Below are 144179 nucleotides of genomic sequence, written 5' to 3' on the forward strand. Positions count from 1 at the left end.
TTTGTTGCTGTAGTAGTTTCTTTTTGCCGTTCTAATCTGTTGTTATGAGATTCCATTTTCCTTTGTATTCAGCTTGTAAAGCTATATTGTTTGGCGTGTTCTTAAGTTGTATCCATAGAGCCTCTTTCCTTTGTATGACTGTTAATATGTTGTCTGTTATCCATGGATTCTGTTTCGTTTGGGAGCGTATTTTTATTTATGTTAATGCTTTGATATATATTTTGTTAAATGCAAGTTTAAGATTATTATATACAGCTTCAGCAGAGTCTAAAGGTTCTATTTGCATCCAGTCTGTTTTTCTGATTTCGTCATTTACAATTATTTCGATTAGAATGTTATAATTCTGTTTTGTAGTCTCAGTGAGTTTTATGGGTTCTGGTTCAGTGTGTAACTGTAATGCTGTGAAATAATGGTCTGCCAGTTTGCATGTTATGACAGATGCTGCGTGGCTGTTTGAAGGGTCCTGTATATTTATTATTATTATTATTATTATTATTATTATTATTATTATTTAACGGTGTCTCCATGGAGTCAAAAGACTCATCGCGGGAGACCCGACATTGACACACTAACCATTATTTACACAATACCTGTCATACCTCTCCTTAAATTCATTCACGGTTAAAGCATTCACAACCAGTTCTGGCAAAGCATTCCACCCATTCACAACCCTCCAAGTAAAAAATCTAGTCCTAACACCCTTGTTAACCACACTCTTACACAATCTCCAGGGATGGCCCCTCGTTCTCTCACATCCTGCATTGGTCTTAAGAATATCATCAGTATCAATCCTGTAAAATCCCTTTAACAATTTAAATACCTCTATCATATCTCCTCTCCTACGTCTATCAGCTAGTTTTTGGAGCCCACAGATCATCAATCTATCCTCATAGGGAACATCCCACAGACCTGCAACAATCTTTGTAACCCGCCTCTGAATCCTCTCTACCACTTCCGCATCACCAAGAAATCCTGGCGACCAGATCTGTGCACAATAGTCCAAATGCGGCCTTATTAATGCCTTATAGAGTGGAATAATAACTTCCCTATCCCTGCTAGTTAGTGTGTTCCTCAACAACCATGTAATTTGATGTGATGTTTTGGCAATCTTAGCAATATGCCCTTTAAACTTAAGTTCTCTGTCCACAATAACTCCCAAGTCTCTTGTCTCATCAACTTCCTGCAGTTCAGTTCCGTTAATATAGTAAACAGCATGCGATGTCATCCTCCCGAAGTGCATCACCTTACACTTAGCCACGTTGAACTGACAGCCATTTACCCCAGTCCATAGCGTCAGCCTATTTAAGTCATCCTGTAAAATATCCACATCATTTGAATTGATTATCGCTCTTCCCAATTTTGCATCATCAGCAAACAAGTGGATATTTCCATTCAAGGTATTTCCAATATCATTGATGTACAAATTAAACAATAGAGGACCAAGAACTGAGCCCTGAGGTACACCACTAGTCACTTGCCTTTTCCTGGACTCAGCTCCTCCGTAAACCACTCTTTGATATCTGTCCGCCAGCCATCCTTTAATCCAAATCACCATCTTCGGATCCAAACCCATTTGCTCTAATTTATGTAACAGAGTTCCATGTGGAATCCTGTCAAAAGCCTTTGCAAAGTCAAGCAGTATCACTGAGTAAGGATTTCCTTTATCCAACTCCACTGTTACTTTATTATAGAACGTAAGCAAATTACTTAGGCAAGACCTACCTTTCACAAAACCATGTTGCCCCTTATAAAGTATCATATTGCTGTCCACCCAGTTCTGAATTCTAATTTTAACTAATTTCTCCAAAATCTTAACCACCACTCCAGATATATTGATTGGTCTATAATTTGCAACATCAGTCTTAGAGCCTCCCTTGTGCAATGGAACTATTTTCCCCTCTTTCCACTCTATTGGCACTTTACCAGAACTGAGGCTTAAATTAAATATCCTGGTTAGAGGAGTTGCTAATTCTCTTGCACATTCTCGTAACACATGGGCCGATATGCCATCTAACCCAATGGCAGTGTTAGCATTAAGGTTCTTTAATATATTAAGCACCTCGATTTCATCTATCTCTATACTCTCATCAGTCAATGTCACATCTGACACTGCACTATCACTACTAAGATGGTACACTTTTGCGAAATGATCACTAAGCAACTCAACTATTTGACTAGCTTCAGTAATTTCCTTACCATCAACACTTTTTAAAGTAATCTTTCCATGGATATTCTTCCTTTTACTAGCCACATAGCGAAAGAACTCTTTAGGGTTTCTTTTGGATTCATCAGCTAGCTTCCTCTCATAATTAGCTTTGGCTTTCCTTACCATACAGGTTACTCTCTTTGCCTGTACCTTATATTGCTCATTGGAACGCTCATCACCTTTTTCTTTATATGTCTTCCACAACCTTTTCTTTATATGCAACTCTTGTTTAATAGTATTAGTCATCCATTTTACTCCTACTTGATTTCTCCTTCTGACTCTGGGAATACAGTCTGATACAGCTTTCTTCAAATACTCCTTGAGAATCTCCCACGCATCATCAACATCTCTCCCCTTGAATTTCTCATGCCATAATACAGCTGAAAGCTGACTTCTCAGCTTGCCATAATCACCAGCCTTGTAATTCCACATATACCCATTCTTAATAGAATATTCAGTTCGTCTTTCAATCTCCCAGGTCAAGACCACATGATCGCTTTCCCCAAGTGGAGACATTGTAACTAAATTACTTATTGATATGTTCTCCGATGTTATGACCAGATCTAACACTCTAGAATCTCTTGTCCCTTCCATCACATGCTGTCTCAGGTAATTATCTCTTAACAATTGTATAAACTCCATTTCCTTTGTTCCTTGTGACCATTCCTTCCCCCAATCTATGTCCCCAAAGTTAAAATCCCCCATAATAATTACTTGACCTTTACTCATCGTGCTAATTTGCCAATACATGCTATCTATATTCTCCCTTATTCCCCTTGGATTATAGCAACAACCAATTACATATTTATTTATATGGTCAATACATGATGAGGTTGTTGTATTTCCGACTATCTCTTCTCGTGTATACGACTGTATGAAAGGAGTTATGTTATTTGCAGATAACAGGTCTAGGTATTGCTCTGTGTTGTTATTTATGTTCCTAATGTTTATGTTCATTGCTGCTATTATTATCAAGTATTCTGAGGCGCCATCGTTCATGGCTGAAAGCCATCTATATGGTTCATCTAGAAAATTTGCGGTGCTTAAGTTTGGTGGTCTGTATATTGCGTTTAATATCAAGGAGTTTTCTTGTTTGATGTTTTTAATTTCAATGCATATGTTTTCTGCGTATTCTAATTTATTGTTTTTTTTTTTCTGTTACTTATAGTTTATGTTTGGCAAATATTATTATACCACCGCCTCGTTTGGTTTGTCTGCAGTGTTTGTGTTGTTGGAATTGTGGCATTTGTTAGATGGTTGCCTATTTGCTTGTCGTAGACACTTCAGCCGGTATTAAAATGTCTATATTGTCTATATCTTCCTTCAGATAAGCATGCAGGTTCAGGCAGTATATTTGAATGCTTCTGATGTATATAGGGAATAGATAGTCCTTTCTTTGGGATAGTCATTTGTTTCCATTTTGTTATTGATTTACGAATGTGGCAATTATCATGTTCTGGGGTGATTATATCTGCTTGATGGTCTGCATTCATGTAGGTTGGTGTTACGAGTCGGCAATATTCCGTTTAATGTTGGCAGACTGCTGAGGTCTTCTACGGATTTTATTTGGATTGGTTTTGCGTCTTGTGTCTTTTCAAGGAATATTTTGCTGCCTCTTATCCATATAAACTGGTAATTTTTTCTCTGTTTTTACTTTCCTTGTTTGGTAGAATAGACTGTATAATATGGCGTTAAGTATTCAGACAAGTATATTAGGGTATTTTCGTTGGCCCCTTTCAGATCCTTCATTACTGTTTTTTTAATCCAGCTAGCTTTTATAAGTGTAATATTTTTGGGGCTATTGGTGAGTCGCACCACTACGGGAGGAGGACTGGAATTGTTTTCTCTTTTCCTTTTTTGTAGTAACCGATGTACTGACTGGATATCTTTTGATTCAATGGGAGCGCCAATTTTTTGGCCTTAGTTGCATTACAGTGTCATTTAGATGTTCCATGGTAATTTCTGGGAGACCATCTATCAGATCATTTTTATACTGCTATTGGTTTAAGTGTTCGTACTGTAGCTTTAAAGAGTTTAGTTCTTGTCGTAGTTCCGTTTTCTCTTTAAATAGATTATGCTGTCTTTCCCTTAGCTCTTTAACGCAGTTTTTAATTTCTCTGACGGTCGGTAATACATCTTCTACCGAGTTATTATTGGATTTAATAAATTCCTCATATTGGTTGAATTTTTTCGGTAAACTGTGTGGTGTGTTTTTCAAATAGTTCTCCAACAAAATCGATTAAACAGTCTTTTAGGTTTTTAATCTGTTTTCAAGTAATGAATTCAAAGTTGGCTCACATGGGTTTTTGTTGTTGTTGTTGTTTTGTTTTTCATTCCTTCTGCTGTTGATTGCTGCGTTATTTGATTACCACCAGCGGTTGTTTTCTGCGATGGTTGTTTCCCGACTGCAATTGAAGGCGATATTCCTTTGTTTTCTCTACAAAACCGACTTCCACTCGTCACACTTCGCGTTTGATTTTCACTGCCAAGTGGCCTCGGACAATCCCGAACATAGAAAATGCATGTTTCTCTGGCAGTTCTTGCATGTTATGTGGTTTTCTTCCCTCGTTAGTTTTCGCGTATTCATATTTCTTGTTTGACGATCTTGAAGTAATTTCTAATATGGCGACTTCCTTTAATAATAATAATAGTAATAATAATAATAATAATAATAATAATAATAATAATAATTGTTTATTATTCTTCCAAAGATTTACATATGTACAATGATCATCTATTCAGTATATTATTTTACAAGGTTCAGCACTTCGTGCTACATATAATGAGATTTAATTAGTAATGATGAGAACATAGTTTTTTTTAAATAACAATCACAGTAATAATTTACAATTATATTGTGCAGAGTTACATAAGTTATATAATATTACATGTTGTAATTTACTTCTTTTTTTTTCAAGTTTGAAAAGGTGTGAGAATATAACAGTATTTAAACATATGCAATAAAAATATTATATTTCTTAATTCTCACAATCATGCAGTGTAAAACTCATGATTTACATTTTTTTTTATTATATTACATACATTTGTTACAGTTATTACATACATTACATACATTTCATTACATATGATACATTACTTACATTTGTTTACATATGATACTTACATTACGTACATTTGTTTACATATAATACATACATTACATGTATTGGTTTACAGATGATACGTACATTACATGCATTTGGTTACATAGGATACATCTTGGATGAAAAGTAAAATTTCTGCTTTCATCCTCGAAGCTTATATGTAAGCTTATCTGAGGATGACATCAGTTGGTTATTATTTATTGGATTTTTTTGCTGTGTGGGGAAGCTAAGAAATCTATGATTGAGAAATTCGCGCGCGCGCGAGCGCACACACACACACACACACACACACACACACACACACACACACACACACACACACACACACACACACACACACACACACACACACACACACACACACACACACACACACACACACACACACACACACACACACACACACAATAACTTGGAATGTATTGATGCATCGCTGAACTGGAAGCCTGAATGAATATATTGTGTTTCATTAAGTTTGTATGGTATTTTGGGTGCGTGTTTCTTGTTCATAGTATGTCCTTAGAACTCTTTTCAGGCTATTATAGTTTGTATGGTTTCTGTATTCAAAAGGTAATTTGTTTATCATGTCTGGGATGTAGAAATTTCGTGTGTCTTTTCCGTAGTGCTTATTGTATTTATATGTGATATAATTAGTTGTCTGAGGTCTTGTTATGCGACATGTGTTTCCGACTGTCCTGTAGTTGGCATTGAAATAATGTTTTAGCAAAGCTGCATAGTGACATAAATGCTTTGCTGTCAGTATTTTGTGTTCTGACATTGCAGTATATATAAAGTCGTTATTGTCTCTTTGTTCCCAAAAGTTCAGTTTTATCATTTTGTACTCTAACGAGATTAATCTATTTAGTTTGTAGGGTGCACAGAAAGCATACGTTGTTATAGCGTATCTTAGTATATTTTGGAATAGTGCTTTGTATATTAGTATTTTTAGGCATGTGGGAACTATGTCTTTTAACCTGTAGAGTTTTCCAGTTATTGTTCGGAGTTTTTTGTGTAGATGGTTTATGTGGCTATTCCAATTCATATCTGCATCGCAGTAAATTCCGAGGTATCGTATTGTTTCAATATGAGTGATTATAGTGGTTTCGCTGTTCTGTATGTTTTTTATGTTGGAGAGTGGATGTTGGTTGGTTATATATTTGTTATCAACGGGTCGAGTCAGTGGATTTCTGAATGTCATTAATTTTGTCTTATATGAGTTTAGGTGTATGGAGTTTTTTTTTCGTGAGCCAGTCTGTGATCAGATTTATGTCATGTTGCATATTTGTTTGGGCTATGTTTGTATTATTATGGATGGATATTATCGCTGTATCGTCTGCGTATTGGAATATCTTACCTTTTAGAGGTAGCTGATTAAGTTAATGCATGTAAATGTTGAATAGAGTTGGGGAGAGTACAGCTCCCTATGGCACTCCACAGGTTACTGGTAGCTCTCTACTTCGGTGTGACCCGATACGTGATATGCTTTCTATTTTAAAGGTAGTTCGTAAACCACCTGTGCAGAGGCCCGTCTATTCCAACATGTCTCAGCTTTTCTAACAAGGTTTGATGTGTGATGATACAACGCAGATGATACAGTGATAATATCCATCCATAATAATAATAATAATAATAATATTTTTTTTTTTTTTTATTTTTTTTTTTTTATTATGTCTCAGATAAATTACATACATAGATATAATAATAATTATATATACACGTATACATAATATTTATAAAATATTACATGAACACAATTGTGAATAACAGATACTTGCATGGTAATAATATTTTTAAATAATAATAATAATAAGGAGCCTGTGTAGCTCAGTGGATGTGGCGTTTGCATACCACGGTGCTTGGCCGCACGTAGGACGACTTGGATTCAAGTCTAGTCGGCGACTAGCGGAAATTTTTCTAAGCCTTTTTTCGACCAGTTCCCGAGTTAGTCGATCTCTGGCACGGGCAAGCGGGTTTTCCCTCCCGGAAACTCGGGTTTTTCGTCCCGTAAAATCAAGAAAATCGACCGTAGAACCTACATTATTTCAGACATTAAATATATCGTGTTAGGGTAAGGGACCACGAGATGGCGGCACATTTGAGCCGTCTCTCTTCACTGTGTACCGGTTATTAGTGATAGCCTTTGGCCATCTATCTCTGATTAGTACCAGTGGAGATTGAACTGCCCACTCAGTTTCCAAAAGTTAGAGAGGGCTAAATGGCCTCGCCAACTCCCATATACAGGAATAAAAAGGCGTTAGCTGATTTTTTATTTTATTTTAATAATAATAATAATAATTTTTTATCATTAATATTTTTTATTGATTGCTAAAATATTTATACATACAATAAACATCTTGTGTGACATTGCATCTTATAATTTTACAGAGTTCAGCACTAAGTGCTGCAATTCCTACATTGGATTTCAATTAAAATTTTTAATAATATTTTTTTGCCTTTATATTATGTAGTTACAACACATGTTCTTCTAATATTAACAATGAAGATTATACAGAATTTTTTGTATATTTTTTTATTTTTTTATTTTATTTTTATTTTATTATTATTTTTTATAAGTTTGAGAAAGAGAAAGAGTGATTATACATACAAATTTCTGCATTTGCTTATAAGGATTACTTGTAGATGAGTGAGGCAAGTTAATCCCACCTACTTCGAAGCTTGAGTTAGCTTTTATGAAGAGAGTGGGATTTAGCCTTCACTATTTGTGTTGTTACTACTGTTTATGTATGCGATGTAGGCATTGGATGCTAGTGATTTGTGATGTGCATATTAGTGTTAATGGTTTCTTAACTTTGTTCGTATATTTTCCAGAGTTCGTTTTTTAATATTCTATAGTTATCTACGTGTTTTAACTTTCTCGGTAGGTTGTTGAATTGCATGGGTATCTGATGTGATCTCACAAAAGAACCGTATGAGTTGTTGAAGGGTGTGGGGATGTAGAGAGTTGTCGTAGGTCGTGTTATACGATATGTGTCTCTGTTGTTTCGATAGGTGATGTTGAAGTAATTCCTTGTTAATGTCATGTAGTGTTTCAGGTTTTTAATGCTCAGAATTCTGTGTATCGCCATGTGCTTGTTGGATATTGGTTGTTGGATGTAAGATGTCCAGATCACTGTTAACACGATTTTCCTGTGTAGTGTTTCTAATTTTATTAGGTGGCTATTTGATGTATTTTTATAGACTGTTATTCCGTATCTGAATAGGGATTCGCAGATACCCTGATATATGAGTTTTTTTATGTTGGGTGGAATAATGGATTTAAGTTGAAAGAGTTTTGCTGCGATGATCCGGAGTTTGGTGTGTAGGTATTCTATATGTTTTGTCCATTTAAGGTGGGAGTCTATAGAGAGACCAAGGTATTTTGCGTGTGTCACAGGTTTGATTTCGGAGCATTGGCAGGTATTTTTGTTGTTAATGCAGCGGTATGTGTGACATTGTATCGACAGTGATGCGGGGCGTATGATTCTTGGGTTGTATATTATCAACATCTGTGTTTTGGTGCCGTTGATTAGAATTGCGTTTTGGTGGAAGTATGTTGTGAATTCGTTTAGGTCTTGTTGTGCTTCGCAGAGAGCTGTGTTAATGTCTGCGTGGATTGCTAGCAGTGCAGTGTCATCTGCGTATTGAAATATTTGACTTCTTATGGATATGTTATGAACATCGTTAATGTATATGTTGAATAGAGTGGGTGATAATATGGCACCTTGAGGTACACCGTGTTTTACTTGTATACTCCGACTGTGACATGTACCTATTTTTGTTACTTTTGTTCTGTTTGAGAGGTAGTTCTTGAACCATGTATGCAGTGTTCCTCTTATACCTATTGAGTATAGTTTGGTGAGTAGTATGTCATGTTCAAGTGTGTCAAATGCTTTGGTTAGGTCCAGCAGTTGTCGACAGCTTTGTTTATTGTGTTGGCGATGTATTCTAATAAAGTAATGGTGCTTTTTGTCTTCTGAAAGCTGTATTGGTTTTGAGAGATAACGTTGTTCTTATGTAAGTAGTTCTGTAGTCTGGAGTGTGTAATTTTTTCTAGAATTTTAGAGATGACTGGTAGTGTAGCTATTGGTCTGTAGTTCTGAGTATCGTTTCTTTTGCCGTGTTTGTATATTGGCGTATTTACTGCAGTTTTTAGTTGTTGTGGAATAATGCCTGTGTCGAATATTATGTTCACGAGTTTCAAAAGTATTGGATGTATTTGTTCAAAGTGTGTTATAAGGTCTGTGAGTCTTATTTTGTCTATTCCTGGAGTGGTCTTTGGTTTCAGTTTTAGCAGTGCTTGTTTCAGTTCCTGTTTTGTTATGGGTGGAAAATACATCGTTTGTTGTTGACTTTGTGTTGGTAGTTTTTTGTTAATCGTTGGCAGTTTGTCTTTTTTAAGTTGTGTGATGTTGTTTGTGAAAGCATAGTTGAATGAGTCTGCTAGTTCCTCTTGGTTTGTGTCCTGGCCGAAGCTTTTTGCAATAAAATCTTCTGCTGAAGTTTTCTTTTTTCGTGTTACTAATTCGTTGAGTGTAGCCCATGCTTGCTTAATGTTGTCGTTATATTCCATGAATTTTTGGAAGTAGTAGCGTCTTTTTTCCCTACGAATTTTTGTTGTTAGTTTATTTCTTGTGTTTTTGTATAAGGTTTGTAAATGTGTGTTACTGGGTGACTTTTAACGTTTTTTCCATAGATTTTCTTTTTCAGTAATAGTATTTAGTATGTCGTCATTTTTCTACGTATTGTTGTCTATTTGTCGCCGCGTTTGTGTAGGTTTTGTTGCTTTTTTTATATTTCTGTGAGCTTTAGTTGAAAATTCTCGTATAATGTTACAGGATCGTTTATTTTAAGTAGGGAATTCCAGTCTGTATTTTTTACTTGGTTATCGACAACGCTCTTTAGTATGATCGAGTTTTAGGAAACGTAATTAAACGTAGTTGAAACAAAGTAGTGATCTGCAATTTCTACGTTAATTACTGATGATGTATACGTATGGATGGGAGCCTGTATATTGATATGATCAATTCATGATTGTGTGTTAGTGATTTATTGAGTATTTCTTCTCTTGTTGGGGAGTTAATGGTAGGGTTTATGTGGTACTGACTTAGTATATCAAGATATGTGTTAGTGGTTGAAGAAGCGTGGTAAAGAGTATTTATGTCAATGTTTCCTATTAGGATGAGCCTGTGTGTTGTACGCGGTTCGATGCCGCTTAGCCATGTTTCTAACTCGTGAAGAAAACTGAGTGGATTATTATCTGGGGGTGTGTATATTGTGTTTATTGTGTATTTGATACTATTGTGGCTATTTGTGAGTTCCAAAATTAGTGCTTCCGCATGTTCGAAGTTTGTTTGTTTTTCTGTCACATTGTATTTTTCTTTGATAAATGCCACAATTCCACCTCCTCTTTTGTTTGGTCTGCTTATGCTGTAGGTTTGATAATTATTTATGTTGTATGCGTACATTCCTGTGCCGTTTATTGTAACTTTGGTCAGTATTAGCGCATCTATATTTATCATGGTAAAATTGAGCTGTGTTATCAATGTAAGCCACTGTTTTTTTATACTTCTTTTGTTTGTGTGTATGATTGTGAAGTTGGTGTTGGTGGAAATGTTGTCTGCCCATTTCTTCAGAGAGTCAAAGACCTTGAAGTTTATGTTGTCTGACTGGATATGTTCGCCTATGTTTGAGATCTCCATTATATAGTTTTTAAATGTGTTCTAATCTTATTCTTAAGGATGTAAAGAGTTAGTGTTTTATATTGGTAGGCTGTGTAAGTCGCATTCACTTGTAAATTATGTATACTCGAGTGTTTTCATTCTTTCTCAAAAATATCTCGGAATTCTTTGTCCACAGGAACTTGTAGTTTTTCTTTGTTTTTGTCTTCCTTGCTTGCTATAGAAGATTTCTGAAGTATGGAGTCCAGAGTTCCGTTATATAGATTGGTGTTAGGAGTTTCTTATCAGTTAGGATCGTTGTTGTCGGCCTTGTTTTCTTGCTTTCTGTAAGAATGGAGTCTCTCAGATTTCTGTTGGTAAAACGAGCGATGATTGGTGGCGGTCTCTCTTTATTTTTTTGTGGGCCTTGGTTAATATAGGTGATATCTGTGGTTGCGATTTGAATTCCAATTTTGCTGCCGATCAGTTGCATTATGTTGCTTAAGTCTTCTGTATTTTCTTTCGTTATTCCCTCAATTTGAAGTTCTTTTTTTCTTTCTCTTTGTAGCATGTGTTCCATTTGACACTTGAGTGTGTTTACTTCTTTCCGCAATTCTTGATTTTCGCGATGGTGTATTTCTTGCGTTCCTATCGCTACCGTTAATTTTGTCTTTATTTCTCGCACGGTTCCTAACATTTCTTCAGAGGTCTCGTTATTGAACTGTATGTAATGTTCATACTCCTCGAATTTTTTGTTAATTTGTTCCATGTGTGCATTTAATAAGTCTTTCACCATGAGTTTAAACGAATCAAAGTTATCTGTAATTTTAGGATCCGGAAGCGGCTTACCTTCATTTGAGACGTTACTTTTCTTTGGTGTCTGATCTGTGTTCTTCTTTTTCTCACGGCACTGTTGACATCGCCATTCGGTCCGTTGCACAGCTCCTTTTGCCTTCCACGTACTTTATGAGATCCCTGAACAGTGGAAGTGTTTTTCGTTACACCCGGAAAACTGCGGCCCGTCCCCTTCATCACTTAATGGCTTATTGCATTTGTTACAGCTCATTTTTCTTGAACTTTGCTGTCTCGGTGACTTTTAGCCTTTCTTCCCGTTAGCGACTTTTAAAATGGCGACGTCCTTTGTTCTTCGTTGGCTGGTGACTGCAGTACACTCTATGAAATTCCAACACTGAAAATTTGAACCTTACTTATCCGATTTTGGTAATTTGAACGTTCCTGTGTTCAGCGTGACTAGTAGAATTAAATAGTAGCACTTTCAAGTTAGAAACATGAGTTGCACATGTTTCTAACTTGAAAGTTAGAAACACTTTAATCCTATAAAACAAACACTTTAAACCTATAAAACCAGGAGCAGCGATACAGCGTACGTGCATCTGTCTGCCTACACAGCGCCCTCTCTATATAATAATAATAAGAAGAAGAAGAAGAAGAGGAAGAATAATAGGCTGTTTAGCACAGTGGAAGTGGTGTTTGCACTTCTCACCTCCAAATCGCCCGAAGAGAGAGAGCGTCGTTAGTTCGATTTCACTCGCTGACTAGAGGATCACCAAAAGTTCTACCTACAAGAAAAAGGGACCCCTTCATGGAAAAAAGGCTGACGTTTCAATGAAAAAAGCAACGGCATTATTGATATAAACATTGGACTTGCTACTTCCATCACTTCTAGCAAATTTTAATGGAATACATTGATAAAGTAAACCTTCATTAACTATCATTTAAAATCGAAAGTAACGCAGTGATATGTGGGCAACATCTTCATAATTGGATAGGATCCACTAAGCGAGTGAAAAAAATTTAGGGTACCTGAATAGCGTATATCCTGCACCTATTTCCCTCGAGAAATGGAAAACGTCAGTTCCTTTTCTGGATAACTTAATGGCCACAGGAGAAAACAAAATTTACTTACTCCGTATATGGAATACCAACCCATACAAGAAGATAACCTCTCACTACCAGCTGTAGTCAAATTAGGAATAATGAAAGCACTGTGCCACAAGAGATATTGCACCTCGACTCAAAAAACCAAGAAATGAAATACTTTTTTCTCAAAACTGACATGACCATAAGAGGATAACCAATAACCTACAACAATCTGCTTAACTAGATTATACCAACACATCTGATTTCTTTAGCCTCTTTTCATCTACCAGTGGATATTAAGAGTCCAGTGTTTTATTAGCCAGTGTCCACCATATCATATCAAATCTTTATAGATCATCCATCGATCATGTCCTTGAATGACCTTTATTTTCTGGGTATCTACTCAGTGCTTAAATTTCTCCACCTTTCGTCTGGCAGTCTATTAATATGGTCAGTCCACTTATAAGCCTAAAAACAATTCACAATACCTTCTAATCCTCCAAGCATCTCTATGATTCTGGAATGTTTTATTCTATTCCTTTTTGTTATGTAGAACATTCTTCTCTCCAAGGCTCTTTGGGCCCACAGGCAACCTATATTCCTGTTTTTTAGTTATCGTAATGTCTTATTGCCATAGGTAAACACTAGAATAATGTATATATCAAACAGCTTTCGTTTTAGGCATATAGATAAATATGTTAACAATATGTTAATCTTTCCTCTCTGGTACATCAACTCGAAGATTGGTTAGTATAGCAGCATGTCATATTCCATATTGCTATCTTACTAGTGAAAAATAGAGCAAGATGGTATCCAGTTGCCTACTTTGTCCAGCAATAAGCTTCTAAAGAGGTCAGGTGTGCTAGTAGTTTCTCATTCTTCATGATTATCTGCCTACCGTTGTCACTAAGGTGATCTTCTGCTGATCAGGATGAAGGTTGTTGCTTCCCCAAGTTCCAGCAGGCTGTAACTTCTTATATGGCGGTTACATCAAGCCATGTTATATCACCATTATTGGAAATGTATGGCTTTTTACAGAAATAGATAGACATGCCACTGTCTATTTCACCATTTCCTGTTTGTAAATCTGTCACATTCTCCACGACTTCTAATTTACAGATTTCCCTGTTTATTAGCAGCTAACCTCTGTATCCAGATGTTATTCCCCTTTCCGCAACCTGGGGATGCATTTGCCAGCACGGAACCCATGCCTTTAGTGTAACAAGAATTAATCTTAATCTTTATAAACATAGTACTCCACAATTTCAGAACGATTATCTGTTAATTATAGATAATGATCTAAATTTGAATGGTCTAAATTTGTCATCAGTTTGGTAATAGTTAGATAACCCATTAACAGTAGCAGTTCGTTGCTTGAAATTGTGGAGGTGCTGCAACTTTTTAAATATACATACTCACTGTAAGTACAAAGTATACGTGTTTGGATAAAATATCAAAATTATGGTAAAAATTAAAAAATATTAAACATGAAAAAATATTTTTTAGCTGAGTGGAAGTGGCGCTTGCATCCTCTACGCTTGGTCGCTCGAAGTTAGACTTTTCTTCTACTGTACCTATTGGATTCGGTGTCGAGGCTAGCTGGTGAACGGTCGTGCTATCGGAGAGCTCCTGAGAGGTTTGTGTTTTTTGCTGATTTATTGGTGTTTTGGATTCAATTTAATGGACTTAAGTGTTTAATTTTGGTATATTATTAGAGCTTTATTAACGTGGTTAGTGTACTAAAGTGTTTTATAACATAATCTATGTCGGAAGTCGCCGCTAGATGAATTCGTAATGAGTAGTGTTCGTGCAAGCTCCAGATAAGATAAGTATCATTTTCAGTTATCGATACAAATTACTTAATATTGTGTAGTTTTGTTTTATTTGCCTTGCGTATTTTAGTGCGTCTATTTTTGGTGTGTTATAACGTTTAATTTGACAAAATACGTTACGGATAAATATGTCACCTGTGCGTAGGAAAATGGAGGCCAGTAATGAAGGTTCGCCATCGTTATCAAAGAACGGTAGCATAAAAGAAATGAGTCAGTGTACTAGCTGTGAAATGTACGCTTTGCGGAGTGCGGTCGGAGTGTGGTTAGATGATGATAAAGGATTGAATGTGTGTAGAAAATGTAGGGAGAATGCGGAATTGAAGTGTATTTCGGATCGTGAGTGTGATATTTTTGTCAACCTTCAAAATGAAGGAAATAGGGATATGACAAGAAACGGCAAGGTTGTACATGAAAATTGTGAGAGTGTGAATGTAGAAAGTGTGAATGATAGTATAAATGGTTTCTCAGAGAACAAAAAAGATGCGATAGATACATTGAGTGAGATCGCGTTGTTGAATAGTGCGATAGAAAGAGCAAAACAGCAGCTAGAGTGCCTGAACAAAAGTAGACTGAATGAACCAACCAATAATAAAAGGTATGACAGGAAAAATAGACGTATGAATGTGAACATGAACAAAATGAAGGATAGAGTGCTGTATAGAGACTCGTTAGTACGAGGCGTGTTAGTAGAGGATTTGACAAAATCGTACCAACCTGGTGCGACCATAAAGGACGTAACTGCGTCTATTAGAGAGCAAAAGGAAAGGGTGAAAGAAATGATTGTTGTGGCAGGTACGAATGATTTGAAAGGAGATAAAATGGAAATGATAGAAGACCTGAATGAATTGTTTGAGGTAGCAAAAGAAAAGAGTGAGAGAGTTAGAATGATTAGTCTTTTGCCAAGGTATGACAGTGAAATGTTTAAAAGGAGGGCTATAATTGCAAATGACTTTATGCGTGGGTTATGTATGACGAGTGGTGTGGAATTTGTGGATGTGTGGAGTGAGTTTGATGGGCGAAAGGATCTATATAAGACGGATGGCTTGCATTTGAATGGTTACGGTGTAAGAAGACTTGAGAAAGTGTTGCTGAATGTAGTGGATGTGCAAATTCAGGGAAACTAGATTTGTTAGGGGGGGTGGGTAGAGATACAGTCCTTATGGAGGCAGTTGAATGTAAGAATGAATATAATATGCCAGACCAAATAAGGACAACAAATCAGAGTGGGATAGTTAATATAAGGCATCAAGGTAGGGTTGGGGCTAATGGGGGTCTTAAATTCATGTACACTAATACTAGGAGTATTAGGAACAAGAAGGAAGAGTTTTTGGCCATGGTTGGCACTTCCAGACCACAGGTTATAGGTATTAGTGAAACATGGCTGACTGTAGATGATATAACTAGTGGGATTGAATGTGATGGGTATAGTGTGTTCAGGAATGACAGAGAGAATAAAATGGGGGGAGGAGTATTGTTGATGATAGCTGATGAGCTCCAGCCAAGGAGAATAGAAGTTGAATTGCAGGATAGAGAAAAGAGCACCTTTGAGGCCATTTGGTGTGAGATTGTGGCTAGAAGAACTAAATATACAATTGGGTGCTGCTATAGACCAGGTGATGGAAAAGATGGTGGTGACAGTATGCACAAGCAAATAGAAGAAATGGGTGGAAGGAGGGTGATTATTATGGGAGATTTCAACTATGGTCGCATTGATTGGAGTGAGGAGAGGACACATGGGAGGAAGGAACTGGATTTTATGTGGTTATTAAGGTATAACTATCTGCGACAGCATGTAATGGAAAATACTAGGGGTCAGAGAGTGCTTGACCTAGTAATTACATCTGAGGATTTGGCTGTAACAAATATGACCACATTACCACCAATCGGTGAGAGTGATCATAGGGTCTTAACTTGGGAGGTGGCTAAAGGTGTAGAATTTTCAATTAAGACAGGGTACTTGTGGAATTATCGGGCGGGAAAGTATGACAAGCTTAGGAGTTTGATTGGTTCAGTGCCATGGCTTGTACAACTGCAAGGACTAGAAGTTGATAGTGCATGGGAGGTAGTTAAGAAGTGCTTGCATGAAGCAATGGCTGACTGTATACCTAGAGTCCGAATAATAAATCAAGTAGGGGTTAAATGGATGAATAACACCATTAAGCTTGAGTTGCAAAAAAAGAAACAACTATTGAGGGAATTTAAGGAGAAGGGTGACCGGCAGGCACATGAACGGTATAAAGCGCAGGCCAGAAGGGTGACGAGTGTGGTAAGAAAAGCAAAAAAGGATTACGAAAGAACATTGGCCATGCAGGCTAAAGAGAATCCTAAACAGTTTTTTAGATATGTAGCAAGTAAAAGGAAAAATGTACATGGCAGATTGATTTTAAAGAATGCCGATGGTAGGGAGGTAACTGAATCAGTTGAGATAGTTGAGTTACTGAGTGAGCACTTTGCAAAAGTGTATCATCAAGGTGGTGACATTGCAGAAACGAATAAACCAGTAGATTATACGGGAATTGTGGTTAATGAAGTGGAGGTGAGTAGTCTACTGCATAACCTCAATGTCAATACATCTGTGGGATTGGATGGTATACCAGCTCGTGTTGTACGAGAAGCAGCTAAAGAATTGTCAGTACCCTTGACCATTTTGTTTAATTTGAGTCTCGGGTCTGGGTTAGTCCCGAGCGGGTGGAAAGAGGGGAAAATAGTTCCACTGCATAAAGGTGGTTCCAAGACTGCTGTTGTAAATTACCGACCGATTAGCATATCAGGAATCATTGTAAAGGTCTTAGAGAAAATAGTCAAAAGGAAAATACAAGATTGGATAGAAGAAAATGGGATACTGTATCGGGGACAGCATGGTTTTGTGAAGGGTAGGTCATGCCTCAGTAACTTGCTCACGTATTATAACACAGTGACGGCTGAACTGGATAAGGGTAATGGGTTTACGGTGATTCTACTGGACCTTGCCAAGGCCTTTGACAGGATTCCACATGGAATTCTAATCAGTAAATTGCAGCATATGGGAATGGACATAGGGTTGGTGAGATGGATAGGAGGGTGGTTGATGGAGAGATATCAGAGAGTGGTTTACTCGGGAGTAGAGTCCACAAGACGACCTGTGACTAGTGGTGTGCCACAGGGATCTGTTCTTGGGCCAATGCTGTTTAATTTGTTCATAAATGATATAGGAAATGATCTGAGAGGAACAGTTCATTTGTTTGCGGATGATGCGAAGTTGGGTAGGGCAATAGTGAATGCAGATGACGTCAAAATTTTGCAGGATGATTTGGATAGATTGGAGGTCTGGGCTAAGGAGAATGGATGTCAGTTTAATGTGGCAAAATGTAAGGTTATGCATTTTGGGGTGAAAAGATTGGAGGCAGTTTACTGCATTGGTGGAACCCTGCTCCAGGAAATTGATGAGGCACGAGATTTGGGAGTGTTGGTGGATAGGGAATTGAAATTTAGGGGACACATTGCAAAAGCGACCAAAACAGCTCATCAAATCACTTGGTTGCTGAAGAATACGTTGACAAGCAGAGACAAGCAGGTTATTATTCCTCTCTATCGAGCCTTGATAAGACCCCATCTGTACTACTGTGCTCAGATTTGGTCACCTAGGTTTCTTCTTGATGGGGAGGATGTGGAGAGGATCCAGAGGCGAGTGACCAAGATGATAGCAGGTCTGTGGAATGAACCGTATGAGAACAGGTTGAGGATTTGTGGGTTGCAAAAATTGGTTGATAGGCAGAGGAGGGAAGATATGATTGAGACATTCAAATTACTGAAGGGTTTCTATAAAATTAATTCAGAAGATATTTTTGAGAACTGGGCTGGTTGTGGGAGGACTAGGGGACATCCATGGAAACTGGGCAAAAGTGTGGTTAGTAAAGGTGTTAGAGCTGGGTTCTTTACCTTTGGAGTAGTGAATGAGTGGAATGCGCTCCCTGAGTCTGTAGTGGATGCTGTGACAGTGAATGAGTTTAAGGCGAGGTATGATAGATACTGTATGAATGTCAGATAGTTGTGATGAATATGATTTGGGGCCTCCCTCGATGAGTCTAATGACTCCCTGGAGTTGCCCGTAATAATAGTAATAGTAATAATAATAATAGTACCTCGAGTTAGTCGATCTCTGGAAGAGGCAAGCGGGTTTTTCCTCCCGGTATCTCGGGTTTTTCGTCCTCTAAACTCAAGAAAATCGACCGTAGTACTCATATTATTTCGACAGGGACATATCTTGTTAGGGTTAGGTACCAAGAGATGGCAGCACTTGTTTACCAGCCTCTTCATCAGTGACTGCTATAATTAGTGATAGACATGGGCCAGCTATCTCTGATTGGCTACCAATAGACAATTGAACTGCCCATTCAGTCTCCAAAAGCAAGATTGAGTATAAAAGAATCACCTGATAAGGCAATAAAAGGCGTTAGCTGGTTTTTCCTCCCGGAAACTCGGGTTTTTCATCCTGTAAAATCAAGAAATTCGTCCGTAGTACCCACATTATGTCAGACAGTAACATATCTTGTTAGGGTTAGGTACCAAGAGATGGCAGCACTTGTTTGCCAGCCTCTTCATCTGTAGCTACTGTAATTAGTGATAGACATGGGCCAGCTATCTCTGATTGGCTACCGGTGTAGATTGAACTGCCCACTCAGTCTCCAATAGCTAGATAGGGTTAAAAGTCCTCGCCTACTCCCTATAAGGGAATAAAAGGCGTTAGCTGATTTATTTATTATATTTATAAAATATTGTTTATTATCGATAAAATTATACAGTTTGGTATAAATCAAAATTACTTAAAAATAAAATATATTCTTCTTTTGTTTCATGAAAAAATATTGTTTTAAAAAAATCAGCTAATACCTTTTTATTCCCGTATATAGGGAGTAGGCGAGGCCGTTTAGCCCTATCTAATTTTAGGAGACTGAGTGGGCAGTTCAATCTCCACTGGTACCTAATCAGAGATAGCCGGCCCAAGTCTATCACTAATTAAGCAGCATGCAGTGAAGAAATACTGTTCAACAAGTGTCGCCATCTCATGGTCCCTATCCATAACACTCGTATTTAATGTCTGAAATAATGTGTGTTCTACGGTCGATTTTCTTGAGTTTACTGGACGAAAAACCCGAGTTTCTGGAAGAAAAAAACCCTCTTGTCTGTGCCAGAGAACGACTAATTCGGGAACCGGTCGAAAAAAGGCTTAGAAAAATTTCTTCTAATCGCCGATTAGATTCGAAACCAAAAAGTCTTCCTTCGCGCGGCCAAGCGCCGTAGTGTGCAAACACCACATCCACTGAGCTACACAGGCTCCAAAGAAATATTGTTTATTATGAATAAAATTATACAGTTTAGTGTAATTCAAAATGACTTAAAAATAAAATACATTCCTTAAATTGTAATAAAAGGAATCGATTTACAATTTTCGGACATTGCAATTAAATCCTTTAATTGTAATGTCCAAATACTTAAAGATACTGAGTAAACACGATAAGCACTACGAACACTCTACTACTGGCGCCAACTGCAACACAGCAACATGACACTCTGGTAAACACAGTGTCATGTTGCTGTGTTCTTCACAGTGCTAGCGTACTTCACCCTTCTAAGTGCTACAAGATGAATTTTTATTATTTCTTATACAAAATAAGGAAGTTGTATAGGATTATTGATGATAAAATTAAATATTACAAGCAAATATTTTTTAAAATAAAAAAAAATCAGCTAATGCATTTTTAATCCTCCGTATAGGGTGTAGGCAAGGCCATTTATCCCTATCTAATTTTTGGAGACTGAGTGGGCAATTCAATCTCCACATCCAATCAGAGATAGCTGGCCCGTAGCTATCACTAATTCAGTAGCATGCAGTGAAGAGAGCCGGTTCAACAAGTGCCGCCATTTCGTGGTCCCTAACCCTAACAATATATTTAATGTCTGAAATAATGTAGGTTCTACGGTCGATTTTCTAGTGTTTACGGGACAAAAAACCCGCTTGTCCCTGCCAGAGATCGACTAACTCTGGAACCGGTCGAAAAAAAAGGCTTAGAAAAATTTCCTCTAGTCGACGACTAGATTCGAAACAATCTTCAATCATGCTGTCAAGTGCCACATCCACTGAGCTACAAAGGTTCTCTAAGAAAATATTAATAAATTAATAAATATATTTATACATCGAAAAACATGGGATGCTACAGTTCCATAGTGCCTATGCACGATCCGCCCCTGCTCTTTAAACTTATTTCCTGTTTTCTCTAGTCATTTAGCATTTCCTGAGCAACTTCTATAAAGGGCCTATGTAGCTCAGTGGATGTGAGTAGTGGGGATGTCACTTCTGACAAGATCAAGATCAAGATAAGATAAGGAATCGTGACGTCATTGATTGACGTTATTGTGGGAGTGACTTCATGAGATTGGAATTCCCCTGGTGGGTATATGTAGGACGCAGGACGCAGGACATATATGGTGCAGAGGGTGAAGATTGACGCTTTTCATATTCCCTGTTGTCTGTTTCGGGAGCAGTGATGGGAGAGATTTGTGAGCTATTTCAGCTCGCCCTCAGTGGGCAGAAGTGGTTATTCGTCGTTGGGTGTTAGGACGGCTTTCAGTCTTTTATGTTTCCAGTAGTCATTACCGTCATAGTTTCCGGCTTGTTGTATCAGTTGGTTTGGATGCGTAGATGTCTTCATAAAGAATTTTTCTGCTAGGGAGCGCAGTAGTGGAGAGATGTAGGGGATATTTGTCCTGGTGAATCTGGGCGTTCCTGATGAACCACGGGGCGTCCAGAATCATTCGCAGGAATTTGTTCTGTAGTCTTTATAGCTTGAGGATGTTTGTCTTGGAGGTATGGCTCCAGCCTGGGGAGGCGTATATGACTGTGGGACGGATCACTGTCTTGTACAATAGTATTTTATTTGTTGAGCTTAGTTTGCTGTGTCTGTTGATCAAGGGGTATAGCTGGGTGATAACTTTTGAAGCTTTGGTGCATATGCTGTTGATGTGGCTGCTGAAGGATAATCGCTTATCGAGAAGTATTCCTAGGTATTTTGCTTCAGTTTTCCAGGGGATTTTAGATTTGAACAGGGTGATGTCTCCTTTGGGGAATGCTCGTCTTCTTGTGAAGAGTATCGTTGTACTTTTCTGGGGGTTTAATTGTAGTCGCCAGTCTTTAAACCATTTTTCTAGATTCAGGATGGTATCTTGTAGTTTTTTGGTAACGAGATGTGGTTGGCGAGATCTGGCTAGAATAGCCGTGCCATCTGCATAAAGGGCGATGGTGGATGTGAGAGGATTTTGAGGGATGTCTGCCATATAGATGTTGAACAGGATCAGGGTTAGCAGTGATCCTTGAGGAATTCCAGCGAGGATTTTCCGTTGGGTTGAGACTGTTTCATTGATTTTGACTTGCATCCACCTGTTGGAGAGATATGATTTGATCAGGTGTATCATGTTTAGTGGAAGGTTAGCGATGATAAGTTTGTAGAGGAGGCCTTGGTGCCAGATCTTATCGAAGGCCTTTGAGATGTCTAGGAAGACAGCTCCAGTGTGTTGATTCCAATTGAATCCTGTGATGATGTATTCTACCAGTCTATGATTTGATGGGTGGTGCTGTGATTTTGACGGAAGCCGAATTGTTCTTCTGGAATGATATTTAATTGGTTTACATGATCTTGGAGTCTGATGAGGATGGTTTTCTCAGCTATTTTCCCTAAATTGGATAGCAGGCTGATGGGACGGTAATTTTCAGCTAGGTGTGGGTTGCCTGGTTTGTGAATTGGGATGATGTCAGCTATTTTCAATGACTGAGGGAAGTGCTGCCCATTTGAGGATGGAGTTTATGAAGTTTGCCAAATGTGCTATGGCTTTGCGTGGTAGTGCCTTGATGACTTGGTTAGTGATGCCGTCAGGATCTGGGGCTTTTTTGATCTTGATATGGTTGATGATGCCGATTATTTCGGTAGGTGAGGTAGGCATTATAGGACTTGGTTTGACATCGGGACGATTTACTGTGAACCTGACTTTACTTGTGTTCCAGAGATGGCGCTGGTGCGTAATGGCGGTTGCCAAGTATTTATATATGTGATCAGTGATTTAAATAGTTGTTATAAATAATACCTAGTGTTGATTCAGATTTTGATATAAGCGGAAAGCGAAGGTAAACAAGTAGCTGATGATTCTGTTGTTAATTAATGATTGCGGTCTCGCGATAGTCCTTTAGTGTGTTATATTTTGTGTTTATACGCTATACAGAAATCCTTGAGATCCAGCTCATGTAAGCATATATTTGAATATTTCAAATATGACCAGTTAAAGTCCCGATGACTTTATCTAATCGTTGGATAAGAAGCTAGCGCTCGACCTCCTCAAAAAACTGTTGAAGAAATTTGAGGTAGAGTGGCCAGGGTTTGTTTCTAAACCTATATTCAGCGACTCCACAGAAGGGGACAACTCAACATCAGGGGAAGAAGGGACGATGAACCTGATAATCTCTGCTCCCATTCCAAAACATGATACAGAAACCCATGCACGGAAAAAACGTAAAACAGCGGAGTCTCAGATAAACGAGGGGATGGAAGAAGATACCCCTAACACTGACCCCCCCACACCCAAACAACGAAAAAGGGGACATGAAAACTCGCTAATGTACCCATGTTGATACTCTGATATGTACCCTATGATTATTCTTATGATTGAGGGACACCAGCATATAATAAAATTATTCAGAAAAGCTGGAAACAGCCGCCACTAGACTCTACTCTATTCTAAGGATTCTCACTCTTTAACAGGAAAGAAATACCCCATAATGTATTAGAAATTAGTACACCCATCTATAGAAGAAAAAAAAACTGTATGTTTGAGTGACATTAGTATATATAATTAAATTATTCAGAAAAGTTCGAAAGACTGCTGCCATCACGACTTACTCTAAGAATTCCCACTCTTTAACAGGAAAGAAATAACCCATAATGTATTGGAAATTAGTACACCCATCTATAGACAACCAGACAAAACATGACGACAATGACGGATGTCTGTCACCCTGGGAAAATTCCAAGATATCTTATCTCAAAAACACCGCCCACAATTCCATAGCCAAACCAAAATACTATGTGATATCACAGAGTGACATATGTTCTCCAGAAATTTCCAAACACATAACGTCACAATTCTTATCTCTAAATATCACCAAACATACCATGTGATGTCCCCGACAGACGAAGGCCCCAGCAAAACTCCAAACATTCCAAATTCTATAACAACAAACATTCACGTCACGATTTCTTATCTTATCTTGATCTTGACCTTGTTAGAAGTGTCCCACCAATCACGACACGATTCCTTATACACTAATATATCTCCCTTTCCATTCAAAACAACAACGTCACTTATTTACAACTAACAAATGACGTCACTTATCTTCATCTGATAACAACAAACATCACGTCACGATTCCTTATCTTATCTTGATCTTGATCTTGTCAGAAGTGCACCACCAATCACAACACAAATCCTTATCTCTACCATCACCCATAATTCCATACGCGAAACAAAATACAAGAACTTAAGCCATTGACACATATGCCCCCATCGAAATTCCAAACATTCCAATCTCATGGTGTCACGCCCACAATGACGCCAACCAATGACGTCACGATTCCTTATCTTATCTTGATCTTGATGATGTCAGAAGTGACACCCCTACTACTACTGATGTGCTCTTTGCACGTCACAGCATTCAACCGAATGAAGGAAGACTTGCTTTCGAATCTAGTCGGCGACTAGAAGAAATTTTTTTCAGCCTTTTCTTGACCGGTTCCCAAGTTAGGCGATCTCGGACACAGGCAAGCAGGTTTTCCCTCCCGGAAACTCGGGTTTTTCAACCCGTAAACTCAAGAAATTCGATCTTAGAACCCACATTGTTTAGACATTAAATATATTGTGAAAGGTTCATGGACCACCAAGAGATTGCGGCACTTGTTGAGATGTCTCTCATCACTGCATGCTGCTTAATTAGTGATAGCCTTGGGCCAGCTATCTGAGATTGGGTACCAGTGGTGATTGAACTTTCCACTCAGTCTCCAAAAGTTAGTATTGTTAAAACGGTCTCGCCTACTACCTATATGGGAATAAAAAGGAGTTAGCTGAGTTTGAGCTACTTCTTTTGATCAAATCGGATATCATCTGAAAATCGTAAGAAAAGGGATTTATTCAATTCTTTCCATAAATCCCATCACACATTTTTAAAGACTTCCTCTAATGCAACAGAAAAAACTATGAGTGATACAGGATCTCCTTGCTTTACTCCCAATACCAAATGAATTTCTCTGATGTACTATCTTCATAATGACTGTTGATTTTGGATTTGCAGTTTCTTAATAATTGCTTTACGGGACTTTGCTGAGATAGCTTATGTTTTACGTGTTTATTATTTCGAAATGAAATAGAAATTGAAAACCTAGTTTCCAAATCTAAAACATTAAAAATGAAAGAATAGTGTATTCATCTGCTTTTTCCTATTAATTGGTAAACATTGTGGGTATGATCTCTTACAGAAAAGAAATCATTCATATGACTGAGTTTCATCCCAAAACTTTTCATCCTATGTAATGTAATGAATTATACAATTACCCAAGGTCTTGGATTACTACTGCAACAAAACATACCAGGTGTTCATCTTTGATGGAAGTGGACTTTGCTTCAGCATCTGTTTTTTTTTTCACATGTGCTATACATTCTCCATGGGGTACAAATAGGGGTTGAGTGGTGTCCAGGAAAGACGGTGGAAGTCTCTCCCATGCTCGATGAACTTACTGTACCCTGCTGGATAAAAAGTCATCATAGTAGGATAGACTTCATCGGCAACAATGTTTAGAAATTCTGTGGAAGATAATTGACCTTCCAGAAATAACGGGGAACCCGTTTCGTAGAAATAGAACATGCCCCACACCGTGTCATCTCTACAACTTTGACTTCTGTTTACAGCGCAAGCTGTGTTCATTGCTTCATGGGACTCCCTCAAAACTCGCTGCCTACCGTTGGCACAGAAGAAAATGTACCCTGCATTGTGGCACAACATTTTTTCAATCTTTCTGCGTCCAGTCCTATTGTTCATTATACCACTATCAAGAAACTTTCCGGTTCTTATAAGTTCTAAGTCAATTGAGGATAATGGATTGCTAAAGGGATGCTGCAGTGTCTGTATACTAATGCCAGAAGTATCAGGGACAAGAGGGGATTAGTTGAGGAGAATCTGAATGTGAAGTATTGGACCTGGTAATAGGATCAGAAGAGCTATCCATATGCAAGGTGGCCACATTGCTTCCAATTGGCGAAATTGATAATGCGGTCTTGAAATGGGAGATTATAAAACATAGGGAATATTATTTCAAGAAACATAAGCTTTCAACATAATCACTACAAGGGAAGTAATTATGTGAAGATGAAGATGTTAGACGTGCATGGGGTATATTTAAGGAGCACCTAGAGGAAGCTATGTTAAATTGTATACCAAAATTAAGAAGGGTTAATCAGCTAAGAGTTTGATGGATGAATAATATCATTAAACATGAGCTGCAGAAGAAAAAAAAGCTGTGAATGGTATATAAAGAAAAATGTGACCAGCATATTCATGAACAGTACACGTTTCAGACAATAAAGGTGACCAGCGTGATAAGGAAGGCAAAATCAGATTATAAGAAGAATCTAGCCAAACAGTACAAAGGAAATCCAAAAGTGTTCGTTCGTTATGTTGCAGGCAAGAGGAAGAAAGACTGTGGATGATCAATCTTAATGAGTGATGATGGTCACGAAGTGAGAGAAATAGATCCTAGTGAAGTTACTGTTCTAACATATATGAGAGAGAATAATGTGGTAAGAGAGATGGATGGAATAGGGGTTCTTATGATATTGCAGAATCTCAATATAAATGCATTGATATCCCATATAATCTATCAGATTATATGGGAATATCAGCTAGTATTTTGCAAGAATATGCAAGGGAACTCTCATTGCCTCTGACTAGGCCCTTTAATTTAAGTCACAGCTCTGGTAAAGTCTTATTTGTTCATGCAAGCCCTTAAATATATAATAAGAAACTGTCACCTCTTGGAAGCAAAAGGAATAATCGGGTATTAAATTAATAACCAGAATTTTAGTGGAGAAGATTTCACCTGAAATGTTACAATACTGCTAGCGAGTGAAAAGAGTGAAAAATAACTCCGTTTCACAAGAAAGGATTTAAGATTGTAGTAACAAATTATGGACAAAGCAGTAGCTCAGGAGTTATGGTAAAAGTTCTGTAAAAATTGCTGAGTAAGAGAATTCAATAATGGGCGGATGAAAACATGAAACAGTATGAGGGGTAACATGGCTTTGTAAAGGATCGGTTATGCCTTAGTAATTTACTAACATCAAATAATAGGGTGAGAACTGAGTTGGATAAAGGAAATAGCTAAACATCGATACTGGAATTTGCACAGGTATTTAACAGAATACCACATGTATCTCTCAAGCATCCATTCATCATAACTCAGTTACACTGAATATACAATTCGTGTTCAAAAAAAGACCGAACGTTTGCTATAAAGACTTTATTGCTCATTTTACAACATTTTAAGCACTGTCCCATTCAAAGTATTCCCCTTTACTGGCAATACACTGTTCCTAAAGTTTCTTCCATTGGTGGAATGCTTCCTGGAACACACTTTCTGTGATGGCGCTCAGTTGTCTTATCGCATTTTTCTGAATCTCTTCTATGTTTTAAAACGACATCCTTTCAAAGTACTTTTAAGTTTGGGAAACAGGAAAATGTCTTACAGGGCTAAGTCCTGAGGATAGGCTGGATGAGGCATAATGCACAATGTCTTTCCAATAAAAAAACCCAACTGACATCAACTGGATCTTTGACAGACTGATCCGTGCTTTTATTAGTTGAGGAGACTCTTTCCCCCACTCACTGCGACGATTGCATCTTGGTTTCAACATCGTAGTCATATTCCCATTTCTCAATTTTTACCAAGTTTGCAGCAAAATATCACACATAAGTTGTTCTTCAAGCTCTTTCATTGTCACATTTATCAGCGTCAGTCACCTTGTCTGACGAAAAGCTTGTGCACGTGACCCCCACTTCAGCAGATATAACTCGACGACTAATGCTCATAGTAGAACGGAAGAAATGGTAGTGTATTTTCAAAACTGCTGCTTAAGCTCTCTCTCTCTCTCTCTCTCTCTCTCTCTCTCTCTCTCTCTCTCTCTCTCTCTCTCTCTCTCTCTCTCCCTCTCTCTGTGCCGGTTGGCGTGCAATTTAAAAAGTTCGATCTCTTTTTGAAAACCGCTCATATATCAAAACTGGTGTATGGAGCAGAATCTATACAAAAGCTGGTTTATTTATTTACCGTTTGGCTAAGAAGAATATATACATATGCCACCCCCACACACGCATGCACACACACAGAAGAAGGGCATAGAGGACAATAAAATATATAAGAGCTATATAAAGGTATACTATAGTGTTTGGTGACACTATAGTCAATATACACATATCAAAATATACAATAAGCATAACACCTAAGTTTGACAGTCAATCAATAGCATCTGTAGAAACTGTTATAAAGTCAGTTAAAGGTCCCATATATTCTCTGTGAGGCCAGTCAAATGTGATATGTTGTATAGTTTGGTTATCCTTACCATAATCACAAGATGAGTTTCGTCTTTTCTCTAAGTAAACTAGGAAGCTCCGTGCCTAACCTTGGTTGGTGCTGACCCTATTTAGGGATGCCCATACTTATCGAGGTAGGTCGAACCCTGATGGTGGACTGTTTGGGTTAAAGACAGTCTGCCAGATTATTGGGGCCTGGCAGGCCATTCTGTGTGCCATGAAATTTTTGCATCGTAGCTATCAGTATTTAAAATCGTTGTGCCGTTATAATAGGTGGGTGTCTTGATTTAGGCCTTTGTGATGTAAAGCTGTTCAATTTTAGAGTGTATAGGAAGCAGTAGATTCTGTCAGATTGTGTTACAATTGAGATTCAGATTGGCGTCATAATTGTGGCTGTGGCGTGTGGCTCAGAACTGGTAACCCATATGATGGAGTAGTCTCTAGTGTTCCAGAAATAATTCGCATTGCCTGATTCAGAACAGTATCAATTAATTTAACACGTGCATTGTTCAGTCAAACAACTGAGCAGTACTCAACTTTACATCAGCTTATGCAAAGTTGAGCAAACGAGGCCCAGAATAGATGTCCATGATGTGAAAGCAGAAGCCCCAATATTGTTCTGGCCTGATTGATTCATTCAATCCAATACCCTTGGAGGGTAATGGATGGCAATGCTGTTTTTTTTTTTGTGTGTGCCTCCGTAGCGCAATTGGAAGAATGACGGTACATTGCGCCCTTCGATTGGAATAGGCCTAAGTTCGATTCTCGTCGCGACGGGAGGAATCTTTATCTGGTCGATTTCAATCGAAGGTGAGTTAGCCGATCTCATACGGGGGTAGCAGGGTTTTTTTCTCCCGGAAACTCGGGTTTTTCATCCCGCATACAGAAAAATCGGCCCTTCAGAACACACGCAATTTACAGACAAAACATACTAGTTGTGGTAGTGGTGGAGGTGGGCGGTAGATGGCGTTGATGGAGATGATTCGTAGTAGTGTTTCGGTGTAGTGGTTGAGACAGTTGTAGGTGTCCTCCCGCGATGAGTCTTCGGACTCCTTGGAGGTGTCAGGAATAATAATAATAATAATAATAATAATAATAAGTTTATGCAGTATGCTATTTTTAGTCCTGAGTTTTGCAGCAATACTGGAGAAATGTCTATTAAAGGAGAGGGTTCTGTCCAGATGCTTTGCATAAAAAATTGTGTGGTAGTATTATTATTATTATTATTATTATTCCTGACACCTCCAAGGAGTCCGAAGACTCATCGCGGGAGGACACCTACAACTGTCTCACCCACTACACCGAACCACTACTACGAATCATCTCCATCAACGCCATCTACCGCCCACCATATGTTCCCATTTAGTGCACTCTTAAGATGTCACGTGTTATTGTTCAAATGGAAATAGCATGTTTCAATCTTGGTAGGGCTAGGAATAAGATGCCACTCTCAAAGATGTGGTTTAGCTTTTGTAGATCACGAGTATGTATGTGCTCAACAGTAAAGAAGTTCTGGTGTCGGGATGTGATGCTTAGGTCATCAGCTTATGCAAATTTTCTAGACATTGTTCTTGGATAGAAATATACAAATTGAATAGAAGAGGGGCCAGAACTGACTTTTGCTGGAGTCCATTTTTAATTCTTCTTGACTTGCTCATATCATCATCATTTATAACCTGTATTGTTCTATACCTGTATTGTTCTATTAGACAGAATAACATTAAATCTATGGGGCATTTTTTCACATTTCATTATATTACAGATCTTATATATCATGCTGTTTCTTTATACGGTATCATATGCGACCGTCGAGTCTATAAAGACTACAGTAGTTATAAGGCGTTTTTTGAAACCAGATATTATATGAATCCTTAGAGCCGAAACTTGATCTTCACAGCTGCACCCGGGCCTGAAACTGGCCTGTTCGTGAGGGAGAGTGTCAATAAGAATAGTACTAAATCAAAAATCAAAAAATCATCTAACACCTGTTTATTCCCGTATATGCGGAGTAGCCGAGGCCGTTTAGCCCTATCTAACTTTTGGAGACTGAGTGGGCAGTTCAGTCTCCACTGGTACTAAATATATTGTAAATAAGTCTTTCTAATAGCTTAAGACAGACACTAAGCAGTGCTATAGATTTATTGCTTTCATATTTATCAGCAGGCTTTCCAGGTTTCAGGATGGCTCTTATCTTCGATTTTTTAAATTCTGCTAGTAATATACTGCTCTGAAGGATATTAGAGAAGAATATTGTCAGCCATACCAGAGACCGATGATTGCAGGAGGATAACAAAGAATATCACCTACCAACCATGAGTGACCCAACGGTCCATTTAGGAGTACGGGAGAGAGAAAGAAAGATATCATTGTATTTGGTACAGAGTTTTTTTTTTTTTTAATCAGCGTGAATATTATCAAATTCAGTTGCTTTACCAGTTTTCATTCCCTGGAGTGCAGCAAAAAGTTCTGATTTGGTGAATGGATTCGACAGATCGGTCGCTTCAGAACAACATTCCTTAGGTCTGGTCAATTCTTTCTTAGGAGAGAGAGAGAGAATGACAATTAAATAAATATGTGTTTGTGTTTATATTTTTTCATTTATTATTTATAAGTACATATTAAGTATGTGTTTTCCTTCCCTCCCCTCTTTCTCTCTTTTTTGGTAATGAAGAAGCCTTGAGAAGAGAGGAGGCAAATTATTTTTTTAATTTTTTTTTTCATTTTTCATATACATTTTCACTTTTCTGCATGTTATTTATTTAATTATTATGATTATTATTTGGTATCTTTAATATATATGTGTGTTTATTGTTCTGTATTTTATATGTATAATAATAACATGAATAGTAAAAATTATATAATGTATTTACAGTATATATATTATTTCTTTCGTTAACTGGATTTAAAAGTATCTTATTTTGTTGTTTAGAATAGTACGGAGTAAACATTATACAGCACAACTGTCATGATATACGCATGCGTCAATTCTCTTCGAACGCTTTAAGCATTTATTGAGGAGCCATATTGCAAATAGAACCTAGGCTGGTGTTCTTGTTCTCTAGTGTTTAATGTAGTCTTATTAAAAAGCTTCTTCTTTTTTTCTTTAGGTATTTGTGCTAGTGACCATAAATTTATGCTGCAATACCTGGTAAGTATAATTCAGGATTTGTTGTTAACTGCGATAATACTGTATTTTAGCTTTCAATATAATTTTGAATATCACTATTTGTATTCTGGTAATCGAGAATTGAATAAACGATCCTTTTAATATTTTACAGCTCTGTACCACTTCTTTTAAAGAACTAAGCTCAAGAACACTTTGAGAACGTAAAGAGAAATTATTAGTTAAACTGAAAAAGTTTCGAACGTTATTAAAATAATACAACTATGGCTTGTGCAACTCTTAAACGGACCTATGACTGGGATCCCTTGCATAGTCCTAATGGAAGATCTCCGAAAAGACGCAGATGTATGCCGGTAATTTTGTCACCTACACCACCTTCAACTCGATCACATGAAGTTAATCCATCGCCATTTGGTGATGTATCGCCGAAGTTAACATCAGGTAATTATGCTTGTTATTCTGATTACACAGCACTTGTGCATTTTACAAAGATATGGCTTAGTTGTTTTCAAAACTTTAAAATTTAAGTTCCGTGTATATTGTAAGGGTGCTGTTACATATTTGGAGATATCGGAAATTGCAATTTTCCAAGATGTAAAGGTAAATAGTGAAATGACCTGGTGTCTGCTGCCCCCCCCCTTCTTTTTGCCGCAAAACATTTCTTGCAAAAGCTGCTAGCCAATTCTTTTGTTCTTTGCATAGATCTAGACGACCTAATATACATCAGATTTTTTCTTTTTATTTACTTTTCAATTATATGTATAAACAGTTGCATAAATTAAAAACAGGAATTTTGTAGTACTTTTTCTTGCATCAAAATCCTTATTAGTTTCTGATATAAAGAATTTCCTTAACAAATTTCTGCATTCTAATATGAGAATTCATTAATTTCCTCATTATATATTAATCATGCATATGGGAGTAAAAGTTGATAAGAGAACAAAAGCATGTTCGGTTTTAAGAAACTAATTCTGTTAGTGCTACCTTCACAAAGTAGGCATGAGGAAATCCCAGTTTAATAAATCATGCATTTTGCAAAGTATGTTAACATGGAGATAAGTTGTTAAATTTTATTCAATGTTAATACTTTCATTCTAACAGGTGTGGGAATTACTAATAATAAATAATATGTATGTTTTGTGCATTTCAGGTATTTGGATGTTTTAAATATTTTTGAATGGACTTTTAATCATTCTTAATATTTTTTGTTTTCTCTGTTAATCTCCTGTCTAAATTCTTCACTTGTGGTTGTGTAACTTAACATATCCATGCACACTTTTATGGGAATCTGTAAATGATTAATTTTGAAAGATTTAAAACATAGCTAAGGCCAAATTTTACTCCTTAAAATAATTGGAACGTGCAGTTTCTTTCTAATGAAAGTTCAGCATCTTGTTTCTATTTCTACTGTATAGATATGTAATATCTATACAGTATAACTGGGGGGACAAGTGTAACTCGTCTCCACTTGCATCATAATCTCAACTCATTTAACCCGTTAACATACAAAGACGTCTGTGACATGGCTTTTGTTTATTGCACCATAATTGATTTTGACGTATCGCAGACGTTACGAAGTTCGCGTCAATTTCAAACGAATTTAGAGTTTAAAAATATTTTATGTCAAAGGGTTAAGCCTGTAGGTACCTTGTGTATATCCTAAATTTTATGAAATTCGATTAGGTTACAGTCTATATAACCAAAGTGATTCTAAGTGGTAATAGCATGCCATATTTACAGGATGAAATTCGGTGTTTTAGATCTCCATTAAAATGTTTTGCAGTTGTTTTGATGTACGACAACTTTGTAGAGGCAGAGCATACAAACTTCATGCATTCGTTGGATTTCTTCATAAGTATTACTACCTGAAAAAATTTGTCAGGTCTGTTATCTCATGCCAAAGGTTATCAGACCTGGGGAATCCCCTTTATATGATTTGCTTGGCTTAAGATTTCCTTACCTCACTTTGATACCTTTTACTATTCTGATGTTCCAACTGACCCATCTGGTTATCTGTAAAAGTTGACCACGTTCAATTTAATTATCCTAACATTGAGATAGTTCTCCTTTGGTTATTTTGACATCAAAATTTAGACCAGCTTCCCTTCTCCAACTTTACAGATCAAGATAGAAAAGGAGCCATACTGTTTGCTATCAATAATGATTTAATACAGGTTGTTCACCAACCCAGCATTCCAGATAATCCTCATCATTCTCCCAGCACTCTGAACCTTTTCTTAATGACCTTTCTCTCTTAATACACCAATGATGTTAGCTTTCCTCTTGGCATGCTGACCATAACCAAGTCGATGTCTTTTTTTTACAGATTGTCCCTCTCCCAGCCATTCTCAGCCTGATATCCTGAGGCAGTACAATAGTGTCAATTGGGATAACCTTCGAGACTTGTCATTTCCATATCTAATTACTGATTTTGTTCCTCTCTTCTGACCCTAGCACCTGCTCTGAACAAATAACAGAAATTATTCTGCCTGGGATGAGTACTTTTATTCCCCATACAACTTCTAACTTGCAACCATTATCCAGACCAATTTATTGTCATAAATTAAAGATGCCAAGAAATAATATTCTTCTTCTTGTCTTCTGAAGTCTCCTTGGTGCAAACTTTGTTTGCTTTCACTTGGTGAAAGGATTAAACCAAGAATATAATTTCTTGGCATCTTTAATTTATAGTATAATCAAGTGGAAAAACTTCCTCCAACATCTCTAATCCAGAGTAATAAGGTGACACCTTTTTAGCCACTTGTATATAGAAATATGACTTCTGCATTACTTCAATCTTGGTCTCTGGATCTGGCTCCCACTGATGAGACCTCAATAAAGGTTGAAACTGGTCTGTATAGTGGACCTTCCTGTAATGCATAGCATTATACATGTTGAAACTGACAGCAAAATGCAAAGCACATCCATAAGGATGTGCTTTGCATTTTGGGATACTAAAGCAATTGGTGTGAAGTCACTAGCTTCTATATACGAGTTGCCCAGTCCTGAAGGTACTTCAGGTGAAAGCTTTGATTGCTTACGCTTGCATTTGGAAAAAGGATTAAACAATGAATATAATTTTTTGTTATCTTTAATTTATAGTATAGCCAAGTTGTAAAACTTCCACCATTTTATTTTCAAAACCTTGTAATGTGCTGGTAACTCATGCTTCACGATCTTCTTTAACCATTATCTTAAAGACTGATCTCCTTGCCATTGTCAGGTGGCATGCAAATAACTTAGTGAATTTTAATGCCATCAAACGGCAGTGTATCTCATTTCTAGGAAGAAAGGCCATACCTCATTTTCACACACTTCTTACAATATTCTGTTTAAACTAGAGTTTCCTCCCTCTTTGGGTTAACTTTCATTGGATAAGTTTTGGCATAATTAGGTCAGATCCGTTGCCTCTTCAGTCTTCAAAAAAAAAAGTTTGGTATTGCTAAACTCCTGACACTTCATAAAGCTCATATCCACCTGACCTTAGAATAGTGTTTGCACATTTGGGAGTGGTGCACCCAGTGTCGAATTTACGTATAAGCTAAAAAAGCTACAGCTTAGGGTTTCGCAATCTACCGGGGCCTCAAATAAAAAAAACAAAGACCAGCTGATGTAATTTAAAATAGTAGGGGCCCCTCTTGGTTTTGTATAGCTTAGGGCCTCAGCAAGTCTAAATCCGGCCCTGGGTTCACCTAAGACCTCCCTCAGAACGCTTGATTGTATTCAAAAGCAAGCAGTTTATCTAAATATGACCTTTCCTTCACTGAGGAGGTCTTGGCATTAGGAAACATCATTTCATGATTCTCTCTCATCATGAAGTCTGAACAAAACCTGCTCCTTATCTCCCTCTTTCATATTCTGCTTTCTTTTCTCCTGCACGTCGTCTTTCCTTAGATTCTCTACCAAACCACTTATCAGACACTTCTCCAGCCACTCTATATCGCATTCTGTTCTGTGAATGACTCCATATCTTTCTATCATTACTATCTGGCCATCCAATTTATCTTCCATTGTGTCATTCATGCCATTATTTTGACTCTTGCTCACATTTATGTTGCTTTTGACAACAATCTTCTAACACTCACTTGCACCTTCCTGCCTTTTTTTTTTTTTTTTTTTATTCAATTTGATGTCTTAAAAAAAAAAAAAAAAAAAAAACTTAAAATACCCTACCTCCATATGAAATAGTCTAATTTACCTTCAGCTGAATAAACTGTGTCTTTAAATATTTTCATAATATATGAAAATGAAGGCTTCAGATTAAAAAACCATGATTTGGCTGTGGTGCAAGTCTGTGCACCTAATCTGGAGTCAGAATACTCTGCCTTCCTAGAGGAAGTGGATGCTGCTTTTGACAGGATGGCAGACATGGAATCAGTCCTGCTAATGGGTGACTTCAATGCACATGTTGAAACAGATGACCAGACATGGAGGGGGGGGGGAACGGCGCCCCTGACCTTAACATGAATGGGTTGAAATTATTGGACTTCTGCTGTACTAACAGCTTGTCCATAATTGAATGCCTTCTTCCAGCACTGACAAGTCCATAAGTATACCTGGTACAGGGATACACTAGAACAAAGGTCTCTGATTGACTTCTTTATAGTCTCAGCAGACTTATTTTCCTCAGTGTTGGACGTTCGTGTGAGAAGAGGGGCAGAACTGTCAACTGACCACCACCTTGTTGGTTGTGCACTCTACGGCTTCAGAAACCAGATGCTACCATCAATGCTGGTAGGCCTAAGCAGCTATACCGCGTGAAAGTATGAGAGTGCAGAGGCAGCTGTCACTGCCTCTGCACTCTCATACTGTGGCAGAAAGCGGCTCGGCATGGCAACAGGCACTGAGAAAAGGACACCTTGGTGGAACCAAGAAGTCCAAAAAAACTGTCCGGACAAAAAAGGAGTCCTACCTAACATAGCTTAGGGTCAGGTCACCAGAGATGCGTTTGCAGTATGCTAAGGCACGAAAAGCTGCTGCTGTGGTAGTAAAGACAGCAAAGCAGAAGGCTTGGGGATCCTTTGGTGAAAGATTAGACTCATCCTATGCAAATGCAAACAAAGTATTCTGGCTGACTATCTGCCGCCTTCGAGGGAGGAAATCGTGCACAACAAGGGCAATTAAGCCTCTGATGGTGCACTTTTAACAACCGAGAATACCGAGAAGGATATCCTCCACAGATGAAGGGAATACTTTGAGAGCCTTCTTAACCCGGGTGGCCCAGCAGTTGTGGACATCCAAGAGGTGCAGATCAGGGCAATGACAACTAGTCTCACAGCAGAAGAGGTCCATTTAGCAATAAAGTTGCTAAAATCAGGCAAGGCTGCTGGCAATGATGAAATTTGGCCTGAAATGCTAAAAGCCTTAAATCGAGACGGTGTTCTCTGGCTGACTCTTGAGTGTGTCAGGCTGCTTGGATATCTGGGCGAGCACCAAAGCAATGGCAGACAGGCCACGTGGAAGGCCAAGGACTCACTGGATAGATTATATCCAAAACCTTGGGTGGACATGTTTGGGAATCCCACCAGAACACCTGAGTTTGGTGGCAGAGGGTCGTGACCATTGGAAGTTTCTCTTGCAGCTTGTTGCCCCCCACAATCCAGTTAGGAATGGTGGGCCTTGAAGATGTATCTATGAAAATATTTAAAATCGCAGTTTATCCATATTATAGACACTCACTGGATAAGTGGCTAAAATTTTTACTTCCATAATGCAGTTCCTGGAATAACAGTGCAATTTTTAATTGGAAGAAACCTTAGTTTGATTCTTGTCATGGTAAGAAAATCTTTGCATGGACTTTCAGTTGAAGGTAGTTAGCCATATTTCATATGGAGGGTTTATTATTATTACAGCAGGATTTTATTATTTTTTTTTTTTAAGATTGCAGAGAATTAAATGGAAAAAAAGGCAGGAAAGTGCAATTGAGCATTGATGAGATCTTTATTAATAAATGGCATGAATGACATAGTGAAAGATATAAAGAGACATGGCAAGATAGTAATGGGGAAGAGATAGTTTGCTTACATGTAGTCACCCACAGAACAGAACATGATAGTGGTTAGGTGTGTTAAGTGGTATTGCAGAGAATCTAAGGAAGGAAAAGGTGCAGAAGTTGAGAAATGAGAATACGAATGAATTTTGTTTAGAAACTTAATGATGAGAGCATCACAATGGTGTTTCCCCGATGCAAAGATTAAACACATTAGTGATGCTGTTAGGATGTAGAGAGGGAAAGTGAAAAATGATTATTTGGCAGGTACAAATGAACTGGCAGTGACAAGTGTGATTTACAAGATGTGCAGGGGGTTTTATAGGCAAATAAGGAAGGCAAGAAAGACTTTGTGCCTACTGCCATGGTATGATAGAGGCAAGTTCAGAAGGACTATAATTGCAAAGAGTTGGTGCACAGGGGGAATGGGATGCAATTTGTTGATGTGTGGAGTGAGATTGATGAACTTATAAGACTGGTTTGCATTTGAATGGATTTGAAGCTAGCTGCATTTTGAAAGTATTGTTAAGAGTTTGGAAGTGAAGAGTCAGGGAAAGTAGTTTTGTGTGATTGGTGACTATGAATTGTTATAGTGTAGAGTGAGTTTGATGGAAAAGATTTATGTAAAATGAATAGCTTGCATATGGTCAAGAGTCTTGAGACAGTTGCTTAATGAGAGTTCAGAAGTGCAGATTTGGGTAACCAGAATGTTTAGCAGATGAGCATAGGCAACCTAGAAATTTGTAAGTGGGAGAATGATTACATGATGCTAAATGTAGCACCCTAGGGTCTTAACATTGGTGTGCTAAGCAACCCAATGTGTAAAGGGAGGTTGTAGGATGAAGGGGACATTGCAGTTAATGTATACTGATGAGGAGTTTTTGGCATTGGTTGGCATAACTTGGCCAAAAGGTTATAGGCATTAATGAAACTTGATTAACTGAAGATACAGGAATAGAACACCGAAGAAAATATATAATTGGGGACATTGATTGGGAAGAGGAATAGTCACAGAGAGGGAAGATAGAATTTATACAGCTGCTGAGAGATGATTGCATGAAGCAACATGTAATAGAGGGGACACAATGTTTGATTGCTGGATCTGATCATTGCATCGCTGAGCTTCCATAGCTCAGTATAGACGAATCCCTTTGGTTAGAAAGACCTGGGTTCGATTCCCGTCCGTGAAGTGTGTGGGGGGGTTCATCCCCCAGAACATGCAAACCAGCCCCGTGAACACCATGGATTTCTCAGGAATATATGAGACCCAGCCATAGGCCTGATTCATCAACTATGTGCCAGTCCCAAGCCTGGATAAAAATGGGAGGGTGAGATAGTACCATATTTGATCTTAAATGGGACTCACGGCTATTGTATCATCATACACTAAAATAAAAATTTTTAAAAAAATTGCATCAGTGAACTTAACAGTAACCAATCTAGCTATGCCACCTCCATTTGGAAAAAGTGATCATGTAGTCTTGACTTGGGAGATTGCCAGACATGCAGAATATTCTGCTAAGAACAGATATGTGGAATTACAAAGCAGATGATTATGACAAACAGAGAAATCTGCTTTCAGCAGTGCTATGGCATGGGAACTTGGATGGGGGGGGGTATGGTCAAGGGGTGTTTTTAAAGGAATATCAGAAGGATAAATCAGGTAAGAGTTATTCATTAAGCAGGAGTTGCAGACAAAGAAAAAGTTGTGGAAGGAATATAAAGAAAAGGGTGATCTGCAGTACAGAGCACAGGCAAGAAGGGTGACCTGTATGGTAAGAAGGCCAAAGATAATTATTGAGAGAAAGCTAGCTGATGAGGTCAAAAGAAATCCTTAAGAGTTTTTTTCAGAATGGCAAGTGATAGGAGGAATGACTATGGAAGGATGACTAAGTGTTAATGGTGGGGAGGTAACAGAAGCAAACCAAACAGTTGAATTACTGTGAGCATTTTGCAGGGAGTATACCATTTAGGTGGCAATGTAGTGCCAGGTGTGACACTAAGGAGAGAAGAGATATTGAAGAAATGGTGTTCATTAGATTGCAGATCCTCACTGCAAACAGTCATAGGATTAATTGATATATTGGCTTTAATAATAAATTTAGTTTAATCCTTTATCCAAGTGTGAGCAAACAAAGTTTGCGCCTGAAAGTATCTTCAGGACTGGGGTAGGGTGGTACAACACCGGGCAACTCGTTGCAAAGGTGGAGCAAGCTAACATCACTCCTATCTCAGTATCTCCCATAATGCAAAACACATCTCCTTGCAGATATATATAATGTTATGCATTAAGGAAAGGGCCACTACCCAGACTAGTTTCAACCTTTCGAAGTCTCTTCAGTGGGAGCCAGGCCCAAGTGGAGATACCAGGCAGAAGCATTAGCAAGGTCATCTCTACCTATAGGAGTTGCCAAACGGTGTGCCACCTTTTTATTAAATTACTCTGGATTTAGAGAAAGATGTTGAAAGTTTATTTTTCACTTGGTTAAACTAATGATAAATTTAGTTTAATCCTTTATTCAAGTGTGAGCAAACAAAGTTTGCGCCTGAAAGTATCTTCAGGACTGGGGTAAGGTGGTACAACACCTTACCCCAGTAAATTACAATACCTTACCCCTTACCCATAAACTTTCATCATGATATATTGGCTTGTGTATGACGAGGACTTGCAAGGGATTTGTCACCCTCTCTGCCGAACTATTTAATTTAAGCATCAGTACTATTACGGTACCTGTGGAAGGCAAGAGGACAAAATAGTCTTATTGCATTATAGGTTTAAAGACAGAAGTAGCAAATTACAGGAAATCGGCATCTCAGCAGTTGCACAAGTGACAATGGAGTTGCTAGACTTTGCGTAGACGTTTGACAGGATTCCACATAGAAACTGTGTTGCATAAATTCGGGCAAATGAGGATGAATATCAATCTGCTTATTTGGATTAGAGGGTAACTGGTGACAGATATCAAAGTGGTTTATTTTGGAGTTGAGTTCAGGAGAAGCATAGGAAATGATTTGACAGGAAATGTTCAGTTGTTTGCTGATGATGATGCTGAACTGGAAAAAGCAATGATAAATGAAGATGATGTAGAGATCCTGCAGGAAGACTTAAATAGACCAGCATTATGGGCAAAGGCAATGTCTGTTAGTTTAATGTGCCGAGTGTAAGGTGATTCACTTTGGGAAGTAGAGATAACGAGTGGTGTACCATATCGATGGAATTGGACTGCAAGAAACTGATGAGGCCAAGGACTTAGGGATAACTGTGGACGGGGAGTAGAAGTTTTAGTGAGCATATTGCAGTGTTAGCCAAAACACATCAGATTACATGGAATGATCAGAATGAATATATGCATAATCACCACCTTTTGAGATGAAAATAGTAGATATATAATTAGGAGAAGTGAGATGAGTAATGCTTGAAGCTAAAAGTTTAGTTTGTTAGTAAAAGTGAGTGAAGTTTGGCAATGGAAGTGAAAATGTATATTTCTGGATATGTTCTCTTTTACTTGACTTTTCATGTAATTGTTCTTTAAGTAAGGTGAAATTGGAAGTGATAGATATACAGGGTGATTCGAAAAGATGGACTCAATTTCGAACGGTTATATTTCCTGAACTATACATCATATGCAAATGATCTACATAAAATTTGAAAGAGGAGGTCCTAAAGTTAGAAATACTACCGCTCCTCTTTCAAATGTGATAGTGACCATTTTCTAATTGGTGCCTTACTTAAGATTAAAATAAACAGTAAATATTTTTCAGCACATGCAAATCAACTGAGATGCAATGTTAACAAATGAGTGTGAATTAAAACAGAAATTGAAAAATATACAACTGTAGGAGAATGAAAATGTTGAAAACATCTGGAATCATATCAAGGATAGCAAAAAGATGGACTCAATTTCGTACGGTTATATTTCCTGAACTATACATCGTATGTGAATGATCTACATAACATTTGAAAGAGGAGCAGTAGTATTTCCAACTTTAGGACCTCCTCTTTCAAATGTTATGTAGATCATTCACATACGATGTATAGTTCAGGAAATATAGCCGTACAAAATTGAGTCCATCTTTTTGAATCACCCTGTACAGTAATGGATTCTTTAAGCCATACATAAATGGAACGTTTACCTTTTTTTTTTTTTTTTTTTTTCAAATGCCTCATCAGTTCTTCCACGTATCAGTACTTGGTCTCTGTCTAGACACACCACGAAGATATGAACTATTAGTTTTAGTCTAGTGGCTGGTCTACAGAGTAGCTGTTTTAAAGTTGTAACCTTAACAGCAAGAAATGTTGAATCTGTTTATGTTGTGTGATAAACTATAAACAGTGCTCGACAGGTTATGCAAAATATTACTTGCCATGAAAAAAGAAAAAAAAAATGTACTCACAAAGACTTCTCCCGATTTTCCGATAAGTCAGTTGGAAGTTCCATAAAGTGGTTAATGTGGATTTGTATTTGGTGAACATTTTCTTTGGGTGAACAACCATTACAAAAAAAAAAGGAGTCAGTATGAGAAAAAATGGGAAGAACAGTAAAAACATTGATTTCTTTTTAGAAAATATAATTTGTTACATTAATTTTTGTTCCTAGAATGACTTTTTATATTATGCATGTTCTTCTGTGTGTTCTTAGTTTAAAAAAAAAAAAAAAAAGGGTTCAGAAAGTTTTTTTATTAAATAAAAAATATTTTGTCCAGTCTGCAGCTAATTGACATGGGTGAGTGAATTTATCAGAATCTGACCATAATTGCTAAATCTTGCATGCAAGAAAAAATTGAAGGTTTGTAAGAGTTCTTGTCAACTCTATGAAAAGTATCCATTATGTGTTCTCGGTCTGGTTATTTATGTCTTGCATGGTGAAAAATGAACGTTTGGTTCTTTCCATCCTGGACATTATTTGAATCCAGGTCATTTTAACTATATTTGTATCATTGTGGACATTGGGAATATATAAGTCCATTATTTTAGAAATACCTACATTCATGCTGAAAAATAACAAGGAGGTTAAAGTAGGATATAATTAGGGAAGAGTCTGAAGCTTCTTGGGTACTGGCAACAGCAAAGCTATGAATAGGATTTAAAGTCACTGAGAAAAGACCACTGTCTTCAGGAAAAATTGATTGGTTGAGAGTACCATGAGTACTTCATCATGGAAGAAGAAAGCAAGGAAATCATCTACCATGATGCAGTGAGTGGCCACAGAGGAATCTGGCAACCAAATTGCAAAGGATCTTAGAAGGCAGGTCATAGCATGGTAGTTTGCTAAGCAGATCTTGTCTAGATCCTACTAAATGCCTTAGGAATGTTAAGACTAACCACAGGTTTCTCCAAATCTTTCTTTTGCGCTGCGTTTGGGGGAGAAATTTGAGCCCTTGCTCTGAAAGCCAAACCTTGAAATAGGCAATGAAGAACGTTTACTACAATGTGGCTCATAAGTCATGAAGGGATTTAAGCATTTAATAACTTTATTATTGTTAGGTGATTTCAATGCAAAAATTGGAGAAGAAATTTATAAAAAATTATTGGAAACCAAACCTCCATGAAGAAACAAATATTAATGGAGAAAAATTAATTAATTTGACACATCCAGAAATTTAATAAGCAGTACTATGTTTACAAGAAAGAACATACATTCAATCAAATAGACCACATCGTAATCAGTAAAAGACATAGAAATTGCATTCAGAATATCTGGAGCTGAGTGTGGTAGTGACCATTTTCTAATTTGTGCCTTAAGATTAAAATAAACAGTAAATATTTTTCAGTGCATGCAAATCAACTGAGATACAGTATTAACAAATGAGTGTGAATTAAAACAGAAATTGAAAAATATACAACTGCAGGAGAATGAAAATGTTGAAAACATTTGGAATCATCAAGAATAGCATTAAAGTCCTATCTGAATTTATGCTCGCGCATAAACCTACACATTTTACTGTGTAAGCATTAGGAACTGAAATCGTACAGAATAGGTTGGTTACTCCTTATTCCTGGAGGTGTCCTATGTCTATAGAGGCGTGTATTCACGGGGCTGGTTTGCTTGTTCTGAGGTACAAAACACCTGAGTTTCAGGGAGGAAAAAAAAACTCTTGCATCCATATGAGACCGGCTAACTCACCTTTCGTCGAAAGAGACCAGGTTCCTTGCATCACTGGGAATCTGACCCAGGTCTTTCTGACCAAAGGGCTTTGTCTATATCGACTGAGCTATGGAGGCTCTAGCATAAAAGTAGCAGCAGAAAATTCAATTGGAATTCAAAGTAAACCACAGCTTAAAAATGGTTCAATGTAGAATATGAATGGGCAGTAAAGAAAAAATATAGTACTCTGCTTAATAACCCAGCTGAAATTCATGCCTCTGAGGTACAAGGAGAACAGCAAGAAAGCCAATAAAAATAATGAAACAACAGAAAAGAAAATTCTTTCATGAACAGATTGAAGAAATCCAGAAATACTTGACCATAAATAATCCCAGAAAATTTTTCCATAAAAACGAAAAAACAGGCCCACATGTGAAAATAACAGTAATCGTCAATAGCAAACAGGTGGAGACAGTACTTTAATAAACTTCTAAATTGTGATGAACCTGCTGTGTCTTTCAAACAGAATACTTGTCAACCAGAAATAATGAAACCTTCCCTACCTGAAGTAGGAGAAAGTATAAAGCTGCTCAAAAATAAGGCACCCGGTTTTGATGGAATAGTAACTGAACTTATTAAATATGAGGTTAATGAATTAACCACTCAGCTGGTAAATTTAATATGGGGTAAAAGAATAGATATCTGCAGACCTGGAAAGAATCTCTAATCATCCCAATTAATAAAAAGGGAAACAAATATGAATGTGAAAATTACAGGGGAATATTGCTACAACTGTCAGTGGGCTACAAAATTTTATCTAATATTATACTAAAAAGAATCTTACCTTAATGTTCTCCCTCAGCTGTTAGATTGTCTGGGGCCTGTTCATATACACCTTTTCTTTTGGGTAACCTCACAGGAGATCATTTGTGTAGAAATTAGCCAGAAATATTAACAGCTGTCATGAAACATGCCATAGAAATGAGCCCGTCTTTGTGAAGCCAAAAATGAAAGGCATTTACATGATGTGTTTTTTCTTAGGTAATAAAAAAAAAAACTCCAGGTTCTTTAAAAATAAAAAAAAAATTATAAAATGCTTAAACCCCCCTTTGTGACTTAAAGGCCACCCTGTATTTAGAGATATAGTTGGCTTTTCTCCAACTAGTGAAGATATGCTGTGTAACCATATTACTTATCTAGTATGCCAGAGCCTCATTTGTGGAAATGCTATTCCATGAGAAAATGGAGTTGACTAAGCTAAGAGGTGCTGTACATTGCTGGCCGTTTAGTAAACCGTGAGTGGGGGGGGGGGGCAAAGCTAAGAATTACAAGCAAATTTTCAGAATGAGATATTGGGCAGTGAGACCTACTTATTCTTCATATCCCATTGTTTTAGTAAAAGGAAGCTTGAGTCATTAGTGAGTAGAGCTACATAACTGAGGAAATTTTCACATAGCCTGTAAGCAAAGCTTGAAAAATGTGCTTGTCGACTCATACATCATAGGTGAGAATATTGACATGTGACAGGTGAAAATTAGAAGAGGAGTTTTGGTTCAATTGGTTGTATTATTTATATAATGCAGATTCTGTTTTGTGTCTTAAATAGTTTTTGTAAGTTTACCTGACTTATTACATCTATTGGGGAATGCTGATTATTACAAATGCAAGTTTTGTCGATTATCACTGGTTTTATTGTAATAGCATATAACCAATGAGAGGATAGGTACACATCAATGTTCCCTCTAATTTTTTGCTGTGCATGTGCACAGAAATTTGTGTGTGTGTGTGTGCAAAATTTGCCTTCTTTTGAAAAGTATGTGAACACCCATACGAGTCACCATACTGATCATTTAAGCAAAAAAGTTAAAAGATTTTAGTTCACTCTTTACCTTCTTGTGTCAATGGGACGTCAGCCAGGTCACCCCAACTCCCCACCATGTTCCCACACACGGCAGTAGCCTCCCCAGTAAACAGTTGGAAATCACGATTCACAAGCCTTGGGCAGGACTCGATCCGGGGACTTCGCGCATGCGAGGACAGCACAATACAGACTGTACTAGATAAGATTCTAAGTGTGTGTGTGTGTGTGTGTGTGTGTTATTACCATCACCAAGTAAGTTGTGTTACATCAATCACAGAGCTAATATAAATATTTTATATGTATTTAATATTGATCTGATTAGAAGTAAAAAAAAAAAAAAGATAACACTAGTGACATTGCCTTTAATTAAATTTTCTAACTTTGCAAATAACTCTAAACATACATAATAAAATATTCCCATTACTAATTCTCATCTTGTGTAGTTCTAGCTTCTATCTCTTTACTTTTTCTCTCTTCTGTCTTTGGCATTCACCCACTCTTTATACACACTATCTAAATTAATTGAATTTCCATATAATTGGTAACTTTTCACTCTCATTAGCATATCCAAATGATATTCTCCTAAATAGTTTCTAAGTTGGTTTTTTATTTGATTCATTAGACTAAAACCTCGCTCACAGTCTGCACTAGATGCAAGGAAGGTTCCTCCTATATCCATCAACTTTGCCATATCACAAAACTGCTCATTTTGAAGATGTAAACAAACTACACGCCATTCTATATGCTACATAAAAATTACACATTTAAGCCACACCCCTTTCACTTTGGCATCAAATCGCTAGCCTCAAATAGGGTTACTGTTAATAATTTATAAGTTTTGTGCAACTTCGAGGATGTAATAAAAAATGCGAGGTTATAGGCTTGTCGAGTTGCCGTATTTTTTAAAGAATTTATAGATTAATGTTTAGGTGGAACTTCTTTAATTAATAAATTTTAATTTCATCTTGAAAATCTAGTGTGTGCGTATTTTTTCTTTGCGCGCTAGTTGTAAAACGTGTTTATGCGCACGGCTTAGAGGGAACATTAGTACACATGCATCATTTTATATTTATAGGGTGCTCAGTTGTAATATAAGGTAACTAGTTAATTGCAACATGGTCACATAAAATAGATCTGCAGCAGTAATTAGCTTATTTCTTACTCAGTGATAGAATATGAAGAAGTTGACGATTAATAGTGGATATTAAAACTAGGAAAGTTGAGAAAAGTATTTATTTATTCAAAATATTTCTTTATATTGATTCCAACCAAGATGTTTTTCTGAGTTGCTACCATATTTTATGACATCACTGGACCTTTGTTGGATATAGACCTAAGGGTTTTACTATGTATTTTTATGATACTGAATGTATTTTTTTTTTTTTTTTCATAAAAAACATATGAAGCATATGATTCAAAACATATGAGTGCTTAAAGCAAAACGTAGTGATTAATTAAAAAAAAAAAAAAAAGAAAAGAATGGCATATACCTTCCGGCCTGGTTGGCCGAGTGGTTAGCATATCTACTTTCCAGCCAAAAGGCTGTGGGTTTGAATCCTGCTATGGACATGGATGTCTGTGAAAATACTAGTGGTGGTGGGCAGTAGATGGAGTTGGTGTAATGATGAGGTTCGCTGTAGTTGGTCAATTGAGTGAGAGTTGTAGAGTAGGTATCCTCCCTCGATGACTCTTTGGACTGCTTGGAGGTGTCACGTAATAATAATCACTTATAAAATATGGGAAATTTTTCACCACACACCGAGTAGTTGACATATTTTCTTCAATATTGGTGATTATATAATACAGGATAAAGAGTAGCATTAACAAAAGCTAAATTGATCAGCTCCAGCTTAAACATTTGACTGTCATATATTAAATAATTATGGTTTGCATGACTGGTGAGCCAGCACTAAATTTTTCAAGCCCTGCATTATAAACAATGCAGAGAACTGACTATGTTATTATTACAGGCGACTCCAGGCAGTCCTTAGACTCATCGAGGGGAGGCCCTAAACATCATGTCCACACAACTATACGACATTCTTAGAGTATCTATTATGCCTTGCCTTGAACTCGCTCACTGTCATAGCACCCACAACAGACTCTGGCAGCTTATTCCACTCATTTACCACTCTAAAAGTAAAGAACCCAGCTCTAACACCCTTGCTAACCACACTCTTTCCCAGCTTCCATAGGTGTCCCCTAGTTATCCCACCACCAGTCCTGATCTCAAAAATATCCTCTGAATTAATCCTATAGAAAACCTTTAGCAATTTGTATGTCTCAATCATATCTCCTCTTTTCTGCCTATCAACTAATTTCTGCAACCCACAAATCTTCAACCTGTTCTCATAAGGTTCATTACCTGCTATCATCTTGGTCACTCGCATCTGGATCCTCTCCACCTCCTCCCCATCAAGAAGAAACCTACGTGACCAAATCTGGGCACAGTAGTCGAGATGAGGTCTTATCAAGGCTCGGTACAGAGATACAATAACTTGCTTGTCTCTGCTCGTCAAAGTATTTTTCAACAACTAAGTGAGTCGATGAGCTGATTTAGCCACATTTTGCAATGTGACCCCTAAACTTCATCTCCCTATCCACCAACACTCCCAAGTCCCTGGCCTCATCAATCTCCTGGAGTACAGTTCCACCAATGTGGTATACTGCTGCTAATCTTTTCATCCCAAAATGCATAACCTTACATTTTGTCACATTAAATTGACATCCATTCTCCTTAGCCCAGAACTCCAATCTATCCAAGTCGTCCTGCAAGATTTTGACATCTTCTGCATTCACTATTGCCCTACCCAACTTTGCATCATCAGCGTACAAATGAACTGTTCCTCTTAGATCCTTCCCTATAGCGTTAATGAACAAATTAAACAGCAGTGGTCCAAGAAGAGAACCCTGTGGCACACCACTAGTGACAGGCCATCTTTTGGACTCTACTCCTGAATAAACTGCTCGCTGATATCTCACCAACCCTATATCCATTCCCATATGTTGTAGTTTACTGATTAGAATTCCATGTTGTATCCTGTCAAATGCCATAGCCAGCTCCAGCAATATCACTGTAAGCCCATTGCCCTTATCAAGTTCAGCCGTCACTATGTTATAATACTTGAGCAAGTTACTGAGGCATGATCTACCCTTCACAAAGCCATGCTGTCCCCCGTACAGTATCTCATTTTCATCGATCCATTCCTGTATTTTTCCCTTGACTACTTTCTATAACACCTTGACAACGACTCCTGATATGCTGATTGGTCGGTAATTTGCAACCATAGTCTTGGATCCTCCTTTATGCATTTGAACTATTTCCCCCCTCTTTCCACACCTTCGGGACTAAACCAGACCAGATACTCAGATTAAACAACATGGTCAAGGGCACTGATAATTCTTTAGCCGCTTCACGTAAGACCCGTGCCGGTATACCATCCAATCCCACAGATGTATTCACATTAAGGTTCTGTAATAGACTATTCACCTCCACTTCATTCTAACTTAACTTTGTCTAATCCTTGTCTTCCTTTAGCATGCTCTCTTACTAGCTCTTTATCCACTTGGATGCTAAATGAATGAATGAGATGGTTTGAAATTTGAGACTTAGCCATATATCATGCTATCTGATACATTTCCCAGTTAGAAAACCTCTTGCTTTTTTGTGAGGTTATCAAGGTGAGAACTTGGCTACTGAAAGAGGTATCGGTGGAAAATAAGTGAAGTATGCAGAGGAATTAAATGGAATAAGCATTAAAAAAAAGCTTTTTGAATGGAGTCTTTCAAGTTGATATGAGAAAATTTTAATTGTGATATTAGATGAGATTTATTACATGACACCTCCATGGAGTCTAAAGACTCATTGAGGGATAGCATATGTTACTCTCTTACTTACTCTCTATCTCCAACACTTAATGAACTCCACCATCTATATAAACTCATTTGCCACCAACTATAGCAAACCGCCACTGCCATCATTACCTACACCAATGCCATCTACTTCACACCACTGCCACTAGTATTTTTTTCTGTAAATTGCATGTATTCTCAAGGCTGATTTGTCTGTATGTGGAATGGAAAACCCAAATTTCTGGGAGAGAAAAAAAACCTTCTACCTCAATATAAGATCGGCTAATTCACCTTCAATCTAAAAAAAAAAAAACATATAAAGATTGCTCTCATCATGACAAGAATCGAACTTAAACCTTTTCCAATTGAAGGATACAACGTCATGTCGTTCTTACAATTATGCTTTTGGAGGCACTTTATATCGTACCAGTAGTTCTATCAAAGTTTCTAGCAATTTTTTTGTTTGGTTGGAAACCTGAACAGTGTTTGCTTTGAGAAAATTTGCAGCAAAGCTAGTAATGAAGTACCTTCTTGACTTCTGTTTAGGAAATAAACTATCATTCACTTTATATTCCAAGCTAAAGATTATACATAAATGCATATACAATGCGAAAGAAACAAAACAAAGATTTGTTGATTATGGTAATCTCTTCATCTTTGTCCAAAAATTTTGGGTGCAATAAGAAGTTAACACCACCTAGTATTGGATGAGATAAAAAATGTTTTTAGCAATGAAAAGAATCAGTTGAACAAATGACATGAGAATGGTAAGTAGACTCAGATATACAGATATTAATGAGCTAAATAAATGAAAGTGTTTTGGAAACAACTTTGAGAGACTTGGTAATTGATTCAGCTGGGCAAATACAGATTGAAGCTCTCTGTAAGGATAGACAAATAAGAACCTCCTCCCCTCCATTGCCAGTTAATCAAGGTAGGGGAAATGTTAGTAATAACTTGCATGTAAAAGTAGCTAAACAAGTCAGACTAACAAAATGTTTTGAAGTTACTAAGAAAGCTTAGAAATGGGAGTACCACAGAAGGAATTGAAAGTCAAAAGGTAATATAGAATTCTACCCGGATATATGGATGGCAGGATGTTTTGGATTAATTAATTTGAATGAGATACAAGTGATAAGCATAGAAAATATTCATGAAGAGTGCAGTTAGGATTACTTTTCAACACTTAAGGCAAGAAAAAGCCTGAAATGGTGATATAGAAACTTTATAGTGGTCATGGTTATGTAATTCAGGAGACTTAAAAGGCGAAATCCAGATGACCGCTAGAGCTTCTATCATAGAGATTTAAAAAAAAAAAAAAAAACAGTTGCAAAAAAATTGAAGAATAGGAAGCTGGATGAAATAGGAGTTGGCAGGCTCAGATTTTTTAATAGTTAAAAAATCATGGGTGAAGTATAATAAAGTACATTATATTGTTTTATTAGTTATAATCGTTTATCGAAAATGAAAAGTTCTCTAGTATAAAATGGAACAGAACAACACTTTTCATTTGTTATAAACTGGTAATTAGAGGCCAGGCTGGGCCCTGTAATTACCCTGTTCTAACCAACAGGCTGCAGGTTCAAATCTTCCTATGGTCATGGATGTCTGTGATTATCATTAGGTGGGAGATGAATTTCATTGCTGTGTGAGACCACCTCCCTGCTTATTTGGAGGCTTGAAAAAAGTTCCGTATTTTGTCTGTAGGACAGAGTTCTCGAATATAAAAATGAAAAGAAAATATAAAATTTATTATTAAAAATGGGGAAAATCTTTAACCCACCCATGGTATGAATGTACTATAGGTTTATAGAAACCTTTCATGGATGGAGCACATAAGAGCCTAGGTAGCTTTATCTGTATAGATAATCCTCTGGATTACAAAGATCCAGCAGGGTTTTCCTCCTACAAAAACACGCTTCAGGAGTAATTACTCTATCATAAGCAATCCCAGGGAAGTTAAGTTACTTAGCTGTAACAAACCACTGAGTCTAGAATTTTATATATATATATATATATATATATAATTTACAATAGTTTAAAAATATAATTTCTAAGACATGTAGTAATTTTTAAGTAATTCACTACAAATAAATTTTTATCAATTTTAATAACTAACTAGGTTTGATTCAGATTTTTCATTAAAACTGAATGTTTCTCTTACATGTCACTGTCTAAATGGCTGACAGCATCTTCAGGAAGATATTTAACAAACAAAAAACTGAAATATTTCTCAACAGCTGTTATCTCTATGAATTGAATACTGGATTTGATAGTTTAATTGCATGTATCATGCACAGTCTACATTGTTTTGTAAACTCTGTGATTACTAGCATAGGAGAGCTCATGAATGTTATATCTACTATTTGATGACTTCTAGATATCATGAAGTAAAAGTCCTAGGTTTCTGTTCATTGTGCATGTATGACATCAGTAGACTTCTTGAAGATACTGTCAGCCATATGGACAGCAAAACATTGTTAAACATTAAATTCAGTGAAATATATTCAATTTTAATGAATAAAAGGCATAAGTCAAACCAGGTTAATTATCAAAATGTAGTAATTGCTTAATATTTCCAAGATTTCATTGTGTGTAGGAAATGCACATTACATTCTATCAGTAAGGAACATTATTTTGCAAAGTTACAACCTGACAAAATTTCATGCCGGCTGGGGCGTCGCCCGGTTAAACAAGCCCCCCCCCCTGTTGTTTTCACCAGGGAACCAGGGCGAACAGCGGAAAGTCAGCTATTGGAACAAATCTGAAAACACACCTAAACTCAACATCACCAGAGTTAAAGATCGGTACTATCAACATAAGAAGCCTGAATGGCAAAGAAATGGAGCTAGCTGAGGAATTAGATAAGTTCCAGATCGACATAATACGGGTGAGTGAAACAAAAAAGATAAAAACTGGTGAGATCTTTCTGAGCAATAATACAAAATTTTATATTCAGGCAATGACAATCAATGAAAAGGAGTAGCCATAGTATTCAACACAAAATACGAGGCTAATCTTCTTGAATGGTAGGCAGTCTCAAATAGACGCGTGGATAGGCTTATATAGTCTCAAGTAGAGTAATGTGGGCAAATATGAGAATGGGGAACTGGACAATGAGACTTATTTGTGCCTATGGTCCCACAGAAGGTTCTACTAAGGTAGAAGTAAAGGAATTTTATGATGTTATGTATGGTATGGTGTTATAACAGTCTTACAATGGCTGCACTGTATAGTTCAGAAAGCCTGGACAGAGGGACGAATTCCCGATGATTGGAGTAGAGATCTCATAGTACCCATATGTAAAAAGGGAAATGAAACTGAATGTCAGAATTACAGAGGTATTTCTCTACTGAGTGTTCCTGGCAAGATCTATTCAAGTATAGGATTCATGCCAAATAGAGGCTGTCAGGATCAGATCTTCACTTTACGACAAATAGTCAAGAAAGCATGGGAATATAACAAAGATCTGTATTTAAGTTTTGTCGATTTGGAAAAGGAATATGACAAGGTGCCAAGAGAGAAGCTATTCAATACGCTACAGTTATATGGTGTCAATGGGGCATTATATCAAGCAATACTTAGTCTTTATTTGAGTTGTAAGTCAGCAGTTAGAATTGAAGGAAGTACAAGAAGATGGTTTGATGTTAAATCTGGTGTGAGACAAGGATGTACATTATCCCCTCTGTTATTCATTATCTATATGGATCACATTATGAAGGAAAGTGATATTAAACGTGATATCAAAATTGGAAATGTTAATGTCAGCTCTTTGCTTTATGTGGATGATGTTATGCTTCTAAATAAATCCTCTACAAGTCTGCAAGATTCTCTGACTAAATTGAATAACTGTTGTAATAGATAGGGTATGAAGGTCAGCAATAAAAAGACATTGAAAATAGGCAGAATCATTGTGAATGGAGAACCTGTGGTACATGTAAAACATTTCAGCTACTTAGGCATGATTTTTAGTGAAGATGGTAAATTAAATATAGAAATAGACAACAGAATCAACAAAGCTGGTATGGTAGGAAGTCAAGTGAATAAATTCATATGGAATAAGAGAGAAATTAGTCAGAACACTAAATTAGCTGTATAGAAGACAGTGTTCAAACCAGTTTTAACTTATGGATCTGAGAGCTGGGTCAGAAGTAAAACACTTGACCAAACACTAGAGACCGCAGATATGAGAGTCATGAGAAAGATTAAAGGCGTGAACAGATGCAACGATGGCAATATCATATTAAAAACAAGGATATTAGGAAAGAACTTTGACATTGTCAGCATCCAGGAATGCGTTAGCAGAGTTAATCTTAGGTGGTATGGTCACTTAAACAGAATGGGTGAAGAAAGATTAGCAAAGCAAGTGTTCTCTACCAGGTTGGCAGGAAAACAACCCAGAGGAAGACCAAGATATAGGTGGATTGATATGGTACAAAGTGCCTTAGACGATAGAAATATAAAATCTGATAATATTGGAGCCTTGACAAGTAACAGACTGATTTGGAGGAAAATTGTAGTTAGAAAGTTAGTAATGATGTAAATTTTTTTTCATGTAGTACTATCATATCCTGTATGCCCCTTGAGGGTACATGGCAGGAATTTGATGATGATGAAGTAGTATGATTTCCAACAAGCTGATGCTATTCCTAGAGAAAATTGCTAAATGTTTACATGCTCCAAGAATGTCTTCATCAACTAGACTGATACCTGCAATCAGGCAGTGATGCACTCACTGATGGGTAGATTGTCAGAAAGGCTGCATCTTTCAATTTTTCATGGTTTAAACCTATGTCAAAAACTTTTTTTTTTTTTGGTAAAAATCACTCAAAGCATCTCTAGTAATTTTAAGCTGATTGCTGCTTAAAATGTTCATGAATCTTTAAATTTATTAAGAAATTAAGATCTACTTAGGAAAATAATACATATAGAAAGTTCTTGGCTAGTGACTCAGCATGTGTTCCTAAAAAAATACACACACACACACACACACACTCGGTATCTTTTTATGCGGTTTTGAAGTTATGCGGTGCATAACTTCAAAACTTATGTACCGTTGTACATAACGAACAGCATGTTGCAAAACATTCTGACATAAAGTCAGTAACGTGCAAGTCAGCGAGTGTTTGTCTTTTCATTATCGTAAGTCTAAATTTTGCTCATTTTTATTTTAAAGATTTAATTTGGCTCAGTGGAGAAAAAAAAAGCTCCAAAGAAAAGCAATTTCTTTGGAAATGAAAATTGTAATTTTAGATCACTTAGCAAAAGGAGAGGGATCTATGGTGTTTGACAAACATTTTACTTTAGGCAAATCTACTATAAGAGCAATTAAAAAGAATGAAGTTGCAATAAGAAAATTTGTCATTTCTGGCACAAAACTAAGTGCCAAATTTCATCATACTCAAGAGATGCTTTATTAGGAAAAACGGAACGAGCGCTTGTAATTTGGATCGAAGAATTCCTATAATTGTTATTTAATTAAACAAAAAGCTTCTCGGTTTTATGAACAGATGAAGCATTTGGAGCCGTCTACTTCCACTTCCTTGGCTGATAAAGTATTTTTGGCTAGCAAAGGATGGCTAACCATGTTTGTAAAAAGAATGCACTTTATGACGTGAAGATTACATGAAGATGATAGATGTTGTCCCAATCAAGTGTTTAATGCTGATGGAACAGGATTGTTTTGGAAGAAAATGCCTAGTCGAACTTCCATCGCAAAGTCTGAGAAAAAAGCAAGTGGGTTTAAAGCAAGTAAAGATCGAGTAACGTTGTTACTTTGTAGCAATGCAATAGGGTATTCAATGTCGAAACCCTGCCTAGTAAATTGATCTCTAAGATCACGTGCTCTAAAAGGCAAAGATCTTAAACAGCTGCTGGTACATTGGATGGCTAATACAAAGGCCTGGGTAACAACTGCTGTATTTGCTGAATGGTTCAACATTTGCTTTGTACCAGAAGCGGAAACATATATAAAGCAAAAAGCTCTCGCTTTTAAAGTTTTATTAATTGTTGACAATGCACCAAGTCATCCGCATTTAGAACATCCAAATGTACAGGTAGTGTTGTACTTTCCAATACAACATTACAAACATTATTCAGCCATTAGAGCAAGGCATAATTGCTACTTTTAAAAATAATTTAAAATAATAAATTACATTAAGCACATTTTTCAATTTATATTAGATAAACTAGAAAATGAATCATTAACAGTAACTGACATTTGGGAAAAAGTTTCTATTTTGGAATGTTTAAATCATGTTGCATCTGCTATTGCTGAAATAAGACCACAAACTTTAAATACCTGCTGGAAAGCAGCTTGGCCTGTATGTGTTGCAAACAGTACAAAGCATTCAAACATCTACATTATCAGCGAAATCATTACTTTGGCACATGAAATTGGTGGAAAAGGTTTTGTTACATTTAGATAGATTGATCTAGACGAATTGCTTGTGGATAATGCCTTAAGTGACGATGATATTATTGGATATCGATTAGCTTTAGATATCGTTGAAGATCCAGAAAACAATAGTAAAGTGGAAGAAAAGCCTGTCCCCCTCACTGCAAATATAATTCAAGAAGGTCTTGAACTGTGCAATAAATTGAAAAATCATTTTCTTGCTAATGACACAAATTCTGAACGAGCCTTTAAATTCCAACTTGAGCTGAAGAATTGTATGTCTGGATATTGCGAGCTGTATAAAAAAAATCCATAAAATCATCATCACAAAGTTTAATCACTGATTATGTTGTCAGAAGAGAAAAATCAGTACAGAACGAGGGTGAAGCTAATTCTGTTTGTGAAGAACCATTGCCTTTATATAAAGAGAAGGAGATTTAATCATTAAAGGTCTGGTAAATACATTTACCACAAATGACATGTGGTAAGGCATATGACATGTTTTACAGGTGGTACAATGAAACGAATATCTGCACTGACTATCTCTTTTAGTGATGAAAGTGATTTCGCACCAGTTCGCAAATATTGTCTAATAGTCAAGATAATTCTGATGAAAAATATATTAAAAAAATGTTATTTTTCAATAAAATTAAATGAATAAAGCTTTAAAACAAACTTAGGCATTCTTATTTTCCTGAATTTTAATAAACTTTTTATGCGATTTTAAGTTTATTTTAATTCATTGCTTTGGTTTTATGTGGTTTTAGAAAATTATAGAATGCATCCCTAATTTTTCAACATAAGTTAGATCTTTTTTGTGCGATTTTTTATATATGATTTTCTGTGGAACATATCTACTGCATAAAAAGAGACCCGACTGTGTGTGTATGTATACACAGTGGAACCTCGGTTGTCGAACTTAATTCATTCCCGAAGGCTGTTCGGAAACCGAATTATTAGAAAGCTGAAACCATTTTCCCATAAGAATTAATGTAAAATGGATTAATCCATTCCCGAACCTCAGATGATTGTTTATTTAAACCTTTACAACAGTTGGTTTATAGCTTATTTGGTACAAAAACTACAAAGGTCATACTGTACCATACTAAAGGTTATAACATTAGCATTTACAGAAAATAATTTCTCAAAGCAGCATCTCTAGGTAAACAGAACTGCTGCAGAGCGCCAGCAACACACAAGGTCAGAGGTTATTACAGTAGTGCAAAAATAGTTAACAATATAAGTTAATACCTAATATATGAAACACTAAGCTAAGGAATGCAGTATCTACATATATGTAAGATTATAATAGATGCCTTTATAGCAGTACAAAAATAGGCAAAAAGGGATTATTATACAATATGCATGGATGAAAATTAAATTTAGCAATGCAGTAGAAACAGAATTTAGAATACATACAAACAGAATTTCTAGAAAGTACACAAATAGGTAAGATATCCTACACCATTACATGATTATTCAAAAAATAAAGTAGTAAATAAGATGCATACACAAAATGCATGTTAAGTGATGCAATATCTACATATAAACAAAATTACTGCAGAGGTTTCAGCAGTACATAAATAGATAATTATAAGTTAACATATGTATATATAAAACAAGTCAAGGAAAGCAGTGTCGACATCTAGTAAGATTGTAACAAACATTATTATACTAATAAAAGGAATTATTATACAGCATTGATGCATAAAATTTAAGTTTAGCATTATGGTATTTACATATTAACAAAATTACAGCAGGGTGATACAAATATACAAAATTTTGTATATTTGTATCACCCTGCTGTAATGTTAAATCTGACCAATACATAATTGGTCAGATTTAACCTAATGAATAATATGTAGATATAAAAGTTAAGTTAAGCAAAAAAGTATTTACATATAAACAAATTTATGGCCAAATGTGTTTGTACAAATTAATTCTTTATAAAAAATTAAAAACATCATGCAATTTGCCTGAGTCTGCTAGCATTTCCCTGAGTGTATATGGCTTGGTTAGATAGGTGAAAATTTCATTCCTCTCTTGTGTAAATTTTTGACAATCTACCAGAATATGATGAATAGTGAGATGTGTGTTGCATTTTTCACATATGGGAGGGTCATCAGCTCTCAGTAAATGAGAATGCGTAAGGTGACTGTGACCTATGTGTGGCCTAGCAAGGACAGCTTTCTCTTTGTATGTTGACTAGAATGCCAGTGTTTAATTTCAGGTTTAATGTTATATAATTTGTTTGTTGATGTTTCTTGCCATGTTAACTCCCACTGAGCAATTAGCTTTGATCTTATAAGTTTTCTGTAGTTTGTATGTGGAACTGTCAAATAGTATGTGGAGAAGGTATGGGCTGATTTAGCAGCTGCATCTGCAGCCTCATTTCCTTTGATTCCGATGTGGCTGGGAATCCAGCAGAACTGAACATCGAAATTAAGGATTTTCATTTTGTGAAGCAGGTGTAGCACTTCATAAAGTACTGGATGAGGATTATACATGGGAGAAGAGATAGCCAGTAAAGAGCTCAATGAGTCTGTATAAATTATACACTTTTGGTATCCGTTTTCTTTTATATGCACAAGTGCAAGCTGAATGGCATGTAACTCTGCTGTATAATTACTGCTGTCAGGTGGGATCTGATTTGAGATAATAATGTCAGGAAACACAGCAGCACAGCCAACAGAGGTGTTAGTTCTTGAACCATCAGTATAGATGGGTAAGAAATCAGCGTGTGCTGCTCTGTGTGCATTAAACAATTGCAGGTAAATGGATGATGGGGTATAAGATTTCTGTAGCTGACAAAGTGAGATGTTGCAGGATGGTGTGCAAACCTGCCATGGAGGAATGCTGTTATGTTTAGTGTAGCTAATGTTGCCAACATTTATACTAACAGCTTGCATAGTTTCTTTAATACGCATACCAAAAGGATGTATAGCAATTTGATGTGTATTATATAGCTTCCCAATGCAGAGAGAAGATACTATTCTATGTAGGGTCATCTGGGAGAGATTTTATTTTTAGGGCATAATTAAGAGACAACTGTTTTCGTCGAAGTGATAGAGCCGTTTTATTTGCTTCTACATAGAGGCTTGGAGTGGGTGAAAGGCACCAGTAGCTATCCGTATACCCTGTCTTGCAGAACCATAGACTTTGGACCCATAATCCAGCTTTGAACGTATAAGTGCATGATCTCGATCATGCACTTATACGTTAAAATTTATGAAAGAAGCTCGATCAGCACCCCCACTCAGTAGAGGATAGAGAGCGAAGGAGGTTCAAATTTCTTTTGCACTTTTCTCTTAGTTGACGATTGTGAGTTTTCTGTCAAAAATGAGTCACAAGAACTTGGTTTCTGTAGTTACTAGAATAACAGTAGGTCCCATTCTTAGTTCAGGATCTGGGTGATGAGTGAGTTTTCGACAAAAGTGTACACAGATACTTTTTTCTGTTGAAAACTTAAACCCATTAGTAAGAGTCCACAGAGAGACATGATCAATTGCTTGTTGAAGTTGTCTTTATTTACTTGAGTTACGTGAGTGACAGTAAATTGTGAAGTCATCAACATATAGAGCATTGTCTACAGTGGGAGGAAGCTGTTCAATGATTGAGTTGATCTTAATAGCAAAAAGGGTTACACTTAAGACTGAGCCTTGGGGAACACCTTGTTCTTGAAGATATGGTTGAATTACAACAGTAATTCATGCATAAGATCGTATACAAACATAATGAAAATGCATAAAATCTTACGTAAAAAGAATAAACACAATATATAGATAAAATAGAAACGAAAATTTAACTTTACTTAACTATTGTTAAATTTCTCTTTTACTTTTTTTTTTATTTTAAATTCTTACTTTGTGTGTTTATTGTGATTATAATTTTGTTTTTAAAACTTATGATTATTATCTTTAGTGAATATCCCTATTACTTGATAAAATTTCTCGTGCTTGCTTTCACCCTTTCCGCTCTGTGACCACTACTTAAAATTGCTCACGTGTGCAAAACTTGGTAGGCAAAGAAATTGTCCATGGCTAGAGCCAAATTTTTTCGATACAAATCTGGAGAATCTGGATAGAATTCAAGGGGAACTGGCCTACCACTGTGGAACTCAGGGAGTTGGGTGCCAGACCCCCCCCCCCTCTCTTTTGAAGGCTTGACACTCAGGCTATCCTCGGTGTAAAAGGTGAAGAAGTGAATATATAAACTGAAGATACGAATGTTCTGATTGTGCTGCTAACTATCTTAACCTCTCCTTCCACACTTCTCTGACCTCTTGTGTAAACCAGATTAATATATATGAAACGCTTTAAAAAAAAATATTTGAAAAGATAACTAGTAGAAAAAATGGCAAAAATATTCAGTAGAAAAAGCCTGCCATAGCTTGATGAAGCTCTCTTTGATCTCTAGAGTGGATTCCAGATTATCTAACATCTAACTCATCCACAGAATGTATTAGAAGTTTAAAAATATTCACAGATGCAATTCATCTATATTAATCACAGTCTTACAACTTGTGTAAAATTGCTGAATGCAAATCATTAAAATATGCTTTAATTCTTTGTGAAAGTGAAGGCATTTTCTTCAACCAAAATGCCATATCAGAGTTGGTCACATCTTGCTGTGCTTTAAAATTGTGTTAAGTTTGAAGTAATGTGGAGCATGCCTCCTTCCTCTGAAGTAAGTCATGGTCAGATAATACTTAAACAATCATTCAGGTCAGTTTTCAGTTTTTACATTGTCAACTAGGTAATTCCAAGTTCCAACAAAATTAATGCATACAACTGATTCATATACATTGATTTTTGTTGATCTCACTGTTGAATCCTCAACTTGTTAGTACTGTTCCTTTCTTGTTGGTCTATTACTTCTTGATTTATCCTTTGAACTCCTAGTGCTAAGGAACTTCCTTCTCCCACCACAAGAATGTTTTTGTGGGGAATCTCATTGAAATCACTACTGGAAATTGGCTTACAACCTTTTCATTGCTTTTCCAGTTCTTTCCCTGCCATACATCCAAATTCTTCACTAGTGTAATTACTGTGATCAGCCATTGTTAAACCTAAAAATATAAAAGAAATAAGAATCTTTAATACTGGGAAAAACCCTTACTTTCATGAGTAATTGAACAGGTGTCAAAAGTAGTATAATAAAATAAACGCCATGTTACAGTGGCCATGCTACAGAACTCAGAAAACTTGGAAGTTTAAATACCAATAAGCTGAATATGAGAATTAAGTTTCCTTATGTTGGTAATGATGTTGCTGTTTGTTAGAGAGAGACCTGAATTGAAATGTCTCTAAAGAGCTCATTATTAACACAGAGGTGGCTATTTACTTTTTTTTATTATTCAAGAGAAACCAGCCAGAGATCATAAGCATTTGACAGAATATAGGAAACTATACAAACTTCCTGTTCTGTGATTGCTTTAATTAGAAGCAATGTTAAATGATTGTAACAGGACACAGCCTAACATTTGAGGGGAAAATGGAAATGAGATGAGATCATAGGCATAAAGGTTGTGAAAATTTATTATCAACAGATTGCCATAGTCAAGACTCATTTTAGGAAGTCTCACTCTCACATGAACAGTTCATCATACCTCAACATAAATGCATTCACTGTCCTAGCACTTGCCACTCGCTCAGGAAATACATTCCAATGACCCACCACCCCCTTGCTCACATCCACTTTATACAACCACTGGGTATGGCCTCTTGTTTTTCCTCTATCTCCAGATATTCTGTCATCCATATCAGTCTAGTAATTACTCCTTACCAACTCGTATGTCTTTATCATGTCTCCCCTCTGACTTCTATCCACTTGGCTCTGTAATTTGCACTCTGACCCATATTCCTCATTTCAGAGACCAGAAACCAACTTAGTCAATCGTCTCTGAACCCTCTCCAATGCCTCATCATCCTTTTAAAAACCATGCATCCAAATTTGTGCACAATAATCCACATGCAAACTGACCAAAGCCTTGTGTAGTGGAATCAAAACATCCTTACTTCTACAAGTCGGTGTTCTCGGCATCATTCCCATAATCCACCGTGCTGTCCTCACAATTTTAGCAAAATGTCCACAAAATTTAAAGTCCCTGTCCACCATCACTCACAGATATATCATTTCTTCAAAAATATCCCTGTGATTCTTATACCCTGCATTCCATCTTTGCTTACTAAATTTTAAAACCTTGCACTTTGCAATACTAAACTGACATCCACACATACTTGCCCATTCAGACAGCCTGTTCAAGTCCTCTTGCAAGGCTACATCTGCTCTACTTCTCATCACTCTCCCCAAGTTGTTTGCATCATCTGCAAAAACTGCATATCACCTTTTAAACCCCATCCAATGTCATTTACAGACAAATAAGAGTGGTCCCAAAACAGACCACTTGGGCATGCTACTAATGACTTTCCTCCTCTGGGATATCACTCCCTCCCATACACAACCTTCTGATACCTATCAGACAGCCAATCACCAATCTATTGCACTGATCTTACTACTAGTTTGTCACATTACAATCTATCAAAAGCCTTTACAAAATCTAAGTATACTACTGTATATGCATCTCCCATGTTCGACTTATTTGTCACCTTGTTATAATAAGTAAGCAAATTGCTAAAACACAATCTTCCTTTAGTGAACCCATGCTGTACATTAAAGAGAATTCTGCTGCTTGTCAACCCAGTTCTGAATCCTTGTCCTCACTAGCTTCTTCAATACCTTTATGTTATAGAGATTGTGTCTATAAAGAAGGTTTTTATTCCAAGTGTCTAGTATTTACAGTAGAGTTCAATTCCGATTGGTGAAATGACTTTTAACTGTTTCTTTTAGAATCCGGAAAATTACTGATTCAAGAACAAATACAAAAAAAAAAATACACATTTAATAAAACTAAAACAATTTGCACTTTAAATAAAATTACTTAAGTACAAAATACTGGATCCAAGGCCTTTTAAAATAAATCTACACTAGACATTTTCTTATCTAAAAATATTAAAATCGCCCATTCTGACTCATTCCATTACTGGGTTGTTTAACATATACTTAATCATATCTACCAGACTAAACACCTTGTTTTCACAATAAAAAAAATGTTCATAGTCAGTTTCTTTGTTAGGACCTTTTCTGAAAATACAAAATTTTCAAATTTTCTTCTTTTTCCATAGGATCTTTTTTTTTCTCCCTTATATAGCACACAATATTATTCCTCCTGTCTCACTTAAGTATAAATATTTCTTATCTCTTCCAGTTCTACTTATTTGATGCACAGTTTACAAATTTTTGTACCAAAGGGGGGAAAAGGTTTCTTCTATAAACAACAGATCTAAGTAGAGCTCTTCATGTTAAACCACTATACAGGTTCAAATTTTATCAATTGCATTTTCCATAGAAATCCAGTTTCCTTCAGACATTTCAGCATTTCCTTAAACATTCATATTAGAACATACTCTAATATCTTCTTTTATAAACTAAACAATTGTTGACAGTCTCAACTTCTCCAGTTTAAAGACTCACAGTTTTCTAAGATTCCTTTTCAGAATCTTCTATTAATATTCTCCTGACTGTCGCATAAAACTTAACTTCCTTCCTGAGAACAATTTCTCTATTCTGCGTTCTTAAACTTCCATTAGCTTTTTTTTTTGTTATTCCCGATACCAAATTTTCTCTCTCTCTGTCAATCAGTGGTCAATCTCCTCGGTGAGCATGTGCACACCATGTAAATAGTAAGTGAGAAGTTAAGTATAATGGCTGCCATGTTGTCTCCGTTAGCATAACGAAAATGTCTTTTCAAAACACAACACTTGATTATTTTAAATTACAATAACAGGATTGAAAGTAACACAATTATCAGAATCTAGCAAGGACATAAAAATTTCAAATACTTCCATTAATTTTGACACTAATATCAATAATGGGTCCATTGCTAGCCGATATACGTGTTACGAAACTAAAACTAATAATATATTAATATAAACAATTTGTAAAAATATTCAGTATTTTAAATTATGATATTTTTACACTTTGATTACAACTCCAGATAAGCAAATTGGCATATAATTCGAAGTCTTATCACCTCCTTTATAAAGTGGAACACATTTGCCATCTTTCTTTGGAACCTGGGCTAATCTAAGACTCATGTTAAAAATAAGTTAAAGCTGCTGTTAACTCCCTGGAACATTCCTTCGAGACACACAGTAATATGCCATCAAGTCCCGTGGTCCTGTTGACATCAAGTTACTCAATTCTTGAAAGTTTATTTTTCACTTGGTTAGACTATAATAAATTTAGTTTAATCCTTTATCCAAGTGTGAGCAAACAAAGTTTGCACCTGAAAATATCTTCAGGACTGAATATGGTGTTGTACTACATTACTGGGGTAAGGTAGTGCAACTTGTAGCAAAGGTGGAGCAAGCTACTAAAACTCCTATCCCAGTATCTCCCATAATGCAAAATGTGTTTTGCATTATGGGAGATACTGGGATAGGAGTGTTGGTAGCTTGCTCCACCTTTGCTACGAGTTCCCTAGGATTTACTACCTTATCCCAGTAAGGTAATACAACACCATATTCACTCCTGAAGATATTTTCAGGCGTAAACTTTGTTTACGAAATCACTGACCAACATCATCCTCCCATAGTCATTCTTCCTTCTACTCGCCATATATCGAAAAAAAATTCGTAGAATTTCTTTTAGTATAATTTGCTGACTGTTACTTACACTGCACTTTTCTACCCTTACTAAGTGAGTCACCTTCCTTCCTTGCTCTTTATACTCTTCATGTAACTGATTATGTCCATTCATCTTGTGCTGCCTCAACATGCCTTTGTTAGATTGCACACTTTACCTCTTTATTGTCATCCATTTTACACCTACCTTATTTAATCTCCTAACCTTTGGAATACACAGTCATTGCTTCTGCCAAGATACTTCTTGAGTAGTGACCAAATCAGCATTGATTTTCTTCCCATACAATTTCTCATTCCATGATATCACTGCAAGCCACCTCCTGAGCTTGCCATAATCACCTGCCATATAGTTCCACATATAATCCTTTCTCACAAGAGTCTTGATATATATCTTGCCACAGCTGAATTGACAGTTCATTCGAATTGTCAATTCCTTTGCCAAATTTGTCAACAAACCTGGAAAACAAAAGCTGAGATAATGCCAAAAGGGGGAGGGGGGAACAAAGCTATTGTATGCAATGAAAGGCCCACTCCTAGATAAGAAAGAAATTACCAGAATACCAAAATGGCAGTGTACTGTTCAGTGTTTGTACTAACATTAACATACAGTTGCAAGTCTTGGTGATTAGCAACAGGAAACACAGATAAACTACAAACAATTGAAACGAAATATCTTGGGATAGTAATGTGAAAAACAAAACTAGACCGAATAAGAAATCAAACTATAAGAGACATCCTTCAAGTTGTACCTCTGAACCAATTCATAACATAAGCCTAAATGAGGTGGTTTGGACATCTTATTTGAATGGAAGAGGGAAGAATAGCAAAAACTGTATATGAAAGCCAGAAAATAGGAAGAAGTAACATAGGTAGGCTCAGAAAAGGTTGGCAAATGGAAATTAAAAGAATGAAAGAACAGACTGGATGTAGACAACACTATTTTATGAACCTAAAGCACTCTCCTGATAATGTTACATCTACTACAATTTCACTAGAAAATATATGAGCAAATACTGCTAACATATTAGTATATAAACAAAATTGCTGGGATCCCATTTGCATTTATTGATTTTATTCACATTTTTGAGTGTCTGATAAATATTTCTGTGCTCATTTATCATCTTCAACATTTCTCTTAATTATATACCATCTCAGCTCGGATCAGATCCCAAACTAAGCATTATGTCATCCTTCTTTTTAAAAAAAAGGTATATCAAATTAATAATCCTTCTTTGATATAATAAATCTCATTTAATTTATACTTTTAGCCTCAGTTTAATAGAGGAGCAATTCCATTATCAAAATAGCTTTGCATTTCTAGGTTGATATCAGATTAATCTTTGCTTTTCCTGTAGCTGAATGTTTGCTGTCTTAACCTGTTTGTTCAAAGAAAGAAGTATTACAGGAATACAGAACTCTATACACAGCTGGATAAGAGTGATAACTTCCTTTGTAGAAGAGCAGTTTTATTTAACTAGGGTTAATCTTGGCTAGTTATATAAACTCTCCAACCAAACTGTGGATTTGAATCCCACTTTGGAATGGTTAATTGCAAATACTTTTAGGTAGGTGATTTTTTTTGTCTGGTGCAAGACCACCACTACCCTGTTCCCAGAAGTGGCTAGGAAATGTACTATGGAATTTCCAGATTTATAATCCATAATCTCTGCTCTAGAAATCATGGGTAGGATTATCATAAACTGTATATGTTGTTGGTGTCTGCATACTGTGAATTATTTGCATTAACATGTTCACATCAGGGCGATCATAATTATCAGCAATTTTGTTCCTGTGTGTCATCAGATGTACCACTTTTCATGACTATTTCTTTGATTGTAACTAATCCTGCATAGTGGGGTAGGTGTAGGTGAAAAGGAATGTTCTTTTCAGAATATATTAAACAATAATTAAAGAGAATGCTATATTTGATTTACTAAAAGATGTAAAGAATAGCAAATATAAGGAAGAGAAAAGAATAAGTGTGAATAAAAACACTTTCAGTACTGTAAAATGGATTATGAATAATTTACATCAGTGATATTATGGGTGCTTGCATTATCTGGGGACGAAGTGAAGAATATGTGATCCTATGAACTCTAGACTTCATATTTGCATTTATAATGGGCATAATTTCAAAAAAAAAAAAAAATATGAATAGATGGAAAGGGATTTGTTTGCAAAATATAAATCGCTAACCAATAAGAAACAGCGACTGTATACATTGCTAGCTCAGTAAATAATTATAGGGAGGGGTTTATCCTATGATATAATAATGCTGATCAAGGATTCATGTGGGTTGGTGTAGGAGCAAATCATCTTGTACAGTTCATTGTGCTTGTTATGTATATTTCATTTTATTTTCTGATGATTATTTTATTTACTAGTGATCAGTGTTTTTTTACATAGCAGTATAATTTTGTTCTTAATAAGTTTAATTCTTGAAATTCACTTGTTTACCTGGAGTTTAACAATCCTAAGTTGTAGATAAGTTAGATAAGCTGATCTGCATATGTTAGTTTCTCTTACCATAAATTCCATTAGGTCATCAGTTAGAAACACAGACAACTCTTTCAAGATGATAGAACAGAATATTCTAATTTTGTGCCCATCTTCCCAGACAGCATAATATTTAACTTAGTCTACTGGAATGGAGCAACTTCATTGCTGAGCTGCATGCCATAGAACTTACATTAAACTACATAAAATTGCAATGTTACCGACGATGGTATCATCTACTCACTCAAAACTTGACAGGTGATGAGTCTGGAATTCCAGAAACTTCCAGTTCTCTCTCTCTCATCCAACATGTGGGGGCTATCCTACGTCTGGGCTTTCTGCATTACATTTTCACACTTCTAGTTATCAGGATTAAGGGAAACACAGCAGATAATAAGACAGACTTTAATACCAGTGACAATCATTATTGAATAGAGAGAAACCAACACCCATTCATTAGTAGAGTTTGGATAATCTGGTCAGTTTCATTGTAAGCAAAACACAACTCTTATCTCTCTCTCTCTCTCTCTCTCTCTCTCTCTCTCTCTCTCTCTCTCACACACACAAAAAAAAAACTTCTCTTCCATACATCTTTCAGTCTTACTTTTGACATCACCCAAACTCCCATGTATAATGACATTTATCTTCTTGGGATAACACTAACTTCAAATTTCTCTTGGCACAAACATATTACGAATATTGCCTCCTGCTTTGAAAAACTTAGGTTTTCTTTTTGCTCTAAGCCTTTAACTCCAAACAACTCTTAACTTTTATACAGATTGCAAATCCATCCAACCATGGAATATGGTTCTGTATCTGGGATAAAGATTTGGATAAAGGATTAAACTAAATTTATTATACTCTAACCAATTGAAAAATAAACTTTCAACATCTTTCTCTAAATCCAGAGTAATTTATTAAAAAAAGGGTGGCACACCATTTAGCAACTCCTACAGGTAGAGATGACCTGCTAATGCTTCTGCCTGGTATCTCGACTTGGGCCTGGCTCCTGCTGAAGAGACCTCAATAAAGGTCGAAACTAGTCTGGGTTGTGGCCCTTCCCTTAATGCTTAACATTAGACATATCCGCAAGGAGATGTTTTGCATTATGGGCGATACTGAGATAGGAGTGTTAGTAGCTTGCTCCACCTTTGCAAGGAGTACCTGGTGTTGTACCACCTTACCCCAGTCCTGAAAATACTTTCAGGTGCAAACTTTGTTTGCTTACACATGGATAAAGGATTAAACTAAATTTATTATACTCTAACCAAGTGAAAAATAAACTTTCAACATAGGTGCTCCATGTACAAAATAGTGCCTAATTTTGCTCTTAAGGATGATTTATTTTTCACTGTTTTCAGCTGAAGCCAATAGTCTCTGGGATCTTTGGACGGTTTTTTGGAGCTTATTTTATTGAAATTAGAAGTGCTTTTATAAGCTGTATTGCTGATTCCCAAAATAGTCATCTCAGAGGATAAAGAATATCGAGCACATGCCTGCTAAATATATTCTTGACACTTTTTCCATGTAGCTTAATAGCATTCAGTTTTATTCTCTTCCTTTTTTTTTTTTTTTTTTTTTTTTTTTTTTTTTTTTTTTTGCTGCAAATTCCATAGTCAGTATAGAACCGAAATATTATTAGTAATCAAGTGCATACTCTTTTTCCTTTTGTTGTTCTATGGGATGGTTACATCAATTTATTTGGTTGTTGGAAAAGAAGTTCTTGCCATAGGTGAATGTTCAGAAATTTGAAATGCTTTTTTTTTTATGTTGGGTGCATACACAGGAGGTTGATTGGTCAACCTATATACATTAGTACAGTTTATGGGTGGTGGGTTGGGAAAGGAGAAATTTGTTTACATTTGATTTGAATGACTTTAAATCATATTTGTTGGGAAACACAGCCAGGTGGGAGACTGTTCCACAGTGCAGCAGTTGCAGGGATGAAGGAAGAAGAAAAGAAATTTGTTCTGTTTGTTCCTAGGTGTACTGTGAAGGGATGTTGTGCAGCAGCTGCACGTGTCCCAATGAGCTTAATACTGAGTGGGGGAATTATTGATGTTATTTCAGATGAGCATTTTCCATGGAAATATTTGTAGAATATACTTACTGTAGAGACCAAACGTCTGTGTGAAAGAGGGGGGGGGAGAGAGTTGGTAAGGGATGGATCATTGATAAGTCTAATTGCCCTCCCCTGTATTGAGTCGAGCATTTTGAGAGAGCTTTTAGGTGGCCCCACCCCATATCTGGGAGCAGTATTCAATAATTGGGCAGATTTGTGATTTGTATAATGTTAGTAGCTGTTCAGGGTGAAGTAATGTCTTGAGCGGAAGAGAAATCCTAGTTTTTTTGAGGATGAGGATGCAATGTTTGAGATATGTTTGTGCCAGGAGAGGTTTGATGTGAGGTATATAAATAGTCTGCAATTTTTTATTTATATATATTGAATGTCAGATTCCTAGACCCAATATTATGAGATCTTTCATTTCAATCTTGTGAGGCACTTCTTTATGTATCAATCCACCTAGTTCTTGGTCTTCCTGTGGGTATTTTCTTTCCATCCTGGCATATTGAAAACATTTTTTTTTTCCCATTTTGATTAAAGTGACCATGCCACCTTAGATTAGCTCTGCTCACACATTCCTGAATGCTAACAATGTCAGTTATAAGCGATATCTTTGTTTTTAATGATTGTCATTAATGCTATCCATTCGTTTCCTTAATTTTTCTGAGAACTCGTGTGGTCTTGTAATCCAGATCTCAATTCATAAGTTAAAATTGGCTTGAACTCTGTCTTTCATACTGCTAGTTTAGTGTTTGACTAATTTCTCTTATTCCAGCATACCAAGTTTGATTGTTCTATTGTTATCTATTTGTTTATTTAATTTGCTATATGTAACTTATTTAATATTTAAATTTTAATATTTAATGTTTTTAGAACAAATAGCTACAAATATTCGTGAGGAAATGAAGAGGTTACAACGGCGTAAACAATTACACTATACTCCTCTGGAGCCTCACAGTCCTGAACCTTCTCCATCCTCATCAGGGTTAGCATTACCTGCCACTGGAAATGGCCTCCTATCGCCTGCCAGAAGAGATCAGCCATTATTTACCTTTCGTCAAGTTGGATTAATCTGCGAGCGTATGATGAAAGAGCGAGAGAATCAAATCCGTGAAGAATATGACCGTGTTTTATCAGTAAAATTGGCTGGTAATTATGTTTTTAAAATATTCCGAAATAGTTTTCTTTTCATGGTTATTATAAATCATAGCTACAGATAGTCAAGGACTCATTGAGGGAGGCCATACCTCTTCAGAATTCTCTGGTTGATTTTCTAATAATTTCTTATAATCTAGATATTTCCAATGTCAAGTTATCCTCTATTTTATCAACATCACTACTGTATTTTTGCTCAGTGGGGCAAAAGTTCTCCTCACCTACATTAAATTGTGCTTTTAATTATCATGTTGTGGTGAGATTTTTGTGCTATTTTTTAAGAATTAAAAGCAAACAGTATTTCAGAATTGTTACTAAATGCACTGATGCAATAAACTCCTCCTAAAAACTACACTAATATATTAACGATCGGGGGGGGGGGTTGAAATTGCCAATCTTAACAGGAACTCTGTAACAGCACATCTACACACAAATTAGCTTTGAATCGGACTTTCACTGAATAGAAGAAAATAGTAATTAGCTTATCATTGACACCCAAATGAAGTATGTTATCTCAGCGTTAATGCTGCCAACCATTCTTGATCTCCTTGGGTTTTTTATAGTTTCTGACAGTGTTGAATTTCTCTAGTCCCATTTTCCTAATAATGGAGTCAACTTCTTTAAGATTTTCATGTTCACAATTCCAACTAGCTTTCATTTTCCAGTACTGCTCCAGTAGATGCAATTCATTTGCTATTATCAATGATTTTGCATAATTGCTCATATGCCTACCAGAATATCACTTAACCACTCTATTTTCTTTGTGTTCTCCCTGGTGATGTTTCTAAGGATACTGTGTATATTGTTTGCCTCTAGGTAACTGCATCTAGTATTTTGTTCTATAGTGGAGCAACACTTAACACTGCCATTTTCATTGATGTGTTGTCTTGTATTATCATAATAATCCAAGCAGGATGACCATCGTAATTTCTCTGCTTCATTCCCTTGAACAGTGTTTTTGGTCTACTCACGGCATACATGTGCACTGTATGCATCACTGAAACAATTACTTCTGATGCGAAAACTTTTCATTTCTGATTCACTTTAAATTCCTGTTGCTAATTTATGATTTATTTTATTTTGTCTTTTAAAAGACAGATAATGTAGATTATGGAGATATAGTTTTTGTTTCAAGCCATTTGCAATATGTTATTTATTTATTTTTTCTTTGACTTGTAACAAGCCTTGAAGGGTTTTTAGAACTAAAGATTTTATAGGTTCTTGGGATGGGGTTAAAAATTGTTTATGACTTGGTGTTTAGACAATGAGAAGCAGAAACAGAATCAGACCAGAAAATAGTGAAATTCATCTTCTTTAGAACCATTTTGATGTCAAAGTAAACTAAGTGTGGCTTGGGGGAGAAAGTTCCACAGAAATGGAAATTAGAGGAGGTCATCAAGTTCCTGATCAAAGGGTGTACAGTATATGATAGTACTATGTGAAAAATTTACATCATTACTACAGTTTTCCTCTAATGTCAAGACGCCAACATTATCAGATCTTATATTTCTATTGTCTAAGGCACTTTTTACTCTATCAATCCACCTAAATCTTGGTCTTCCTGTGGGTTGTTTTCCTGCCAAACTGGCAGAGAACACTTGTTTTGCTAATCTTTCTTCGCCCATTCTGTTTAAGTGACCATACCACCTGAGATTAGCTCTATAAACGCATTCCTAGATGCTGACAATGTCAAGTTCTTTCCTAATATCCTCGTTTTTTAATATGATATTGTGATTGATTCCATCTGTTCACTCCCCTAATCTTTCTCAGGAATCTCATATCTGCGGTCTCTAGTCTTTGGTCAAGTGTTTTACTTCTCACCCAGCTCTCAGATCCATAAGTTAAAACTGGTTTGAACACTGTCTTCTATACAGCCACTTCAGTGTTCCGACTAATTTCTCTCTTATTCCATATGAATTTATTCAATTGACATCCTACCATACCAGCTTTGTTGATTCTGTTCTCTATTTCCATATTTAATTTACCATCTTCACTAAAAATCGTGCCTAAATAGCTGAAATGTTTTACTTGTTCCACAGGTTCTCCGTTCACAACGCAGTTGACATTTTCAATGATTCTGCCTATTTTCATTGTCTTTGTCTTTTTATTGCTGACCTTCATACCATATCTATTACAACAGTTATTCAATTTAGTCAGAGAATCTTGCAGACTTGTAGCGGATTTATTTAGAAGTATAACATCATCCACATAAAGCAAAGAGCTGACATTAACATCTCCAATTTTGATATCATGTTTAATACCGTTTAATACTACATCCTTGTCTGACACCAGATTTAACATTAAACCATCTTCCTGTACTTCCTTCAATTCTAACTGCTGACTTACAACTCAAATAAAGACCAAGTATTGCTTGATATAATGCCCAATTGACACCATATAATTTTAGCGTATTGAATAGCTTCTCTCTTGGCATCTTGTCACATGCCTTTTCCAGATCGACAAAACTTAAATATAGATCTTTGTTATATTCCCATGCTTTCTCAACTATTTGTTGTAAAGTGAAGATCTGATCCTGACAGCCTCTATTGTCCAATCCAAGTTGTTCTTCACCAAGCTTTTCTTCCACAATTCTTCTCAATCTTTTCTCAAGTATACTTGCATAAATCTTGCCAGGAACACTCAGTAGAGAAATACTCTGTAATTCCCACATTCAGTTTTATTTCCCTTTTTATATATGGGTACTATGAGAGCTCTACTCCAATCATCGGGAATTCGTCCCTCTGTCCAGGCCTTCTGAACTATGCAGTGTAGCCACTGTAAGACTTTTATACCACGATATTTCAGCATTTCTGGTCAAATATCATCTACTCCTGCTGCCTTTCCACATTTCAGGCTTTTGGTGGCTTTTTCCACTTCAGGTAAGGATATGTATTCCTGACTGCATGCCTGGTCAGTGTTTTTTTACCACTGTTCTATCACTACTTGTTTCATTTAGCAATTTTTCGAAGTAATTACTCCATACTTCAAGGATATCTTTTTCCCCCGATTTCATGTCACCTTTATCATCTCTCTCTCCTTTTTACAGCACTCTTTCCTCCATTTCTAAGCTTCTTCAACAATAACACGTAAGAAAACATAATATCTTACTACCTTCTTGGTGTGTGTGTGTGTGTTCCATGTTCTTGCCAAAGTCCGCCCATGACTTTTGTTTAGCTAGTTTTACACAGTGTTTAGCTTTCTTAAATTTGTCTCTGTATTCTCTAAGAGCACAAGCTGACTTATTTGCCAGGAACTTTTGATATGCTTTCTTCTTTTCCTGCACTGCCTCTTTAACTTCCTGTGTCCACCATGGAGTTCTAATTTTCCTATCCTTGCAGACAACCTCACCACATGCTTCTCTGGCTGAATCAGTCAGTGTTTTCTTCAGAGCTTGCCACTGAATTTTTTAAGGCTTGGTTCCTGTTCTCAAACTCTTTTATTTTTTTCAATAATTTCATTCGATTTCATATTGAATTTCATTCAGTAATCTTTGTGTATTTTAGTCTACAGTTCACATCTGAGAGCTGTCTCAACTTTTATTTGCTGTAAAACTTTCTTACGTGTTATTGTTTTCAATATGAAATTCAATTTTATCCTGCTCAAGACTAAATAGTGATCACTTCCAATTTCAAATCTTCTGTACACTGGTGTCCTACAACAGTGGGAAAATATCACTATCAACAATAACGTAGTCGATGAGAATTTTCTTATTCCTTGCCTCTTCTCTCCATGTGAATTTGTGGACATTTTTATGTTGGAACATTGTGTTAGTAATAACCAGTCCAGGTCCTGAGCAGAAATCCAACAGGTATATCTATTATTATTAGCTTTGCTCTTTTCTCCAAATTTTCCCAAAATATATTTGTATGTCTGACAATCATTTCCTACTCTGCTATTTAAATCAAGGACCAACTTTTCCTTTTTCATTGTGTCAGTTCCTTTTTCTAAAGCATCAAAAATTCCTCCATTCTGCCTTAGTAAAACCTTCTGTGGGACCATAAGCACAAATAAGTCTCATTGTCCAGTTCCCCCATTCTCATATTTGCCCACATCACTGTACTTGAGACTGCCTGTCATTCAAGATGATTAGCCTCGTATTTTGTGTTGAATACTATAGCTACTCCTTCTTTTCCTTGATTGTCATTGCCTGAATATAACATTTTGTATTTATTGTTCAGAAAGATCTCACCAGTTTTTGTCTTTTTTGTTTCAGTCACCCCTATTATGTTGATCTGGTACTTATCTAATTCCTCAGCTAGCTCCATTTCTTTGCCATTCAGGCTTGTTATGTTGATAGTACCGATCTTTAACTCTGGTGATGTTGAGTTGGGGTGTGTTTTCAGATTTGTTCCAGTAGCTGACTTTTCACTGTTCGCCCTGGTTACCTCGCGTAAACAACCAGGGCCCTTGTTTAATTGGGCGAAGCCCCAGCCAACATGAAATTTTGTCATGTTGTGCCATAATTTTGTATATTGGTTTAAGCCAATAAGAATACAATTTGGTCAGCTAATCCCGAATTGCCAGTCCATCCTCATTCGTTCAGCATCCAGGTAGATACCCAACAGGGTGCACCACAAGAAGGTGAGTATTGGACATTAGGTCAGAAGACCTCTTAATTGTGAGAACTGACCTTCACAGTTTACTTCAAAGGAGAACTGGTTAAGAAAATATCAGAGATATGAAGGATGATGAGATTTATTCGAGGACTTCTTGCTGGCGAAATTTTAGGTGGGGTGCTTAAGGGTCAAATCTGGATAACTGAGAGGAGACCTCCACATAGCCTTTAAAGGAATGCGGAGAACCAACCAGGGCTTCTGACCTAATGTCCAATCCTCACCTTCTCGTGGTGCACCCTGTTAGGTGTCTACCTAGATACTGAACGAATGAGGATGGGCTGGCAATTTGGGATTTCGCCGACCAAATTGTATTCTTATTGGCTTCAACCAAAATTTCAAATGTCACAGAATACAACGTCACAAAATTTCATGCCGGCTTAGGCTTTGCCCGGTTAAACAAGGCCTCGATGTTTTGCAAGGGAAGCAGGCAAACAGCAAAAAATCAGCTACTGGAACAAATCTGAAAACACACCCCAACTCAACATCACGAGAGTTAAAGATTGGTACAATCAACATAAGAAGCCTGAATAGCAAAGAAATGGAGCCAGCTGAGGAATTAGATAAGTACCACATTGACATAATGGGGGTGACTGAAACAAAGACAAAAAAAGCTGGCGAGATATTTCTGTGCAGTAAATACAAAATGCTATACTCAGGTAATGACAATCAAGGAAAAGTTGTAGTCGATGATTGCAGTAGAGCTCTCATAGTACCCATATATAAAAAGGGAAATAAAATTGAATGTGGAAATTACATATGTATTTCCCTACTGAGTGTTCCTGGTAAGATTTATTCAAGAATACTTGAGAAACGATTGAGAAGAATTGGGGAAGAACAAGCTGGAATCAGGCCAAATAGATGCTGTCAGGATCAGATCTTAACTTTTTGACAAATAGTTGAGAAATCATGAGAATATAACAAAGATCTGTATTTAAGTTTTGTAGATCTGGAAAAGTCATATGACAAGGTGCCAAGAGAGAAGCTATTCAATACGCTACAGTTATATGGTGTCAATGGGGCATTATATCAAGCAATACTTGGTCTTTATTTGAGTTCTAAGTTAGCAGTTAGAATTGAAGGAAGTATAGGAAGATGGTTTTGATGTTAAATCTGGTGTCAGACAAGGATGTACATTATCACCTCTGTTATTCATTATCTATATGGATCACATTATGAAGGAAAGCGAAATTAAACCTGATATCAGAATTCGAGATGTTAATGTCAGCTCCTTGCTTTATGCAGATGATATTATACTTCTAAATAAATCCACTACGAGTCTGCAAGATTCCCTGACTAAATTGAATAACTGTTGTAATAGATATGGTATGAAGGTCAGTATTAAAATGACAATGAAAATAGGTAGAAACGATGAAAATCAACTGCATTGTGAATGGAGAACCTATGGAACAAGTAAAATATTTCAGCTACTTGGACGCGATTTTTAGTGATGATGGTAAATTAAATATGGAAATAGACAATGGAATCAACAAAGCTGGTATGGTAGGATGTCAATTGAATAAATTTATATGGAATAAGAGAGAAATTAGTCAGAACACTAAATTAGCTGTATACAAGACATTGTTCAAACCAATTTTAACTTATGGTTCTGAGAGAGAGCTGGGTCAGAAGTAAAACACTTGACCAAAGAGACTATAGACTGCAGATGTGAGAGTCCTGAGAAAGATTAGGGGCATGAACAGATGGCATCAATGGCAATATGATATTAAAAACGAGGATATTAGGAAAGAATATGACATTGTCAGTCAGCATCCAGGAATGCGTTAGCAGAGCTAATCTCAGGTGGTATGGTCACCTAAACAGAATGGGCGAGGAAGGATTACCAAAACAAGTGTTCTCTGCCAGGTTGGCAAGAAAACCACCCAGAGGAAGACCAAGATATAGGTGGATTGATACACTAAAATGTGCTTTAGAAGGTGATAATTTTGGAATATTGTAGAGGACGTTAGCAATGATGTAAATTTTTCATGTATACTATCATATCCTTTACACCCCTTGAGGGTACATGGCAGGAATTTGATGATGACATTTTAGGCTTCTGTTTGGGTAGGGAAAAATTTCAAAAAAAAAACAAAATAAACCCATATATGTCACTAGTGTGTTAGTGCATGCTCAAATGAACACCAATGTTTTATAGATTCTGAACCTTCTTGTGTTTGGGATTAGGATAAAAGGAGCCTAATTTTTTGAGAAAGAAACTTTCATGGCACAGAAATATATATTTCTGTGCCATGACATCCAGGTTGGTGTAAATGTACTTCTAAATAAATACACTTAAAGTTTTCAGGGATCTAAATTGCAGTTTTTTAAACTGCAGTTTAAAAGGGGGGGGGGATACAAACATTTGTGATTAAAAACAGGTTGGTTATGAAAATAATCTGGAATATAAAAAAATTGGTAAACTTGAAATATTTCAGATATTTTAGGTGCCATTTTTAGTTCTGACTACAAATTAAATTTGGAATTCATAAATGAATAAACAGGACTAGAGAATATTGAAATGAAACCACTTGACATATGACAGATTAATTATGTAAAATGTAATATGATGGGATATTCAACAGTATAGTAGGATTCAGATGAATAAACACGTGAAATGAGAGAAATTCCAAAATATCAATTTTAACTTATCAATCTGTAAATGAAGGTATTAATAATGATTGGTGGAGAATGGGATTTCTTAACCAAGTTAGATTGGAATCTAATGGAATTTACAAATAGTAGCACCACATTAAACTTGACATTATCATCTCTGTGTGTGTGTGTGTGTGTGTGTGTGTGTGTGTGTGTGTGTGTGTGTGTGTGTGTGTGTGTGTGTGTGTGTGTGTGTGAGAGAGAGAGAGAGAGCCAATATCATCTAAGATATAAACACTGGATTAGTAATGTTTAGCAAACCTGGTATTTGACATGAGAAGGACAGAGCAATAAAGATCCAGAGGAAGATCTAGGTGAGTTGATGCAGTTTGCATTACCTTTAGAGGTTCAAAATGAAGCAACTTGACATATGACAGATTAATTTGGAAGAAAATTGTTGGTTGGTTCACAGCTAGTAATGATGAAAATGTAATTGTGATGGGATAACAGTATGCTACATTGCACTTGATGATACACATTAGGAAATTATGTTTTCATTTAGGGAAAGAAGAAAAAAAAGTTTCTCCCAGTCCATCAAAGGCTGTGCTTTTTTAAATAACATAAAACTAATGTACTGCAGTATATGAAAAGTACCCATTTTAAGGTCAGTGATAACAAAATTTACTTATAGGCAACAAAATTTGGCTCTTTTCCTCTACTTTAATTTCTCTAATTACAAATAGAACTGCACTATATACTTTTTTATCAGTGGCTCACCAATTCAGTCCTTGAGCATGAATAAATTCTTTACTGTTAATTTGTATATTACATCTATATTTTCAAGTGATCATCAGGGTAACCCAAGGATGCTATCGCTGCTCAGGTGATTTAGTGTAATATTTCTTCCAAGTTGTGAGAATATCAAAGAACAGTGTGACACTACTATGTTGGAGCAATTATATGTAGTAAATTCGTGAGCCTTAGTATATCAGTTGATTTTGACAGAGTCCTTTGGTTGGAAAGACCAATCTATGACATAAGGAACCTTTATCTGGGCTTTTCAGTGAAAAAGTGAGCAGGTTTTCATCCCTCAAAACAGGCAAACCCTCTCTCTCACACACACACAGGATACTTTCCAACTGCAAGATGGAAGTGATTACAGCCTCACCATCTCATCTTTCTATTGCATATTATGGATCTCAGGTGGAGATAACACTTGACAGGACAGTGTCACATACTGAAAGTGACTAATATCCTGATTAGTACCTGTGAATGTTCCTGTTTGTTGGGTGTGACGTCAGCATAAAAGTGGCTAAATCGTTCATTTTCTGATAACCATACTTCATTAGGAAGATAATCAGTGCTGTACGTGATCCAGTGAATAGTTGCTGGTTCATGAATATATTCTTGTGTGAAGTTCTGTTTCGAGTGGTAAAAGATAAGTTGTGATCACCAGTCTTGGTATTTTGTCTGTTAAAAAGTTTGTGTGTTCATAACTTCCTGATTGAATGATTGCAATAAGTTTGCAATTGTATGGTATTTTATAGCAGTATTTCCACTATTACAGCTGTACAGGTCTGAGTATCAAACAAAAAAATACAGGGTGTCTCAGAATACTCATTACAAACTTCTAGGGTATGTAGGGGAAGGTCCAGGATAGATCAGGTTTTGATTAGCAGCCCATTTCCCCAAATGTGCTATTGCAATAGTATAGGTTGAAAACATTGTGTGCACATCACAAAGAATGTAAACATCAGACACATGGTAAATTAAATTTTAAATTGCATAAACATTTACAAAAGGTGCTTGAAGTTGCAACCACCAACTTCACCTTATGCGCTATGTCTGGCATGGTTTGGATCTTGCCCACTGCAGTCAGTATCATTGCCAACAGATCTTCTACCAACTCTACAGGGGTTTTGTAAATGACTCTTGTGGCACAGACAAAAAAAAAAAAAAAAAAAAAAGTCCGATGGAGTTAAATCCAGTGAATGGCACCTCTGCCTACCAAACATTTGGTGGAGGTAGTGTCGGATGTCATGTGAAAAGTGTGATGGTGCACCGCCGTATTGAAACATGCATGTGTTTCAATATGGTGATAGCATCTCTTGCAGGAATGCCAAGGACATGGGCCATTCAGGTAGGCTGGAAGAAGATATGGTCTGATCAACTCATTACCAACAATGCTAGCTGATGTGTTGAAGGCAGACTTGTTTTTGAATCCATGGTAGTGAATGACATGAGACCAAATGTGACTGTTTTGGCAGTTCCACATTCCTTCATCAGTGCACCAGTTCTGAAAATCTACACAGTGTTGACTGAGCCACCTACAGAACCCAACCCATGGGCAAAATCAGTTGGACCCAGTGCACGAACCTTGTGATACCAGAAGGGTCATGGGTACTCACAGAAAAGGTTCTCCTCAACCTGATGAAGCAGCTCCTCATCGAAGTCAGGAGTATGGCAACTTCTTGGGGCTCCACAGTCATGCTGTTATTTGTTATGAGGTTTAATTGTATTATATAATCTCTGTTTCTAACAATTAATTTTTTATTTCCGAGTGTACCTATATATGCACAAGGGTTCACTCAGATTGGTGCTATGACTTTAACTCTTTCTTTCAGAATTCAAAAAAAAAATCGCTGACTAAATACAAAATAAATACATTTAATAAAACAAAAACAATATATACACTTCAAATAAAGTTACATAATTAACTACAAATTAATTGGATCCAAAGGCCCTTTTAAATAAACTTACAGTTAAGAGATCAGCCATTCTCTGACTCAATCTATTACTGATTTGTTTAACATATACTTCATCTCATTTTACTAGACTAAACACTTTGTTTACACAATAACAAAATGTACATAGCTAGTTTCTGTGTTAAGGCCTCATGTAGCACACATTAATTCTTCTTGACACTGAAGTGTAGATATTTTGAATTCACCTAAGTATAAACACTTTCACTTCATGCAATTTCTTTCCAATCAGCGTTTCTTCAAACGTTCCTTCATTAACAATATCTTCTTTTATTTACGAATACTTGTTGAGAGTCTTCCACCTTAAAACTCAGTTCTACAATTCCCTTTTCGGAATCTGCTATTAATCTTCCAATCAGCGTTTCTTTGAACATTCCTTTAGAATGTTGAATGCAATATCTTCCTTTATTTACCAACATTTGTTGACAGTCTTAAATCTTTAAAAAAAAAACTCATAACTCATAAGATTCCCTTTTCAGAATCTATTAATCTACAATTCCCTTTTCGGAATCTACTATTAATTTTCCTCTGACTGTCACATAAACTTAAGTTCCTCCTAACTTAAATATCTGCCTTCCAGCATTTTTCTTTCTCCCCAAATGCTCTCTTGTTTTCTCCCATTACCTCTATGCTGAACGCTTTTCTGTCGGCTGTCAATCACCCATCAAACTCCTGGGTGAGCCTGTGCACTTCATGAATGTGGCAAGCGAGAAGCTAAGTATAATGGCTGACACGTTGTCTCCATCAGCGACAAGAGAATGTCTTCACAAAATACAACACTTAATATTTTAAACTACAATAAAAATTTCTGAAAGTAACACAGCTCTCCAAATCCAGTAAGTACATAAATTTTTAACTGCTTTACATTTCATTTTGACAAATTAACATCTATAACTGGCACATCGCAAGTGCCGACAGTATGTATTATGAAACCAACACTGCTGACCTTACCATTACATTGAACTTGGCTGTACATTAACATGTTGGCATAGTCAACATTCATGTAATTGCCATTATGTATTAATGTGATGTCATCAATGCGACACTGCACTATCATCACTAGGGAGAGGATTTTTACGGTTTCAGCATGAATTCAACCTGAGGGATTCTACCAAAATGAGAGAGTCCATTGGCTGATCACCTCTTTGTTTGTTGTGGTTGAGGTCATAATAAAATTACATAATCATCCTTTTACCTAGTTACCACAAACTACTTCTTGATGTCAATAGTCTGATCCATACCATTGGCTGAACTTGTGTCAGCCCAGACTGGAAATGTTTTCGCCCTGTACCATGCATGTTCTGCAATCCCTGTATATCAATTGTATGTTTATTCAAAAATGTATCTTCAAATATTCAATATTTGTATTCAAAAACTCAATGATAAAGTTCATGAAAATGCAAACAAAGTTGGCATGCCATCCATTTGTTATGTGGAAATCTGTCAGTACTGCTGCAGTGTTTTATTCACATATTTGACTCTTTCAAACAAGTAGTAAAAAAGGAGAAAATAATCATACACTGTATGACTGCCATTGCACACTGTTGTGGCATCTAATGTGTGGAGATTCCTGTTACTTTCAAATAACATGCAAGACATTCAGAAATAAATTATTGCATGCATGAATTGATATTTAAGTATCAGTAATAAAGAATTGTTTTACTTTTTCAGAACAATATGACACTTTTGTAAAATTCACCTATGATCAAATTCAGAAGAGGTTTGAAAGTGGAACCCCAAGCTGTAAGTATTAAATCATCATGTAAAGTAATTGTTGGATCTTCATCAAAACATAATTAGTTGCTTACAGGGAAATGTTGAGAAATTTGTGATTAGGTAATATTGGTGCAGATTTGAAAAGTAAGATGATTAGTGATTGACGACACTAATAGTTCTTTCTATTAAGGAGAAAATGTGTGTTTTTTGCAGATTTAAAGTGGACATCGAGGTTTAAAATAAGACCTCATATATTTGTAAAGTGGATTGGGAAAACTTTTTTTACATGTGCATTCTGATTCTCTTTCCTTAAGTATCATAGTTGTTTTAAAGCTGAAATTGAAAATAATGTGGAATATACAGTAATGAATTCTTTGCAGAGCCAGCATACACGTTGAAATTTCCATCCATCCCTGCAAACTTGGCATTACCTCTCTCCGCTAGGTACATCTTTCAGAATAGTAACAGTGAAAATATTAATTGACCAAGAAGCCTCCTTAAATTATTAACATAAGGTTTGGTCTAGTATACTGTTTAGCAGCTGTGTAACCATATTAAAGCAGTATATCAGTAGTATTCAAAACAATGTTCAATATATCCATGGGAGGTGAGAAATGAGTCCAATCATAATTTTTGGCTAGTTCTGGCTTACTTTAGTGACATGGTGTCATTATACTGAAAGGTGAAGTGGAATTGCTAAGATGGTGTGTGTATAGACTTCACCTTACCACTGCCTGCATTGTTCACTCCTAGATATATTCCCCAGCCTAATGATTTCACTTAAGAAATTGACTGTTAACAGGTAACTGGTCTAAATTCTTCCCCCCCCCCCCCCACACACACACGCTGCTATGTAAGCTAGACTATTCTCATGCCTTCTAGAGGTAAAATCCTTGGCTATTTCTGTGAAATTCATTCAGTGTTGTGATGTCATCCACTTTTTCAATATGAATCCCATCCTAATTACTCTCAAAACATCTAAATGCCCTGATTTTTCTGTTCAAGTGATCTTTATAAATGTTCTGTAAATGTTTGTCCTCTACTTGCTTCACATTATAACGTGGTTGTGAATTGTTGTCTTGTGGATGCAACAGTTCATCACTAGGTTGTAACGAACTGTTGTAATTTTCAAACTCTTTCATTTTTCAAAGAAGGGAAATTTGACACCACCTGTTAGCAAGTACATTGTACTATACCCATGCTGGCCTGATTGGCAGAGTGGTAAGCATACCCCCTCTCCAACCAGCAAGTCACAGGTTTGAATTCCACCATGGGCATGGATGTTTATAACTATCTTACCTTGTGTACTGTAATAATCTTTTGATGTGGCTCAGTGTGACCTTTGCTGTCGTTTTACCATTAAAACTATAAATCTTCATCACTAAACCCACAGGATGGCATGCCACAAAATAGATATTAAATAAATGTGCATTCAGTGTTTTTTCTCAAGCTTGCCAAAGTTTCATCTGCTTGGAAATTTATGTATTAGTTTGATTCTTTCTCTCTCTCTCTCTCTGTAAGTAACTGGAAACAATCTTTACTTTTCCACGTTATCATAGCAAGATATATTGTGAGTAGCACCATTGCAAAAAAAAAAGATGAGAAATAAATTTGTGATGTATCAAAAGATTTACTCATGAGTGCTTTAGCATTTTGGAACATTTGAACAGTTTTTATTATTAAAAGTGAACTTTTAATGATTTGTCATAATTTTATGAATTGAATCGAATTGGTTACGTTGTTATGATAAACCCACAAAAATGAAATAATACCAGTGAATCTGTTTCAGATAGAAACAAAACTAGCGTTTCAAAGATTACAGACTTGAACAAGATGCTTGACATTAACAGAGAAGCCGAAAGAATTGAATGCACAGCTGTTTTGCACGCTAATCTGTAATTTTTTTCATTTGCCTTGAAAAATGAAAGGTTATGAATGCTTTTTACTTTGTTGAAATTAAAGCTATCATTAATAAAAGCACATATCATATGCACTAAATTTTTGTGATTGGGGACTGACTGATATTGAAATTTTCTTGGACTCCCATTAATTATAGTAAGACTAACCCACTGTATCCTGAACAACATTGACACAGCCACTCTCATCTGGTGTTATGTGATATTATTTTAAAAAAAAAAAAAAAAGCAAGCAGGGTGGTCATTGACATCTTTCATTCCTGGTTTGAGTTATTGTCTTCTGATGAAAACATTCCAAACCTGATGCTTCACTGAAACACTTTTTATAGATATCAAAAGTATGTACAGGTATTCCTTGCTTAACGTGCCGAAATTAATTGCAGCAATCCCTTGACTGAAGCGCCTTTAACTTTGCGGAGCTCGCAGCTGATCTGACAGATACATGCAAAATGTTGGATATAAATATTCTTACACAATTCAGTGTATAGCTTGGAGGTCATGAGTATCTGTGCATTCATATGCATGTTACGAGTTTTTTTGTTACTGTTTTTTGCTATCAGTTTGGTTTAACATATGTTATGTAAAGGTTTGTGATATTTAACAGTAAATTGTATCTGAGAGATACCGTGACCTCCGATGTCAGTATAGTATGGTTTAGATGGATATTCTTTGTTCAATAATTTTTAGATTGTAACTGAAAATAAATAAACCATCATCTATTATTGAAATAGAGAGCCAAAAGCTTATTTGTTATACATCTCCTTTAGGAGATGTGTTTTACATTTATGGAAAATACTAAGGAAAGTGATCTGGAGCTTACTCCACCTTTATTAAAAGTTGCCCATTAGGTTACTTATGCTTGCATCCGTCGAAACTTATAGTTTCTATATATTCGGCATGAAACTCTTGTAGTTTCTATATTCGGCTATGAAATAATGTTGGATTCAATATCCACTTAATTTGTACCATCATGTATTATATTTGCAGTATTTTTTCTTTGTTTTATTGCTTGTTTGCCGAGATCTGGAGAGTCATTTTGCTTGTTATCGTAGAATTTATGCCGATAAGAAAAAAATTAAAACTGTTCTAAAACACTTGATAACTTCTTTTGATAAAAAAATTGCAGTAAATAATGTAGGTACAAGTATTTATTAAACATTTACTTTGCATTCAGTTCTTATCTTTCCTAAAAGAGTACCATATAAAACGAATTATTAATACAGTAATTGATCATGGACGAATTGTAATTTTTATCATTGCTTATTAGATTTGATTAACGTGGTAACATCGAAGGATTAATTAAACGTGTTAATTGAAGGATACCTGTATTTCACTTTAAATTCTTATCTTCAGAGCCTGAAGGTAAGAAATGCTTCATGAAAAGGACACTTTTTGACACGTAAACATTGCATCACATTAGCATATTCAAAATACGTACACCTTTTGAGCCATTTTAAAAATGTACAGATGGCACAGTGGATCAAATTCTTAGTGTTCTAGTACTTTTAAACTGCTCATAAGGTGATGATGTAGGGTGAGCTTTGACACAATAGCAGCTAGAGGCTGTGATTGGTTATTGTGTCAGCCAATCCAATTGAACGTTGTCATTTGTCATGAGTTGCTGTTTTTGTTTTCTGAGTTTCATCTGTTTTGCATGCATGAAGTGTGAACTGACGTAGGCAAGTTTTTATATATAATATAGACAAGTTTGCACGATAAATTTATAGCTTTTTTTGTCCATATTAACAATGGGAAACAGTATTGTAGTAAAAGGAGTTATGCCTTATCCTCATCTTCCAAATTTTACACCTTTTGAGTAATTCAGATATACTAACCAAATATAGTATTCTGCTTCATTGTTTTCTAATATACAGTATCTTAAAACAAACACACTGTCCCCCACTCTGCACACAGATTTGGTTACAATTAGTTGCATTAGACCAATTAAGATGCGCACTGATAAAACTTTCACGCATCAATAAAAATACAATCGTACAGTCAAACTGGCATGAATTTTGTCGTGCAGGTTGCATAAGCCACGACAGCACACCCAACCAAAACGAGCATGCTACACCACTGATATATGCATGTTTCTTTAAAACATCTTTCCTTGGTTGTTTATGTTCAGTTTGAAGAAGAAATAACCAGAAGGCCATCTTTCAGGTGATGTTACAGTGGTATTATCTGGATGTCTGAGAGGGAGATAGGTGGAAGAGTAAAAGTTGAAATAAATTGTTTTGGTGAATTCCCAGAAGGCTTGTACTGCCATTTGAGCAGAAGCATTAATAGATGTTAATACTATAATGATTTTTTGCATCTATACAGTATAAATTCATTTTTATTTTCTGCACTGGTATTGAAAATCATCTGGTTAATAAGAAGCATTTTTCAGTTTTATCATATTTAGCAGAGAAAGTATGTTAAACATACTTTCTCTGCTATAATGCCATGAATAAACTGATCTCTACTAGCTGTTTTACAATGTCATGTTGCAAAGTCTCGGTGATTAATAACACATATTGTGATATGTTTGGATGAGAAATAGAGAGGAAAGCAATGAAGATACATAAAAGAGGAAACACTTGTAAACAGAAAAATTTATTTTTATGAAGTACGAATGGGTATTAGCATTGTTTGCACTAAAGGTAAATGTGAAAAGGCAGTTGGAGTAGATGGTATTTGACCAGAAGTGCTCAAATGTGTAGGTATTATAAAAAGTTTTATGGTTACTACTCTGCATAATGCTGGCCTGGTTGGCTGAGTTGGTAGCGTATCCGCTCTCAGCCAAAAGGCTGTGGGTTCGAATCCTGCCATGGTCATGAATGTTTGTGATTATCTGTGAAAGTGGTGGTGGGAGGGGGGGTAGATGGTGTTGATGTAGCTGATGGTAGTTGCAATTCGCTGTAGTTGATGGATTTGAGTGGAAGAGTTGTAGAGTAGGTGCCTTCTCCTTGTTGAGTCTTAGGAGTTCAAAGACTCAATGAGGGAAGACACCTACTCTACAACTTTTCATCTCCACCGCTCAATCCACCAAGTACAGCGAACCTCAACTAACATAATAATAGTAATTCAAATTGCCCTGGTCACATGAATCAAATTCCAGGTGACTAGAGCACAGCTCTCATGGTGCCGTTCTATGGGGGGGGGTGGAATAATCAAACAGTATGAGAATTAGAGGAATTTCCTTATTGAGTATTCCAAGTGAGCTTTATGCAAGCATATTTCACAAAGGCTGAGAAAAATTATAGAAAGCAAAAAAAAAAACTTTGAGAACTAGCTGTGTTCAGGCCAAATAGAGGTTGCCATGAATGCATTTTGCACTTTAAGACAAACAGTTGAAGAGATCAGAAAAAAGCATATGACAAGATACCAAGGGAAAAGCTATTCAAAATGTTACAATTACATAGTGTAAATTATATCAAGCAATATATATTTGAGTTGTAAGTCAGCAATTAGAATTGAAAGAGGAAGATGGTTTGGTGTTAAATCATGTGTGAGACAGACAGCATGCACATTATCTCCACTGTTATTCGTCAGCTATGTGGACTGCATATGAGTTAAAGTGGCATTAAACTTCATATCAAAATTGGATATAATCTCATCTCTTTACTGTATGCAGATGACGTTATATTCCTAAATAAATATAGTACAGATCTGCAGGATTCCCTAGCAAATTTGAGTAATGGCTTAGGTAAATTTTGTAGTCAAAGCAAATCAGCAGTAAAAAATAGGCAGGTACAGTGAAAATGTCATTAAGAAACTGAATAACCTATAGAATAAGTAAAACATTTCACCAGTTAGGCACAATTTTTAGTGAAAATGGCAAACTAGATATGGAATAAGAAAGAAATTTGTCAAAACATAAACTAGCTGTATATAAGATAGCATTCAAACCAATTTTTAACTTATGTATCTGATGTTATACTTTTAAATAAATTCAAAGTCTGCAGGATTCCCTGACAGAATTGAATAACTGCTGTAATAAATAATATTTTAATAAGACAGTGAAAATAGGCTGAAACATTAACACCATCATGAATGGAGAACATGTAGAACAAATTTTGGCTATTTAGGCACAATTTGGTGAAGTGAATATGGCAAATTAATTATGGAAATAGACAACAGAATTTGCAAAGCTGATATGATAGGAAGTCAATTGAATAAATTTATATGGAATAAGAAATTAGTCAAAACACAAAACTAGCTGTATACAAGACTGTGTTCAAACTAATTTTTGTATGGATCTGAGAGTTGGAGTGGCAACCACAGATATGACATTTCTGAGAATTAGGAGAGTGGACAGATGGCATCAGTAGCAGAACCATGTTTAAAAAAATAAGGATATTAAGAAACTTGAGATTGTTAGCAATCTGAAATGTGTGAGCAGAACCTAGCTACAGTGGTATGGTAATTCAAACAGGCTGGGATAGGGAAGATTAGAAAAGCATGTGTGTGTGTGTGTGTGTGTGTGTGTGTGTGTGTGTATTATTTATTTATTTATTTTTCATTAAATACCCAACAAAAGACCAATGTTTAGGTGAATTAATACAGTAAGAAGTGCCTTAAAAGCTGAAATAGATCTTGATGATATTGGAATCCTGACAGAAAACAGATTAACTTGGAGGATAATTGTTGATGGAAAGTTGATAATGATGTAAGCTGTTCATTGCTTGTGTGTGATATCCTGTACATTCCTTGACGGTATTATAAAAAAAATCTTAGACATAGCAATAACCATTTCTTTAAACTTTTTGAATGCTCAGTACCAGACATTCAGAACATTCCTTCATTTCTGTCTCACTGTCATCAGGAATTTGATCATCAGTTAGTAAATATGACTTTTGTGTAGTTAACTAAAGAAAGGAAAATTACATAGCATATTTCATTTATCTAACAGCAGTTAGACAAAAAAAAAAAAGTTCCAAAAACGATGTGTTATGGATACGTTATTGAACAGTCAAAAGTTTTAGGAAATTGTCATTTCAGTGCCTAGGATTTGTTTTAAACAGATTGTTTTCGTAAATGACAGTTTATTTTTATATGCCATACATTCATTTTCAAATCTTGGTGATCTTGTGAACAAAGGCTCTTAATCCCACTTGACCTCTTACTCTTTCTTTCAGCAATTGTAAGTTCAAGTTGCTAAGTTCTTTTATGTTGTCCATCCAACTGTTGCAGTCTTCCTCTTCTGTTTATAGCACTCTTCCCCAGCATAACTACCTTTTCCAATAATTCTGAATGAATGAATTGAAAGGTGATAAATTTTTTATGAGAGAGGACTTGAAAGTATTGTTAAAGGTAGCGAAAGAAAAGAGTGACTGAGTTAGAATGGTGAGTCTGTTACTGCGGTATGACAGAGAGGAGTTTAGAAGGAGGGCCATAATCACAAATGACGTTATGCGGACGGTGTGGTGTGGAATTCGTGGACGTATGGAATGAGTTTGATGGGCGAAAGGACTTATACAAGATGGATAGCCTGCATTTGTATGGACTTGGTGTGCAGAGACTGGAAAAAGTGTTGCTGAACGAAGTGAAAATGGATGTGCAGAACCAGGGAAACTAGAACTACCAAGGAAGGGGGGGAGTGGGTATCCAGACATCAGTGAGACAGTTGAGTGTAAAAATGTATATAATGTACCTGAGCCAGCACTAAGGACAAAAATGGGAATGGGACATTTAGAATAACGCATCAAGATAGGAGTGGGACAAAGGGATCACTGCAATTCATGTATACTAATGCCAGGAGTATTAGGAACAAGAAGGAAGAATTTTTGGCCTTGATTGGCTCTTCCTGGCTACAGTTATTGGCATTAGTGAAACATGGCTGACGGAAGATGATATAGTTAGTGGGATAGAATGTGTAGGTTATAGTATGTTTAGGAGGGACAGAGAGAATAAAATTGGGGGAAGGGTGTTATTGATGATAGCTGATGAACTGCAGCCAAGGAGAATTGAAGTATTGCAGGATAGTGAAAGGAGCTCATTTGAGGCTATTTTGTGTGAGATTGATACTGGCAGAATAAAATATACAGTTGGGTGCTGCTATAGACCAGGTGATGGAATAGATGGTGGAGATGGTATGCATAAACAAATTGATGAAATCAGTGGAAGGAGGGTAATTATTATGGGGGATTTCAACTATGGTAACATTGATTGGAAGAGGAGAGGACATATGTGAGGAAGGAAATGGATTTTATTCAATTATTAAGGGATAACTATCTGAAACAGCATGTAATTGAAAATACTAGGGGTGTGAGAGTGCTTGACCTGGTAATAGTATCTGAGAATTTGACTGTAATGAATATGACCATGTTGCCACCTATTGGTGAGAGTGATCATAAAGTCTTGACCAGGGAGGTGGCTAAAGGTGTGCAATTTGTGATTAAGACAGGGTATATGTGGAATTACCGTGCTGGCAAGTATGACAAGTTTAGGAGATTGCTTGGATCAGTGCCATGGCATGTACAACTGCAAGGGCTGGACGTCGATAGAGCATGGGAAGTGGTCAAAGAGCATTTACAGGAGGTTATGGCTGATTGTATACCTAAGGTCCGAATAGTGAAACAAGTAGGGGTTAAATGGATGAATAACACCATTAAGCTTGAGCTGCAAAAAAAGAAACAACTATGGAGGGAATTTAAAGAAAGAGGTGACCTGCAGGCACACGAAAGGTATAAAGTGCAGGCCAGAAGGTTAACGAGTGTGGTAAAAACAGCAAAAGCCGATTATGAAAGGAAACTAGCTATGCAAGCAAAAGAGAATCCCAAACAGTTCTTTCAATATGCTGCAAGCAAGAAAAAAACTGTACATGGCAAAACGATGGTAAAGAGTTCACTGAACCAGTCGATATAGTGGAGTTACTGAGAGTGCACTTTGCAAAAGTATATCATCCAGGTGGTGACATTGAAAAAATGAAGGAACCATTAGTTTATATGGGAATTGTGATGAATGAAGTGGAGGTGAATAGTCTATTACAGAACCTTAATGTGAATACATCTGTGGGATTGGATGGTATACCGGCATGGGTCTTGCATGAAGCGGCTAAGGAATTATCAGTGCCCTTGACCATGTTGTTTAATCTGAGTCTCGGGTCTGGCTTAGTCCCAAAGGCGTGGAAAGAGGGGAAATAGTTTCACTGCATAAAGGAGGATCCAAGACTATGGTTGCAAATTACCGACCGATCAGCATATCAGGAGTAGTTGTCAAGGTCTTGGAGAAAGTAGTCAAGGGAAAAATACAGGAATGGATTGATGAAATGAGATACTGTACAGAGGACAGCATGGCTTTGTGAAGGGTAGATCATGCCTCAGTAACTTACTCAAGTTTTATAACAAGGTGACGGCTGAACTGGATAAGGGAAATGGGTTTACAGTGATACTGCTGGACCTGGCAAAGGCATTTGACATGATACCACATGGAATTCTAATCCGTAAACTGCAACATATGGGAATGGATATAGGGTTGGTGAGATGGATAGCTGGGTGGTTGATGGAGAGATATCAAAGAGTAGTTTATTCAGGAGTAGAGTCCAAAAGACGGCCTGTGACTAGTGGTGTGCCACAGGGTTCTGTTCTCGAACCACTGCTGTTTAATCTGTTCATTAACGATATAGGGAAGGGTCTAAGTGGGACAGTTCATTTGTTCGCTGATGATGCAAAGTTGGGTAGGGCGATAGTGAACGCAGTAGATGTCAAAGTCTTGCAAGATGACTTAGGTAGATTGGAGTTCTGGACTAAGGAGAATGGATGTCAATTTAATGTGACAAAATGTAAGGTTATGCATTTCGGAGTGAAAAGATTAGCAGCAGTATACCATATTGGTGGAACTGTACTCAAAGAGATTGATGAGGCCAGGGACTTGGGAGTGTTGGTGGATAGGGAGATGAAGTTTAGGAGGCACATTGCGAAAGTAGCTAAATCAGCTCATCAACTCACTTGGTTGTTGAAAAATACCTTGACGAGCAGAGACAAGCAAGTTATTGTACCTCTGTACCGAGCCCTGATAAGACGTCATCTCGGCTACTGGGCCCAGATTTGGTCACCTTGGTTCCTTCTTGATGGGGAGGAGGTGGAGAGGATCCAGAGGCGATTGACTAAGATGATAGCAGGTCTATGGAATGAACCATATGAGAACAGGTTGAAGATTTGTGGGTTGCAGAAACTAGTTGATAGGCGGAAAAGGGGAGATTGCTAAAAGGATTCTATAGGATTTAATTCAGATGATATTTTTGAGATCAGGACTGGTGGTGAGAGAACTAGGGTACACCCATGGAAGCTGGGCAAGAGTGTGGTTAGCAGGGGTGTTAGAGCTGGGTTCTTTACTTTTAGAGTGGTAAATGAGTGGAATAAGCTGCCAGAGTCTGTTGTGGGTGCTATGACAGTGAGTGAGTTCAAGGCAAGGTATGATAGATACTGTGAGAATGTTGAACAGTTGTGTGAACATGATGTTTAGGGCCTCCCTCGATGAGTCTAAGGACTCCTGGAGTAGCCGTTAGTAGTAATAATAATATATATATATACAGGGTGTTCGGGATAAATTTGACATATTTATAATTAATTATATTTTTCCGTAAGTTACATGTATTAACACACACTTCTCTTCATTTAAAAGTTTGGACCCTTCTTCATTCACATACAAGATGTCAGAAAGGATGGATAGCTGGAACCCACCTGAATCATGGAAGAGAATAACTTGTATCATGATGATTCGTGCCCGCCATCAAAATAAGGATATTACGACTGCTGCCCAATGCTCCCTGAATACAGTAAAAACAATCAGGCATGAACTAGAGACTTGCAATGGTGACTACGAGGATGTAGCAAGAAGAAAGATCCCTAGCAGACGATCTGATTGCGTTCGTACAGCAGAATTCCTCGCAAATCTGCAGGAACAGGTGTTGAAGAACCCTGGCATTGGAATTCGGGCTTTGTTCGTGGAGTTGCTAACTGTAGTCAAGCCCTGGATAACAAGGGTAGGCAATGGTAGGCCGTATGTATGGCAGCAGGATTCGGCCCCTTGCCACACCTCTGGGAAAAGTCAAAAATGGTTGTCTGAAAATTTCTACGACTTCACCAGTCCAAATGTTTGGCCTCCAAACTCCCCAGACCTTAATCCCATGGATTATTTTGTATGGGGCGCAGTTGAAAAAGACACCAATCGCACTTCCAGTAATACAAAAGCCCAGTTAATGGATAAAATTAAAACAGTTTTTGCGGCCCTTCCCAGGGAGACTGTAGCATCAGCTTGTTCGAGGTTCCGAAGCAGAATTGAAGCTGTGATCGATGCTAATGGTGGTTATTTTGAGTAAATCTTGTTGATAGTATTGTAATTAACTCTGCCTGTAATGTTTTTTTGTCAATTCATTAAATTTAATAGATACAAAGAAGATTTTCTTTTTCCTTACGAAACTGTCAAATTTATCCCGAACACCCTGTGTGTGTGTATATATATATATATATATGTATATATATATCGGAATAAAATATTTATTTCTCTATTTTGGAAAACCAAAGTTAGAAAAAACAACAGATTGATTACAAACTCACAAGTTACAGGAAATGCTGGTTGATTAAAAAAAAAAGTTAATGTGAAATTTGGCATTGTTTGGACCTCGCAATATTTTCAGTCAAATTGATATGAAGAGGTGGCCAATCGCAGACAATCATCCAAATGATCATTTGTAATTTGGTTAATTGATTTGAAAAAGCGGATTCTGACAAGTATGTCGATCCAAAACACGACAGAATTTTTCGCGACAGAATATCAGTTAATATTGGGAATTTTTCATGTGCATACTTCCAAATGACTTCATTGTTTATTGATTTTAAATGTAAACTATTCTGAATGTTTATTATCTCAAGTTCTACTTCAGCTTGGTTTATATCAAACAGCCCACTAATTTTATTTGAAATTTCTGTGATGTTCAAGTTTTCTTGAAATGGATTATTAATAAAAGATACAATCATTTCAGTTTTATTAAAATCTTTAAATCTTGAATTTATTTCTTCCTCAACTAATTCTATTTCATGGATAAATTCTTTTAAATCATAGCGAAGCATTTCTTGATTTTGTTCAAAAAATTTTAATAAATATGGAGATGTCTAAATTTGCAGTCATTTATATTTTTCTTTAATAAAAGTAAGTATTGTTGGAAAGTTTTTATTGAACTTAACATGTCAATTAAATTTTTATCTATGCCTTGTAACTCTAAATTTAAATTGCTTAATTTCATACAGAAATCTACTAAAAATGATAAGTGTAACAACCATCTTTTATCACTCAATTGTGGATAAATATCTCCTTTTTCATCAAGAAAAATTTTTATATCGTTAATTAATACAAGAAATCATTCTAAAAATTGACTTCTGCTGAGCCAGCAAACATCATTGTACAACTGAAGTTTCCTATTATCATCTGCCTGTAATTGAAATAACTGCCATTGCAGTTTCCTCGAACAGAATTTACAATTTTAAATGTAATATCCAAAACATCTTTTGTGTTTAATCTTTTACTACGCAGTACTTGTTGGTGAATAATACAGTAGTACATTAAAAAATCTGGATATTTGTCATCGTTTTTACATAATGAAATGAAGTCTGATTTATTACCTATCATTGCAGGAGCACCATCAGTAGTAATAGACGCGGAAGTTTGTGTTATTTCACAAATTCATCAAATGCCGAAAAAATGTCTTTTCCCCTTAGTCCTTCCCAATAATGGTATAATTTTCAAAAGTTCTTCTTTACTTGAATAATCTTGAAATACCATTAACTGAGCAATATCAGTGAAGTCGTTTGATTCATCAAATTGTAATGAAAATGCAACATACTGATAAATGTCTGACATTAACCTGGCCTGGAAACTTTTCTCCAGCAATTGGACCTCTTGCTTCGGCAATTTGAAACCTTGTCTGTGGCCTAGAAGTAGTCTCGCATTGAGACACTCCTTTCTGGAAGCGGGAAACTCTTCTCTCAAGCAATGTGGATCCGGGCAGTCTCTCTGATGGCGACTCTGGACCGGGTGGCCTCCTTTCTGACAGCAATTCTAGAACCGGGACCCCTTCTGCGAATCGATGTGAGTCTTTCATTTTAAGTTTCAAGTTCGGCACGCCTTTTGTTCTTCTCCGCTTTCTTTTGATTGTAAGTTGCCGGCCATCAGAAAGTTGTTTGAACTCTTTCTGAGATGTTTACACTTAGAGCCTGCAAGCCTTCCTCATACATACAAGTTTCAATAACAATCTTTCTAATGCTGCCATGTACAGCTTTGGTGACATAAACATTTCCTTTGTTTTTAACACTCTAACATATTCTTATTAAAGCAGTATATATGTTACCACTAAAGTGCAGAAATCAGTTATTTTACAGATTAACTAGGGTGATCTGTTAAAGTGCAAAAATTGTTTCATTTCCTAAATTACCTAGATAATCTGCACATTACCTACTAGGCACTCGTTAAAGTGAAAATAAGATCTTTGTTTGAACAACAGCAACGTTTCTGTACGCTTAAATTAACATAATGTTACTTAAATTAAGGGGATATTAAATCCTGCATAGTTTTAAAACCGAATAAGAAACTCAAAGATCGGAATCAGAGAGTTTCTTGCCGATTATAGTAAACTATAAAGTATCGGCGACACTAGCGTTAGCCAATGCAAGTGATCCTAGTACGTAGTACAGAACCGGGCAACTCGTGGAGGAAGTTCAGATCGCTATTCTTAGGTATTTTCCATAATGTAAAAACACATTTCCTAGGAAATGTATGCTGTTATTACATTATGGAGGGAGGTCACTACCCAGACCGGTTTCAACCTTTTTTGAGGCTTCATCAGTGAGTAGCTAGACCTAATACCAAAGTGTATAGCGAAAAGAACTTATGTACTATGTGAACGAGTTTTCCAAACAGGTGCAACCATTAAGTTACTTATACAGTAAGTAACATAATGTTATTTATTTATTTTTCGATATCTAAAGAATCAAGTTAATACAATCAACAAATTAGTTGATAGAATCAATTAATTAAAACTATAATACAAAGAATCAAACGGTTTAAAATATTATTACAATTAAGGAAATGAATTTGCAAAATTCATTTCCTTAATTGTAGGGAAGGAGAGTTGGGAAAGGAAACGAGAGAAACAAACTTTTGAACTTTAACGATAAGGAAGCCGTTAATGTGCACATTACCTAGGTAAAATGCGGAAAACTCATGATTCCGCATGTTAACGGAGCAAATCAGTTAATCTGCAGATTAACTCGAAAGCCGTTAATGTGCACATTAACGGCTTTCGAGCTTTAGCGGTAACATATACAGGTAGCTTCAAAAGAGTTATTTACAAAATCATCTAATACAAACTATACCGAGACAAACAGTTTATTTTATCATATTCACTCGGCTTGCCGTTTCACTTCCACTGATCCAAATTAATTCATTTATCCGGACTTATAAGAAAATTACTGATTTGACAATTTTAACGAAAAATAAACAATAGCAATACACTTAATTAAAAATAATATAAAATATTATGTTTACAGTTTTAATTAAATTTGTAAGTAAGGAGGAATACACAAGAGATCGACTGGTTGAACACCCCTGACTTATGTCATTAGCCAGACTACCTCAGAATTTTTCATGGATCAAAACTTCATTGGCATTCTATCTTTTATCAAGTATTTACCCTCCTCTGCTATTAATCCCTATCGGCGATTTTAGAGCAATTAGCGGATTAACTGTGGTGGAGGACTTTTGAGTCATGTCTTTACATGTGCTGTGGTTCTTGGAATTTGCTTTACTGTACTAGGATATTTGATTTTTTTTTTTTTTTTTTTTTTTTTTTTTTTTTTTTCTGCACAATTTATTGTCTCTCTTTTCAATAATAGAAGTTTCACATCTGCGAAATAAATAACACTGGCCGCCAAAAAAAAATTTTTTTTCTGCTGATTATGATCTGACACTTGTTTTTTACTAATTTGGTTTTCGCTGATTTCAAATATCAAACCCATTTTTCTCTATCACATCAGGTTTTTCTTCTGTGGCATTTTCTTTTTGCTAATTTGTAAGTTTTTGATAGTTTTAAGGAGGCAGTACTATTTAGAAGATCAAAAAAATCAATTGTTTAATATTATTTTCTGAAAGTATGTATGTTTAAAAATCTCTTCCTAACTTTTTATGAAGAAATTCGAAAATTTCCCGAAGATATAGCCTATTATTTAAAGCGGCGCGCAGATCAGAATCGGAGCGCTCACTGCTCTCGCTTGTTAGTAAACGAATAAATGCGTAAGAACCTGCAATGGCACGTACTGGCGCTTTGAATGCAAGAGATAACCGACCTAATACATTTAGGTGATGACAACTGCCTAAAACAAATGAATGCTATATGCGTCATAGCGGACAAGGAACGATCGAAATCAGTCAATCGTTAATCGATCGTGAAAGTATGATGAGTGCTTATAACGTTTCAATAAAGTCTCTGGTTTTTTTTGTTTTTTTTTTTTTGTCTTGTTAATTGCATGTTAGTTGGCAGTGAAGAAAATACATGTCTACTACTCGAAAATGTGTTAATAGTGTAGATTCCTTCTGCTACATTTGTGGCAGCTTTACTGTTCCCAGTCAAAGGACAAATATCACTGATTTTGTTAAGAAAGTGTACTTTGCATACTTTGATGTAAAACTTGCAGATCAGGACAATTCATGGGCTCCAAATAAAGTACGTAAGTCGTGTAGAAAATTTACAACAGTAGAGCAAGGGAAAACGCCAAAAATTAGCTTTTGGCATTCCAATGATTTGCCATGAACTGAAAAATCATGTAGATGATTGCTATTTTTGTTTAGTTCAGACTTCTGGTTATAATAAGAAGAATAAGAAAAAAATTGTGTATCCAAATCTCGATACAGCAGTTTGGCCAGTTGCTCATTCCAATGAAATAGCCGTGCCAATTTATAAAGGACTTCCTTTACTTGAGAACGAGCATGATCGGAATATGCCAGATGTTCTCGAGGAGCAAGACCCGGATGTTGATTTAGACAATGAAAATTTAATTTCTAGTTCTGGACCGCAACGTTTTACTCAAGCAGAATTGAATGACTTAGTAAGAGATTTGGGCCTATCAAAGGAATCATCGGAATTGTTAGCTTCAAGATTAAATGAAAAACTTACTGGAGCAAGATACGAAGATAACTTTTTATCATAGCAGGGAAAGTAATCTTGTACAATATTTTAAACAAGAGTGTGGGTTTGTTTACTGTAACAATGTGTCAGGTTTACTAACTGAAATGAGTGTTGTACAATATCATCCAAATGAGTGGCGTTTATTTATCGACAGTTCAAGCAGAAGTCTTAAGTGTGTCTTACTACACAATGGGAATGTATATGGCTCAATTCCTATTGGCTATTCAGTCCACTTAAAGGAAACATATGAGGACATTAAAAAGGTTCTGAAGTTATTAAAATATATAGACCATAACTGGATCATCTGTGTGGATCTTAAAATGGCGAACTTTTTACTTGGCTTTCAAAGAGGATATACAAAGTTTCTGTGTTTTCTATACTTCTGGGATAGTCGAGATAGAAACCAACACTGGAGTCGGAAACATTGGCCTCCTAGAATATCCTTAAATGTTGGAGAACAGAACGTTATAAATCAACCTTTAATCGACAGAGAAAAAATCATTTTTCCACCTCTACACATCAAACTGGGTCTTATGAAGCAGTATGTTAAAGCTTTAGATTTACAAGGTGACTGTTTCCAATACATATGTGAAAAATTTCCACGACTTAGTTATGAAAAAATTAAAGCTGGTGTATTTGATGGACCGCAAATTAGAACTTTAACACTTTCATTGCCAAGCTGAAAATTGGAATTTCGTGTGGTGGCCAAATTTTTTATATTTTTTTATTTAGTTAGAGACGTCAATGCGATAACGCGTGATTGGCCGTTTGGTGAGAACTCGCATCGCGTGATTGGCAATGAACATGTTAATGAGAGACCCAAATTTCATCAACTCTATGAACGAAATTGAGAAAGAGGCCTGGACTTCATTTACGATAGTTGCAAATAATTTTCTTGGAAACAAAAAAGTGTGCAATTTGTTTCCAATCTGTTTCTGATCTGCACACCGCTTTGAATAATAGGCTATATCTTCGGGAATTTTTCGAATTTCTTGATAAAAATTTAGGAACAGATTTTTAAAAGTACATACTTTCAGAAAATAATATTAAAAAAATCGATTTTTTTGATCCTCTAAATAGTACTGCCTCCTTAAAGCTATCAAAAACTTACAAATTAGCAAAAAGAAAATGCCATAGAGGAAAAACCTGACGTGATAGAGAAAAATGGGTTTGATATTTGAAATCAACGTACCCAAATTAGTAAAAAACAAGTCTCATAAAAGTCAACAAAAATTGTGTTGGACTATGTAATCAATCCTGAAATGACCACAGATTTTTTGCAATGAATATATTTTAGTAATAGTAAATTTCCTTCATTTACTGACAATATAGATTCTTTTTCTCGAATTTTTATCAGAGACTCTAAGCTTTTTTCTTTTGTAGGATGCACATTACTGTAATATCCAGTGCTTAACCACTATAGATATTTTGAAAATATAATAGGAAAGATATCCTGTATGGAATGATTCGAAATTTATGCTCATTTTTAAGATTTTTTTTTACTGCAACTCCCCCCTCCTCTCCTGGCCTGGAACTCAGTTACTTAACAACTTTAAATTTCTACTGGTTTGAAAGTTTTCAGACAGTATTCAAAATCTCTTATTTCAGTTTATCGTTTTGACCAAAGAAATAATGTTGTATATTTGAAGCTTCTAATTCTGTACTCTTTCTTTGCATCTGAAATCAGCTGTTCACCTGTCTGCTGAAATTATTCTAAGATTTAGAAATACTATGCTATATTTTCAATATATAAAACTGTTTATGCATACTACACAAAAGAAAGTTCAGTAGTGTTATTTTTGTTTGTTTTTCTTTAAAAAAATCTAAATATTATTACTTCTGCTGCTGGTTGCTATTTCTGAAATAATCTAAGTCTTAGAAATACTTGATAAGATTCTCTTAGCTGGAAGAAAAGCTAAAGGCTTATTACTCTCAGTGCTATTGAGAAAGGAAAGAGAGAACACTAAAGTTCCTCAAGCTGTAGTGCAGAATACATCAAGAATGTTATTTCCTTTTCGATTGTTGATTACAGATATCCTAACAGAAATACTGACATTTCTTTTACATGCTGATACATTATTTATGCCAAAATAATTTCCTTACTTTATAATGATCAGTTTCACGTTTATTATCGAAAAATTATAAATTATTTCATACAATTATCTTGAAAAATAGGATTTGAATTATTTTAAAAGAAAAGGTGCATATGCGTTTCATAATCTTGTTTTTGGGGGTGGGGGGTGGATATACACCTTTTTTCAATTTGCAGTTATTTCAGAGAATTTATTTCATAAATCTTCGCAAGACAACTGTTACAAACTTAAATCACTTGGGGTACCCATTCATTTTAGTGTAAAATAGTAGCAAAGGTTTAGTTACTTTAGATATCTAACCTAGAAGAAAATGCTATGTCTGCTGATATTAGAATGTTACGTGAATAATTTTTTCTGACATGATTTCTCTATTTGTCATTGTAACCAATTTCGAGATTTTTTCCCTCCTGCATACTCTGTTATATGCAGTGATTTCTTCTTTATACTAAAAGAAAAAAAAATCAGATAACAGAAGAAAAATATATATTTTCTTTTCCACTGGGTGAATTTACAATGTTCTTTCTTTGTGTTTTGAAGAGAAATTGCAAATGATTTCTTACTATTTTTGCCATTATAACATCTGATATAATTATAAGAGTGACATTTTACCGTTTTTCTCCCACACGAGAAACAGAAATAAGGTAGTAATAATATTGTTGATTCTGTCAAACTTCATTGTAGCAGAAATTTTTAATACAAAACTTTGTAATATATATATATATAGCTCCGAAACAAGAAATTTGGTTCCCATATCACATCACTGTTGAGTGTTGGCAAGGTGAAAATTTTCACGTTATTATTTATATATTTTATTTATTTATTTTTTTTGGTGAAATAGTTTACCTGGTATACTCTTTCCAGTTCAATAGGAACTGGAAAGAGTATTCCCGTTCCTCTTATATTTTATTCCTTCGAAAATATGAAAATATAATTGTGTTATAAAAAGAACTTAAAAATTCACCTTCAAGATGAAAAGGAAACAGTACATTCACGTATTCCTCCATCAATATTTGTAGTCCTGAAAAGAAACATTTTTTATTTCATACTGTTCAGAATTTAAAATTCTTGAACAGTGTGGAACACTCTAAAGCAAGGGTAAACACACAAAGCAGTTTTACACTCAGGGCACCAGATTTTTTCCTTTCTGATATTTTTTTTTATTACATACATAACATTTTTGTGCAGTTTTTTTTTTTTTTTTTTTTTATTAGCTGTTGGTGGTAGATTTTCGGGATAATGGTTGGAGTTAGAAGCGTTCAACCTCAGATGTCTGGCAGGATTGCCTGTTTCTCTGCTTGCTGAAGAAGGCACATGTGCATGCAGCATTGCTTTCGCAATTTCTATTCTGTATTCTAGATATGTTATGGTAGACAAACATTTTTTCGTGTGCAGGAGGAAACTGTTCCAAATAACAAAATCCAATATATGTCCAAGCACTTTTTTGTAATATTTTTTATGCTGTTTCCTCATTACAGAGTAGAATGCTAGCTGTTGAAGGCGAAGGCTCCAACTTTTCTGCATCGCACGAAGTTTCCTTTGCTTACCCTGAATGTTACTGCTGCTTGCCATCTCGTAAATGAATTGTGTCTTGGGTATACTTACTAATTATTCCTTTCTGCCCAGCTCTAAGCTAATGGAGATTACTAACCCACCCCCACTGAGAAGCAGAACAATAGAACATGCAGCACACTAAAGAGCCTCGAGCAATATCTGAATATTTTACAGGCAGAAATTATTTGTTTTGGTTTTTCCATCTTTCTTTATTCTGATATTGCATTTGAAGGATGACAGTGATTTTAAATATTAATTTCGCCTATTACCGAATATCACATAATTTCCTGATTTATGATTTGCTAATTTATAATAATCACCACATAGTTTCTGTATCGAAAAATTAAAGTTATGTGGAGCAATTACTAGAGAGAAATAACAAATTAAATAAAAACTGCACCTACGTTTCATAACAGTTTTCGGGTGTGTGATAGTGATGCAACGGGGGGTGGGGGGGTGCTAAACTATCAAAGGCGAAATAAAGTTCAATTCTATTGTAAAAATATGGAAATGAAATTTCACATTTGATATACATATTTTGAATGATAAAATATAAGCAAATGTATCACTTACTTTAAAAATTGGAGTATAATATCTGAATTATACAGAAAATATATACATATAAATTTAAATCATAACTGTTAATTTCATTTTGTAATGGCCAATCATACAAGGAAACCAAGAAAGTGAAAGTACAAAGATAAAAAAAAAAATCATCTAACGCCTTTTTATTCCCGTATACGGGGAGTAGGCGAGGCCAATTTAGCCCTATCTAACTTTTGGAGACTGAGTGGGCAGTTCAATCTCCACTGGTACCAATCAGAGATAGATAGCCCAAGGCTATCACTAATTAAGCGGTACGCAGTGAAGAGAGACGGCTCAAATGTGCCACCATCTCGTGGTCCCTAACCCTAACACAATATATTTAATGTCTGAAATAATGTGGGTTCTACGGTTGATTTTCTTGAGTTTACAGGACGAAAAACCTGAGTTTCCGGGAGGAAAAACCCGATTACCCGTGCCAGAGATCGACTAACTCGGGAACCGGTCGAAAAAAGGCTTAGAAAAATTTCATCTAGTCGCCGACTAGACTCGAAACCGAGTCTTCCTTCATGCGGCCAAGCGCCGTGGTGTGTAAACGCCACATCCACTGAGCTACACAGTACAAAGAACAGTCTAGTATTATTATTATTTGTGACACCTCTAAAGAAAAAAAATTAGTGATATGATTAAAGCATTTCATGTTATTCTCTATAAAGCAAAGTTACTCAAGCGTGTCCTAGAGTGAAATCTGTGAAGTATTATTCGATTTCGATGATTTAGAACAACAATAAAAATAACATAAAATAACGTCAGCAAGCCAGTTTTCTTTTCTTTTTTTTTAAATAATATTTAAAATAATTATCGTGAATTAATTTCTTCGAGAACAAATTAATGTTTTGTCAAGTAAGCGATTAGAAAAAAATTAGCGCAAAAAAATTAAGAATAAAATTAGTTCTCCAAGGTAAGGCTATATTTAAGTGAAGAAATTATGCAAGGATCTTTATTTTGTTCAGACATTAAAATTGGATTGTACAATAAAAAGAGAAAACAAAAATATAAATAATTTCTCTATTTTTAGTCTATCCTATATAACTAAGATCCAGTTACCCAGCATAGAATAAGGAAGTGCGTTTCTTGTTATATGGCAACTGAGAGGCAGCTACGAACGCGAGATAATCCGATTAACCGTTCTCTTCAGCTTGAGGGTTTATCACACCTTCTAATGGACATGATGGTCAAATTGCACTTCTTATCCCTGTCCTTTCAACAGGTGGGCTGAATCATATCCAGATTTAGCTGGACGTCTATAGACGTCCTGGCCATTTGGGAGGTTAAATACACTTACTCTTCAATTCATTGGGAACATTCTGCCTCATTATTTTTCCTTGGTCCTGTTTACACAGCTTCTTTATTAGGATGGGTTGCTCGCCCTTTGCTCAACCCTCACCTTATCTATCCAGGCTTGGAACCAGCATGATGTGGCACAGTAACATCATGGCTAGTTTGTCATTGATACACTGCTTATAAATGATTATAACTTATCAGAATGCATAAAATTATCTCCTTCAGATATTGTCACAATAATTAATATAATAATCTCAGCCAATTTTTCTAAATAATATTTAACAGGTTTTCAGACTTCCTATGGGCCAAAAACATCGGTGATCAGTGGTCAATTCAGTGAACTTTTTTCTCACACACATAGAGAATCACTTTCTATTTCTCTCTCTCCTCCTCCTCCCCTTCCCCATTGGACATCTCCTACTATTCTAGATACTTTGATATCTTAATCGCCAATAGAGATGCCATAAAACTGTTACATTCTCTAAACACATTTAGCCCTAGATTATGGTGGTTCACAATATGAGGAAGATAAATCTGTACAGTTTTTTTAAAATTTAACCTGAACTAGATCTGATTGTCATTAACACTAACATATATCATAAACTTACAAATATTGACAGTTATTTGCATTTTTATTTGTATCACCCATACCATGAGAAATCAGTTATATTAACACGAATACCTACAAATATTCATCATCAACCACAGCCATAAACCAAGAAATCATGTACCTGAAAGATATCTTCCTCAACTAAAAATTATGCCGTCTAGTTTGTCCAACGCATATCTCGTTTTCCCAAAACAAAAGTTCAAAATGTTTGTACAGTCTTAAAATTCCCATATATTCAAAGCATCTACAACTAACAAATGCATCCTCGAATATTCAAATTACAAAATTACTAATACTAATAGACTATAAAACTTATGAAAACATCATCTGACATTATTTTGGCATACCTTATCTTGCCTATTCTCTTCGCTCCCTGCGAAGCATAGGGCATCATCATCAACCACTGACGATTCGATGCTTCTTTTTTGATCTCTTTCCAGGAACATCCCAGCCATCTTGACTCTGTTTCTAGTTCTCTATGTTATCCTGGGTTTCCTCTTGCCTTGGGGATTCCATTCTAGTGAAAATTTTGCTATTTCTTTATCTGAGTTCCTGATTATGTGACCTATCCAGTTCCATTTTCTTTTAGTGATTTCATATCTGATGCTGGTTTGACCTGTTCTCTCCCAAAATTCTGTTTGTTATTTTATTTGGCCAGTATATTCCTAGTATCTTCCTCAAGCATTTGTTTATATAGACCTGTATTTTATTTATGTTTTCCTTTGTTAATGTCTCAGTCCATATAGTAAAACTGGTTTAACATTAGTGTTAATGAACTTAATTTTGGTTTTTAATTTTATTTCTTTGGACCCCCAAGTTTTCTTCATCATACTGAATGCAATCTGTGCTTTCTGGGTTCTATTTTGTATGTCCTGTTTGGTTCCTCCTTAAGTGCTAAACACTGATTCCAGATAGATAAAGTTATCTACCTGTTCCAGTGTTTTCCCTAGTATTTCAAAGACTAATTTTTGTTTGGAGTTTCTTCATTACTTTAGTCTTGTTGTGATTTATTTTTAATCCACATTTATTTGCTTCCTGGTTTAAATTATCTATTTTCTTGTAGAGGTTTTGATGTTTTTGTGTCAAAAGACATATCGTCTGCAAAATCCAGGTCACTGATTTTATTTGACCATCTCCACTGAATGCCAATTCTTTTTTCAGATGTTTTCCTCTTCACCCAATCAATAACAATCAGAAAGATCGGGGAGAGTATACATCCTTGTCTTACACCTGTGTTTGTTGTAAATGGTTCTGATAGTTTGCCATTATTTATTATTTGTATTTTTCTTGAGTTTTCTTTGTTATATTTATGGTTTTCTGAGGAATCCTGTAGTGCTTCATTAACTTCCATATAGTCTTTCTGTCTATGGTATCAAATGCACGTTCAAAGTCGATGAATCCCAAATACGTTACTCTGCCGCTCTATTGATTGTTCAACAATTATTCTTAATGTTATTATCTGGTCAGTACAAGATCTGTCTGGCCTGTTCTTTCCTCAGTTTAGTTTCTATTTTGGCACAACATAATATATAAATTTCACTGTCAATCAGGCTGCAACAAAAACCTTGCATTGGCTGTTAGTTAAAATTGCACACTTAATTGAACATTACCATAATTGTAATATTCATCTACCATACTGTTAACATCTGCAGCAAAGATGAGATACAAACAAAAGAATGAAAATGGTGTTAACAAAAATCCCACTGAAATATCTGTGCTGTACAATTAAAACACATCCCTCAAATTGATAAGGTTATTAGGGATTTCCAAAATAATGAAAGCAAACTATGCTGTTTTGAATTGTTGAAAGAACCATTTAATATGCTATAAGCTTAAAAGACCCCATCTAATTTATTGGTTTTTATCCTTTTCATTTATTTATGCTTCAATCTTGTTGTTTTATCTTATTTATTGATTTTTCATATCTTCCCATTTCAAATGTAATGTGTTATTTTCGTTAGCATTGTAAAATTTGGTATCAAATTTGCATCATCCTTATCCCAAAACTTCAGTTATGTTGTAAGTCAGGTCAGCAACCTTTTTAATATGAAGGGCACAATACTCTGGGTACCATGACGCTCGTGGGTGCTGCATTGCCGACTCCTCCTGATTTAAATAATTAAGCTTAAAATTACAATTGGCATGAATGGTTTTGAAATGTCTTTCTATATTACTTTTTTTAGAAATAGCCACACTATTATTGCATAATAAACAAATATATTTGCCATTATGATTGATAAAGCAAGGCATACATGCTAATTATTAAAGTGAATATTCTTTAACCGTTAAAGAATATTCGTGTTAACAATTAGCATGTATCTGTCAGATCAGATGCGAGCGCCTGAGTGGATGAGAGACCTGATCATAAGTAATTTGAGTTGTTGACGTCATCTAGTTATTAATGCGACAGCTCTCACTACCCTTCACACCATTTCTAAACATTGTTAGAACCCTTTGTTTTTCAGTATGTGTGTTTGTTGAATTACTCCCGCTATCGGTGCAAATACTTTGGTTTACAAAGATATTTCTAACCAAGGGTTAGAAATATCTTTGTAAACCAAATGGATGTCATGAGTCCTCCATAATTTTAAAATTTTATATTGCAGTCTTCATATTAAAAAGGTTGCTAAGCTCTGCAAGATGTGTTTTACATTTATGGAAAATACTAAGGAAAGAGGTCTGGAGCTTGCTCCACCTTTACTACGAGTTGCCCATAAGGCACTATTTATGCTTGCATCCGCCGAAACTTTTAGTTTCTATATATTTGGCATAAAACTTTTAATTTCTATATTTGGCTATGAAATAATGTTGAATTCAATATTCACTTAATTTGTACCATTATGTATTATATTTGCAGTGTTTTTTCTTTGCTTTCTTGCATTTTAGCATGTACTATTAATCAATGTATCTCTCAGATATACTCATCTACGCTGCAAAATTACCGCTGTGAGCTCCAAAGCAGTTTACAATGATTTCTCTGAGGGCACCTAAAAATTCACTGCGGGGAGCCATGTAGCCTGCAGGCACTGTGTTGCCAACCTCTGTTCTAAGTTATTCTTTCTGATGGTATAAAATTCAAATTAGCAATTATTTCTTTAATGGTAATTTATCTTAGGCAACACAAACTTGCTAGCGCTGTAGAAAGTCTTATCACTCAGTGGGTTACAAAGTATATTATACGTGACAAGAAATTATATTCTTGATTTATCCCTTTACCCAAGCATAAGCAAACATAGTATGCACATAAAGTATCTTCACAACTAATCTGCTTATATATAGAGGCAGTTGACTTTACATCAGTTTCCTCGGTATCCTATAATGCAAAAAAGATTATGGGAAGGGTCACTACCCAAACCGATTTCAACCTTTACTGAGGTCTCATCATTGGGAGGTATTAAGGGTATCTCCATTCCAGTTAAGTTACACAGATATTTTTTTATATCTGATTTTGAAGTGATTTGAAATGCTTTTCGAAAGCTTACATTGTATGTGGAAGGGTTTTTTTTTTTTTTTTTGCTAATTTTGAAAATTTTGCAGTTTGTGGAAGGACAAGATTTGCCTGCATTCGTAAAGAATTGTATATTTTTTACTTGTTCCTAGGAATTAACAATCTTTATCTTTGTCACTCTAGACTACATACTTATAGGTGTCACAAGAAAAAGTTCATTTTTTTTTAAGTATAGAAGAGTGTGTAATAGTTGTTAGCTTTATGTAGTTCGTATTTTTATATTATAGTTACATATAAAATTGTGGAAGACATATTTCCTTAATCCTAAACAGATTTATATCAGCACCAAAGTTTCAAATAAGTGCATATGAAACACCAAGTGAATGGGCCTGATGATAAAACCTGTTTAAATAACAAGGGGGGGGGGGTAAATAAAACTTCACATATTCCACTAAAAAGATAGAAGCTAATTTGGCACAACCAGACCACATTACACTTTCGTCACTGTCATAGCTGATGTCTGTTCCTTGCTTTAGAAAAGGAAATTTGTTTCCATGGCTGGATGATTGAATAAGTAGTATCTCAGCTCTCCAGCTAATAGATTGTGGATTTAAATCCACGATTGAATATCTTTGTCACACCAAGATATTCACTTGTCAGAAACCATCATCCTGCTTATTTAAGGCCTGGAGAAAATCCCACGTACATATAATAAAAAACTCATTATTAATATTATAAGTTTACAACCTTTCATGGGTAAAAGTTGACAGAAGAGATGACTGGAGATACAAATATTTACCTTGGACTGCTTTAGCAAACATACTAGAGGGTAACACATAGATAACTGTAAGAGTTCAGCTTGGAGTGAAGAGAGGCTCTGATTTAAGCAAGTATTTAATAGAAAATTGTTTTGGGGCAGCAAAAATAGTAATCGCACACCATAGAAGAGTAGTAGTAATGAGCCATTGAGATAATTCCATTTGGTATCATACATAAGACATGAAAATGAGTGGGTTTATAGAAAGGGAAGGGAAGATTATGCCGAGAGGCGAGCTGGCTAAGAAAATGTCTGTTGTGTTTGGAGGATAGGGAAGATTTTCTAGTATTCTGATAAGATGGACAACAGTTTGTATTAGATCAGTGGAGTTAGAAAAAGGAAGCCACCTTTGGTCATTAACAGGGAAGATGATTTTGGTAATCAGGCTGAAGAAAATAAAGCCTCAAATTCTGGATGCTTTTTAGAATTTGGAGAACAATAAAGAGACAGATTTGTACAACAAAGTATGACAGAATACTTTGATGCAGAGTACATAATAAAGGAAGAATTTTAGGTTTGGCATTCTGATATTTAATGCCATATCTAATAAAAATAAATGCTTCTTTTTTATGGAAGGAATTGCATCAAACCTAGTTTGCATAGTTAAGGCAGATAGTAATTAAGGCTGCCAATTAAAAGTTGTCAAAATGTTTTAACAAAGTTTTAAAACAAATAAAAGTTGAGCAGCTCTCAGATGCGAACTGTAGACTAAAATATACAAACATTATTCAAGAAAAAATGAAAGAGTTTGAGAACAGGAATCAGATCTTGTAGATTCAGTAGCAAGCTCTGAAGGAAACATTGATTGATTCTGCCAGAGAGGCATGTGATGAGGTTGTCTGCAAGGATAGAAAAATCAGAACTCCCTGGTGGACACAGGAAGTTAGAGGTAGTCCTTCAGATGCTTAGAGCTTTTGTCAGTTTACCATTTTTATACCTTTATAAAATATATGTTTTGTACAACATACAAAACAATTTCAGAGATTGCGTTAAAAATAACCCACATTGACCACAGTTCTGCATAACTGTGGTCCTAAGACAGTCTGTCAAGAATGATCACTGTCATCTGAGAAGACTCATATGGACAAACAGAACACTTACTGTGTGCAGCAATTGACCAAAGCATTTAATGAAGACTGTTCACCCATATCTTACTGAGCTATGCACATAGAATTGAAGAGGATCAGTATTGCCAGTTGCATGCCTATATGGAAACCACTGCTTTCTGCGAAGAACCAGAAAGTTCGTCTACAGTGGTATCAGAAACATCATGAGTGAATACTGGAAGACTGGAAAAAAAAGTTGTGGTCTGAATCATAGTAGACCTGTATTCTGTACTAATGGCAGGCAGAGAGTTTGGCAGGAGTCCCATGAAGCAATTGAACAGTGTCCTCCAAGGAATATATCAGACCAGACCATTGTTGCCAATCAAGTCCATCAAGCAGGTGATGATTGTTTCATGGGCAACAATACTACTGTCCATTCCATCGCGCAAGAATTGTTCAGCAGTAGTTCAGTGAGAATGACAGTGACGTCCCTGACCACCACAAAGCCTGTATCTGAATCCCCATTGAGAATATATGGCATATATTAGAAAAACAGATCTGGGAGCAAAGTCCTCTTTCATCAAATCTGAGCCAATCATAGCAGGCATTCACCAGATTATCTGGTGAATGTTATAGGCATGAATGCAGTCCAACACATTGTGGAATCTATGCCAAACCGCATATATTCTGTAATTCAGGTTAAAGAAGGTCCAGCACCGTATTAAATAAGTTCTAATTCGGTGACCACCATATGTGTAATATAATAAAATATATAACATACAGGAATAAATTATATATTTTCTCTTACATGTGTGAAGCTGTTATTTAAAAATTATATTGTTTTCATTACTAACAGGAAAATATATCCTTCATAAGTTACATTAATATCACCCTGCTTGATGTATGAATTCCTGAGTCCATAAATTGTATTTTACTAATCTATTCATTAGCTCCAGACATTGTTTTAAAATCCAAAACATGCAAGTTTTGTTGCACTGCTACTAATTTGTGAAGTGTTTCTAAAGATGAATTGCATGCTCATTAAGTTTCTGTAGTTCTGAGTTTAGGGATTAAATTTTAGAATTCTTGACATAATTAGATGTTATGTTTTTAGCTCAATTTCTTAATTTTATTCATCCTAAATGTTGTAAATATTAAATATTGCACTATCAGTAGTTTATATTTCAGTAATGAGGGATGTTTAGTCATTAAAAAAATCTCTTAAATTTCTTTCAGATTTGTCATAAACAGTGGATGTCTGATTTTAGTGAAAGGATCCTTTATTGTGGGATTGTGAGAACAGTGTGAAAAATTAATAAATTTACAAGTGAGGGACAGGACATAACCTTCTACTTGTGAAGCATGTGTTGCCTTTATATTGACCTAGTTAAGTGCTGTGGAATTGAAATATTAGCATCACTAGTTACTGGATGCACAAGAAAGTTTAGAAGTGGATGGTTTTGGCTCCATCTTTGAGCCACTAGCACATTAACTTTTTTATATATATATACATATATATATGAAAATTAATTCTAGGTCAGTAGTATAATAGCCATCAAGTGGAAGCCGTTAAATGTCACTTATTTGAGTGACTGAGACTGGACTCATTGAAATACAACAAAATACAGGTTTTTGCTGTTATGGAAGATGTCATGTCAGTACCTAATTAATTTTTTTTTTCTTTTTTGATTCCGCTCTTCATCTCAAGAAAATTATTTCACCACCTTGAAATGTGTTTTAACTTGGACAAGACTATGTAATTTGGATATGGATTCCTTGTGCCATGTATCATAGTGTTACAGAAAACTAAATTTTGCTTATGACATTTTGTTTTTGTAATATAAAAGGCTATTTGAAAGAACAGTAGTGTTTTCAATTAATGTGTACCAGAATTATGTATTAGACTGACTGATCTTATTTTTCTCAATTATTCACTAATGAAAAATACTGTTTCTTCTTACAGTCCAACTGTTTTACATTACAAATTAATATAGGGTAGTTTTTGTTACAGGGAGCATAATGAAAGTGACACATGTAATGTTTTTCAAATATTGGGGGGGGGGGGCAATTCTGAAATAACTACTTTTTTTTGTGTGTGTATGTTCATAAAATTTTGAAATACAATTTTGCCAAGATTTTTGTACTTGAGAGAACCTGTTAATATCACTGAAGTATAAGATGGAAGGAAAGAGAGCTAAAGAGAAACTGATGAAAAAAGACGTTTTTAAAAATTTGAAATATATTATGTTCATAGAAATTTAGTTCCACTGTTCTTTCTCTGCAATGAAATCAATGTTAAATTGTTAACATAATTTGTAGGATGAAATTGGCACTTGTATTATCACGTGAATATTATGCTTGTTTGTTGCATCTTGTATTTTTGGGAAATAGCCTTCATTCATCAAGTATTTCTATAACCTAGATTCATACTATTATTACATCATAGCTTAAAAAAAATCAACAAAAATGCTTGAATGTACTAAATAGTAAGTCTGAAAATGATATATATTCTGCAAAAAAAAAAAAAAAAAAAAAAAAATCTTTCCAGAACATTGAAACAGCATTTGCAATCTTGAGAAAATAAAAAAAAAAAAATCAAAATTAAAAAGATCTGATGGCAGAAATGGATTTTCATGCATCTTTCATAGTGTGTTTACATAAATCATATGTTTAGGGACTTAATTCTACTAATATTTTAAAGAATTTCTTTTAAAATATCTTATTACACACAAAACTGCTGAATAATTTTTAGAGGTATTCATAAAATATTTTGGATTTTGTATGTGTCAGTACTTTTTGTTTGTACCTCTAAATTCTCAGAACATCATTACAATAAACAGGTGATTTAACTACAAAATACATCCAATAATCTGAATACATTGCTCATATCCTGAATGTTTTTTCATATACTACATGTGTTATATATATATATATATATATATATATATATATATATATTAGAGAATAAATTTTAAATGACTTTAAACCGAGATAAAATATTAAATTTTAATGATACAACTAGTTTCAGCCTTTTACAGCCTCCTTCAGGAATCCACTAAAGGTAGAACACAGTAATAAAAATTTGAAGTTACAAAAAACTGAGAATTACAGGCAAAAATGCAATACATAATTGACACAAAAACGTATTTTTCAAATCGTTCTATCTAACGTGCTATTGTTTGTTGTATGCGTGCTTGGAGGTTCTCGTGAATGCCAATATTGAACAACTGCAGTATGGCTATCAGGGATGTTATAACTCAATTGCTGTTCAAATGTTCAGGATTAAGGAGGATTTCTCTGGACTACACGATTTTCCTTTCAAACTCATCACTACAGCGAAAAATGTTTTCGGATTTATCCCAGCAAACTGAGTGACTGTAGATCGTCATGAGGGTTATTAGAGAAAAGAACATGACTGGATAGCGCAGATGCATGTGATCTTTTATAGGAGATGCTCCTCAATATGCAGTTCAACAGATTTGTTAGTCTGTCCAAAATAAGGAATATTACAGTCGCACCATAACTTGTGTCATGATACAGAAAGACAGACTGGACTGCTGTTCAGGACATGTACACAAAGACATAAGCAAGAAAAGCCTCAATAACTATCATTGATAGTGATATCTTCTGGTTTGGGACATAGGTCAATCAGTGGTCAAGTGCAAACAAATAAAATAAACCTCTGAGACACAGCAGTTAGTAAAATGGATGCAAGGAGAGAAAAATCAGAACTCCATGGTGAATATAGAAGGTTCAAAGAGGCAGTCCAGCAAAAGAAGAGTGGATTGAAAGCTCTTAGCAAGTAAGTTGGTGTGTGCGTGTCGTGAGAGATTACAAAAAATAAAAGTGAAGCAAGAAATTATCTAAAAATTCATAGGAAGAATTTCATGTAAGAGGTAGCACTGTCTGTCCTGCATGCTATTTGAAAAGCTTAGAAGTGGAGGAAAGAGGAATCAGAGATGATAAAGGCTACATGAAAACTAAGTTGTGAATCAACAGTGAGAATCAAAAGAAGTACAAGAAAGGTGGTTTGATGTAAAATTGGGGTAAAACAAGGATGCTACTATTTCCATTATTATTCATCATCTGTATTGGGGAGGGGGGGCATTAACATGTTCTGGTCAGGGGAATCATAGTTTGCTTGCCGTTAAACCAAACCATCTGTTAAAGCGAGTGAATTTACCATCAATATCTTTTCCTGCGTGTTGCCAGACTTTTTCTAACAGTTTCTTTGATTGTAACTAATCCCACATGGGGTGGGGGGGGGGAATGGTCTTTTCAGAATATATTAAAAAATAAAGACAATGATATATATATTTGATTATTAGTTACTATACTTGACTTACTAAAAGATGTAAAGAATAGCAAATATATGAAAGAGAAAGACCAGGCATGAATTTAAAAATACTTTCAGTACTATAAAATGGAGTATGAATAATTTACATCTGTGGTATATGTGCGCTTGCATTACAAGTATCTAGGGGTGGGGTGAAGAACATGTGATTCTATAAACTACTTTCATATTTGCATTTATGATAGCGTAATTTTATTAAAAAAATAAAAAATAAAATTTGAATGCATGGAAAGGGATTTGTTTGCAAAATATAAATCGCTAAAAGCCATTATATACTGCATGTGCAAAAAAAAATAGTTTTATTGTATCATTTCACTGAATAAGGTACAGAGACATTTGCAGTCTGTGTACTGTCCAACCACAGATGCAAGAACCCTGGCTGACACAGTGCCAAAGAGAGTCATGTTGAAGGGTAGAAAGAAATAAGGCAATGTACGAATTTGTCACAACATGCGAAATCACGTGCTTTATGCATAAAATTTTCTAACTGTGGTACAAGCAAAATAGTTACCACTTTAAAAAACTAGAATTCCGTAAAAGAAAAGCCAATTTTCAGACATATAATAATAAAATAAACACTCATCTCACAAAACACATGGATTCGCCTTCTTCTGCCATACGCAGAAGTGTCAAGGCATCTCACATCTGTGGTCAGTCAGTCATATAATATGTTTGCCAACAAATAGTGCAAATTAGAGACAAACTGGGATAAAAACAGCATTACATAATGAAACAGGTCACCTCCTACAGAGGTGACCTATTTTGCTGCATAGACTCGAGCAAAACTTTTTTGTACCACCAAACACAGCATCTTACTAAAAACAATTATCCTAACATTTGTTCAAATTTTCAATCACAAGTGCCAACTTCAAATAAAATTCTACCGAAAGCGTTGCAATGAACATTCTACATAAACTTTGTATCAGTGAGGGGCCTGACACAGGAGCGGCAATAAAATTCTACCGAAAGGTTGCAACTAACATGCAGTGAAAACTTTGCGTCAGATCAGCCTGACTGCATGACAGGGAAGCAACACATAAAAGATGAGAAGACCCGTCACGAAGATAAACGTTTGACTTGAATATGTTAAATATAAAAATTGGATTTATTTTTATATATATATATATATATACACACACACACACACACACACTTTGAGACAGTTAGTCTTAAATAAATCTTGTACATGTCTGCAGATTCCTTAATTAACTGCTATGTCAAATTTGATATGAAAATTGGCATAAATAAATACAGGTTACTTTTTTTTTTTTACTCTCACCCAGGAAAGGTTTGTAAATGTCTAGTATTTTAGTATCATGGTCAGCCTAAGGATTTTTTATTTAGTAATATTGCATTTTTAAATAACTAGAATAACTTAGACATTAGATATGGGACTAATTATTAACCTAAAGAAATAGTTTTAAAAAGAAATTATTAACCTAAGTGCATGATTATTTCAAAAGAACCAATAAATAAGAAACTGAACATAACTGTTAACAAAAAGAAAATTGAACAGGTTCGGTCTTTTATATATTGAGGACAAATGTTTACAGACAGAGGAAATTCCTTTAAAGAAATAAAAATAATAGAGATAGCAAGAAAAGCCTTTACTGATATGAAAAATGTTCTAACATCCAGAGACATTAATATAGACACAAGAAAAAGATTAATAAATTGCTATATCTGGTCAAGCCTTTTCTACAACAGTGAAACTTGGACTCTAAATAAAGAAGCAGAGAAAAAATTAGAAGCTTTTGAAATGTGGACCATCAGAAGAAGGTTGAAAATACCAGGGACAGAGAAAATGAAAAACAAAGATGTTTTAAAGAAAGCAGAAATGAAAAGAACATTAATGAAAATAATTAAACAGCGGAAACTTAAATATTTTGGACATCTAACTAGACAAGAAGGCATTCGGAAATTAATATTAGAAGGGAAATTGGATGGAAAAAGAGGGGGGAGGTGGACCTAGGAGAAAGTAGTTCGAAGGCATTAAGGACTGGACTGGCTTGAATTACCATAAATGTTTCACAGCAGCAAAAGAAAGAAAAAAGGTTCCGTGACATCGTTGCCAACACCTCCTTCTAGGAGATGACACTTGAAGAAGAAATAACTAGAAACCTGATCTGCAGTCCAAAACATGGAACTTTTTCAACTACTTAAGGCCTCCAATAAGTGGAGTTGTAGTCTCACACCAGCTGATGATTTGAGGCAGTGGTTCCCAACTGTGAAGGATGGCACTGCGAGGATGGCTGTGTCCAGTTTGATTCCAAGATTTGAGAAGATGTGCAGTGGACAACAGGCTCACCCATCCCACTAATTACAATGTTATTTATTCAATGATTTGATTGTTCAAAATATGTATTAAATACTTTTTACATAAACTGTTTGTGATTTGAAATACATGTTTCATTTATTTTATTTTTTTTAACTTAACCAACCTAACTGTACACTGCAAGTATAGGTAGGCCTATATGTTCTGACTTTGAGTGCCATGGAAAAATCCTGATGCACTAAGGGTGCTGTGAACTGAAAAAGTTTGGGAACCACTGATTTAAGGTATACATTGATAGCAATGGCTGCAACCTGATTGAAAAACCATAAAACAAGTAAAACATTTCAGGTATTTTAGCATAATTTTTAGTAAAGACAACAAATTAAATATGGAAATAACAATAAGCAGAGCTGGTATGGTAAGGAGTTAACTGAACAAAAGAGAAATCCAAAACACTAATCCAATTTGTTACGTACCTTTTGCTGTGTGTATATGCATGTTAATAGAAGTCGATGAATAGTATTTGTTACTGCTGTATCTCTTTTTTTTTTTTTTTTGGTTATGATTAGATATACAGGAAAATCTTGCTTAACATGATTAAATAATCCAATTAATGCATGCTAAGTGAAATTATGTTAATCGAATAAAATAAACAATAGGAATAATTCATCCATCAGTTAGTATAAATCTGGAAAAAAAAATTGCAGTAAGTTATATCAGAGGATAAAATCAAAGTTAATAAAAATCAATTGCTTAAATTTTTTATTTAATGTCTAAACATTTGATTGAGCTACTTTTTTACAAAAAAATTAAGTAACGATGTTTGAATCGTGCTTAACATGGAATTTGCAATAGCTGGCAAGCACTTTACCAAGATTTCAGTGGACATCAAAGCTTCGTTCTATATTACGATCAGCATCAAAATTTCCTTAGCATGCTGAATGTGATTGAAAACTAGCTTAAGTTCTTTTGCATTTAACTTCTTAGTCATAACATTCTCTTCTTGTTCGCACTCCTTGTCTGCACGGTTAGCCTAGTGGCTATACGCTTTGCAACCATATGCCTGAGGAAGGAGTGTCCAGTTCAATTCCTGTTGATGACATGAGGAGCTTAAGGATCTTTCTCAGCCATAGCCAAGTTAGCTGGTCTTGGGTGTGACAGGGTTTTCCCTCCAGTTTATCTGGGATTTTTCATCCTCCAAGCAGGCAAACCAGCCCCTGTGAACACAGTCAAAAATACATACTTAATCCCTCATTAGGAGGGCTCAACTAGTTCTAAGGGGCAGGGGAGGTAGAACCCCATACAGATAATCTCCTTCATATGCATGCTGTTCTTCTAGTTGATCATTCTTAACTGTTCTGAATGGGAATCGAGCAAGATTTTCACATCTTCATTATCCAGTTAATTAAATCCAATTTTTTTTTTTTTTTCAATTGTCCCGATTTCTTCAATGATATTGGATTTTATGCACGATAAACTAACATAGGCTTGAGTTTAAAGTTGCCTTCTGCATTGTCTTGTAATAAAAGCATAAGATGATCTTTAGATACTTTGTATCCTGTTGAAATGCTTCAGTTTTAGTTGGTATACGCTTCCAAAAGAGACCAGTTTTGTCAATGTTGAATATTTGCCGATCATCATAATTCTCCTGAATTATCTTTTGCAATTCTTCAGGAAACTTGGCCACAAAATCTTTATCAGCACTAGCAGATTCCCAGTTATTCTTACGCTATGCAATCCAGCTCGATTTTTAAAACGGTGAAACCATTCTAAATCGTAGTAAAGCTTTCACATTCCTCTTGAAATTAAATTTCTTTCAGTGAGGTAAAAATATTGAGAGCTTTTGCCTGAATATTCCCTGTACTAAAAGGTATTCTTTTTTTGGTTATAATCCTCAATCCAGAGTGATAGAGCACGCTCCATCTCGATCATTAAATGGCTATTTCAGGTGATCTGCATGCTTAAAGAAGCAATAGCAACTTTTCCCTTGTTCTTTGTATTCTTTGCTCTTATAAATGGCCTGTTTCGAGTGATCTGCATACTTAAAGAAAAAGCAACTTTTCCTTTGTTCTTTGCTCTTATTTAATATATAGTCCAAACTGTAGACTTGCTGTATCCCAGGTCTAGCACAATCATTGTATTACTTGTACCACTTTCATGTCTCTTAATGACTTCCAGCTTTTCTGCTCTCTGCAGATTAGCGACAAAAAATTTTGCGTAACATAAAAAAATCACGTTAACTGATTAATCACTCGCTTAAAGCAGGATATATTATCATTTCACTCAATTGAGCTGATTATCGAATTTGAGTTAGGCGAGGTTTTCCTGTATATGCAATTAAAATTCATTCTTTTATGGAAATAGTGTAATATGTGCAGAAGAAACTATACACACATTCCTGGCAGATCAGAACTGTTTTGTAAAACTGATATTCAAAGAACTTTAGATTTTAGTCCTAAATCATGGTAATTCAGAACATCATATTTGAATCTGCTGAATAAATTTGTTGACTTAGTTGAATAGTTTGTGTACCTGCTCCTTCAGTATCCAATAATTATTTACCAAAAAAAAAAGTTTCCCCAAGTCTTAACATCATTAATTAATATCCTTACAGGGAAGTACTGCTGATTACAGATAAATTGTAATCAACTAGAGTAGAGATAGAGAAGACAGTGATAAAGTAGTTTGATCAAAGGCTGTTTGGTTGGTTGGTTTATGGTATATTGACACAAGGTATTAATAAATTGAGATTAGCTTTTTGTGGAAAGTAGAAGGTTGTAAGACAAAATGCATAGCTGGGTGCTGTTATAGACCAGGGTCAGTTGAGGACTTGGAAATGCACAAGCAAAATTAAGCTTGTGGATAAAGGGCTTTCATTATGGATGATTTTAACTTTGGGAATATAGATGAGAAGAGAATTTGTAGAATTATTGAACAAGTCAAGCAACACATTATGGAAGTGACTTATTATTACTATATGTAATATTCTTGAGCTACATCTGAGAATCTGACTTGTTTTACTAGCCTTTCCTCTTCCTTGAAGTAATCCTTTTGCTTTGAACTAGTGAAAAGTAATTATGAAGTTTTTATTTGGGAAGTGGTAATGCGTGTAATAGCTTTCACTAAGAAAGGATATATGTAGAAATACATAAAGCAAGTGATTATAATAACAGTGCAAAGACAGCTTGCAGTTGTGTCATAGTATGAGAAACTACATGGTATTGGAAGAAAGTTATAACTGCTTGCATTCCCAGAATTGGAGAATTTATTGCAGGGATGTAAAATTAATAGTTTGTGATAAACACTGAGATGAAAAGTATAAAGAATAGATGAGCAACATGCATATGAGGAAGGTGAAATCAAACTATGAAACTAGCTGAATGAGTTAAAGGAAAGTCATGAGATTCTTATCTTCTATGATGAGTAAAAGAAAAATGATGGTGGGATAACTAGTAAATAAGTATAGGCAGCAGGAAATAGCTGTTAAGTAATCATTTGGTAAGAGTATGTTCTTCCCCAGATTCCATCATCAAACTTTTCTTCACACATTCCATTAATCCCCCCAACCGACCATGACGTCTGTAGACATCCAGCTAAATCTGGATACGATTCTGTAACACCTATTGAATAATATGGATAAGAAGTGCAATTTCTCACTATTTCATCCATCTCACCGGTAGGGAAATTAAAGTTGATCTCCATGTATTTTTAGGATTGCCAGGCTTTCTCTTTCCTTGTGGATGCCATTCCAGGGCTGTAAGCTCTTAACTTTTTCATATTTCTTCATGATCTTTCCTAAATGTATGTCCAATCCATCTAAATTTGTCTTCTGATTTCAAGATTGACTTTGCTCGTTTGTTTTCCAGAGGTCTTCATTAGTAATAATTTGTGACAACCAATTTAAAGTATGTTCTGCGACATCAATTTATGAATGTCATGTTTTCTTTGTATATTGTATATTTCCTTTGAAACCAGCCATGTTTTTCATCCATATAAAAGAACTGATTTAATATATGCATTAAATATTTTTATTTTTGTATCTGCAAATATTTTTCCTTTTCCATACTAGCTTCTTGCCTTTTGAATCTCATATCAGCATCTCTAGTTGCTCCTCCATCTGCAGATGAAACACTGTCGAGATATGTAAAATTTGAAACAGTTTCAATTTTTACATTTTCAATTGTACTTGTTCCATTGATCTCATTTCTTTCATTTTGTTTCCACTTTTCAGTGATTCTTCTTGTAATGGGGGTTAAGTTTATTTTGGATATTTGCATGTCTGAGCAATTAGACATAAATCATCTGCATAATCTAGATTACCCAAAGTTTTATTTATTTTCCAAGATATCCTTTGCATGTTTCATAGCTGTCTATTCTATTATATTTTGGATATTTACATGTCTGAGCAATTAGACATAAATCATCTGCATAATCTAGATTACCCAAAGTTTTATTTATTTTCCAAGATATCCTTTGCATGTTTCATAGCTGTCTATTCTATTACATGATCTAGCACCAGTATAAATAATAAGGGAGATAGCAGACATGTCGCACTCCATATTACGAGGGTGTGCTGAAAAATAGATAATCATGAAGGAATTGAGATAAAATTCTGTAACTTACATATATTCTACATATTCCTGACAAAATGTTATACACTTGTTACAATGCTACTGCATCATTTGCAATCCTCTGAGAAAAGAGTTTCCCTTATATTGCACAAACTAGTCCTCAGCTGCAGATATCACTTCATCATCTGTGATAAATTTTGTTCCCTTCAAGTCTTTAAATTTGGGAATAAGAAATAATCAGATGGGGCCAGGTCTGGCGAATAGGGAGAGTGAGGTAGACATTGAAAGCCCAAGTTGTCTGTTGGGTTTTGTGAGCAGGTGCATTGTCCTGCAAAAGCAATACACCTCTGTGTTTTTCCTTCAGAACTGTTGAAAAAGCTGCTGCTGTACCAGTTTCACTTTTTTTTTTTGAGGTACTCTAAGGATTACACTATCCATATCCCAAAAGACTATAGCAAGAACCATCCCTGCTGACTTGTTCAAAACTGCTTTGGTCATGAAGAACCTTTGTATCTCTACTTGATTCACTGTTGTTTGGGTCTCTGGATCATAGTGATGAAGCCGTGTTTCATCAGTCAAAATATAAGCCAAAAAAATTTGCACTGATTTCTCAAAATCCTGTGAGATGACAGCGCACAGTTCTCTTTTGGTCAGCATTCAAACATTTGGGAATCCTCTTTGCTGAGAGCTTTCAGAGAAAGCTCTCGGTGAAGAGGTTAATGTTGGGATCATTAGTTGATAATGACTCCAACTCATTCCCTGGATTTCCCCAGAGTCATTGCAATGTTTTTGGCTGATATTTGTCTGTCATCAAGGATCATGACATGCACTGCATCAATGTTTTCAGGTGTGATCACTGTAGAAGGTCTTCCTGACCTGGAGGCATCTGTTGCCTCAGGATTCCCAGTTTTAAACTCGGCCACCCATCTGTGAACTGTTGGATATATATGCTTAAGCAAAGTTTGGTGAATCTCAGTTGCAGACGTCTTGCAGCATGAAAAACTTGATGGGCTGCACCTGTGTCTTTGAATTTCTTCAAAGCCTCTGACATGTCTTATTATATAACCTAAAAGAAAAAGAACAAATGATTACAATTTGATAAAACATGGGGGGGGGGGGGGTTAAGGGCTTTAAGATATGTTCTTCCTGGTGGTTATATGAGTTGCTTTAATATCATTTTCGTTTTAGGTGGTTTTTTTTTTTTTATTCTATCACTATTGTTCAAGATTTGATTAAAATGTTGTATCCACGTTTTCAGTTGTTCTTCTGTTGACATTAAATTTTCCCATTGAGATCCTTTGCTGGGACGTTCTTTTGCATGGCTTCTCCAGAAAGTACTGCATAACTCATTATTATTGCCTGCGGCTTGTTGTATGTTTGATGCCAGTTCTTCAAATCACTGCCATTTTACCTTTTCTAGCACTTAACCTTTTTTTTTTTATTTAAAATCTTATATTTATCTTTAAGTTCATTTTCCTTCTGTGGGGTATTTCTTGTACATAATTTCAGCTTTATTTTTTTCATTTCATTCACTAGTCTCCAGGTTTCTGCCAATAACCATTCTTTGTTTCTTTTAGCATATTCTAAAATATGTTCTGCTGTATCATTAAGGACTTTTTTTTTTTTTTTTATTTAGCCTCTGTATCATCATTCCTTATATTTTTTTAAAACTCATTACAGCCTTTGGCATTTTGTAATTTAGCAATATCGAATTTATATATATATATTTTTTTTTTTTTTTTTTTTTTCTCTCCCTGCTGATTTTTTTGAATATTATGTATTCTCTTATTCTGGAAAGTTGTGCTTTCCAGAATAAGTTAATTTTCTTTGGCTATGTAATAGCCAAACCATGTTTGGCTATTACATACTCCAGCCCCTCATTTGTGCCAACTTTAGCATTGAAGAGTCATCCATGAGAAGTATGCTCTCATTACCATGTGTCATTATCAAGAATGCTAAAACTTTTCTTTTTCTTCACAGGATGTATTCTCAGCTGGGGAATAGCACTGAACAACTCTTATCCTTCCAAATTTAGTTATAAGATTTACTGTTATTATTTGTTCTGAAATTGGATTCCACCCAATCATTGCTTGACTAAATCCTGTGCTCACGAGGATTCCAAATCCATACTGATGTATATCAGTTATATTCGGCATCCCTGAATAAAAAAACATTCCCCATTGGGAAAATTTATTCTATCAATACCATTTCATCTTACTTCAATAACCCCCCAGTAATTCAATTTTATATTTTTCCATCTCCTTCCTTAGTTGTGATAGTTTTCCCTGTTTGATAGTGTTTTAACTTTCTAATGGCCAATTCATGTTCTAATTTTTCAAGCTTTAGTCGATACCAAGAAGTCAGTCTGATTTCTGCATTTATCCAACTTGAAAACAATTTGGAGACTTGTGGATTATTAGCCCAATAGTTTCTATTCTGGTGGTAGGACTGCTATCTCAGCATCCAGGCATGCAATTTATACACAAGCATTTACTCTCGTGCAGATGTTTCAGTTATACTGCTCCAGATCTCTGTTTGTGATAAACAAGTTCTACCACAAGAAGGCAAGGGTGGTATTTGAGTTGGAGAGTCTATATGTTTATTTATATTTATATGTATACATATAAAATAAAGTCAAGGACTTTATAATATAATATTATACAATCACCATCCCTTAGAACCAAGAATATGTTCTTGACTCCTATTAATCCTCCAAAAGCTGAGATGGATGTAGGCAGAAGAGGTAAAGGAATTGAAAAATACTGCAAGATCTTGATGTTGACAGCATCTGTTTAACTTGGGTTTGGATGAGATATCACCATTTAAGAATAATGACAGTAAAGTTGAATAATAAGGGGAATGGGTACACATTAATTCTTTTAGATATTGCCAAGTCATTTGTCAGAATTTCATGAGGTTATACATCAATATTCAAGAAAAATTTGTGGCATGGATGGATGGATGGAAAGATGGTTATCTAACAGCTATCAAAGAGTAATGTATGGAAAAGATGAATATAAGAAAATGAATGTGGTGCATAGTGGGGTACCACAGGGCTTTGTATTTCAACCACATATATATGAACTTGTATATTAATAACATAGGTATGGCCTAGTGAGAAACATTTAATTGTATGTGGATGATGCTAAGTTGGGTTGGTGATAAGGGACATTTCCAGTGGAGAACCCTGCAGTGTGACTTGAACAGACTGATTTTATGCACAACTGTTAGTGTCATTTCAATGTTGGTAAGTGCAGAATTATGCGTTTTGGGCTGAAGACATGGCAGACTAAGTATATTATATCAATGGGAATCTGCTGCAGGTGGTTGAAGAAGAAGCTAGAGACCTAGGAGTAATAGTAAACAATGATCAAGTTTAGATGACATGTTGGCAAGGTCGTTAATACATCAAATTGGATGATCTCAATGTTGAAAAGAGCATTACTCATAGGAATGAAAGTTATTCTTCCATTTACAGGGCTTAATAAGACCACATCTGGACTACTGTTCTCAAATCTTATATAATCACCTGGGTTCAATGAAGATTGGGAAACAAGAAGGTCCATTACTGGATAACCAAAATCATATCTTGTGGAACCCTGCCTATGAAAACAGGCTGGAGGAGTGTGGCCTTCAAAATTAGGAAAGGAAATATGAACATATATAAGCTAGTAAAGTTCTTACAGTGCAGATATAGGGGGAAATCTTGTGGCTCATTGCAGGAAGAGAACTCAGTCATCCCGAGAACCAATTAAGTGTGTGGTAGTCAGGAAAAAATGTCAGGTACAGTCTCTTTTCGTAGTATATAGTGTATAAATAGAACAAGTTGCCAGTGAATATTGTGAGTGTGCCTTCAACAAATACTTTGAAGAAGAGATACAACAGATACCAAGTAATTACAACTTCCACAGTTCTCGACAAGTTTGATTTCTGAGGTGCCTAACATCAAAACTGCATTGGAGCGATTCATACAGTTCTTTTAGTGGAGATGAAAACAAATAAATTTGAGTATTTACTAGAAAATAAAAAGGGATTATTAGATTGTATCATAAAAATTATACAGCATTAAAGGAGAAAATGCATTTAAAAAAAAACTTTCTAATAGTTTAATTTTTAATAACCAATTTGGCTTTGACATGTACACTCATCAAGGTTGACATGGATGCAAAGCACTCATTAAAATTGCAATCCCATTGATATTCCACTGAAATTCATCTGATATTTCAGTATTCAGTTTTAATATGCATCTTATTAAATTTGAATGGTTACACATTTTTATCACTTACTACTGACATTTCACATGCCATATTTGAATTTTAACATTTTCTTAGTTTTTTCTCCCCATGGACTGATACTGAGTTATACATACATGCTGGTAAATGCAGCTAACAACTAACAGCCTGTTGTTTAGAGGTGGAGTTCACACACACACAGAAAAAAAAAAAAAAATGGAGAAACAAAGCAGTGTATCCTCATATGGAACCATATGAGGGTTGCTTGAAAAGTTGGGTAAATTTCCAACAGACACAATTTGTTCACTGACACCAGTGTTGGCACATATCATCTTTTCCATGACCCCCTGGCAAAATTTTTGCCACGAGCGATGTGTAGTTCTCGTTTGGCAAATGTTTAAAATGACTGTGTTCGCATTTTTCATAAAAATGGAGAAAAACGAGTTTTGGATAAATGAGTTTAAACGTGGTCGTAAGTCCATCGAAGATGAAGCACACTCTGGACACCCGACTGAGGTCACTACGAAGGAAATGAGTGACAAAATCCATGGTATTGTTATGGAAGACCACTGAGTGAAAGTGCATGAGATTGTAGGCATCTCAACTGAACGGGTGTATAATATCCTGCATGAAAAAGATGGGTGCTGCGATTGTTGACTGTTGATCAAAAAACACATTTCAAAGCAGTGTTTGACTGTTTAATTGCAATTCGCAGGATTTTTTGCATCGATTCGTGACTGTAAACGAAACTTGGATCCATCACTACATACCTGAGTCCAAGTAACAGTCAAAACAGTGGACATGTGGTGAAAGAGCACCGAAAAAAGCGAAGACCGTTTTGTCAGCCAGGAAGGTGATGGCCACTGTTTTTTTGGGGATTCCCAAGGAATTATCATGATAGGCTATTTGGAAAAGGGTAAGACAATAACAGGAGTCTATTATGCGTCATTGTTATACCATTTAAAAGAAGAACTGAAGAAAAAATGGCCAAGATTGGCCTCACAAAAAAGTGCTCTTTCATCAAGATAATGCACCGTCTTTCTAGAGCACAAAAACCAGATTAAGCTCATTGCTCACTTACGGTACCCAATATGGAATAGGTTTACAACCTTTGGTGGACAGAATTCACATTAAAAATAAAAAATAAATAATTCATGAATTGAAAAATTTGCTCTTTAAAGTTATCTTCATTAAACCAATTAAATGTTCTGAGGGATTTGAGCTCAGTTTCCACTGCCATTGTGGGGAAAAATTGCAGTGTAAAGATCCCCCATCACACACACACACACATAAATAACTTCTCACTGCTACAGTAAAACATTACTCTTACTTCTGTTTAATACTACAGTATTAAACAGAACTTGACGTTTCCTAAAAAAAAAGAGATAAATAAAATAAAATTTTTGCTGATTATCATTACGAAACTGAAACATGATGCCGCCTCTCAGACTGGAAGCTATTTTCATCGGTAGCAAAATTAACTGACCTCAATGTTGAAATATATCATCCATCTTATACACTGTATTCATGTAATTTTAATAGCACCTTATTCATGTTTTGAATGATGGAAATATTTACCATGGCTAGTTTAATGCCCCCAAAAAATATCTGATATATTTCCACTTGCAAAATCATTATATTTATCCTTTTCATGTTCCCCTCCTTTCTCTATTAATACATCATATTATATTCTCTCAGAAGAAATCCACAAATTCTAGAATTTTAAGTTGTTTTAATGCACTGTATCCTGTAAGGAATTTCTGGACAGCACTGGTACTGAAATTGAATTTACGCCAGTGCCTTTACTTGATTGTATTATGTATTCTACAAGGCAATATATGTAATGCAAATGTTAATAGATTTTAACTTTATTTCATTAAACTGATGACTATCATTCATCCTCTTTCCTTTAATCATATAAGAAATAGAGCAACCAATGATCAACATGCATACACAGTCCAACTTCAAACTTGATTAATGAAATACAGGAAATATTAATTAAATTTATTATTATTATTGCACGGGGTGCTTAAGGATCAAAACTACATAGCCTTCAAAGGAATGTGGAGAACCAACCAGGGCTTCTGAATAAATGTCCAGTCCTCACCTTCTTGTGGTGTACCCTGTTAGGTATCTACCTGGATACTGAATGGACAGGGATGGGCTGGCAATTTGGGATTTAGCCGACCAAATTGTATTCTTATTGGCTTAAACCAAAATTTCAAATGATGGTACAACATGACAGAATTTCATGCTGACTGGAGCATTGCCCAGTTAAACAAGCCCCCCCCCCCCCCCCGCACTGTTTTTGCCAGGGACCAGGGCAAACAGCAAAAAGTCAGCTACTGGAACAAATCCTAAAACTCACCCCAACTCAACATCACCAAAGTTCAAGATCGGTACTATCAACATAAGAAGCCTGAATGGAAAAGAAATGGAGCTAGCTGAGGAATTGGATAAGTACCAGATCGACATAATAGGGGTGACTGAAACAAAAAAGACAAAAAAAAAAACTGGTGAGATCTTTCTGAGCAAAAAATACAAAATCTAACGAAAATCTTCCTAATTCTGTTGTGCCATTGCAAATTATACAATTATCAAAAACAGTTATACTAATATAAAAATCCAGATCAACATAATAGGGGTGACTGAAACAAAAAAAGACAAAAACTCACACTCTTCTTGGCAGCCTTTATTCTCAGCTTCCAAGGATGTCCTTTCCCCACTCTCCATAAATTGAAAAATTCCATCAAGTGAAATCCTTTCAGAAGTTTGTAAGTCTCAATCATATCCCCCCCCCCTCTTTCTCCTGTTTGCTAGTGTCTGCAGATTACAAATTCTCAATCTGTATTCATATTCATAATCGTTTATCTCTTCTAATGTTTAAAAGGCATATTTTTTGAATAGGATCATTATTGAAATATAAAAATCTTCTTAATTCTGTTGTGCTATTGCAAATTATACAATTATCAAAAGCGTTTATGCTAATATACCAGAACCAGATTGACATAATACGGGTGACAGAAACAAAAAAGAAAAAAACTGGTGAGATCTTTCTGAGCAATAAATACAAAATGTTATATTCAGGCAATGACAATCAAGGAAAAGAAGGAGTAGCCATAATATTCAACACTAAATACAGGGCTAATCTTGAATGGCAGACAGTTCCAAGTAGAGTGAGGTGGGCAAATATGAGAATGGGGAACTGGACAATGAGACTATTTTGTGCCTATGGTTCCACAGAAGGGTCTACTAAGGTAGAAGTGGAGGAATTTTTTGAGACTTTAGAGAAAGCAACTGACACAATGAAAAAGGAAAAGTTGGTCCTTGTTGGGGATCTACATAGCAGAGTAGGAAATGATTGTCAGACATACAAAAATATTTTGGGAAAATTTGGAGAAAAGAGCAAAGCTAATAATAATGCAAATACCTGTTGGATTTCTGCTGAGGACATGGACTGGTTATTACTAACACAATGTTCCAACATAAAATTGCGCACAAATTCACATGGAGAGAAGAGGCAAGGAATAAGAAAACTCTCATCACTATGTTGTTGTTGTTGATAGTGGTATTTTCCCACTGCTGTAGGACACCGAGTGTATAGAGGATTTGAAATTGGAAGTGGTCACCATTTAGTCTTGAGCAGGATAAAATTGAATTTCATATTGAAAAGAAGAACATGTAAGAAAATTTTAAAGAAAAAAGTTGAGCAGCTCTCAGATGTGAACTGTAAACTAAAATACATAAATATTATTCAAGAAAAAATAAAAGAGTTTAAGAGCAGGAACCAAACCATGGAGATCAAGGCGAGCCCTGAAGAAAACACTGATCAGCCGGAGAGGCATGTGGTGAGATTGTGTGCAAGGATAGAAAAATCAGAACTCCATGGTGGTCACAGGAGGCAGTGGAGGAAAAGAAGAAAGATTATCAAAAGTTCCTAGCAAATAAATCAGCTTGTTTTCTTAGAGCATACAAAGACAAATTAAAGAAAGCTAAACACTGTGTAAAACTGGCTAAACAAAAGTCATGGGAGGACTTTGGCAAGAACATAGAAAATAAAATTCAAGAAGGTGGCAAGATATGCTGGGGGTTGTTGAAGAAGCCCAGAAATGGAGGAAAGAGTGCTGTAAAAGGAATTAGAGATGATAAAGATGACATGAAAACAGGAGAAAAAGATATCCTTGAAGTATGGAGTAATTACTTTGAAAAACTGCTAAATGAAACAAGCAGTTATGACAGCACAGTGGTAAAAAACACTGACCAGGCATGCAGTCAGGAATACATATCCATACTTGAAGTAGAAAAAGCCATCAAAAGCCTAGAACATGGAAAAGCAGCAGGAGTAGATGATATTCGACCAGAAATGCTCAAGTATGGAGGGAAAAAAGTCATACAGTGGCGGCACTGCTTCTAATTGTTTTAATAAATGTTCTAATACTTGTTCTAATTGTTCTCCGTTTAGGATAGCTGAGATGGTAGTTCTGTTCCTCCCTGTTTTCATCACTTTTGTCTTTTGTATATGTATATTTATTGTCATGTCATGTGTTTTACAGGTTTCATTTAGCTTGTTGATCAACTTTTGTAGTTCATTTGGGGTTCTTGCAAGAAGGACGAGATCATCTGCATATTTGATATTATTTATGTTTAAACTGTTGACATTGATTCCAGGCTCATTGTCTATTGCTTTCTTTACAACTTCTTCTAGATATATGATGAATAGGCATGGGGGATGATGGGCATCCTTGCATTACTCCTTTTTGATCTCTATGGGTACTGTTGTGAGTGTGTCCTTTTTAATTATTGCATTTGTCTTAGAGTAATATTTTATCAGAAACTGTATTATATATTTGTCTATTGCTTTTTCTAGTTGAATTTTGAGAAGGATTTCTCTGTTGATGTTATCGAAAGCTTGTTTAAAGTCCACAAAACAACAATATAGTTGGTTATGGTCTTCCCAGCTGAGTTCTGCTAGTTGGTGCAATGTGAAAATTTGGTCTATTGTTGAATAGTTTCCTCGGAAACCAGCTTGTTCTATGCCTATCATTTCTTCATAGGTGTTTTTTAATCTATTTTGTATAATTCTTATGAATATTTTATAGGTGTGAGGGAGTAAATTGATTGGTCTGTAATTTCTACAGTCTCTTTTGTCTCCTTTCTTGTATATTGGATGTTCTTTCCAGTTCTCCAGTCATCTGGGATCTCTCCTGTTTGTAGTATTTTATTGAATAGGGTTGTTAAATATTCTATTGATATGCTGCCTCCATATGACCACACTTCAGTAGGGATAGTATCAATGCCTGGTGCTTTATTGTTTTTCATGTTTTATTGCGTATCTAACTTCTTCTTGTAAAATTTTTGGGTGATCATTATTTTCTTCTATTGTTGGCATTGTAGTTTTGTTTCCTTGGTGGAAGATAGTCTTAAAATGGTTTGACCAGATTTTTCTTATATATTCAATATTCCTGGTTTCAGTCATCTTGTTGTTTGTCATTGTTACTGCTTTTGCTGAGAATTCCTTTGTAATTTCTCTTACAGTATCATGGAAGGTTGTTTTGTTGGTATGCTTCTTGGCATTTCTTAGCTTTTTCTTCTAACCATTTTTCTTTGGCATATTTGCATAGGTTATCAACTTCATTTTTTAGTGCTCTGTATTTTTCTCTATTCTCTTCATTGTTTTGTTGGTTTACAAGTATCTTGGCCTCTCTTTTCTCTTCTATGGTAGCTATGATTTCTTGGGTTATCCACTGTTTGTTTATTTTGGGTTTGGAACCTAGAGTGTCTTTTGCAATTGATAACACTGTTTCTTTTCCTTCTTCCCAGAATTTTCCGCTGTTCTGTAAGATGGAGGGTTTTAATTTCAAGCACATCTGTTCTAAAAATCGACTTCTGCTTGAGCTATCTTTTAGTTTTGATAGGTTGATGTTTTCTTCTTTTCTGATATTATTTTTCCTGTTGAATTTTATCTTCATTTTGGCAGTTAATATTTCATGGTCAGTGTCAAAATCAAAACTTCTTAATGTTCGCACATTATTTACTGATCTTTTCCATTGTTTGTTTATGATGATATAGTCTATGCAGTTCTTTATATTACCATCTGGGGATGTCCATGTATATTTATTATTAGGGCGTTGATAGAACAATGTGTTTGTAATCATTAGATCGTTTGCTTTACAGAAGTGGAGTAATTGTTCTCCTCTGTCGTTAAGCTCTCCGTATCCAAATTTCCCCGTCACATCTTTTTTGTCTGCTGTGAACTGTCCTATTTTAGCATTAAAATCTCCCATCACTATCGTGAGTTCTCTATTTTTGGGATTATCTATTTCCTGTTGTAGTTCTTCATAGAAATTTTCTATTTCTTCCTCTGAATGGTTACTGTCTGGTGCATATATTTGGATTATTTTAATTGTTTGACCTTTTTCTTTTGCTTGAAGTTTGGCTGTTATTATTCTAGGAGACACTGGGTTTCAAGTACTGAGTATGTAAGTTTCTTTTCAATTAGTAAAGTAATGAGAAGTAGTCTTCCTTCTGGTAAATCCATGAATCCATCTCCGCACCAATGTGTCTCTGATAAACCTAAAATACTCCATTTCAGTCTTTTTAAATTTTCCTCGACTAATTGTAATTTTCTAGGTCGGTATAGTGATCTTATGTTGAAGGTGGCTACATGTTTCACATCCTTGGCTGACCACATTGCTGATTTCTCACCTACTCTATGTGGTCTTTTAGTAGGTGCGTCGGTTGTTCCATACGCAGTAGCACTATCTTGGTTTGTAGACTTTCTCCTGCTCATGAAAGTTACTGGCATAATAATGTAGCCAGCTTGCCATGCCTCTGCTACATCCTTTGGTCCACGGCTCTTTATTCTTTATTCAGAGCAACTCATTTGGGTTTCCCCCATCTGCCACCCGGGGGACGCGCCTGGTAGGAGTGTGGTCTCCCCCAAGGCTCATATTCAACTGACAACATATTTATTATACCGAATCTTAAAATTCTTAACATTCCTTGCATTAACAACGTATTCTGGTAATGTGTTCCATTCAATGATAATTCTCCATGTAAAAAACCTACTGCTCAACCTTCACCACACTTTTGCATAACTTTCAGGGATGGCCTCTGGTTTTCCTTCTCGCATTCTACTCTTTTTTATAATCCCATCTAGATTTTGGTTGGCATACTTCTTTTCATTATTCAGTGTAGTGACTGCATGCACATATCATATTATACCATGTTTTTTGATGGCAAAAACTGTAGTTAATATTGTAGTGATTAGTCTATGTTGTAATTCAGTTGGTTGGAAAGACCTGGGTTTGATTCCCATCCATGATGTGAGGAACCTTTATCTGGTCTCGTTGGACGAGAGGCAGGGGCATGCTGGCCATATGTGCAATGTGTGCGATGCACACCAGGATAGTAAAGGTGCCAAAGAGGAGGAAATACTTTAAAAAAACGTTTTTTTAAAGTGATTTTTTTATTGGAGGGGGTGGGTAGGGGCATCAACTAAAGTTTTGCACACAGGCATCAGACACTACTGACATGGTACTGGGTATAGGGGCACCAAATAAAGTTTTGCACACAGGCACCAGACACTACTGGCACGCCCCTGACAAGCGGTCAGTAAGCTGGTCTCATATGAGGTAGAGGGTTTTTTCACCAGGAAACTCAGGTTTTTTGTCCCTTAGAACAGGTAAAATGGCCCTGTGAACACACACATACAAGGATCTGCAGTCATGAATAATTACAACAATATGGAAGAGACAGGGTCTTCCAACAATCTCCTTACACTTGTACTCAGTCAACCTCCTGAATAGAGACAACACATGATGATGATGAATTTTCTTAAAAAACTATGGTATGAATAGCCAACATATAAACTTTACCACTAGACTTGGCATTAATTCTGATGTGTTATTGTGAATGTTTACAAATAATCATGAGTACCTTTTAAAGAGATCTAATACTTTTATAATCCAGGAGTATTCATAAAAGTTTGGTACCAAACACATATCTTGGAAAAAATTTCTCATACCTCTGAAAAAAACACAGTTTGCAGTAAGCTGGCCAGGGATGGCTGATTGTATAATGGCATAGATATTTGTGAAAGTCTTTTAGGTAGTAGATGAATTTCATCAATTGGTATGAGACAACCATATAGCTTACTTGTAGGTATAAGTAGCTTCTGAAAGTACTGTACAAGTAATAAACATATGATAGATTTACTGCATTTCACAGGTGGAATTCACATTAAAAAATCCTATTAACTATTTGACAAATTTGCCATACCTCCCTTCTGGCCTCCATCATCATCAAATTCCTGACATTTACCCTCAAGGGGTGTACACGATATGATAGTACTACAGGAAAAATTTACATCATTACTAACTTCCTATCTACAATTTTCCTCCAAATCAGTCTGTTACCTGTGAAGACTTCAACATTGGAGTCTATTACCTGTCAAGACTCCATCTTCCCTCCTTTTATTTCAAAATTATAGCTTGCGTTATTGAGAAGCAGCCACCTAAAATGTGATTATATGTTGAGTCCTTCATGATATCTGCACCATTAAAAAAAGCCAGACCTCAACAAACTGAAAAATACTGCACAGAAACCTCCAAGATACAAAAATTCGCTTTCAGAGAAGAAATGGTGACATTGTTTTTTTTTTTTAGTGGCACTTGAAATGCATGCTGATTATTTTTGACTTTCATGGAATCTCCCCACATATCACACTGTTGTGCTATAAGCTTTGCAACCTCTTGTATTGGGTGTTGATATAAAAAAAAAAATGTAATCCCTCTCATTAGATATGGGTGGAGTGTTCTAAATATATTGAAAACATAACTCATGGACCAATGGGGTCACAAAGGGCTATCCACTGGACAGCAAGGGAAGTGGCTCTCCTATGGTCTTTTTCTGCTTATTTTAAGTCACAAAAAAAAATTTTTTTTCCTGTTTTCTTTGTTATGTCTTGAATAATTCTTCTTTTCTTCCTACCACATGAATGCTACTAACGTATTTGAGGAATACTGACCTGTTTTTTCCAGCTGAATTTCTAAATAGGGATAAGTATGACTCTTTAGCTTTGGGTTAGTGAAATACCTAACCCTGGTGCAATTGGGTAATGATTGGAGATTCTATGATAGGCCAACTCTCTGTCCGAGTAAAAATGATGCTGCCGTGAATCTCAGGGGAGAAAAAGGAAATACTGGCAGGTCTTTTTTTTTTTTTTTTGGCAATGACTTTGCAAGAAATGGACAGTCTTGTACGGGACATGGAATATACAAGATGTGAATACTAAATGTAATGAAGGGATTTAGGAAATAGAAAAACAAAGTAGATGTTATGATCCTGAAAGAAGAAAGGTGTGAATTATGAAATATTAGGTAGATATTCACATTTATGGAGTGGATAAAAGCAGAAAGGCCAAAGCTGGAGTATCTGTCCTCATGAAAAGGCATCTTCATGTGTAGCATAAGTTCTAATAATTAAAAAATTCCAACCCACATACTTAAGAATCAAGCCAGTTGGGAAGAAGTAAAGAAAAGGTTTATGAAAGTAATTCTTAAGTATGTGGGGTTGGAATTTTTAATTATTAGAACTTATGCTACACATGAAGATGCCTTGCTTAATGAAATGGAAGATCTAAGAAAAATGAAATAGATGCAAGTAGTCAAGTTGGTAGATGGAGTGATAATATTTTTGTGTTGTGGGCATGCTAATGACAATGGATGTAGTTTGATTCAGGTGTGTGAAAATGAGAGGTGTCAGGTCCTAAATGGCTATTATTAGCACAGAGATGTACACATGTTTACCTGAACCCAACCAGCAAAAGGTCTGAAATCAATAACCGATCTGGTTACTCTTGTCCGGTTAGAAGACAAGAAAGAATGGCAATAGTGCAAGATGTGAGACAGGAGGAATAATATTGTGTGCCATAAAAGGGTGATAAGAAAGGATCCTATGGAAAAGAAGAGAATTTTATATTTTCAGAAAAGGCCCTAACAAGGAAACTGACTATGAACATTTTTGTTGGTGTGAAAACAAGGTGTTTAGTCTGGTAGACATGATTAAGTATATGTCAAACAATCCAGTAATAGAATGAGTCAGAGAATGGGTGATTTTTGGATAAGAAAATAATCTCTAAAGTGTAGATTTATTTTAGAAGGCCTTGGATCCAGTATTTTCTAGTTATGTAATGTTATTTAAAGTGTATATGTTATTTTAGTTTTATGTATATTTTTTGTATTTGGCCTTGAGTCAGTGATTTTCTGGATTCTAAAAGAAACAGTTAAAAGTCAGTGCACCAATCGGAATTGAACCTTGTGTAAATAATAAAAGACGCTCAGAGTGTAAAAAAGTTTTTCATCCCGCATACAGACAAATCAGCCTTGAGAAAACACGAAATTTACATACAAAAAAATACTGGTGGTAGGCAGTAGATGGCATTGTTGTAGATGTGATAATAGTAGTTGGTGAATTAAGTGGTGAAGATGGAGAGTTGTAGAGTAAGTGCCCTCCTTCAATGAGTCTTGGACTCCTTGGAGGTGTCATGTAATAATAATATGATAATCCACACTGGCAAGGAATTTGATACACTCTAGGGTGGGCTAAAGGCAGAAGTTTATCTTTAGCTCAGCCTAGAAAAGTAGATATCTTGTTGATAGGACAGAAGGACACTTATAGGCCAACAGATCTAAGTAGTTTGGCTTTACTTTCTTACACTCCTTTAACATAAGGAATGGTCCATCATGTCATTCCCTTTAACATTAGGATTGGTGACACAATGGACCACTTCTGTATCACTATTTTGAAGAGAGACAGATGACAAGGAAACTAATTATTAATTATCTTGTTGATAAAACAATGATTCAGTAAAGCCATTAGTAAGGAAGGTGGACTTGATGTGATTTATTTCATCGGAGAGCAGCAATTCAGTGGAGCAAAGAGAGTGTGCTCAAGAGGGCTTTATGTAGCATGCTATCACCACCAGACATTGTGTTCTTCGGAAGAAAATTAAGGTTCTCCATGAAAATAATAATCTCCTGGAATGTCTGTACAAAGGGAGTTGTGAGACCTTGATACACTGACTGCATCTAAATTATTATTATTATTATTATTAAGAGAGAGCTCCAGGGAGTCAGAGACGCATCGAGGGAGGCCACATACTACACACACCAGCTATCATACTTATTCTTGAATTCATTCACACTGCTTGCACTCGCAACATCCAATGGCAATCTATTCCAATCACGCACCACCCTCTGAGAGAAAAATCTAGCCCTCACACTCTTCTTGGTGGCCTTCACTCTCAGCTTTCAAGGATGCCCTCTCGTCCCTTCCCCACCCTCCATAAATTGAAATCCTGTATGACCCTTTCAGAAGTTTGTAAGTCTCAATCATATCACCCCTCTTACTCCTGTTTGCTAGTGTCTGCAGTCTACAAATTCTCAATCTGTCTTCATAATCAGTATTCCACAATCCTGATATCATTTTTAACACTCTCCTTTGTACTCTCTCCAATATATCAGAATCACAAAGGAAACCAGGAGACCAGACCTACGCACAATAGTCCAAGTGAGGTCTTATCAAGGCCTTGTAAAGAGGCGGTGAACGTTCGTTTCAGCATTGCAATTATTTTTTTAGTTGTATTTGCAATCTTTGCCACATGGCCCCTAAACTTCAACTTCCTATCTATTAACACTCCAAGATCCCTAGCCTCATCAGTTTCTTCTAGCCTAATCCTACCAATATAATACGACATTGGATATCTAATCATGCCGAAGTGAATGACTTTACATTTACTGACATTGAACTGACACCCATTTTCCCATGCCCACAATTCCAGCCTATTCAAATCGTTCTGCAAAGACTGCATATCAGCAGCATCAGCAAATAACTGTATGTCGCTTGTCAAATCCTTCCCAATATCATTAATGTACAGATTGAATAACAGTGGACCAAGCACTGATCCTTGTGGTACACCACTTGTTACCTTAAACCTTGCAGACTCAGATCCCCTGTATACCACTTTTTGATATCTGTCAATCAGATATCAAAAACCAAATATAACCCAAACCCATTTTCTCCAATTTATGCAGCAGTCTGCCATGCTGTATTCTGTCAAAAGCCTTAGCAAAATCCAAAAGTATCATGGTGTATCCATTCGCCTTGTCTAGTTCAATGGTAACATTGTTATAGAATGTGAGCAAATTGCTAAAACACGACCTTCCCTTATAAACCCATGTTGTTCATTGCAAAGTAGATATTCACCGTCAACCCATTTCTGAATGCGGGCCCTAACCAATTTTTTCAAAATATTCACCACCACTCCTGAGATACTAATTGGTCAATAGTTGGATACATCGGTCTTTGCACCACCCTTGTGCAATGGAATTACCATGCATTCCTCCCATTCCTGCAGAATCTTCCCTGTTTTGAGACTCATATTAAACATCCTGGTCAAAGGAATGGCCAGTTCAGCTGAACACTCTTTTAGCACATGTGCTGATATTCCATCAATCCCTATTGCTGAATTCTTATTCAGTTTGTGCAACAGCTCTAATACCTCAGCCTCACACACACACACACACACACCTGCATTTCTTCATCTAGTGAAGAGGTAACAGTGAGCTCAATGTTGTGTTCACCAGGTTGATAACTTTTAACGAAATAGGCACTCATTAACTGAACAACCTCTTCTGCATCTGTAACCCTCACACCATCTGGATTTAGAAGGGTTATTCTTTCATATTCATTCTTTCTTTTACTTGCAGCATATCGATAGAATTCTTGTGGGTTGTCTTTAGCACGCAGAGCCAGTTTCTTTTCATAATAAGACTTTGCTTTCCGTACAACAGCGGTGACTATTCCAGCCTGCTGCTTATAATGTTCATAACAGATGTCATCCTTATGCAAATTGTATTCCTTCCACATCGTCCTTTTCTTACTAATCTCTTGCTTAATAAGATTACACATTCATTTGACTCCTACTCTATTTATTCTTCAAATTCTCGGAACACATTCTGATATCGCATCATTTAAGTATTGTTTAAATGCTTCCCATGCACTGCCAATATTCTTTTCATCCAGAAACCGATCCCATTCCACTGAACTCAGTTGGTCATAATTTCCTGCTTTGTAGTTCAACATATAACATTTTCTTAGTCACTTCCCAAGTGAGTACCACATGATCACTGTCACCAACTGGAGGCAAAATAGTTGTCTTTAACTGAAACGCCCTCTGACACTATAATCAAATCTAACACTCTTTGACCTTGAGTTCCTTCTGTCACATGATACTTGAGGAAGTTGTCCTGCAACAGCTAAATAAATGCATTTTCATTCATCTCATGAGATTCTACTGCTACCCAATCAAAATTTGGATAATTAAAGTCTCCCATTATGATTACTCTTTTTGCATTCACCTTTTCTATTTGGTGATGCATTTCTTCATCACCAGCAACCGATCCACCAAATCTGTAACAACACCCCACTATGTAATTTGTCTTGTTAGATCCCACCTCACACCAGATGGCTTCAAACTCACTGCCACATGAAATATTGTTAGTAGTATTACTACATTCATAGGTCTCAACTCTAACTGGATTTAAGTCATCCAATATCATTAGCAGCACGCCCCTCCTCTCCTATCCACTTTATCCTTCCTAAAAATACTGTACCCATGACACTCGATACCAGTTAGTAAGTCTGATCCTGATAGCCAGGTCTCACTAATTCCTCCAATCTGAGGTCGCAACATATTGACTAAGGCAACAAACTCTACCCCTTTGTTTCTGATACAAAGATTCCTCTCATCATGACAAGAATTGAATTTTGGGATTTTCAAATCGAAGTGCGCAACGTACCATCATTCTTCCAACTGCAGTACGGAGGCACACCTATTATTATTACGTGACACTTTCAAGGAGTGTAAATTTCATTGAGGAAGGACACCTACTCTACAAATCTCTATCTCCACCACTTAATAAACCAACTACAGCGAACCGCCACTGCCATCATCACCTATACTAATGCCACCACTAGTAGTTTTTGTCCATTAATTTGTGTGTGTTCTCAAGGTCGATTTGTCTGTGTGTAAATAGAAACAATGGGCTTACATTTTATCTCTTATGGATAATTCTTCTTCACAATTTCCAGAGTGAACTTAAATTTAATTATTTTTTATATTTTTAATATTTAATTATATTATTTATTTGTTATTAAATCTTGTTAAAGTTATTTTTACTAGAACCTTAATATAATTAGACCGTGATGCTCTACATCACGTACATGCAGTTTGAATGTGTCACTGTTGAATATAACTGTTAATTATACCAGTTTCCATTCTTGTTGTTTAATTTAGAAGTCATACTGAAAATGTCCTTGATAATAAGGACAAACATTTTATACTAATAAAAATATATACGTAAGTAATCCATTTTTGGTTATTTATTAACAAGGGGTATTAAACTGCCATATTTAATAGAGAAGTGAGATTGTTGGATGATAAAGGCATCCTGATGGGAATAGAAATGGAGCAATATGATGCTTTTCATGAAGACGGGGGGGGGGGGGGGGGGATTTATGGTCAAAGCAAGTCAGGCTACAAGGCCAGTGTATTGCATTTGCTAGTTTGTCTGTTTTGCAGAATGAAAAAACCTGAGTTTCTGAGGGAAGAACTCTGCAACCTCCATATGAGACTGGCTGACTGACTTAACTTCAGCTAAAAAGCCCTTATAAAGGATCTTCACATCTTAGATGGGATTTTGAGAGACAACTATCTCAGACAGTATGTAACATGGGACACACAAGGCTTAAGCGTTTTGGATTTGATCATTTTATCAGAGGATGTTATTATAAATGAGGTGTCAAATCTCTCTCTCCAGTTGGTGAGAGAGAATGACCATGAAATGATTACCTGAGTGGTTGCCAGCCTTGAGAGGACTTCCGTGAGGAAAAGGTATTTGTTTAACTACAAGGCTGTGATTATGAGAAGCACAGGAGAGACAGCTCAGAGCTGTAGCATGTAATACGGACTTGAGTGGAAAGATGATCAATACTGCTTAGGTGATATTCAAGAACTATCTAGTAGAAGAAATGTCTAAATGTATTCCAAAGGTCATTAAATAATTAATTAATTAAATAATTAATATTTAATTATAAAGATTAATAAAGATATAATAAATATAATAATAAATAAATAAATAAATAATAAATATAATAATAAATAATAAAGATTAAATAAGATAGGTTGTGAAATGGATGAATGAAGAGATTAAAAGCATGCAGTACCAGAGACAAAAGACATTATGGAGACAAAATAAGAGGAGTGGTAATAATCAATTTCAAGGAATACAAAAAACAAGCAAGGAGAGTGACTCAGTTGGTATGGGTAGCAAAAGGTCAGTATGAGCAGTAGTTAGCTAATGAAGCCAAAAAAAAAAAAATCCTACGGAGGTCTTTTGATATGTACAATTATGTATATATATATATATATATATATATATATATATACATAATTGTACATATCAAAAGACCTCCGTAGGATTTTTTTTTAGGATATATATATATATATACATTCTACCATAATTGTACAAATATGTACATATTTGAATGGCATAAGCATAAGGACAAGTGCTGCGGAGTATATAGGTTGAGATATTTAATGAGCATTTCATAAAGGTCTTTCATCCTTGTTTGGAGAGTTTGACAGCAGTGGATGATGAGGCAGGACTGACTGTGAGTGAGAAGGAGATATGTGGGAAATTAAGCAAGCTTGATATTATGGGAGTTAATATATCACTGCATATTTTAAAGAAATGTGCCAGAGCGTTGACATATTTGTTTATTATGAGTCTTATGTTGGGTCAAAGGAGTAGAAGGAAGACAAGATTGTACTGCTTCATAAAGGAGGTGACAGAAGTCAAGCATCAAATTATGTGTGTCATGTGTTGTGGTTAAAGTGTTGGAAAAACTGGTGAGAATCAGGATCCAGAATTTGGTTGACAACAATGGTATTATCAAAGATAATATATCATCGAAGATAATATACAGTGGTATATTATCTTTGATGGACAGCATGGATTTGCTAAAGGGAGGTCATGTTTTAGTAATCTACGTACTTATTACAATAAGATGACAGCAGCACTAGATGTGGGAAATGGATTAGGTAATGGATAAACTTTGCAAAGGCTTTTGATAGATTGCTGCATGATAAGTTGATAGACAAACTAGAGCAGATGGGGCTGGATTGGAGACTGGCTATCTGATAGATATCAACATGTGTATGTGGGAGCAATATCCCAGAAGGGGAAAGTCACTAGTGGTGTGCTTCAGGGATCTGTTTGGGGCCATTACTGTTTAATTTGTATGTAAATGACATTGGGAAAGATTTGAATGGGGATATACAGCTGTTTTCAGATGATGCAAAGTTGGGACAAACAATGAGAAGTAAATGTTGTGAATTTACAAGAAGACTTAAATGAGGTGAATTGAGTGGTGGAGACAGAGAGTTGTAGAGTAGGTGCCCTCCTTCAATGAGCCTTTGGACTCCTTGGAGGTGTTACATAATAATAATAATAATAAACAGACTGAGCGAATAGGCATGGGAGTAAGGATGCCAGTTCAATGTTGCAAAATGTCATCATTATCATCATCAAATTCCTGCCATGTACCCACCAGGGGTGTACAGGATATGAAAGTACTATTTGAAAATTTTAATTTTTCACTTTGGTTTACAAAAAAATTGTAAACCAAAATACAAAATGTTGCAAAATGAATGGTTTGAAAATTTGGAAAACAAAGATGAGATGTAGAATTTACTCTTGGTGGGGGATATATTGTTGGAAGTGGAGGAAATAACAGATCTTGGGATGATGGTCAAAAAGGATGAAGAGAGTCCAGAGGCAACTGACCAAAATAGTTTCTAATCTCTGGAATGTTGAATACGAAGAAAGGTTGAGACAATGAAATTTGCAGAGTCTAGTGGATAGGAGGAAGAGGGATGATGTGATAGAGATTATACGAATTAGTAAGAGGTTGTTATAGGATTAATGTTGAAGAGGTGTATCATGAAATGGTGGGAGAACATCCCTGGAAGCTGTATAAGGAAGGTGTGAGCAAGGGAGTAAGAAGCACATTTTTTGAATGGAGATTTGTGAATGATTGGGATGCACTGCCTGAAAGTGTGGTGTCTGCACAGAATTTGAATGTGTTTAAGGTGCAGTATGATGAGCTGCGTTTATGACAAAAGAGACCTCCTTGATGAGTCTGTGACTCCATTAGGTCTTGCGATAGTAATAATAATAATAATAATTATTATTATTACAAGCAACCCCAAGAAGTCCTTAGACTCATCAAGTAAGGCCCTAAACATCATGTCAAGAACTATCCAACATATGTGCAGTATCTATCATACACTACTTTGAACTCATTCACAGTCATGGCACCCACAACAGACTCTGTCATCCTATTCCACTCATTCACTACTTTCCAAGCAAAAAACCTAGTTCTAACACTCTTGCTAACTACACTCTTACTCAGTTTCCATGGATGGCCCCCAGTTCTTCCAACAACAAACCTGTTCTGAAAAATTTCCTCTGAATTAATCTTGTAAAAACCTCTGAGTAATTTGAATGTCTCAATCATATCATCCCTTTTCCACCTATCAACCAGTTTCTGTAACCCACAAATCTTAAACCTGTTCTCGTAAGTTTCATCCCATTGACCTGCTACCATCTTGGTCATTTGCCTCTGGATCCACTCCACCACCTCCTCCTCATCACCAAGAAACCCTGACGCCCAGATCTGTGCACAGTAGTCAAGATGGGGTCTTATCAAGGCTCGATAAGGAGGAACAATAACCTGCATGTCTCTGTTCGTCAAAGTATTCAGTAATCAAGTGCTTTGATGAGATGCTTTAGCCACTTTTGCTATGTGCCACCTAAACTTTAACTCCCTATCCACTAAGACTCCCAAGTTTCTAGTTTCGTCAATTTCCTGGAGTACAGTTTCACCAATATGGTATATAGCTGGTAATATTTTCAATTTGCCACATTAAACTGACATTCATTCTCCTTTGCCAATCTATCCAAATCATCCTCCAAAATTTTGATACATCTGTATTAACTATTGCTCTACTTAACTTTGCATCATCAGCAAACAACTAAACAGTTCTTCTCAGATCCTTTCCTATATAATTAATGAACAAATTAAATAGTAGCAGTCCAAGAACAGAACCCTGCGGAATGCCACTAGTCACAGGCATTCTTTTAGACTCTAGTCCTTAATAAACTACTCTCTGATATCTCTCCATCAGCCACCCTCCTATCCTTCCTTATGTGCTGCAGTTTTTTAATGATTAGAATTCCATGTGGTATCCTGTCAGGCCTTTGCAAAGTCCAGCAGTATCACTGTAAACCCATTACCTTTATCCGGGTCAGCCGTCACTGTATTATAAAACATGAGCAAGTTACTGAGGCATAATCTACCCTTCACAAAACCATGCTGTCACCCCCCCCATACAGTATCCCACTTCTATCTATCCATTCCTGCATTTTGCTTTTGATTAATTTCTCCAAAGCATTGACAACGACTCCTGATTATGCTGATCGGTCAGTAATTTGCAACAGCAGTCTTGGAGCCTCCTTTATGCAATGGAACTATTTTCCCCTCTTTCCATCCACTCAGGACTAACCCAGAGCTGAGACATATATTAAACAATATGGTCAAGGGTACTGACAATTCCCTCGCCACTTCATGTAAAACTCAAGCTGCTATACCATCCAATCCCACAGCTGTATTCATATTAAGGTTCTGTAATATGCTATGCACCTCCATTTCATTTACCTCAGTTCCCGTATATGCATTTGTCTCTCTCGTTCCTGCAATATCACCACCTGGATGATATACTCTTGCAAAGTGTTCACTTAGTCATTCTGTTATTTCTACTGATTCAGTTACCTCCCTACTATCAGCATTCCTTAAAATTATTCTGCCATATACATTCTTTCTTTTACTTGCAGCGTATCGAAAGAACTGTTTGGGATTCTCTTTAGCCTGCATTGCTAACTTCCTTTCATAATCTGCTTTTGGCTTTTCTTACCACACTAGTTACCCTTCTGGCCTGTGCCTTATACTGCTCTTGTGCCTGCAGGTCACCTTTCTCCTTAAATTCCCTCCATAATTGTTTCTTTTTTTTTTTTTTGCAGCTTCAGCTTGATGATGATATTCATCCATTTAACTCCCACTTGATTTACTTTACTTTATACAGTCTGCCATTACCTCTCTCAAACACTCCTGCCACTTCCAATGCACTATCAACACTCAGTTCTCGCAATTTTACATGCCATGGAACCAATCTAAGCAATCTCCTAATCTTGTCATACTTACCAGCCCTGTAATTCCACATATACTTAACTGAAAATTCCACACATTTGGCCACCTCCCAAGATCACTCTCACCAATT

At 35.9% G+C, this 144179-nt stretch overlaps 1 protein-coding gene across 1 annotated transcript; it reads left to right on the forward strand.

Moving 5' to 3' along the window:
* The first annotated feature begins 31340 nt into the window (after nucleotides 1-31340).
* Nucleotides 31341-112065, forward strand: akirin. The gene is made up of 5 exons (XM_090395260.1): nucleotides 31341-31485; nucleotides 31616-31902; nucleotides 69786-70061; nucleotides 81709-81780; nucleotides 110522-112065. Exons 2-5 carry the CDS (start codon nucleotides 31725-31727, stop codon nucleotides 110530-110532), a joined length of 537 nt encoding a protein of 178 aa, XP_090251386.1. The 5' UTR covers nucleotides 31341-31485; nucleotides 31616-31724; the 3' UTR covers nucleotides 110533-112065.
* The last annotated feature ends 32114 nt before the right edge of the window (nucleotides 112066-144179 follow it).

The sequence above is a fragment of the Typopeltis vanoorti genome, chromosome 7 (genome assembly GCF_054136105.1).
Source record: "Typopeltis vanoorti isolate ZY-2024b chromosome 7, IOZ_Tvanoo_1.0, whole genome shotgun sequence".
NCBI classification, from domain to species: Eukaryota; Metazoa; Arthropoda; class Arachnida; order Uropygi; family Thelyphonidae; genus Typopeltis; species Typopeltis vanoorti.

Coding starts and splice junctions, on each gene's coding strand:
- akirin (XM_090395260.1), top strand. CDS start 31,725: ATGGCTTGTGCAACTCTTAAACGGACCTATGACTGGGATCCCTTGCAT. Junction 31,903..69,785: donor ATCGCCGAAGTTAACATCAG/GTAATTATGCTT, acceptor TAATGTTTTTAG/AACAAATAGCTACAAATATT. Junction 70,062..81,708: donor TTTATCAGTAAAATTGGCTG/GTAATTATGTTT, acceptor TTACTTTTTCAG/AACAATATGACACTTTTGTA.